Here is a 144,179-nt window from a genome sequence, read left to right as displayed (position 1 = left end):
TAAAATTTTTACAACAGTTCTGTCTGGTTCTCAAATCTGATAGCCGTGCGATGTTCTGCAATAAAAGCAATCGTATGACTCCAGCCACATAGAGTGACAGCCGATCAATAAACTCACTACAGATTGACAAATATTGCAGCTGTTGGACAACATAGTGTACTTTTGAGGCCTTTTTAGGTGGGAATGTAGTTGTTTAGATTGTAACTATGCAGTTTATTTATAAGGTTAGTGCATATTTTAAATATTTATAATTTATATCAAGATTCAGCTAGTTGGTGGCCATCAGCCTGTCGTATTGAGCAGAGCAAAGACGGTTGACGTTCCACCACAAGATGGCAACAGACATTAGTCCTTAAAGGAGAATTACTCGGGCATAAATTTCAAACTACAGCTGATCAAATCATTATAAAACAGGTAAGTTACATTTTAAGTCGATCTTTCTCTCTTTTGTATGTTTTATTGCGGTTTATACCATAGTAATCTGATATAGTTGCCTTTGGATTTTTCTGGGTTAATTATTGTTATATACAGATTGTAACAGAGAAATACTGGGAAACGTCTTTAGACGGATAGTATTTCATGCCGTTCAGCCTTAAAATCTTAAAGTGTGAGCAAAATCAGCTGTTTTATCATCAGTTTAGACATTACGCTAGAAAATCATTCAAATACTAGCTCTAAAGTGAAGTTTGTGAGTTAGCATTGTGAATGGTATCGTTGTGAATGGTATCTGCTGTTCTGACATCAGCTACAGATGGGAATGAGTGGCAGAAAAAGAAGTTCCTGATACAAATGTGTTTTTGAGACTCACATGTTTGATTTTCTTTTTTATACACATGATTATGTTGTCGAACTGTTGTATAAACGCAATATCACACTCGTAGCAGTGCAATATGGCTGTATATCGTCACTAAGGCTTGAGCCAATGCACCAGTGCCAATATACAGCCGTATCACACTGCTATTTGTGTGATATTGCTCATACAAAACATAGCCAGGGGTGCACATAATGTTTTGGTCAAGATCATCTTTTGTGCCAAAAATGGTTAAGGTCATGTTTCATGAAGATGTTTTATACATTTTCTACAGCAAATGCATAAAAAGTATTTTGATTATTTCATTTTAACTTCAAATATATTTTTTTAGGATCTAGATTTTCTTCTGATTTTTATTTCACCCTTTAGATTCCAGATTTTCAAATAACTATCTTGGCCAAATATAGCCCTACCCTTACAAAGTATACATAAGCTTATTTATTCAGCTTTCAGGCAATGGTTAAATCTCACTTTCAAAAAAAAAAATACTCTTATGAACAGGGCCAGACGGAATCTGCAGACATTTTTTGCTATTTCTGCGGAGAATTTGGCAAAAATCTGCGGATTTCTGTGGAATTGTTTTGGGAGTATCTAGCGGAGTATTTTAAGTAAAACCTTAATATATTAAATAAAAAGTAATAAATTACTGAATAAAAATTGAATTTTTTTATAAAAACTTATGACTGTTTTTGTGGTCCAGGTTAACACATTTTAAGTACCCTTGATGTTTTTGCGTATCACCATATCTCAGATTTCTTTATGCGGGACCGCAGATCAGCTGCTGCTTACACATTTAGGTTGAGTACCCGGCTTTAAGTTAAACTCAACCCTCACCCATCTCAAGTTAAAATTTTTGACCTGTAGTTTATTTTCAACACGCACAGCCATCTGTTTATCATGATTGTAATGTTCATTCTTTAATTTTCCTTCGGCTTAGTCCCTTTATTTATCAGGGTTCACCACAGTGGATTGACCAGCCAAATTTACCAGAATACCAGCATTATCAGCATATTTACACAGCGGAAGCCCTTACAGCTGTAACCCAGTACTGGGGAAATGATTGTAATGTAATAGTTCAAATAAACAAGGAGGGAGTCATTTTCTGCTAAAGATGTGTTAAAATATACGAACATTCTCTCTACTTGCAGCCCATCAGTTATGCAAGTTATGATCCACTGTTTGACCAACTCATTCATCCATTCATACATTTTCCTTTGGCTTAGTCTCTGTCTGCCACAGTGGAATGAACCACCAACTATTCCAGCATATATTTTATGCAGAGGATAAGCTGAAACCCAGTACTGGGAAACACCCATTCACAGTCACTCACACATACATGCTACGATAAATTTGTTCATTCATTCATTTTCTTTTGTGCTCATTCTTATTTCAATTTATCCAGCATATGTTTTACGCAGCGGATGCCCTTCCAGCTGCAACTCAGTACTGGAAAACATTCATACACACTCATAGACATACACTACGGACAACTTAGTTTATTCAATTCACCTATAGTGCATGTCTTTGGACTGTGGGGGAATCCAGAGCACCCGGAGAAAAAAAAAAAAAAAGAGCGAATCAATTTTAACTTATTTTTTTATATTATTACTCATAGGATGATTTAAAGTGGTTGAATAAAGTCAGAATTTAAGTTTATTATCTTTACTATGTTTACTTACAGCTGCCCACATTCTTCTGCCAAGTTTGTTTTTTTAACATAGTTAAAGTCAGAATTATTAGCCTTCCTGAACTATTAGTCCCCTGAACTATTAGCCCCCTTGTATATTGTTCACCCCAATTTCTGTTTAATGAAAAGATTTTTTTTAACACATTTCTAAACATAACAGTTTTAATGACTTATTTTTAATAACTAATTTCTTTGATCTTAGCCATTCTGATTTACTAGATTTTTACTAGACAATAGTATTCAGCGTAAAGTGCAATTTAAAGGCTAAACTAGGTTAATTAGGTTAATTAGGCAAGTTAGGGTAATTAGGCAAGTCATTGTGTTACAGTTGCTTGTTCTGTAGACAATAGAAAGAAAATTGACTTAAGGGGGCTAATAGCATTGACCTTAAAATGGTTCAAAAAAATAAAAACCTGCTTTTATTCTAGCCTAAATAAAACAAATAAGACTTATTCCAGAAGAAACAATATTATAGGAAATACTGTGAAAAATTCCTTGCTCTGTTAAACATCTTTTGGGAATTATTCATTCATTTATTTTCGGCTTAGTCCCTTTATTAATCTGGGGTCGCCACAGTGGAGTTCTTGCTTTGAGGCGAACGTGCTACCTACTGCGCCACCGTGGAGCCCATCTGGGATCTATCCCAAAAATAATTCACAGGACATCTTAATTTTGACTTCAACTGTATATCACAACTTTTGCATGGTGGTGTACGCACATTTCTGCCTGTTTTGTCTGTATGCTACGTTTATAAATCAGACTCCTGGTCCAAATTTTGTACTTTATTTAAATGTGCACCTGCCTAACAGTTATGTGTACTCCTGATTATACATATACTAAAGTGGTGTTTCTCAACCATGTTCCTGAAGGACCACCAGCTGTGCATATTTTCTATGTCTTCTTAACCAAACACACCAGATTCAGATCATCAGCTCATTAGCAGGGACTGAAAGACCTGTAATGGGTATGAGAGACAAAGGAGATATCGAGAACATGCAGTGTTGGTGGTCCCCCAGGAATGTTGTTGAGGTACACTGATATAAAGAAACCTTTTTTGATGATGTTTCCTAAAACACACACGCACACACACACACACACACACACACACACACACACACACACACACACACACACATATTTAACAATATTAAAGGGAATAGGATGTGTAAAACAACTCACCCCACAGACTGCGGCCTGCATGATGGCATCAAAGCCGCCCTCGGGAATGTCAATGTTCGCCGATATCTGCTGCTTGGAGATGATCTCATTAAACCTGTCAGTGCTGCTAGTTAACGACAGGAGGTGTCTGTATCCAAATGTGGGAAGACATTCTAAATCAAAACTCCTGTAAAAGAGAAGAGACATTCTATTGTCTGAAACAGCTCATCAATCACCTCTAAATGGAAGATGATGTCATGTGACGTAATGCACAGGTCATAAATACGATTGGTCGAAATTAAACCTAACACCGGCTGTCACGATTCATCTTACTTTCTGGGTTTACACTGGCAGACACTTTATATCTGGTATGCTTTCGGGAATCACCTGCAGGGATTGGCCAGCTCCTCGCGGGTTATCTTGATGAACGGCAGAACGGGTTTCTCCACAAATGAGCCAAATCCTAGTCTGAATTTACTGGTAAGATTAGCCATCTCTTTTGAGAGCGTCGAACCCAAGTCTTTGATCTTTTTTAGATCATCAAACATGGACGCCGACAAGTCCATCAGGTAATAAATGTCCACTGGATGGTCCTTCGGTTGCTGCACTTGAATCTGAAAAGTCAGCTGACTTCCTGTGGAAGAAAAATGACAGATGAAGCACAAAATGGCACATTGTAAGATTCCAGTGTGGTATAATGTTTTCCAGTTCAAAGTGTTTCTTTAAGCGCCCACTTTACGCTGTAGACTTGATGTAGTTTGTCTGTAGTTGTTGTTTTTTTTGTCCCTGAATGACTAAATCTTTTTAAAGTTTCTGTCAGGGGAGGCACCGCAGCTGCTGTGGGTTGACAGAGACATTTCTTTGATTTTCAAATCTGTGTCACCCAGTTTTACCTGGTCTAAGCTGGAGGCGCATCTTCTGCGGTGCGATGTATGACACATTGGTGTGGCCTGAGTTCTTTCCTAAACCTTGATCCTTCAGTACTTTGACGTTCGTGACGGGAAATTCCACAAATTCGCCAGAGCATCCCTTCTGGAGAAGAGCCTCCGGTGTGTCGCATCTCTCATCAACTGGGAAAAAATCTGTGAAGTTCTAAATAAATATTTTGAATATTGGTTAGTCTTTTGGATTAGTTATTACTTTGGATTAATTATTACTTTACAGTGTTCCACAGGGATATAATTAACTTAAACACAAACAGCACTAATAATTTAAGCTTTACAAAAATATATATATATATATATATATATGTATATATATATATATGTATATATATATATATGTATATATATATATATATATATATATATATATATATATATATATATATATATATATRTATATATATATATATATATATATATATATATATATATATATATATATATATATATATATATATATATATATATATATATATATATATGAGCAATATCACACGAGTAGCAGTGCGATATGGCTGTATATCAGCACTGGTGAAAGGCTTGTGTTGGCACGAGGCCGCAGGCCAATATCACTGCTACGAGTGTGATATTGCGTTTATACAACAGTTTGACGGCATAATTGTGTATATGAAACAAAATTAAACATGGAGAGTCTCAAAAACCCTTTCGTATGAGGAACTACTTTCTTCCGTGTTGGATTCAAATCATAAGCTGACAGTTAAACAGCTGAGCAAGCATCTTTTAAACTTTAGATCTGTAGTGTCTGCTTGTTGCTTGCTGTATGTAGGCGGAGTAATACACAAAGGGTAAAGAGGCTGTACGGTTGCTGATATAACTTAACTGTATCACAGCTATCAGCCAGTCAGATTCGAGAACTAGACAGAACTGTTGTATGTATATATATATATATATATATATATATATATATATATATATATATATATATATATATATATATATATATATATATATATATATATACACAAGTTTGTTTTGTTTTTTTCAGTGATGGGTTGCAGTTGGTAGGGCATTCACTGTGTGAAACATATACTGGATAAGTTAGCGGTTCGTTCCGCTGTGGCAACCCTAGTCGAAAAGAAAATGAATGAATTAATTTTTTAATTGTGTTATATGTAATATTTGTAGTGTGATTTATTCAAAATGTTGTATTATATTATATTATATTATATTATATTATATTATATTATATTATATTATATTATATTATATTATGTTATATTATATTATATTATATTATATGCAGTTTGACCCTTTAAAAGTGTTAAATATTGTAACCCTAGTGTTTCAGATTTTAAAGGTCTGTACAGTATGTGACTGTGTATGTGATTTATGTTTGCCTACACAAAATAAGCACATATATAATATTTTTCATCACATTATCAATTAGAAGTTTGTCTTTGGTCCCTTCACAGGTCACAAAACCGAAATACAGCTTATTCACTAAACATAAAAACATTAAATAAACAGAACAAAACAATAAAATTAACAGCTACTTAAACTGACAAAATGGGACAAACTATTTTCTAACTATTCAGTCCTCTTACCAGACAAGAAGGAGAATTTAAACAAAAATGTCTCCATTATATTACACCATGCAATTCTAATGTTAAATCATATCATGAAACAACTTTGAAAGCAAAAAGCGCTGAGGAGAAGCTGTTACCTGTAGTGTGCACCAAGCGCACTGTGGCCCGAGCTGCAGACAATCGTCACAAGAGAGAGCACTGATCTGAGAACACGTCCCTGCATACACACAACAGCGCAGCGTGGTTTGTGGATGTGGTTCACTCTTCTCAATGCAACTAATGTTTCTCACGCAACATCAAAACCATAAAAGTCAGCTGATATTTCTACTCTCTGCCAAAACATATTTTGCGCACAAAAAAAGCACTTATATAGTTTTTGCTTCTCTTGTAAGAACTGAAGTAATGCATCTTATTTAAAATGCATTTACACTTTTGTTTCATTATATATATAATAGATTTTTTCCCCCTTCACTTTTATCACTTAGAGAAGTTTTGTTCCTCGTCACTGGCACCACTGGCTTGCTTGGTTTGGGACTTGTGGAGCTGCGCATCGATGGATTTGCTCTTCAGTGTTTGTACTTCCAGCAGTGAAATTTAAACCACACTGAACTGAACTAAACTGAACTTAAACTCTGAAAACTGAATGTTTCAATTTACTTTAACTTCAATGCTAAGCTGCTTTGACACAATCTACATTGTAAAAGCGCTATAAAAATAAAGATAAATTGAATGTCAACCAGCAGACACACACCAGGTGAACTGGAGCGAGGCATTTTGAGTTTAAAATTGCTTACCCTTTTAAAAAAAAGAAAAAAAAAGTGGTTAGTGGCTTGATCCCAGCATGCAACGAGGCATGAATCTGTAAAGCATTTTTTTTCCACATACTTCTTAGTTCTTTTTTTTTTTTTGTATTTGTTGTCATATTCATTATCTTCTCTTGTCACAGAAGGATAATGGTATTAAAATAATAACAGTTTCATGATTGAAGAATACAAAGCAGCAACAATTAGATTTCAAGAAAATGAAAGTGTTATTATTAATGAATTATTAGCCCCCCTGAATTATTAGCCCCCCTGTTTATTTTTCCTCAATTTCTGTTTAACGGAGAGACGATTTTTTCAACACATTTTTAAACATAATAGTTTTAATACCTCATTTCTAATAACTGATTTATTTTTTCTTTGCCATGATGACAGTGAATAATATTTGACTAGATATTTTTCAAGACACTTCTATACAGCTTAAAGTGACATTTAAAGGCTTAACAAGGTTAATTAGGTTAACTAGGCAGGTTAGGGTAATTAGGCAAGTTATTGTATAACAATGGTTTGTTCTGTAGACTATTGAGAAAAAAATTAGCTTAAAGGGGCTGATAATTTTGTTCCTAAAATGGTGTTTAAAAAAATTAAAAGCTGTTTTTATTCTAGCTGAAATAAAAGAAATAAGACTTTCTCCAGAAGAAAAAAATATTATCAGGCATACTGTGAAAATTTCCTTGCTCTGTTAAATATAATTTGGAAAATATTTAAAAAAGAAGAAAAAATTGAAGGGGGCTAATATTTCTGACTTCAACTGTATGTATGTACATACATACTGTCATCTTCAATATCTAGTAAATATTTACATAATCAAATGACAGCATGTAGAACAAGAAATAAAGCTACAACTGTTATGTAAATACCTGAAATGAAGCACAATTCTACAAACATGAGACGATCCTATAATGGCTCAACAGGTGATGTTATACAGTTTTCAGATTATAAATAAATCTATATAATAATATTGATAAGTTTTTTTGCAAACTTCAGTTGTTCTAAGTGATCAATAATTTAACTCCGGAATTAAAGTTGAATGAGGAACGAAACTGCACGTATAGACAGTAGCCTATGTGTATGATTGACCAAATATATGAGTGAGTCTTACCTCCGACAGAGTCGAGCCAGAAGTAAAGGACAAGGCAGAGTGAAACAATCCCCATTAGTCCTCACGGTGTCTAATCACAGGAGAAAAACAACACAGTTCATATTCTCAGGCAAACAACCGCGGGATGCGATCATGTAGCGCGAGCTCACCTGGACGGACAGACTGAGAGTCAGCGCGTGCGCTTACCTGCCCAACCTTTATATGCACTTCCGTACAAGTGAGAACACAACAGGTAAGCCACTCTCACAGGGGCTAAAATCTCACATAGATATCTCACAGCCTCTCCAGTGTACTTCACTTGTCGTTTATGACAAGCACAGGTTGACATTAAAATATTTACACTAGGCTATAGTGCTCATTTAGTCATTTTGTTTAGCCTTAAAATGCTCACGTATTTCTATCTTGTTAAATTGTCGAGTACAGTGGCACTTTCTACGGTTATGTTTTCCACTCAGATGTCTTTCTCACTTCTGTTTAATGTGGTAAAAGCTGCGACATTGAGAATGAGATTTGCTACCCCACGTAAAAAATATATTGCATGTCAATAGTAGGCCATATTGTTTTGAACAAAATACAAAGTGTATTACACAAGGTGTAATATACTAGCTACACGTTAATGAATGCTACAGACGGTCGACTGTATAGTGAGCTGATAAGCGTAACGTTAGTATACTTTAAATTTTACTACAGTAAACGGTGGTGTATTGTAGCCTAGTATGAAATATCCTATAATTTAGTTGTAGAAAATAGTACAGTAGCCCACTGGGTATTTTATTACTATAGTAGTTGTATTACCACAGCAAAGTTAGAATGACCACTAGATGCATTCAAGGAGTTAATATAGTATAGTTCAAAACACTTTAGGACTTACTATACTATATTATTTCTCACACGGGTTACCTTGAAGACTGAAAAATGAGCAGAACATATCAGATTCTTTGTCTTTGAAGGAAGAAATGACAATTTCTAAAAAAAAAAAAATTAAACAGGATTTTATTATGGTAGAAGTGTAGTAGGCATGGGTTTCTGAGGTACTGATGATAAAGATTATAATCCATATAAATACACTTTTACTATAAATATTGTTTGAAAAACCATGGTTAATTTTAGTTTATTTTTGTTTAACTACAATAGGTTTTTGTTAATAATAATAATAATATAAATAATAATAATAATTATTATTATTCATTCATTTTCTTCTACACAGCGGTATGAACCGCCAACTTATCCAGCAAATTTTTTTTACGCAGCGGGTGCTCTTCCAGCCGCAACCCATCACTGGGAAACAATCACACACATACACAGACAATTTACCCAATTACCACATGTTTTTTGGATGTGTGGGGAAACCCAAGCCAACGGGAGGAGAACATGCAAACTCCACAAAGAAATGCCAACTGACCCAGCCGAGGCTCAAACCAGCAACCTTCTTACTGTGAGGCGATTGTGCTACCCACTGTGCCACTGCATGTGCTGATTATGATTATTACTTTTATCATTATATAGGGCTAAATATAGCACAAGCACAAAATCAGGAAGTTGTTTTTGGTTGTATATTACACAACTACATTCAACCAAAAAATTGTTTAAAAAAAAAAAAAAGCCTAATATGGTCACACAGACTAGTCAATGTAATGAACTTTAGCTTGGTAATTGGACTCTAGTGTGAACTTGAGGGGAACTGGCTTCCTATCACCATGGTACTGGTTAAACATTAAATGATAAAGGGGATAGTTTGAAGAAGTTGTAAGAAAGGATGCAGCCTGTTGGTGTATTTTACATTGAATTTAACCATTCGTTCATTTTCTTTTCGGCTAAGTCCCTTTATTAATCTGGGGTCGCCACAGCGGAAAAAAACGCCAACTTATCCAGCATTTGTTTTACGCAGCGGATGCCTTTCCAGCTGCAACCCATCACTGGGAAACATATACACACACATACAGTACATACACTATGGACAATTTAGCTTAATCAATTCACCTATACTGCATGTCTTTGGACTGTGGGGGAAACCGGAGCACCTTGAGGAAACCCACACAAATGCAGGGAGAACATGCAAACTCCACACAGAAATGCAAGCTGACCCAGCCAAGGCTCGAGCCTTTATCCAAGTATAATATCTAAACAAATGTAATTAATAGCCATTCATCTTCCACACTGCACATACTATATATATTAAACAAGTTATGTTCCATAGAGGTCTACTTACAACACATTTTCCCAGTGACCATATTTATAAATTGTCTGTTTACTCATTACTCATTTTTCACTATTTACTCATTTTTATGTTCTAGGTACATTTTCACTCGTTTGCACACTTATATTATAACACTTGAAATCAAATTGTTGCTGCTTTGTATTTTTAAGTTGAATCAAATTACCTTTGCAAGTCATTTCAGTTGACTTAAAAGTTCATTAAACTTGTGTAACTAAAACCTGGATTTTAACAAAAATAAACTTCGCATTTTTGACAGTGTATTTTCATTGTAAGTTCATTTTACCTTTTATTACATTAAACTTTGATTCCCAGTGCAATTGAAAAAGAATACTTTAGTTTACTAAAACTAAAGTTTTCCTAAAATAGTATTTTAATAAGTGCTTGATTTGTGTACTTTGTCTACCATTGTTGGTTAACTGAAATGTAACATTTGTAAATGTGTTGTAATGCTATTATGCCAACTGATGATCAGCAGTTAAAATGAAATGTTTTACCTCTTCCCAATAGGGAAAATCAGCAACAATCAAGAATGTATGATTATATGGTGCCAGGATTTGCAATCAAAAATATCATTATACTGGAAGTCAATGGGACAAAGACAGCCACGAACATAACAAAAAGGTAAGTAAATTTTCATCAGTGTATTGAGTGCGTTTGCGTGTATTGTTGAATTTTTAAAAACACTTTTAAAGCATTTTCCTAAAACATTAGTCAAAATAAGATGTCACCAAAAAGCATTCCCTTTACTCAAACACAGAAAACGTTGTGGTCAAATTAACCCTCAAAATCACCCCAGAGTGGACGAAAACATCCTGAACAGCACATAAGGGATAATAATTATATACAGTTGAATTCAGAATTATTAGCCCCCCTGAATTATTAGCGCCCCTGTTTATTTTTTTCCCCAATTTCTGTTTAATGGAGGGAAAATTGTTTCAGCACATTTTCTAAGCATAATAGTTTTAAAAACTCATTTCTAACAACTGATTTATTTGATCTTTGATATGATGACAGTAATTAATATTTGACTAGATATTTTTCAAGACACTTCTATACAGCTTAAAGTGACATTTAAAGGCTTAACCAGGTTAATAAGGTGAACTAGGTAGGTTAGGGCAATAAGGCAAGTAATTCTATAAAAATGGTTTGTTCTGTAGACTATAGGGGAAAAAATAGCTTAAAGGGGCTAATAAATTTGTCCCAAAAATGATGTTTAAAAAATTAAAAACTGCTTTTATTCTGGCCTAAATAAAACAAATAAGACTTTCTCCAGAAGAAAAAATATTATCAGACAAACTGTGAAAATTTCCTTGCTCTGTTAAAAATCATTTGGGAAATATTTAAAAAAGAGAAAAAAAGAACAAAAGGGTGCTAATAATTCTGACTTCAACTGTATGTACTTTATATAAATAATGAAAACATACTTAAAATACACTTAAACTGTACTACTGATTTACTTTAAGGGGGAAATCAGACTTGAGATTCCAGTTTGACTCTCCTGTCAGGAATCAGATCATGAGGGCTTTACTGTCTCCCTTTGGCAGTCGCCCATAATGTCACATTTGCACATAAAACATCACCTGTCACTCATGCTGGCAACACTAAATATGAATAACTGCTTGTCATGTTTAATAATGTTTTGTTTTTGCAAACTGCCATCAGTATGAACTCCACATAAATGTTTATCTTTCACTGTTTAGTTGATTGCTGCACCGTATTATTTATGTCCACACGCATTAGTTAAATGTAATTAGAACTGACAACAAGCCTCCAGCAAACATCGAGGTTAACCTCAGGCTATGACCCTGCCATGAATCATGCCTTATCAGCACTTTACTATAGATATCAAGCACCTGCTCGATCCCATCACAACACAGCTTATATAGGAAAAACACCTTTCAATAGGTTTTAAAACATATGGCTTCCACGATCCCATCTGTTGGGAATCAATTCAGTTCATTTTTGCAGCACACACCCATTGGGTGACCTTTTGACTTTTTGTATAGTATTGTCATATATATATATATCCATATGGGAACAGCCTGATTCTTTAGCAAAGCCTTTGGGAATCCCCATGGCCTTGAGTAATATTAATATTTGCTGAGTGTGGTTGCTTGTGACACATTCCTCTCTATATGGCTGAAAGCAGGTGTGTGTGCACGCATGCATGCGTGTGTGTGTGAGCCACGCCTGGCTGCAAAGAGCTGTGATTCAGCCTCTGTCTGAGACCACAGAAAACACAGACGTACATAGATAAAACAATGTCAATGTTTAACCGGTCAGGTCCTGTAAAATGAGCACAGGTCAGGTTTTCATATTTCAGAAGAACGACTGTATGTGATGATTAACTTACGATTGTTAGGATTGTCAATCGGTGTGACCTCAGGATACATTTTTTTATGATTACTGTTACAATAGATGGATTGTTTTCATTTTTTGCCCACACAATTCAAGGTCAGGGTGTGATTGCATGGATACATTGTAGCTCAGATACTGCACTACTTAAAAGTCTTGGTTATGTATCAAAGTATCAGCTTTGTGTTTAATTGTTTTTTTTTTTTTTAATAAAAATTCCTTGGCATCTTGGCAAATCTGAGCAAAGGGATATTGTTGAGATTTCCTCTGAAATTGTAAAGGAGATGAATATGTGTTTATTGAGGATTATTTCTTTGGAAAACACTTTAAACTTTATATTTAAAAGGATAATTTACGCAAAAGCAAATAATAATAATTGACATTTTAAAAAATGTTGGAAACTGATGCCATGGACATCCATAATAAAAAAAAAATACCATGAAAGCCACTGGCTAGAAGTTCAACCTTCTTCAAAATAACTTCTGTTATGTTCAACTGAAGAAAGAAACTCAAACAGGTTTGGAAGAAGGGAATAAGTGATGATCGAATTTTAATTTTAAGATGAACCCCCCCTTTTTTCAACAGGTTTCCGTTTACCTTTCATATAATCTATTGAACTATAAAAAACAAACTACACTGTTTTTTACACTACAAGACGGTATTTCATACATATTGCTTTAGCATTTTTTATTCCTAAAGAGTGTCTTGATGTTTTCGTTTTTGTTCAGATTTATCTTCAATAATGAGTGAGCACACCTTGAACCAATCTTCTTGTTTTAGCATATCCTGAATTACTTAGGCCTCATCGGATGATTGTTGCAATGTAGCCCAGTCTCTATGTGACTTTTCACATCCATTCATAGCCCTTAGTAAACGCACACCCTAATGATCTGATGTGGAAGAGTAGACAGAAATAGGCGAACAGAATGATTGTTCAGCTTTAAATGATTACAGTTAAACCACTGAAGACACATGGAGTATTTTGACAATATTTCTGGTTCCTTGACTGAACATCTCAGGACCATTGCTGGTATGGAGGACGAGGGAGCTTTCAGATTTCATCTAAAATATCCAAATTAGTGTTCCAAAGAAGAATATAGGTCTTAGACTTGAATTTTTGGGTGAATTAACACTTTAACTGTTAAAAAAAACTACATTGTGTACATTTAAAGGCTTCGTCTTTTAATATAAACTAGGAGAATGCATCAGATTACTTCCTTGAAATAACCATCCAAATTTACTTATTGCTAAAACAGACTTTTAAAAGGTCTCTTTAGGAAGGCACTACTTTGATCACTTGCATTTGTATTTGGAGATTTAATGTACATTTAAGAAAAGAGATGATGCCATGAAGGAGTCAGACTGATGTTAAGGCTTTGCATAATAGTATAGACCATGAACTATTTATTCAATTTAAACTGCTTTTGTTGTGTGCCGTCTTATCCCATCTTAACCTGTGCTATGCTGTTGTAGAACTCAAGTCCAGACAAGACAGGACCTCATGTCTGATTCCAAGATGATGGTTTATATGACTAAGTGATCAGCTAATTTGAGTTTATGTCCAGGCCAAGTCCAAATGCTTCTGAAAACACACTTGGAGATGTACTTAAGTTTATACTCAAGTACTTAAGGGCTATCCAATCCCATCCCATCCTATCCTATGCACCATTCTATCCAAAATTCCACTGCATTCTGTAATAAACTGAATCCTACTCATACTATATATTCTCTCCTATATTAAACTATTATACTATACAATTCGAACATATATTGTATCCCATCCTATATGATATTATATCACATACCCTACAGTTATCCTAATTTATCTTATTCTTTTATAATATAACAGTGTGTTATATCAGATATCCTATCCCACACTCACAAAATAAGGTACAAAAGTAGTCACTGGAGTAGTATTTTTTCAAAGGATATATTGTGTACCTAAAGGGTATTCTTCAACATTTATTTTCTTTTCGCCTTAGTCCCTTTATTAATCTGGGGTCGCCACAGCGGAATGAACCGCCAATTTATCCAGTGCGTTTTTACGCAGTGTATGCCCTTCCAGCCGCAACCCATCTCTGGGAAAACCTAAAGGGTATGTAATGGTAAAAACTTCAAGGTACATATTATTACATAAAAAAATACAGTTTTCAGGGTTTTTGCAGCTTTCACAAAGTCAACTTTATGGGCTCTATTTTAACAATCTAGGCGCAAAGTCTCAAGCGCAGTGCGCAAAAGCATTAAGGACATGTCTGAATCTACTTTTGCTATTTTAAGTATAGAAAAATATGCTCTTCAGTCTTCACCATGGCGCATGGTCTAACAGGATTGTGTTTCTTCTCTTAATAAGTTATAGATATGTTTTGAGAATAAACCAATCAGAGTCTCATTTCCCATTCCCTTTAAGAGTCAGTTGTGTTGCACTATGGTGCATTTGCTATTTACACTGCAGACTTTGTAAGTGAAAAAAACAAACGCTTCACTAGTGAGAAAACAGTTAAACAGACTATCTGCAGCGCAAGGATAAAGAATGAGCCTTCTCCAATCCACCTTTACTTTCCCTTTCTCTTTCTCTCTTTCGTGGATAAGGAAATGGTGCTGTATGCACAGACATCCATTACATAATTAATTTTGTTTGTTTAGCGCAAAGATTTGTTTCAAAACTATTTTTAAATTCAGTTATAATTTCCAGCAAATGAGTTAATGAACAATGAAGTTCATCAATGAGTAATGAAGTGTTAAAAAAACTGAGTTTTTATCAAAATTGACGTGGAAATACATGTCCCATATGGTCTAAAACTTGACAGATGGACAAATCTAAGCTTGTTTTTAATAAAACAAATATAAATATGCATATAATAATTAATAATTATAATAATAATAATAATAATAATAACATTATAAAAAAGCAAGTTTCTGTGAATAAACTGAAAAAAGCTTCCCGAGATGAAAAAGGCATGGAGACGGTGGTTTTTATATTTATGTATAAAGTATTAATTTCTGTAATAATTTGTTCCTTTAATTCTTTTTCCTTTGTAAAGATATGTCTGTATTGCTGTACATCCTGTGTGCTTTAAGCAATGTGTAAGCAGGGCACATAACTAACGCACTCTGCACTGGACTTTTGACCTGCTTTCAGCTGGTCTATTGTACAGTCTATTTTAGTTCTTTAAAATAGCAACGTGCCAACAATGCGCCCTAATACACCTCTTTTCAAGGCCGCAACACCCATGAGTCCACAAAGTGGCGCAAATGGATTTGCTTTTTTAAACAAGGTGGTGGAAAACAGGAAAATTAAGTTTGCGTTGGTCTGAAAATAGCAACACGTCAGGGCAAACATGTCTGTGTATGATAGGGCCTTAACACTTTTTAAGATCGTTATGAATGACATTTCAGATTTATACAGGGCTAAACACTGTAGATTTTTCTAATGGCCCGATTGGTCCTTTGGTGCAAGTTTACTTGCATCATCCAAAAAAAAAAAAACAAATTAGTTATTTCTTTGCCATTTATTTTAAATCATGTGTCAAAACAAGCAAATCCTAGTTGAGTACATGCACATTTTTAACATGAGTTTTGCTTAAAAAAAAAAAAAAAAAAAAGATTATTGGTAAAAAGAGTTTAGTTGAAAGTTTTTTGAGATGGATTAGTTTGTTCATGATCGGAGACAGGCACATATGAAAAGTAAGACTTGATTAAGACATACAAGACAAGAAGTGAATTGAAGACTTTTTAAGGCCTAAAATTTAGCCCTTGCGGAAACCATGAGTTGTGTACCTTGGCAACGTTTTTTATCTACAAAAATGCAGTGTTTGAAAGGAGTGTTGTCCTATCATAAATCACAGCTATCACATCATATGCAGTTCCATACTATAACCTATCACCTATCCTACACTAACCACTAATCTTAAATCTTGTTCCAGAAAAACTTTCATATAATATGTCCTTATTTATCCAAACTTAATTCTCACATTATTTCATGCTACCTTATTCTATGTTTCATTACACCCTATCCTGTCTGATCCGTAAGCACTGTTCAACCTGCTTCGGAGCCGCTAACCAAAATATTTAAACTATACAAACTTTAACCATTTCTTCAAATTACATCAAACCAACTTTGGACACTCTGGATATCTTGCTCAAAGCACTTGAGTTGAAGTTTGAGCAACTTTTGGCTGAATAAGAATGAATAACTCACCCCTGGAGGCCTCGGCTGCTAGCATGCTGTCCTCTCTCTCAATACCAAAACCACAGAGGCAAGTGGGATACGGCGATAACTGCAGTGTGTGAATATCTGTCCGACTGGAAGTGTGGGTCGGAAGCAATAGGACGCTCAAACTATACAGAGATTTTATGGAGCATGACGCCTGCGCTCCCTTCCTCAGCCCCTTTTTTCTCACATACACACACACTTTTGTGCATGAATGACGGCAGCAACTGTAGGGCTTCACACACAGCTTGAAGCTTCTTCATTAGCGAGCGAGAGTCTGACAGGCCAAATGGGCATGTGTGAGTGGATTTTGTTAAATGTGTGTGCGCACAGCATGTAGGTCAGTGGGGATTTTTTTTTGTAGTCTGCCAGACAATGAAACTGATTCTGTGGTAAGTCAAATCCGCCACCAGTGTCAGGTGCTTTTTTTAGTTTAGTAGCAGGTTTTAGCATGCCCAGTATGTGTGTGTGTCTGTGTGTGTCAGGTTCTGCCTACACTGGGAAATATTTCATGTTAAAAACATGCTGTATTCCGGAGAATTTTGTGGTATACTGTTGATTACCACCAAAAGTAATTCTGACCTTCAGGTATTTGGGAAACTTTAGTAAATATTGTATTTATAAAATAATAATAATAATGATAAAAACTATTTATTTTATTAATTGAAAAATGAATATTTTTATCCATTTCTCAATGAATATAGGCAATGTATTTTAGTGCATTTAAACAAAATAGATTTCCTAAACAGATATATTCATGGTAGTCACCAAACATATTTAGAAATTGAAAGATTATACAATTAAATTCAAGAAAAATATTGCAAAAAAATTACAACCTACAAAATTTTAACAATATTTTTCAATTTTTCTGCTTTTCTTAATTTTCCCTCTTTTTAAAATTTGTCTTTAATATTTTTCTGTAACATAAATTTAGGTATACTGGTTTTTGGATCATTATAATAAGTTATTTTGTTAGATAAGCTCCAGATTTGGCTTCAGTACTGACTAATCGAATGTTTATGCATCATCATCCTTTTCTATTGCTTACCCGGGACTGTGTCACGAGGGCAGCAGTCTTTGGAGAGAACCCTATACTTCCCTCTCCCCAGACACTACCTCCAGCTCCTCCGAGGGGATCCCAAGGCATTCCCAGGCCAGCCAATGCCTCCAGCCTGTCCTGCGTCTTTCCCAAGGTCTCCTCCTGGTGGGACATGCCTGGAACACCTCCGTAGGTAGGCGTCCAGGAGAAATCCGAAACAAGCCTGAGCCACTTAAGCAGACTTCTCTCAGTGTGGAGGAGCAGCGGCTCCTCCCGTATGACAGAGCTCCTTACCTTATCCATAAGGGTGCACCCTGCCACCCTGTGAAGGAAACTTATTTCAGCTGCTTGTATCCACGATCTTGTCATTTCGGTCATGACCATAGGTGAGAGTAGGAACATAGATTGACCGGTAAATCGAAAGCTTTGCCTTTCGGCTCAGCTCCTTCTTTAGCACAATGATCCAGTACATTAACCGCATTACTGCTGCTGCTGCACCAATCCACCTGTCAGTCTCTCGTTCCATCCTTCCGTCATTCGTGAACAAAACCCCAAGACACTTGAACTCCTTCACCTGGGGTAAGGACTTTCCTCCAACCTGGACATTGCAGACCACCTTTTTTCAGTGGAGCACCACTCGGACTTGGAGAGGCTGATTCTTTATCATGTTTGATGAAGCCAACAGAACAACATTGTCTGTGAATAACAGATGAAATTCTGTTGTCCCCGAACTGGACCCCCTCCAGCCCAAGTCCATAAAAATTATGAACAGAATTGGTGACAAGGGGCAGCCCAGCCAGAGTCCAACATGCACTGGTAACAAGTCTGACTTATTGCTGGCAATGCGAACCAAACTAGTACTCTGTTCATACAGGGACGGGACAGACCTTAACAGAGCGCCATTGACCCCATACTCCTGGTGCACCCTCAACAGAATGCCACGAGAGACACGGCAGAATGCCTTCTCCAAGTCCACAAAACGCATGTGGACTGGTTGGGCATACTCCCATGAACCCTCGAGCACCCTGGTGAGGGTATAGAGCTGGTCCAGTGTACCATGACCTGGACGAAAACTGCATTGTTCCTTCTGGATCCTAGGTTCAACCATCGGCCAGATCCTCATCTGCAGTGTGATATTGTAGAGACGTGTCAGCCAAGACAGCCCCACAACATCTAGAGACCTAAGATACACAGAGTGAATCTCATTGACTACGGAGCTTGCAAACTACCTCAGGGACCTCAGCTTGGGTGATGGGTGAGTCCACCCCTGCATCGCCATTCTCTGCTTCCTCAATTAAAGACATGTCGGTGGGGTTAAGGAGATCCTCAAAGTATTCTCTCCACCATCTGACCACATACCCAGTCGAGGTCAACAGCTCCCCACTTCCGTTGTAAACAGTGTCAATGTGGAGCTGCTTTCTCCTCCTAAGGTGCTGCGGAAGGATGGTCCCACGTCATTCCTTCGGGCTTAGCCTGGCTGGGTTCCGTGGGAAACAACCCAGCCACTAGGCACTTGCATACAAACCCCAACCCTGGCCCTGGCTCCAGGGTTAGGCCACGGCTGCACCATACCGGGCGACGTCAATGTTCTTGATGTTATTGTACTCATAAGGGGTTTTTGAACTGCACTTAGGAGACCTTATTGGCTGACGCCTGTTTGGCGCTTCAAAAGTGGGAATCTGTTCATTCATTCATACATTCATTCTTTCATTTTCCTTCAGCTTAGTCTCTTTATTCTTCAGGGGTTGCCACAGTGGAATGAACTGCCATCTTATCCAGCACATGTTTTCTACAGTGGATGAGCCACCTTAAATCTGTTCATTGTGGAATCTGTTCATTATGATAGTAATTACATAATAACTTTATGATTAAGATTTTATTTATTATGGCTGAGTGTGAAAGCACCCTTGTTTTCACAGATAATTTGTTTCTGATTAAAAATGCTGACTAAGCAATGTTACCTTATCTATGACTCTGCTTGCTGATGTCATTGTACAACTTGTTGATTTTGCCCCGCCCTCTTCTAATATGATTTATGATTGGACTAAAAAGTGAAATAATATTACTAACTCTTGGTAAGTTTGACAATTAAAATCAAATGGCTTACTTTATTCATTTTGCTTTAGCTTAGTCTTTATTTCAGAGTTCGCCACAGCGGAATGAACCACCAACTATTCCAGCAAATGTTTTACACAGCAGATGCCCTTCCAGCCACAACCCAATACTGGGAAACACCCATTTATTCACACTCATACACTACGGCCAATTTAGCTCATTTAATTCAAGGATAGCACATGGACTGTGGGGGAAATCGGAGCACCCGGAGGAATCCCACACGAACACGGGGAGAACATGCAAACTCCAAAAAAAAAAATGCCAATTGACCCAGTAGGGATTTGAACCAGCAATCTTCTTGCTGTGGGGCAACAGTGCTAATGTGCTAAGTGCTAAGTAAATAGTGTATAATGAATGAATGAATGTAAAAAAGCTTCATATTTCTGCATTAAACCTTCCCAAAATGGTCCTATTAACTTGCATCGTAGGTGCCCCATTTTATACTGGATTTCTGGATTTATTTAAAGTTCTATTTTCAAATTCTAGTTTTAAAATTTTGTATTTTATGTAGTTATTTATCTATTGAGCTATTAATATCTATTAACGTTCCTTTAATATCCCAACACGCACAAATCAACAACCCCGAGGGGTACAGCAAAGGGTTGCAATGATACCAAATTAGATCTTAATGAAAATCTAAAATTATCCGACAGCCTGTGTGTGTGTGTGAGTCAGAGATAGAAAACATCATTAGCCAAGTCAGGAGAAAGTCCCCATCGCGTACCGCATGTGTGGATGTGTTGGAGGGCTGCAGTCACACTCACCCGAAATGAATGGCTCAGATTCACTCCTCATTCTTCCTCGCTGAAGTATGAATGGAACGTGGTGAAACGGAGAGAAAGTAAAGAGAATGAGAGACACTGAGTGAAGCCTCTCTTTTATATGAAGTCAAAAGGAAAATTATGTGGGCAGCATGAGCTTTTTGGTTAACACACACACACAGGCACACACGCACATACACAAACACACACACACACACACACACACACACACAAATAGACCTTGGGCCCTACATCATTGCAGTGGCTTTATAGTTAGCTAAATTAACTCCATTAACTTCATCAAAACAAGATTTTTGGTCCAAAACCAAAAATAATCCATTTATCATTTGTAAATACATGTTAACTCCATTTGAAATGGAACTTCATGGTGTTTAGAAAAGTACGTTTTATATACACAGAAAAAAAAATTTAGTTAATTAACAGTTTCTGTGTTTTATGATTAAGAACTGTTTTTCGTTTATTTTCGGTTCTAAATTGCAATATAGGACCTTGACCTTGACCTGACCGCTCTGTCAAAATTTGTAGAAAATTCAACTCTACATATGTATAAGAAATAATATGTAGAGAAATAAGTCTGTAAAGTAGCAGAAAATGTACTGCCAGTTTATTACAAGGTTTTTGTAGCGTATATACAACACCAACCTTGACAATATATCACCTTAAACTATAAAAATGTTAATGAAAGTCTCCTTTTAGGACATTTCGAGGTTAAAAGCATGCATAAACAGGGAAAAATAAAAACATGAATTACAAAATACAGAAAACTGCTAATCTAAGGACACATTTTTATTTTTAATTTTGCTAATTTGTCACCTTGGAATTAAAAGGTTCTCTCTGCGTTCTGAATGATTTTGAGATACTGAGCTTCAAAGTTTTTGCATTACATATAGCAAACTGTATGTGTGTAACATTTGTTTTTTTTTTTTTATAAAAAGTCTTAAAATGTAAACAACTTATTAAAAAAAACATCCCATAATGTGTATATGTAAATGCCAATAACTCAACTTTGACAAAAAATGTCAGTTGAAACCTTACAACTCTAAGGTGACGAATTTTTTTCAATGTTTAAAACAATGTTTTAACAATCAGATTTACCACATTTATCATGTTGCCTTTATCGGGTGACCTACCTGCATCATTTATGTTGCTTGACTTTCAACCTAGGCTCATTTTGAAAACGTACCTATACATTTCTGGAGGCTGCAAAATATGTCCTAGGAGGTACTTAATTTTGCAGTTTTTGAGAGAGGCCGCTGTGTGCGCTTTTTCAGATCTCAAATTTCTCTCGCAAGTGCCATTCGCCCCTGCTGTTCTCTCATAAACTCACTAGAACCACTGTTGACTTAATGTTTGACTGACTGAATGACTGACTGACTGACCCACTCTCGTTCAATTTTATGGGTTGACGCGTCCACCCACTTCCTCACACCCAACCAACAATTTTCTAAAGCAATCCAGATGAAGAAAAGCCCTCAGCTGATTTTTACCACATTTTCAGATTTTACCACTTTCTCACCCTGTTATTTACTTGTTTATTTTATTTTTTGGATTCTGTGTTTGTCTTACTCGCTTTCTTGAACCATTCTTTACCAGACTCGAACCCTGTTGTCATGGTCAACTCCTCTCTGCATCTCTGCAAGTCCACTGACGTACATGACGAGCCAACGGGACAAGCTGGTTTTAGATCGAAAGCTTTCCACACGGAGGTAAGCGGTCAGCTGCTAAACGTTATAAGAAATGGTTTCATACCACCTGGAACGTCCGTTGAAAAAATGTAATTCAACAATACGTTTCTCTGGCTACATAATTCGTGGTCTCGAGAAATGTATGTAGGACTGTTTTCAGAATGAGCCTATGTGTCCACTTCCATTCATAAATTCTCTCCTGTGGACTCATGGGATTAACACTTTATAATCTCTGCTGGTACTTCTTGACTTCTTTACCGTATTTCAAATACTATGAATTTGGAAATAGCCTGCTACTCGGCTCACAAACTGCTTTTTTACCAAAGGAAGAATGCAGTTTTCAACCTTGAAAACATTATAAGGGTTAGTTCACCCGAAATAAAACCTCTGTTATTAATTACTCACCCTCGTGTTGTTCCTACCCCGCAAAGACTTTGTTTATCTTCAGAACACAAATTAAGATATTTTAGATGAAATCTAAAAGATGAAAGCTCTCTAATAATCCTCCATAGACGGCAATGGTCCAGAGACTTTCAAAGTCTAGAAAAAGAAGCAAAAACATTATCATGTGTCTTTTTTTGGTTCAACTATAATCATGCAAAGCTCCAAGAACACTTTTGTGCAGCAAAGAACTGTAAAGTTGACTTTGTTTGCAGATCATCGGGGTTTGCATTTACTACGGGAAGAAAACACCTATATACATTTCTGGAGATCACTAAGTACGTCCCAGGAGGTATGTGTTTGTGCTGTTTTTGTTTTCATAAAACTACCAGAGACTGCCATGTCGCTTTTTCAGATCTCAAATTTCTCTCGCTGATGCCATTTGCAACTGCTGTTCTCACGTAAATCCACCAGAGGCTACTGTCGACTAACTGACTTACTGATAAAAACCGATGATGCGTGCAAATGAGATCTTAGAATGGAGAAACAGCACGACTAACAAAAAAAAAATGGCATTCGCGCGTGCAGAAGAAAGCAGATGAATACCGAATGAGAGGATAATCAGTCGCGCTAACAGCTGATGTGATGCGTGCGACTGTTTTCTTCCTTGAAGCACGCGTGCCTGGAACGCAACTGTGATCAAATCTCTTTCAAATAGTCAGGCAAATAAATAATGCTAATGCCCACACAGCCTTGCTGCTTTCAAGAGCTCCAAATATGTATTTTGTAAGCAGCACCGGTTGCTTTCGCTTTGAGCAGATTATTAATTGGCCTTAACCATGTGATCATCCTTCCATTATCACAGTTTGTTTTTCACCTGCTTTCTTTTGCTTACGGTTATTTTTGTTTATATGGTTTAATTATCATTTTTTACAACATTGCTTTCATATGAGATGAACTCTCCATTTATGTGTAGTTAACTGGTGATCTGAGAGACCTTTAGCGAGGACAGATTACTGTGCATATTTTTGATACATGACAATAATTATTAATTAGGTCAATTGTTTTTCTTTGTTTTTTTAAAAGAAATGTTTTGTTAAATAAAAAGTATAGTATACAGCTATATTTAGCTTGTTTGACACATTTAAAATTTGTGGCTAAGAAATAAATATTGTTTGGTGTGGTCAGAGATAAATTAGGTAAATCCTTAATTTTGAGTTCTGAAAAGTCAAATTCAAAGTGGCTGGTGATCAAAAAAGTTAATGTAAAGCCCTGGTTATAATGTAAAACGCCCATAAGGGTGCTCTAAATGGGGTGGTAAAAACTTTTTTTAGAGAAGAACCCTTTAATTTTATTGTCCATATTATATCGTTTTACATGCACACGCATAAAAAATTTAAGTTTTGGTAAAAACATGCATTCGTTTTCCATATTAATTGAAATATATGTAAACAGCACATATAGAACTGATGTTTCCATTACAAATATTATTGAGAACATCGAACATTCTATTCTAAATTAACATAAACTCACTTAGAAAAGCTAACATATATTATATCATATATAAATCATATAAATAAATAAGAAATTAAATTTAATAATTGTAATTTATTTGGAAATGACAAAAATCATAATTTAATAATAATATTAAGGTTGATGGTGATTATTATTATTAAGTAGGATATTGTTTATTTATTTATTTATTAGTTTTTGAAAAGTCTGCTTTTATAATTTGACACATGCAAACCACTGCAGAAATGTGCTAACCAACAAGCCCATGTTATATACAGTACAGATACTTAATAAATAAGCTACTATAAATTAAAAGCATTAACATATGCTATTTTTTGTTTTCACAAGCTTTGGAGACGTAACATAAATTCCGCTTTTAAATAAAAGGTCACCTATAGCTTTCGACATGAGCCAAAACTGTGTTCCAAATGGCATCAATGATTTCTAAGTGCACTGCAAAGGGAGCGCAATTGTAAACACGAAGTTCGCTAAAACTTAACTGTAAAAATACTTTGAAAGCAAATTACACCTAGAGAGAGGACTTTAATGCTTTAAGAAATAGGGGGATAGGCATAGAGGAGATAACTGGGGGATAACTGGCAAAAGAACACAGTCAGGAACTAAGTTTGCGACGCAGTTTGCGACTGTTCGTTGGAACAATGGATTTGGGAAACACCAAATCAATAAACTATGTGTGTAATGACAACTTGCGACCTTGGTTGGCTAACGATGGCTTTCAGAAATGCGCCCCAGAAAAAGAAAAGCCCTCGCCTCTTTTTTACCAAGTTTTCACTGCTTTACTGCTTTCTGGAACCATTTTTCATGGTCAACTCTTCAGCATGCTTCAGCATTTAGGTACTCTTCAGCATGCTACTGTGCAGACTGGTAATTGGAAATGCCGTCTACACGGAGGTAAGCGTTCTGCTGGTAGTGTGAAAAGAAACAGAAGCCATCAGTGGCGTCAAAGCACCTGTGGCATTGTTTTAAAGATGAAATGCAGTCATATGTGGCTCTGGCTACATAATTCACGCTCTCCAGAAATGTATACAGGGGTATGTTTTCACAGTGAGCCTGTGTTGGATAAAAATTATATGGGTATTGCCATTAGAGTCAGTAATAGAACCCTAGCAAGGAAGAGAAGATGTTGCCAAACAAAGTTGTTTTTGCACACAAAAGTGTTCTTGGAGCTTTGCACAATTACAGTTGAACTACTGAAGTCAAATGTGAATGTTGTGACAATGTTTTTTTTTTTCCCTGTACTGTAACAATCAGGGGACCATTGTGGTCAATGGAGGATAAGGGAGCTCTCAAATGTAATTGTAATTTGCATTTTGAAGAAGAATTGGAATGGCACAGTTGTTTTTGCACACAAAAGTGTTCTTGGAGCTTTGCACGATTACAGTTACTACTCAAATGTGAATGTCAAATGTGAATGTTGTGACAATGTTTTTTTTTTTATTTGCATTTTGAAGAAGAATTGGAATAGCACAAGAATGAGTAATTAATAATATAATTGTCCTTTTGCGTGAACTAACTCTTACTGGCCACTGTCATGTCACCCTGCAGCCCAAGACTGGTTACTCACTGAAGCTAAGCAGGGCTGAGCTTGGTCAGTACCTGGATGGGAGACCACATACAGTAAAGTGAAGGGAACACTAAGTAAGTTCCATCTTTCAGATGAGACATTAAACCGAGGATGTTAAATCCCATGGCACTTCTCTAAAAAAGTGTGGGGGTGTGCCCTGGTGTTCTGGCCAATTCCCTCCATTGGCCCTTACTGATCATGGCTTCGCAATCATCCCCATCCACCGAATTGGCTCTATCACTGTCTATCACTCCACTCCACCAATAGCTGGTGTGTTATAAGTGCACTGGCGCCGTTGTCCTGTGGCTGCCATCACATCATTCAACTGGATGCTACACACTGGTGGGGGTGTGGAGAGACCACTCATGATTGTGAAGCGCTTTGAATTCAAGGCCATACACAATAAAAGCACAACATAAATACACATTACTATTGAATTCACAATACTTTTAATTTATACAATCATTTAATATTTAAAAACTGTCCGTGTTATGTATATGACCAGGGAAATGCAGATTACTCTTTTAGCTCAGTTGTATGAACGCCTCTGAAACAGTACCCCATATAATGAACTTTGGCATCTCAGTTGATTTATTAGCTGGAATTTATCAGCAAAATTGGTTATGCTCTTTTACTGTGACGGCCTGTTTCCATTGTGGGGTTTAGCATGTGGGTTTTGATTGACATGTTGCTGTGGTGGTGGTGATGGTGTAGATTGAAAAAGTTCTAGATGCATCTCCTGTCTACATACACGCACACACATACGTTCAAGCACAGACATGTAGATCCATACATACATGCACCTAACCTTCACACTCCCACCAGGAAACAGGGCGTGTGTGTCCTCTCAGCTGTTTAGGGAGAGGGAAAGAGACAGGTGTACATGCTATTAAATGTGAACTTAACATTAATATAGATAAAGAAGCCAACATCTGTCCAAAACAGTAAGAAATGTGAAAAAAGAGACAGCAAAACAATACAATCCAAAACACAAACACAATTAGATCTAGTAAATAAAGTTTGCTGAAAAATAAGCCATGGTTTACTATAAAAACAACTTGGCTCTTGGCTCACTATGGCTTTAACCATGGTATTTGTATTAACAAATCTGTAATTATGCATATATAAAGCAATGTGCCAACAAACATGGTGTCTAAACTTTTACTATAACAAAACCGTGAGGGGTAATTTCACAGCGAAACACAAACACAGACAGTGAGAGGGAGAGAGAGACACATGCAAGGTGCCTGTGAGTCTTAGCTGTAATCTCCTGGATTTATGATAAAACCCTGTGGGCTGATATTACAGAGGGCCCATCGACAGGGCCCCTCTCTCAGCTAAAGAGGTGCAAAGTGACCTTCCAAAGAGATGACAGTGAAACAGAGATTGACTTTCCCAGAATTCTCAGCATGACACTTGACTTCACTTGCATTACTTTAGTGTTGTGTGAAACCATGATGGATTTTAGTATGTGTGAATGACTCTGAGCACCTTCTATTCATTAGTATGCGTCTCTGCATGAGGAGAAGCTGTTTGTGATGAGCATTGGTTCATCAAATCTGCTCATCACCATCTGCTTTTGTGGTGTTTTTGCCTGTGAGACAAAATATACAATGTGTGTATGTTGGTACTTCAAAACATTGGTGCATGAACACTGTATAAATTACTAAAATGCAGTAGTTTATAGTAAATATACAATTTTATTTGGTTTCTAGAATATTTTAATGATCAAATGGCAACCACCGCTGCCTTTTTATAAAATGTAAATTATAAAATAAATTAAACTCATTATTTAAAAAAAATCATAATTTTTCATAATGACAACATGAAAGAAGTTTGTTTGAAATCTTTTCAAAAGTACTTTTTTTCACACAATATTCGCAATCTTTTCTATGACACCCCGATTAGAGCTCACTTGCTTTCTGTTTTCATTGATCATACTTCAGAAGTCTCTGCACTTTGATAAATTCAGTTGATTGGACATGATTCGTAATTACAAAATGCCTGTCTATATTAGATCGCACAGTTATATAGTGCATAACAAAGCACAAACCATGCCATGAAGTCAAAGGAATTGTCTGTAAACCTTAAAGACAGGATTTTAGAAAGGTAGCGATCTGGGGAAGGGTACAGAAGAATATCTGCAGCATCGAAGTTTCCAGTGAGCACATTGGCCTTCATTATCCTCAAATGGAAGTAGTTTTGTATCTACTAAGACTCATTGGTTGCTAAACCAGGTTGCAAACAGGAGTCAAGGAGAAATCCCTAGGTGAAGAACACGATTGTCAGTCTGAAAGAGATCCAGTGATTCTCTGTGGAAAGAGGAGAACCTTCCAGAATCAACCAGCTCTCCGCTAGTCAGGCCGGTATGATAGAGAAGTTCTTCCTCATTCAAAGGAACATGAAAGCCCACCTGGAGTTTGAATTTCAGTGCCAGGACTCAGTGAGACTAGTCAGGACTGAGGGAGAATAAATGCAATAAATGTAGAGACATTCTTGGATGAAAACCTGCTGCAGAGCTCTGGACCTTAGACTGGGTGGCGGTTCATCTTTTAACAGAACAAAGATCCTGAGATCACAGCCAAGATATTTAAGGAGTAGCCATGGGACAACTCTGTGAATCTCCTTGAGAGGCCCAGTCAGAGCCCAGACTTAAACCTGACTGACCCTTCTCTGGAGAGATCTGAAAATGGCTGTGTACCGATGTTCCATGCTGATGAGGGTTGAGAAGGTACTGCAAACTGCCTGAAAATATGTTATCCAATCATCCATCATAACCATCATAACCTAAATTAACTGAGGCTGTAGTAGTCTGGAGTAAAGGCTGTGAATACTTATGTACATGTGATTTTCTTTCTTTCTTTCTTTCTTTCTTTCTTTCTTTCTTTCTTTCTTTCACATTCTTATTGAAGGGATTTTTTGTGGAATTTTGAGGAAAGTAATTAATTGAATCCATTTTAGAATATTGTTAACATCAAGATGTGGAATGCTAAGCGATGGATACTCCTCAGATGTTGTGTACTGTATGTGTGTGGTATGCTGAGGTACTTTTTGACCTTAACTATACCCCCATCTGCTGGTCAAAGGCTATTAAAGCATTTTATGAAGAAAAAGATAAGTTATTTCAACTTTCGTCGATTGCTAAGGTGTTTTTAACGTTTATGTGATTGTTTACATGAATTCAAAAAACTCACCATAATAGATATTTAGGTTCCAGCTCATTCAGAGTATGCAATGCAATTGATTTTGTTGTTTATTTTCACCTTATGAATAATGTACAATCTCAGAAGCTGTCACTGGGGTTTACCTTTTCAAAAGGTACACATTTGTACTTGAAGGATTGGTACCTCAAAAGTATTAGTTGCTAAAAAGATTTAAGAGAAACGCTTTTGTACTTTTTAGGTACTAATATGTACCCTTAAGGTATTAATCTTGACCTTTTAGGTACAAATTTAAACCTTTCGAAAAGGTACCACTCCAGTGACAGATCACGTACCTTTATTTAAAAAAAAATAGTATTTAATATTATATTAAAAATAAATAAATAAATACAAAAAAAAGCCCGGGTCCTGACAATATTGGTGGTAGGGTGCTACATACGTGTGCGTAACAGCTTTCTGAAATATTTCATTACATTTTTTCACAGTCTCTTATGCTACAAAGGGTTCCTGAAATCTGGAAGAAATCTGTTATTGTTCCTGTAGCTAAAACCAAGTTTCCCCGGGAGTTAAATGATTTTAGACCTGTTGCTCTTACTTCATTAGTCATGAAGTGTTTTGAGAGATTTATTAAAGGTGAGATTTTATTGCAGTCAAAGGATAAATTTGATCCATTGCAGTTTGCTTTTAGACACAGCAGGGATGTTGAAGATGCCAATCTTACAATGTTAAATTACCTGGAAAAGCCTAAGACTCATGCCAGATTTTTGTTTATTGATTTCTCTTCTGCTTTTAATACTATGAAGCCACATTTGTTGGTGGAGAAATTAATTTCTCTTTTTTACTTGGATCTTAATATTTGTGGATGGATTCTTGATTTTTTTAGTTGGACGTCAGCAGTGTGTCAGAGTTAACGGTGCTCTTTCTGACTTCCAGTTTTGTTCCACTGGGTCCCCTCAAGGTTGCTGCCTCTCACCTCTTTTGTTCATCATGCATACTAATGATTGTCGTAGTATTCACGGGGATTGTCATATCATTAAATATGCAGATGATTCTGTGATTGTAAGTCTCCTCCACGATCAGGATTTGGGGCATGGTCCTGCTATACAGGAGTTTACTTCCTGGTGTGATAGATTTTCTCTCCAGCTGAACGCAAGTAAAACAAAAGATATGGTGATAGAATACAGGAAGGCTTCTCCAACCTCCAACAAAACTAATATTAAAGGCTTGGACATTGAAATTGTTGACACGCATAAATAAAGGGGTTGTTATTGATAATATGTTTACATTTCAACCTAACACCCAGGCTGTATATAAAAAAGTCCAACAAAGACTGTTTTTTCTGAGGAAACTTAGATCATTTCAGGTCTGTACCTCTATGATGACGCTGTTTTATGAACAATTTATCGAATCTGTTTTATCTTTTTGCATTGTAGCTTAGTACGGCAATCTGAGTGTGTCAAGCAAGAACAGGTTGAGCAGCCTGGTGAAGGTGGCAGGCAAGATCATTGGTTTTAATTAGACTGGTCTAATGGCAATCTCCCATAATTATGTTCTAAGGAGAGCTCAGGGTATCCTATGCTCCCCGGATCACCTACTGTACTCTGTATTTCAGCTGTTGCCATCAGGACGTCGTTTTAGGGTTCCTATTTGCAGGACAAATAGAACCAGAAATTCTTTTGTAATGGTGGCCATTACGTCATTACATGAGTCCAGGGGGGAGGGGGATGTTTCTATATACTGATGTATGGATGTTGTGTGGTAATATTTTTTATTTATTTTTTTTATGTGTACATGAAACTTCGCCTGTGTTATGGTACCTTGTTGCAATGTTAGTTTCCCTAACGGGATAATAAAGCTGAGTCTGAGTCTATTTCTAAGAGAGTTCTTAATTAACATAGTAAATATATCTGTCTGTCTGCCTGTCTGTCTGTCTAAGCAGAGATTGTTAAGATGCAGCAAAATTAGTTTTTTAATCTCACATTCATTCCCAGACATTTCATTGTCAACTAGTTTGTCTGTAGTCTCCTGATATTTATGAGAAGCCCTGATTAAGGTATTTGTTGATAATTAATGGAAACACCAACCGTTTAAAGTAACCCGAATTTAAGATGTCTGTGAGTCTAAGGCATAAGCTGTTGGCTTTATGGTTAAAACCTACTCTGATAGCTAGCTATACAAAGACCACATTAACCGGGCCTCTTTCAGCTTTATGTACAAGGATACACATGATCCCAAAACAAGGCTTCTGAAAAATGTTGCTTTTTGTGGCACATAGCACCATCTGCAGGTAAACACCAGTACTGTTAAGGTTTTGAAGTCGATTCCGTGTAAATAAAATGTTATAGCATACGCTTGCAAATTGAACGTATGCATTTACCGCAAAAATCCAAGTAGTGCTCGCTGCAGAGCCATTTGGCCAGAGTTGAGCTCCAGCGAGGGGGAGCTTGAGCTCTCATGCTCATGCTCCCCCTTTGCTGGAGCTCAGCTCTGCGCAAATGGCTCTGCAGCGAGCACCGTCTCCAAAAATCCGGCCCGGCAGCTTTAAAATAAATAGCTTAGCAAATTGTTTTATAAAGGTTTAAAATATAAATGCTGCTTTTGCACAATTGTGAAATGATTTAGGTTTTATTTAAAATACACATCTGTATCTTGCAAACGGATAAACTCGTTTTTGACTAGAATCTGATGATTACGAAGGCTGCCGTTTTCTTTGGCTAATCTCATTATTTTCCTTCTCTTTATTACCTCCCAATATATTTAGTTATCCCTTTACGATCTGCAATTGTATTACCTGTATTTAAAATTTTGCACTGCATTGAGTTTAAATGTAATAATGTCAAATAATAGTTTAAATGTAATAGTTTAAATGTAATATCATTGACAAAATTTTCCATTGTTTTCTTGTGTTGTTAAAGTTTTTTTGTGTAGTGTCAGAAGTAACCAGTTCCTGAAAACCATAGGATTACAAACCAAAACCAAAAATCACACATTTAAGCCTCTTTTAATTAAAAAAATCTTCTCTTTTCACAACAGAAAAAAAACTAAAAATCTGGACGTGCAAGTGGCAGGTGATCAATAAAACAGTTTTTAAAAATTCAGCATTTCAGCAACAGTCCTGTATTTATACACCATGTGGATGATTACCGTTCTGAAACATCTATTCTGACTGCTGAATTAAAGACAATGTATCTGTCCAACGAAACTACCATGTGCTGCTTTTTGACACACATTAGTCACCATATTATTATTTGACTTTGGTTCTTCAGACTAGGCCTCTAAACACAGAGAGGCTACAGCAAAAACTGGAGAAAAAAATCTGAGAAGGTAGTTCATGTGGATTTTCTTTAAAAACAAATGCAGGAAAAAATTACACAAGCCTCTCTTTTTTTAGGAAGAAAAAAAAAGAATTATCACAATGCAATGTAAAAAAAAAAGAAAAGAAAAACACCAACAGAAAGACATACAGATACAAAACATAGATGTTTCTTTAAAGAGGAGGACAAATAGACGCGTTAAAGATGAAGTTCTGCATGACACCAGCTCCCGAGCTGGTGCTTTTACATCTGATTGGACAGGATAGACCTGCAGCCTGACCAATCAGATAACACATACAACTCTGAGGTAGATCAAAGGTCAAGCTGACCTGGACATCTAAATACACAATCACACACAGACACACGGAAATCTGTTTAACTAACTATGACAGACAGATGAAAGGCTTGTTTACAACTGTGTTATGAACCGGTGATCAAGTCTTCCCTCTGCCCAACTGCTTAGAGATGTTTATGTTTCAAACTAGATTAAAGCTGCGAGTCAAGATTGATGAAAAGAGACACAAACTACCATTCCGTTTGACCAAAACCCAATGCAGTAGTCCGTACTATCGTGTTCGATAGTAGGCAGAAAAGGTCTTTGGTGGAAAGTGTCATAGTTGCTATGAAGTTGGATGTTTTTCAATCATTTATTCAATTTGAGTAGTGACTTTTAATTACAACTGTGCAATCATGTGTTTGTAAATTTATATGTTAGGCCACAAATTTAGGTTTCATTTGCATAATGATATTCAGAGTTCCAAGAAAGCTAAAATACTTAATTACTTTTAATCGACTATTTAACTATACTTCTCGCTTTCTACCTAAACAAAGATTGCACTTCTGCCTTTTTTCTGAGCATTAAAGAAATCCTGATGTGTTCCGTAAAAAAAAAACATGAAGGAAAGAAGATAAAAATAAATAAAAAATGGCACTGAAAATAAAATCGCAACCATCCTGTAAAAGGCAGGAAAAAATATCAGCTTTTCCCAAATCCACAATATCCCTTTATCATCCCCACCCACATACCTCAGCTAGCTTAACCCCACCCACTCATGCCCCGCCTACCAAGAAACCCCACCCACCCTTATCTCAACATCCACTTCTAAATCTACCGAAAGACTTTACACATGGATTCAATGGAAAGAAGACTCATTCACAACAAACACATGGTCTCCGAAGCAAAACGTGTTCGGTTCAGAGAGACATTAAAAAAAGGAAACAAGAAAGCCTTAGCTTTGAGAGACAGGAGCAAGGACCAATAGCCAGCAAGCATCGTATCAGTCGTTCTAAACCCCACCCACCTTATTTCAAAGGTAAATATTTGAACTACTAAAAAGGCAAAGAGTGGAAGACCAAAAAGCAAACAGAAAACTCTTCATTTCGACTGCAACCTGTTCAAAAAAGCATTTCTATCGTCTGTTTGAGAAACAGTCCGTAAAAACGTAATAAAAACCATACTTAAAAAAAATATCATGCATTGAAATCCCATCCTCATCATCACTCACTTTTACTCACAGACATGGTCTGTGTTAATAGTTCTTGGTAAAAAATAAGAATTTGTCATCTTCTCTGTTCTAGCAAAATAAAACTCTGCTCCCCTTCATTGTCCACTGTTGCTGTCATATTGCCTCGTCTTGATTTGTTGGAGAAAATGTTTGCACAAGAGTTCTCTGAGGTTTCTTGTTGATTTCTTTTAGAAGATGATTAAATCATGGACAAATTTTCTGGAACCCGTGCTTGAGCGTCACCTTCTCTCTGATGTCACTTCCTCTAAGAGAAAGCTACTGTAGTAACACTCAGCAGACTGTGTCTGGGGCAAACCTCAGATGGTTAACCTGTAACAAAAAACAAACAAACAAACACTATTTAAATACTGAACCATTCAAATCAAACCATAGGTAAAAGCTAAAATACAATCTTCTGTGGATCTGAAAACTGGTAGTTACTGGAACTATTAAAGTTTTGTATGGCATCCATTTGTCCACTCAGCATACAATTAGATCACTGTAGTTCCTAGTGTCCTCTAGTAGACCCTACATTAATTGAGCTAATTTAGTTCCCCCAAAAAGCCTTTCTATAACTAAAATCATTTCCAGTTCCTGTAATGCGAACATGACAAAAAATGTGTACTTCTTGCCAATAGTTCTAGGAACTACAAAAACCCTCCTTTTGTTCTAAAACCCTTAAAAATGATTTGTTTTCTAAAACGACAGATTAGCAACAAATAACACGCATTAAAGGGCACCTATTTTACCCCTTTAAAAGATGTAAAATAAGCCTTTTGTGTCTCCAGAATGTGTCTGTACAGTTTCAGCTCAAAACTGTATGAAAAAAAATGTATTTTATAATTAATTCCTACATAGTTATGCTAATTACATAGCAATTGTACTGTCTTTATTACAAACATGCTCTGTTTAAACATTTTTTTAAACTTATTAAAATCACACAGAGTTGTAACAAATATTTTAATCACAGTTTATTTGCAAAAAAATGTTCTGTGGACATGTGTTTAAATGTTATTATAGAAACATGGCACCTGTCTATTAATTTGGTGGGTGGGAAACCGCACTCCTACGTCACATTGTGGTGGGCCTATTTTAGCGTCAGAAAATTTTTAAAAAGAGACTTATTGGGCCCTATCATACAAACGGCGCAAGTCTAGTTTGAGCTTGGCGCAAGAACCGTTTTGACGTTTTGCACCAAGCTGTTAAAACAGCAAATGTATTTATGCTCATATGTGCGCCCAAAGGCGTTCTGGTCTAAAAAAGGAGGCGTGTTAAGGCGCATTGCTGGCACGTTGCTATTTTGAGGAACTATAATACGCAAATATCTTTACAAATGAAAAAGAATTAAAGGATTAAAATATTAGAATTTTTTTTTCTAGCCTACATATATATAAAAACCATACTTTCATGCCTTCTTCATCCTGGGGGCTTTTTCAGTTTATTCATGACAATTTGCTTTTGTATAATGTTATCATTATTAGCAGTATTATTTATTAAATGCATATTTATATTTGTTTTATTAAAAACAAGCTTAGATTTGTCCACCTGTCAGGTTTTAGACTATATGGGGCACAGCATGTGTATAAGGATATAACTATTTTTTGACCACACTTCGTTATTATTGTTCATTTGTTCGTTTTAATTAGAACTGAATTTAGAAATTGTTTTAAAATAAGTCTTTGTGTTTAACAAGCAAAATTAATTACATTAGGCTAATGGATATCTGTGCGTATAACACAATTCCTTATCCACGAGAGTGAAAGTGAAAGTAAAGAATGAGGAGGCTCATCTCTCATTCTCGCGCTGTAGATGCTCTGTTTAACTGTTTTCTTGCTAGTGAAGTGTTCAGTTTTTCCACTTACAAAGTCTGCCATGTAAATAGCAAATGCGCCATGGTGCGATGCAACTGACTCTTAAAGGGAATGGGAGATGAGATTCTGATTGGTTTATTCTCAAAACACACCTATAACTCATTAAGAGAATAAGCTCAACCCTGTTAGACTATGCGCCATGGCACAAAGTGTATTTTTCCATCCTTAAAATAGCAAAAGTGGATTCGGACATGCCCTAAATGCTATTGAGCCCTGCGCTTGAGACTTAGCAGAAAGATTGTTAAAATAAAGCCCATTGTCTTTTTATCACTCCAATCTGACAGTGGACACACTATACCTACACACAGTTCTTTCCAAACAGCTTAAAAAGATGATTTTCATCATAGGTGCCCTTTAAAAGATTTTAAATGCACACTGCAGACGAAGCACCTGACGCATGACACAAGCATATCTATTAGCCAGTGGTGGAAAGAGTTCTGAAAAAGCATACTTAAGTAAAAGTACCATTACTTGCCTAAAAATGTAGTGTAAGTAGAGTAAAAGTACCTGTTGTAAATATTACTCAAAGTATGAGTAAAAAGTAGCCCTTTTAAAAGTACTCATGAGTAGTGAGTAGTGAGTATTAGGCTGTAAAAAGTTGATGCATTTACATGTAATTTGTGGATGTGTGTAAACGTAACATTATGTAGTGCATTTAGTTATTGCCCAGCAGGCACACAATGTCATAAGACGTTAATATTAGGTTAGGTTTAGGGTGTGATGTCAGGTGACCAAAATTCAATGTCTAGTCAGCGTCTATAGACAACATTATTTTGATGTCCAATAATGAGATCAAATGACGTTTATATTTGGTTGATTTTAGGTTGTTGGCCTGGCAAGACCGGTCTCTGCGTTCTTGTAATTGAGCAACAGCCTGTGTTTGGGCATCCCTGATCTAAACAGTCTCTGGGTCAATGCGTGTAAAGATTTTGAACATCTTCTAGGACACTTCATGCTTCCAAACAGTTTGCTGCAATGTAAAGTGCACATGTCTTGAAGTAGTTCATTTTGATGCATTTTACCTTCTATGTGTGATTTGACTGGACAGGAATTACAGGACTGATTTTTCTAATTCTCATAGACAAGAAAAAATAAAGTAGTGACAGCAGGTTGAAGGAAAGTATTGAGAGTAAAAGTACAGATACTGCAGTAAACATGTACTCAATGAAAAGTAAAAGTACACATTTTTAAAACTACTTAGTAAATTACAATTTCAGAGAAAAACTACTCAATTAAAGTAACTTGAGTATTTTTAATTAGTTACTTTACACCAGTGCTAGTAGCTCATAGTAACATGTGTTAGCTGTCACTTTGAGCATATTTGTTTGTTGTAATTGGGTCCCTGGTGAAGCACATGTATGTGAGTGTGTGTGTTTGTGTTCTTGAGATTACATATGGAATGAAGAATCCGGCAAGTGTCACTGAGTTACTATGGTTACTGTTAATGTTTGGGAGAGAGTGCTTTTTTCGAACTGTGACTGACTGGGACTACCTGTGCATTAGTGATGGGTGATTCTTGAACAATTTGATCAAATCTTTTGTGTGATTTGAGAATGATAAGTCCACTCAGGCAGTGATTTGTTCACTCGGGCATGCGCACATTTGTGCAGATGAAGTAGAAGATTAGTTCATTTTTCAAATTTTTTATCAAGTTTGAGTCGTTCGTTCACCACATGAAAAGACAGAAGCCAATCATATGCAGTCAGAGCCGGAAAAAGATTTGATCCGTTCATCTCTCGAGTTCTCAGGTTTGAGTCATCCCTTTACATGCTGTCACGTGATGAACGAACGACTCAAAATTCCAAAGACTCGAAAGGTGCAGTGGTTAAGCTTATATGGGACTGTCTGTGTGACGTGATCGAACCACTCAAATTTGGTTCAGAGGTGAGCTGAGCCAATAATAGACAAAAGAGTGGGTAAACAATGAATGATTATTTTCTCTTTCTTATGGCATTGTAGTTAGCTCTTGTTTGTAGTGTGATCAATGTTTAGGCTATTTGTAGATGTGTTTGAAAGCAACTTGTAAAATTTAAATAATATTCTGGCAAATTGAAGGAAATGACTCGAAAAAAAAGATTCATTCATCTCACAGTAAAATGATTCAAACTTCCCATCACTACTGTGTGTTACGAGATCCAGCGATCGCTCTCCGGAGATCGCTGGTTTCCCCCATAACCATGAACTACACTTCCGCCTTTTCCTGGACTACATTTTCATACATGCACTTCGCCCAGACACCCATGCTCACCTATCTCGCTTGATTACGCTCACCACCTGAACCTTGTCACAGACTGATAGCATACCATACATAAGCCACTCATGAACCCATCCAGTTTGCCGAGTCTTGTTCGCCCATAGTGACATTACAACGCGTTTCCTCCTTGTCTTGTTTCTCCGTGTCTCGATCCTAGCCTTGTTTACCCTAGTTATCCTGTTTAGCCACCAGCCTTACGACCTATTGCCTGTACATTGATTACGATTCTGGACTGCCTTAATATACCCGCTTGCACCTGTATGAACACTGCTTGCCTGACGCTGAATAAACCTGCATATTGGATCTTACCTCAGTTGTATCTGTCACTCCCTCCCCGGTCGTTACACTGTGCATTAAATAATTTTATTGCACACCTTTAAGCCAATCAGAATCATGAATTTTAACAGACTACAGAATAAATGAGTATATAAAATCATAAAAGAGCGTCGTTCGATATTGATGAGACTATATTTACTGCTTTTTGTCACGTGTGGGACTCATAATCTTTCTATTTACTTTCTGAGTATGGGAAAGGGCACAACTTCTCCTTTTGTGTTCACAGAAGAAAGGAAGTCATGTGAGTTTGACTGAACAGCTCAGGGTCAATGAACGAGAATAAAAACACTATATCATCATAATAGAATGATATATCAAAATATATGATAGTAAAATACCGTTTTATTGCTTGTTGGGTTGGAAAGGGTACGATGACGGATCTGAAGAGGACACATCTTGTGGCTGCACACCACTTTCCTGCTGTAAATAACATTGGAGAGAAATGACAAATTAGAATTAAATTAATTGACCAAATACTCAAAAATGAATTGTTTTCAGTGGTGTTTGTACACATATAAGCATCGGACACTCCAAACATAAGAGATTATAGCTTCTTCTGACAAATCAACTTTCATATTAGTATTCATATTATTGTGCTTCCACAAATTTAGTTTGCATTGTGCGAATATTTATATACAGTCCTTTGGGATCTCCTTATGTTCTTGTTTGGTGTGGTAGGCAGACTTGTGCTTAATTAAGCCTATTTACTGTATGATTCAGTGGTTTTGGTCCACTTGGTTAGTGCATACTAATGTTCGGACGACAGTGTTTATAATTATTCCAATGAACTGCTCTACCAGAGGCTATTTTACTAGTTGTCAAAGTATATTTCTTAAATTTAAAGTATATCTCTTAACATTTCTTGTTTGAAAATATTATGTAATTTATGTAATACAAAAATGAAATTTCTGTTTAATGAGAATGCATTAAAAATGACAGTAAAACCTATTTAGAATAAATAAATGTATTAAACCAAATGTTATTCTTTTGAACATTCTATTCATCAAAGAATCCTGAAAATTAGCAATAAATGACATTTAAAATATATATTTTAAAGAATTCTTCTTAAAGTTAAAGCTCTTACTTTTATTCCTAACATGTCTTTTTTTCAATATAATATAATATAATATAATGGAAGTTTTATAATATAATGTACTATAATATATAAAGTATCATAATATAATATAATATATAATATAATATAATATAGTATAATATAATATAATATAATATAAAGTATTGTAGTATACTATAAAATAATATCATATAATAAAAGTTATATTTAGCCAGAATGCATTTAAAAAGTAAAAGTAAAAAAATATTTAAAATATATAAATTTATAAAATCAATGTTTTTCCTTTTAATGTTCTATTCATCAAAGAATTGTGAGGAAAATGGAACAAAATAACATTTTAAAACATATTTAAAAATCATACTTCTTAAATTAAAAGTTTATTTCTTCCCATAAATTTTCTCAAAAAATATAATACAATAAACTGTTATAATACAAAGTGTTATAATATAATATAAAGAATCATAATATAAAGTATTATAATGTAATATAAAGTATTATAATATATAAAATCAATGTTGTTCATTTGAACTTTCAATTCATCAAAAAAATCCTGAAAAACTAGGATAAATTACTTTTAAACATATATTTATTATATATTAATATATTTTTAAAAGAAAACCTCTTAAATTAAAAGTGTGTGTGTGTGTGTGTGTGTGTATATATATATATATATATATATATATATATATATATATATATATATATATATATATATATATATATATATATATGACATTTTATTCCAGTATAATATAATATAAAATAATATAATATTATATAATATTATACAATAAAACATACACTAAGCCAGAATGCAATTAAAAAGTAACAGTAAAAAATAATTTAGAATATTTTAACTTATTAAACTAAAGTTATTCTTTTGAACTTTCTATTTATTAAAGAATCCTGAAAAAACTAGGAATAAATTACATTTGAAAAATATTTTAAAAGTAAATTTCTTAATTTAAAAGTAGATTCCTAACATTTTTTTCAGTAAAATATAATAAAATTAAAATTTTAAATAATATAATATAATAAATTGTTTTAATATTAAGTTTCTATAATGCACTGTAAAAATAACAATAAAACATCTATTTAGCCAGGATGCATTTAAAAGTGACAGTAAAACATATTTAGATTATATAAATTTATTAAATCAATGTTACTGTTTTTTTTAAACTTTCTTTTTATCAAATAATCCTGGAACAATAGGAATAAAATTACAATTAACGTATATATTTAAAAAGAACACTTCTTAAATTAAAAGTAAATTTCAATATGATATACTGTAATATAATAAAGCGTTATAATATAACGTGATATATAGTATTATGACATATAGTAATAAAAAAAATTTAAAGTGACAGTAAAAAATATTTTGAATATATAAATGTATTAAATTAAGATATTCTTATGAACTTTCTATTCATCAAAGAGTCCTGGAAAAAATAGGAATAATTTAATTAACAATATGTATATTGAAAAAGTATACTTCCTAAATTAAAAGTATATTTCTTTTTTTTTTTTTCAATAAAACATAATAATTTATGAAATAATATATAAATATATAAAAATATTAAAATCAATGTTATACTTTTAAATAAAAAAATACTAAAAATATATTAAAACAGAAAACAGCTATTTTAAAGTATAATAATATTTCACAGCATTACTGTTATAAAAGTCCCTTATTTAATTATAATAAAATGCATATATATATATATATATATATATATATATATATATATATATATATATATATATATATATATATATGCTTATAAGTGTAATAATAGATTTATCTGGCTGGAAAAGCAGAATAGCTAGAACGACACATTTTGTCCATCTATCCAGCCAGTAAAGAAGCCTGAGCAGCCCGCGGTGTCTCTATCACTGACCTCAGGAGGGATGGCAGGGGGCTGAATGTGGGTGTAGTGAGGGATGTAAGCTCCTGGCATCGCCGTGTTGGCAGGAATAAACTGCAGGAGAGCAGAATTTTGTGGCGTTATTAAAAAACACAGGTGTTAATATTACTTATTAATTAGCATATACGCTTGTGCCATGTTAGCGCAATCTGTGAGAGAGGATCATACGGTTGCAGTGCCGCCCAGAGAGAGATGGCCCATCTGCTGGGTGAGAGGAGCCAACATAGCGGACGGCTGCAGTGACATGGGGTGCTCCATAGAGGGCGATAGAACGGCTCCCTAAAGGGCGAAAACAAAAATAATATTTGGCATGTTTAAATGAAAAATCCATCTATATACACACACATACAGTACATAAATGATTTATTTATTTAAGATTTAATGTTATGAATAGCTATATGCTTTGTTTTTAATAATAAGATTTTCAGCATATAAATTAGACATTAAAAAATTGATAAAAAAAAATTGTGCTGGTCAAAAATGTAATGCATGCAATATAAAAGTTTGTATTAACATAATTTAGGTGTGTGTACTGTAAATATTTACTATATATATATATATATATATATATATATATATATATATATATATATATATATATATATATATATATATATATATATATATATATATGTATGAATAGACTCATATGCATATATTTAATTTAATGTTTACTTATATTTAGATATAAAATATAAATGATACAAGTTACAAAGAAATGTAAATATCTATGTAACAAAACAGTTTGTATAGTTTTGTTTCTATGTTATAAATGTATATAATAAACATGCATATACAGTACATATATAAGTACACTCCTCACAAATCTCTCTTTTAAAAGGAAAATACTCATATTTTTTATAGGAAGCTAGACAATATTATATTTGTGCATATACGTTAAATTAGTCAGTACTGAAGCCAAATCTGGAGCTTATCGAACAAAATAACTTACAATAATGGTCCAAAAACTAGTACACCCAAATGTATATTATAGAAAAATATTTAGTTGCAATTTTTAGTTGGAATTTAGTTGCAATTTTGTAGGCTGAAATTTTTTTTTGCAATATTTTCCATGAATTTAATTGTAAAGTATTAAAAAAAAAGTATTTAAAGTATGTTTGGTGACTAAAATGTTATTTAATAACTATATCTGTTTAATAAATCTGTTTTGTTTAAATGCATCAGCATTCATTGCCTATATTCACTGAGCAATGGATAAAAATATTCATTTTCAAAATGGGGTGGACTCAATAATGCTGAGCATTGTATATATTTCAAAACAAAGATTATTTTGTATATGATTAATTACGATTCTTTGCCCAGCACTAATTAAAATTAAATAAAAAATAAAAGTAATTATTAATAATTAAGTAAAAAATTTTCGACTTCATCCGCACTAAATAACTTGATGATTTAACTACATGTCAGTAACAATATCTATGTTGATGGTAAATTGTTATTTCATCATGTAAACAAAATTATCGTGTAAACAAAATTATTTTAAAATGTTTACAATAATCTACCATTTTGCCTTAAAATCAGCATATAAATAAGAGACATATGTATAAAATTGAAATAAAACAAAAACAATAGTAATGATAACAATTCTATGAAATATTTCAACTACATCTGATTACTATCTCTAATTAATTAACTTCTTAATGCTTTAATGTCAGCAACAATTACAAGAAAAGTATTATAAAGAAGGAGGTTCATTCTGCTGTGGCGACCCTTGATGAATAAAGAGACTAAGCCGAAAGAAATTAAATAAAAATTATAAAGAAATAATTCAATAAAATATAAACCAACATTCAGCATTTTGACATCATATAAACTGCACACATAAACAAAAAAATAATAGAAAAATAAAAGAAAATGGCAAAAAATAAATGATATTTGAAAAAATCTGTCAACTTAATGTGTCATATAAATTCAATTTAAAAAAAAGTTATATTAATATATATATATATATATTTTCTGAACAGAAACGTGTCTGGCATCATTTCAAAATGGATAAAACCAATTATCTTTTGTATACCAAAGAGGTTCTTGCATAAATCACAATTTTTATTTTCTTCACTGCTCAATAAGTAAGAATGAGTGAGTATATTTACTCAATAATTTAACAGTTTCTGCACTGAATTAATATTGGATTCAGCTCATATAGAGTTCATGAACTCATTCATTTTATTTCATTCGCCATTTTTCGCCAACATCAATATACAGTTGAAGTCCCAATTTTAGCCCCCCTGAATTTTTAGCCCCCCCATTTATTGTTTTTCCCGTTTTCTATTTAACAGAGAGAAGATTTTCAACACATTTCTAAACATAATTGTTTTATTACTCATCTCTAATAACTGATTTATTTTTTCTTTGCCATGATGACAGTAAATAATATTTGACTAGATATTTTTGAAGACACTTCTATACAGCTTAAAGTGACATTTACAGGCTTAACTAGGTTAATTAGGTTAACTAGGCAGGTTAGGGTAATTTGGCAAGTTATTGTATAACAATGGTTTGTTCTGTAGATTATTGGGGGGAAAAAAAGAGCCTAAAGGGGCTAATAATTTTGTCCTTAAAAAGGTGTTTAAAAAATGTAAAACTGTTTTTATTCTAGTCGAAATAAACCAAATAAGACTTTTTCCAGAAGAAAAAATATTATCAGACATACTGTGAACATTTCCTTGCTCTGGTAAACATAATTTGGGAAATATTTAAAACAGAGAAAAAAATCTAAGAGGGGCTGATAATTCTGACTTCAACTGTTACAATATAACATGTCCAATCAAAGCGTTAATGAACTTTTGGTCCCACTTTATATTAAGTGGCCTTAACTAATATGTACTTACATAGGAATTAATAGTTTGTTACAATGTACTTATTGTGTAAATACATGTATTTACTGTGTACTTATGCTTGATTAAATACCTGTATGTAATTAAATCTGTAATTAACTTTTGTAATTACATTTGTAAATACACTGTTGAACATCCCTTACACCTTAACCTACCCTTAAACCTACCCATGCCACCAAACCTGTTCATAACCCAACCTCTATCCCAACTCAAAAGCACCACAATTGTTTTCAAATACATTATAAACACAGTAAGTACATTGTATTTATTTTTTTGATGTAAGTACATAGTAGTTAGGGACACTTAATATAAAGTGGGACCGAACTTTTTTTTTCACTATAAACAAAATATCTGTCTACTCTAAATAACAGAAATTCTGGTCACAATAGTGCAAAAATGAGGAAATACTGTTTGAACACACACATATACACATATTACTGTCTCGTGTGTATGCAGGATTGCTTGTTGTGAGTCATCTCCTGTTTGAAAGGAGAGGTCATTAAAAGAAGAAGAAAAAAGAAAAAAACAACAACTGTATTTTGGCCTTACTGGGTGTTGCATGATATAAGGCTGATGTGGCATCCATGAAGGATTCTGTACCTGGAGAAATACACAGAAAGCAGGTGCCAGTCAGAAACACTCACATCAACTCAGCATGAGCGTGAAAATGAAGCACATTAACATTTTTATGCATTTGATTTTTTATCTAAAGGGCCTCACACTCAAATGTAGGTACATATGTGGGCGACATCTACACTAATAAATTCTATCTGAAAACACCCCACATTATTGTTTTCACTTATGACTGAAAAAATAGTCAGTCACACTGAAATGACTGAAAATGCTTTTCGTTCATGCTTTCGTTCATGTACTTCACAGACATAAAATGCATTTATCTGCATCATATCCGCCTGCCCTTTATTTACTTTCCGTCTCTTTGAAATGTCATTGCAAAACGTCGCTGAACTTTAGCTCCCAGTAAACATTTATATGGAGCAATATGGAGCATGTGCAAACTAACAATAATCTTTAATAAAGCTGTAGGAATGGGCAGCATCCAAAATATCTGCTTTGCAATGTCGTCCACCATGTTAGCTAAATTGGTTACATGACTTAGGGTGCTTTTACACCTGTGTATCGATTTATTTGACCCGAAACAGGGGTTAAAATTGTTACAATGTTGCTCTTGTTCTTGGTGCGGTTCGCTTTCACACGGCAACATTTCTAAACGGACCAAAAGAGCTAAATAAAGTCACATGTGGCTAAACTCTCCTTACATTGTTCAGAGTTTCAGGGTTTATTTTGCAGAGTCCCACTCAGCTGTCATGTGTCCTTAATTTAATTTATGACGATGAGCAATAAAGACATCATAAGTGAAAAGCTGCGCTTTAATAATAAATGGTGATTTATAGCAGTTGGCTTATGCATTAAAGGCTTTTATAAAAATGCACATTTACCGGTTGAAATGGCCTCCCACCCTACTTATAACTCTCTTTTCATATAACCGTATATAAGTTTTCTTTTTCTTCACTCTCCTATTGGTGAAGTTTTTTTTCCTCTCCGCTGTCGCCAATGGCTTGCATGGTTCAGGATCTGAAAAGCTACTCATCGATGAATTTGCTCTTCAGTGTTTGGACTCTTAAATAATGACTTCAAACCACACTAAATTGAACTTAAACACTAAAAACTGAACTACCCTGATCCTGTTACTATGACCATTTATGTGAAGCTGCTTTGACACAATCTACATTGTAAAAGCGCTATACAAATAAAGCTGAATTGAATTGAATATGCCTATGACATATCCATGATACACTGTGATATAGTCGGGCTCGGATCGTATCGCTTTCTCACTACAATCGATCGGCGATCTCAGACCGATTGATCTGGCGTGGATCAGAGTGCAATTGCTGGATTCACATATGCCAAACGTACTGAGCTAACTGGGCAAACCAGACAGGTTCCGAAACAAAAGTCTAGGTGTGAAAGCCTCCCTTAAATGCGTCATCGTTTTTAAAAGCCTTTGTTTCCACAGTCTACAGTTCAACATAAAAATGACATTTTCAAATATATATACAGCGTTTTCAAAAAGATATATCTTTGTTTCCTGAACACAGCATCTTAGTCTGGACGGAAGGCTGAAACAGAGAGAAAAATATTCGATTTTAAACGAACACGTATTAGTGCGGACATGACCTTGATCAGCTGTTGCTTTCCCTAAGAATCGAACCCACGACCTTGGTGTAGCTGGCACCATGTTCTGCAATTTATGCTCCAAGTAAACACTCTGTGTGCTTTAAAGAGAGGCAATATAGAGCATGTACAAACTCATAAAAATCTTTAATAAAGCTGTCGAAATGTACAGCATCCAAAACAAATGCTTCTTTACAATGTTGTCCACCATGTGAGCTGTATTGTTCACATGACTAAAGTACGTCATCATTTTCGAAAGCCTCCGTTTCCACATTCCACACCGAGACACAAAAATGGCGTTTTCAAATGTATCAATTTTTACAGCATTTTTAAAATAATTCATTTTGTTTCCTAAAAACAGCACGGAAGGCTGAAACGGAGAGAAAAATGTACGTTTTTAAATTAAAACTTATTAGTGCGGACAAGGCTTTCATCAGTTCTTGCTTTCCATGAGAATCAAACCCACAACCTTGGTGTAGCTGGCACCATGTTCCGCTATTTATGCTAGAGTAACGCCCCATTCACACGGGGCATCAGCGTCAACGCTTCCCATTCACTTTGAATGGGTGACGTCATGCATTGCCGAACTGCATTGTGGATCCGTCGGCGCCGCTTCAGAGGCGTTGCTCGCGGCAGAAGTTGGGACTAGCTCAACTTTTCAAGCGCCGATGGAAGCGTCAGCCAATCAGATCGCTGAATGCAAATATGGCAGCTAGACAGGGGCCTATTGCTGACTGAATTTCATTGGCTGACGCTGCGATGACGATCACATTAGCCTCAACTTCAGGCACGCCTTCAGTCAAGCGTTGACGCTGAAGCCCCGTGTGAATAGGGCGTAAGGTTTAAGGTAGTTGACAAATACTTTGAAAAGTAAAACTTTATTTTTAATGTCATATTTATGTAGTGTGAAGTGTTGTTTGAAAAAATGTAAGAGGTGACTAACTCAATTCCTTAAACTGTTTTACAGTTTAAACTCTTTACTCTTTAACTGTTCTGTAAAAATGAAAATAAACATTCTTAAAAGTAGCCTCTTTAACACCTAGAACACTTTAGGCATTATTTACTACTTATGAAAAGACTTGATCTGTTATGCGTAATGAAAACAACATAGGCAATAATTTTTGTTCATAACAGCTGAGAAAATGCATCGTCACTTCATCAACCCTTTATTAGATGATGAAAAGCTGTACCGGGTATGTGGAGATGGGAGAGATGTAGGGAGACACTCCTGGCTGAGTCATTAACCGGTTCCCCATAGCATAAGGAGCAGCATAATACCTGGAATAAAAGACATTATTATCAAAATACTGTACACAGTTTGTGACGGTGTACAGTATACAGCATTTATATTTATACAACATCTGAATTATTTAATGGCAACTACTTATCATGTCAAAAATATCTGAACACTGTGGTTAAAGCAATCCTGCAAAGTACTGAGGCCAAGCTAGCTAACTGACTAAGCTAATTTCACTCAAAATGGTGGAGAAGAAATTTTTAAGTACATTTCAGTTTCATTAAGACACTGGAGAGAATGTTAAAGAGTTTTGTATTATTAAAATGTTCTCTTTGCCTGATAATTTTATATTTGTTATATATTTTAGATGATTAGCTTTGCAACATGCTATGGTCAAAGTAGAATCAGCTGTGCGTAAAACACATCAATTTCATTCAATGCTGACAAGAATTTATTCAAATGTTCTGTGTAACTAAATGAAGTACTTTATATTTTATAGTTCCATTAGCATAAAAGCATGCTAGCATGCTAATATCAAATTTGAAATCAGTAGTGTGCAAAACACTTTCATTCAGTACTAAAGTGAATATATATAAAAGTGTTTTGTATAGTTTAAAATAAACTACTTTGGCCAGTATTTGTGTATTTTGTTATTTATAGTTACTTTAGCTTAGCAACATGCTAACGTCAAATTGAAATCCATTGTTTTCAAGTTTTATTCAGATGATGGGTGAATAATACAGAGCTCCATAGGTCAAAAAACATCTACAAAGAAAGTTAGTGGCCTTGAATTAATTTTATATTGTTTTACTTTTTTATTTGTTGCTTTTTTGAAGTTAAATCATTACCATTGTGTACTATTTATAGTTTATAGTTTTAATACAGTTAAATACTTGGCAAGATTTAACATAAATGACGAAAAAAAATGTGTTTTGTCCGTGATTTAGCTAAAATGAGAATAAAATAGTGCAAAATTAAACATTAAAAATCACTGTAATGGTGGCACAAATTAATATGTGATAATAATGAATTGTTAGGGTACATCTATACGACACTGTATTTAAAACAGGGAAATCAACCTTATAGTTCATCATTCTGTAAACAAGCCCTTAAATAATTTACATAATATCTATTTTTCTTCTTAATGTAGGTCCAGGGCTCTGTATAGTCTATGGTTTATACCAATGGTCTCAAACTTAAGCTTAATAGGCTCTAGTAGACTTGAACACCGTGATTGGTTGCATCAACTGTGTTTGATTAAGGTTGGAGCAAATATGTGCAAAGCTGCAGAACTCCAGGAATCGAGTTTGAGACCTATGGTGTATATCTAATAAAATAAAGACACATTTAAAACACATTTAAGTTGTCCTTACCCATTCTGAAGGGCGGTATTGGGGTCATAGGTCAAAGTCATGCCGCTCTAAAGAGAGTAAAATAAGTTTTAATCCCTGGAGGTTTCACGTACATCACATGGGTGTTTCACTTTAAAACTGATGGTTAAAATATGTTAATAATTATACACATTACACAATTACAGTACAATGGCTGGAAACCAAACAAAGTATGACGTATGGTGCCATGTCTCAATGGCTCATTAAAGCTTAAAGACACAAACACACACCCACTCGGCTGACGTCAACGCTACGCACGCACGCGCACACACACACACACACACACACACACACACACACACACACACACACACACACAAAAATATATATATATATATATTTAAAATTGTAAACAGGACTTACTAGTCTCACCTCGGCGTCTCTTGTCCAGGTTCGTCCATTGGGGATGTATTTAGCCTGACTCTGTCTCTTCTTCTGCCCGCCGTCAGCAAACTTACACAACAATGGCTCTGATGCACCTGTAAACCATACAAAGACATGTTGTACTCATACAGATTGTATATGCATTATTAAAATAAGGTGAAAATATTTTGAGCCATTTTGATGTATAGTATAGCTCCTTTATTTTGATGTATAGGTCATTTAGCTTAGTCACATGCTAATGTCAAATTGGAATCAATTATAAGTCACTTAAATTAAATTCAGCACTGAAGAGAATGTATTAAAATTGTTCTTTACTATTAAAAGTGATCTATTTTACACAATATTTGTGTATTTTTGCATTTTAATGTATTTTAAAGTATAGTTCCATTAGCATAGCAACAAACGAACACCAAATGGGAATCAATTGTAAGTCACTTAAATTTGATACAGTATCAAAGACAATCTATTAAAAGGTTCTGTATAATTTAATATTAACGATTTAACCCAATATTTGTGAAATTTCAAAATGATTTCAAGTATAGTTTCTGTGAGGCACTGTCGCCTCACAGCAAGAACGTCATTGGTTTGAATCCCAGCTGGGTCAGTTGGCATTTCTGGGTGGAGTTTGCATGTTCTCACTGTGTTTGCGTGGGTTTCCTCCAGGTGCTCCAGTTTCCCCAAAGACATAAGCTATAGGTAAATTGGCCGTAGTGTATAAGTGTATACACTAGTATTAGTACACTAATATTTATCTTTTAAAAAATAGCTTAAATTAGCTAATAAAACACAAGGTGGGCCTACTGGACAAAAAGGGGATTCATTCATTCTCACTATACTTAAGGTCATGGTTACTTATTTATCCTTATAGCATCCATGTGGGATAAAAGAACACCATCTTTCGTGAAATGGAGTTGCCGTTTGATGTATAGTAATTTGGACTCATTCAAAGTAGCGTCGCTGTGCAAAAAAACATTTTAAATGCATGGTACACTCCCGACTGTACAGTGTGTTTTCTTTTTCTTATAATGCACAGAGTTTTGAGGTAAGAGACGTTTTCATTTGCCAATCACTGTCAGTCAGACAGGCTAATCCAGTTCATCAAACTCTTTTAAAATCGAAAGCGGAATAAACAATATCCTTATAAAACCAGCATATCAGTGCACTGCTACATTGGAAACGTATGATTCGATTCACACTTCTGATTGGTTCCCGGGATATAGCGGCCTTTTGCTGTCAAAGGCAAGTGGCGTTTAGTGGCTTTTGCCAACAAACTGTTATTTCTAAATGCGCTGATGCTGCGATTTTAGATAATTAGAAGCAAATCTATATGTTAATGGTGTAGTACGTGCCTAAAGCATTCACTCAAAAGGCTCTATTTTGACGATCCATGCGCAAAGTGCAGGGCGCAAACGCATTTAGGGTGTGTCAGAATCCACTTTTGCTAATATAAGGACAGAAAAATCCACTTTGTGCCATGGCGCATGCTCTAAAAGGGTTGAGCTTATTTTCTTAATGAGTTATAGGTGTGTTTTGAGAATAAACCAATCAGAGTCTCATGTCCCATTCCCTTTAAGAGCCAGTTGCGTCGCGCCATGGTGCATTTGCTATTTGCATGACGACTTTGTAAGTGAAAAAACTGAGCATTTCACTAGAAAGAAAACAGTTAAACAGAGCATCTGCAGCGCGAGAATGAGAGATAAGGCCTCTCATAATCTACTTTCACATTCGCTCTCGTGGATAGGGAAGCCTTGTACGCACAGACATCAATTAGCCTATAAATAATTAATTTATTTTGTTATGCACAAAGATTTGTTTCAAAACTATTTTTAAATTCAGTTCTAATTTCCAGACGAATAAATGAACAATAATAACGAAGTGTGCTCAAAAAACTGAGTTATATCCAAACACACATGGTGTGCCCCATATGGTCTAAAACCTGACAGGTGGACAAAACTAAGCTTGTTTTTAATAAAACAAATATAAATTTGGATATAATAAAAAAATACTGCTAATAATGATAACATTATACAAAAGCAAATTATTATGAATAAACTGTAAAAGCCTCCGGAGATGAAGAAGGCATGAAAGTATGGTTTTTAAATTTATGTAGGCTAGAAAATATTATGTTTTGTAATATTTTATTGCTTTATATTTATATCCTATATATATCCTTATTATATCCTATATATATATCCTTAATATTTATGTTCTTTTTCATATGTAAAGATATTTGCGTATTGCTCTACATCTTGAGTGTATTAAGCAGTGTGTAACCGAGGCGCACAACTAACGCGCTCTGCGCTGGACAATAGACCGGCTTTGTTCTGGTCTATTGAAAAATCTATTATAGTTTCTCAAAATAGCAACGTGCCAGCAATGCGCTTTAACACGCCTTCCTTTTTAGACCAGAACGCCTATGGGCGCACATACGAGCGCAAATGCATTTGCTATTTAAACAGCGTTTCGCAAAACGTCAAAACGACCCTTGGGCCAAGCTGAAACTAGCAAACAACAATTGCGTTGTGCCTTGCGCCACATTCTGCCGGGTGTATGATAAAGCCCAATGTCATTAGCTCATTTTGGCGGAAGTGGCGTTTAGCGGCTTTTGCATCTGAACTAAGTAAGTATAGTTTCATTAGCTTAGCAACATGCTAACATCAAATGGGAATCAATTGTAAGTTGATTTCAAAATCAAAGACGATCTAATAAAAAGGTTCTGTATAATTATATTTTTTTACTATTTTCCCCAGTATTTGAGTATACATTTTGTAAATGTATAAATACTGATACAAAGGCTTAATACAGTTAATACAGTTTATATATTTAGATATATAAATATATAAAGAAAGAAATAGAAAATATTTGTGATGAATACGCACCTAGCATCCCAGAAGAGGACTTAATGAATTTCCCGTTGAAGTGAGAGATCACGGCATCACACTTCTCTGTCGACTCCATCCTTAAAATAGAGTAAAATAAAGAGAGAAAGTTTTTTTTTTTTTTTACAAAACATCTACACACATGAGTATTGCACATCGGACTACATTCACACAGACAAAATCAGAACTGAATCTCACTGACCTGGCAAAGCCCACCCCCCGGCTCATTCCATTAGTGTCGCGCAGAATTCGGGTGGACACGACCTGTCCAAAGGGTTTGAGGAGGTTTTCAAGCTCCTGCTCATCCATGGACACGGGCAGGTTGGAGAGGTACAGGTTAGTCGGGTCCTGCTCCTGTTGCTATATTCAGAAAACATAAAACACATAGCAGAGAATTACACATTATTAAATGTCCTTCATTTGTTTATTCAGCTGATATATAAGCTCCTCTGAGTTTAAAGACCATCATAAATATACTTCATGTCAATGGTCGAGGATTAGTGTGATTAGGCTGATAGTTTAAAATACTGCTGCTTGTATATCATGAAAGCCTTTACTGGCATTACACATTTGCCATATTTTTCTGTTAAGAAATAAGCTTTTAAATGTGCATTTCTGTTTGATGTGTGACATAATTTATTTAATTGTAACATCAAGACAGGGTCGGGACATAGAGTAGCTCCTCCTCTTTAAAAAAGGCAGCCAATAGCGTTTAGTTTCAATCACACCTCTGCCAGCGAGAGTGGTTGAGCTCAAACTCATCAAATGAAAAACAAACAAGGCTGCATCCAAAATCGCCTACTACTCAGTAGCTACTGCATTTGATTTTAAATTAACCACTCGACCGTTAGAAAGGGAAGTTCTACAGTATGAATGTGATTAGTATTAATGGAACTTAGACGTACTACATCCGCCATTTTGTCATGATCACGTGACCTAATTTGGACATACTACTCGGCTCGCATACTGTTTTAGCATACTATAAATCAGGGGTGGCCAACCCTGTTCCTGGAGAGCCACCTTCCTGCTGATTTCAGTTGCAACCCATATCAAACACACCTGCCTGTAATTATCACGTGGTGTTCAAGTCCTAATTAATTGGTTCAGGTGTGTTTGATATGGGTAGCAACTGAAATCTGCAGGAAGGTGACTCTCCAGGAACAGGGTTGGCCACCCCTGCTATATACTGTAGTATGGAAGTGTAAGATTTCGGACTGAGGAGCATCTTGAAGGGGGCGGGACATGCCAGATACTAGAGAGCATTTGATTGTTTAGAAGATTTGATGAGAAACTGAAGTATGCTGAAAAAATTGTTGATCCATTTGATCAACAAACTGTAAGCTTTGAATGTTTATGACTTCTAATTGCGAATCATGAAAATTGCTAAATGTTGAAGCACACTAGATTATGGATAACTTTAAGGGCCCGATTCAGAAAAGAGGCTATGTAAAAAAATGTATTTAACCCTGAAATGAGAGAAACTCTGGGTTTTCCATTTCAAAATGGCAGGTTTGTTAAACTGGAGAAAGCAGGGTAAGTCAAGCCTGTTCCTGAAAGAGAGATAACTTTTACTGTGGTAACTTACTCTGTGAACCTAACCTGGTCAGGAGCAAGTTTTATTCTCTAAACCAGGCACGTGCACACATAGGGCTCAACCCCATGCTCGTTACATAAACGCACTAAATCGCACTTCAGTAGTTTTTGTTCGAGAGCGCACATGAAAATGCACTTGAGAGGCCTATCTCTCATTCTCGCGCTGCAGATGCTCTGTTTAACTGTTTTCTTGCTAGTGAAACGTTCAGTTTTTCCATTTACAAAGTCGTCATGTAAATAGCAAATGCGCTTATGGCGCGACGCAGCTGGTTCTTAAAGGTGATGGGAGATGAGACTCTGATTGGTTTATTCTCAAAACACACCTATAACTCATTAAGAAAATAAGCTCAACCTTTTTAGACCATACGCCACGGTGCAAAGCAGATTTTTTCATCCTTATATTAGCAAAAGTGGATTCTGACACACCCTAAATGCATTTACGCCCTGCGCTTTGCACTTTGTGTATGGATCGTCAAAATAGAGCCCAATGACTTTATTATGCTGGAGTTTATAGCCGTTTCACTTTACTTCAGGATGCATTAATGCAGCTCTGTAGGTCTTTTGGAGACATTCATAAATATTCCTAGCAAATATAATTAAATGTTGGAGACATGCTCATTATATAAACTTACTTAATCGCACTTCAGTAGTTTTTTTTTGGAGAGCACACAAGAAAATGCACTTGAGCAGTGTATATTTACAAAGAGATTCACATGCTCGTATTACATGAATGCGATCTCGACTTGTAATACTGCACTCACGACATTTGTCATTGAAATAACGCTATAGGTAGTTGGTAGATCTGTGTAAAAGGCCTGCCGCCACAGCTGGAAAAAAATCCTAGAGGAAACACTATATTATAGAAGTATCGGATTGGGTTTCCGTATCAGTAGATCCTCAAAATCAAATGACTCTGACTCGAGAGCAAAAAAACCTGATCGAGACCTCCCTAACAAATTTTTAATTTTTTTTTGCTTTTATTTACAATAAAATCATGATGAACTTCCGATAGAATATAGATGGTAAAAATAAAATTGTAAAATAAAACTTTCCAACTTATTTACTTGCTAGCATGAAAAAATGATTAGCCTGCAAGCTTAACAACCCCAACTAAAGGATGACCGATTTTGCAAAAGACTTAGGGCTGTGCAATTAATCGAAAATCCGATTTCGATTTTGGCTTTTAACGATTATGAAAAACCATTAATCGAGATAAACGATTATTTCATCTCGTATCGCCCCCTTTCCAGTTGTACACGTGTAAAAACGCTTTGCCTCTGCAAAGCTCAGTTCCATGTGAAAATGACTAAAAGCATGTGCTGTAATGTAACTTTTGCAGCACGGGATGTGCATCATTCATATTTTTAAAAGCGCAAAAGAGCACGTGCTGTTGTGTGTGTGCGCGCCGTGTCTGGCCTCGGACAGGTAGCGTGTGTGTGTGTTTGCGCGTGCGCCGCGCTTAGCCTCGGACAGCAGAGCACACACACATCTAACGCGATCTTAATGTGAGCCCTTTAATGGTCAAATACATGCACATTTGTGTCAGAGCGCGGTGTTTAGTGATTATTCATATTAACCCTCATTTGTGTAATAAACTAACAAGTTGAGAATCAAAGGAAACGAGAAAGAGAAACCATATCAGAGCCGCACTATTCTTAAAAAGACAACGTGCGATATTCCTGCTGCTGCTGACTGTTTTAATTATTAATCAATAATCAAATCAAAAATACAGTGTAGATGCTTAAAGCACAGTTTAAACAACAGATTTAATAACTCATTTCTAAAAACTGATTACTTTTATCTTTGCTATGATGACAGCACATTATAATTTACTATATTATTTATAGATATTCTTCAAGATACTAGTGTTCAGTGACATTCAAAGGCTTAATTTGGGTAAATAGATAACTCATAGTATAACAGTAGTTTCTTTTGCACACAATTAAACATATATATATTGCTTAAAGGGGCTAATAATATCGAGCTATTATAGGTTTCAAAATATTCAAACCTGCTTTTATTCTAGCTGAAATAAAACAAATATGCCTTTCTTCAGAAGAAGAAAAATGTATAGGAAATACTGTAAAAAAAAAAAAAAACAACCTCTTTTAAACATCATTTGGGAAATATTTATATATAAAAATAAATTCACAGGAGGATGAATAATTTTGACTTCAACTGATAATCGTTTTGAATAATCGTGATTACAATTACGACCAAAATAATCGTGATTATGATTTTTCCCATAATCGAGCAGCCCTAAAAAGACTATGCAAAGGATAATTATGATTACGCAAAGAGATACTGCGATAATCTATTCATCCTCATCACGTCCTACAGTGTAATTCATAAAGCAGCAGGTCACCCGATTAAGCTTAAGCTGTGAAACCAGCATTTATCACTACGCTTGAGCTTAAAAGACACATTAAGCAGACCACAATTTTCTTACTTAAATAAGCAGCACCATCCACTCATTCATTTATGTGAATCATGTGTCCAGCATCTCAAGGGTGAGACCTTCGGGCGGTTTATATTCAGAGTCTTAAGCTGCGATGTGGCGCATAAGTGCTTTGTGAGAGCACAATACAATTCTGATCTTGCCTCTCAGCTAACAAGGACACACGATACACTACGAGCTGCATTTCAATCTGACGTTTGATTGGCTGAAGGCAGAATCTCAGCTTGCAATTCTAGATGCCTCAGCAGAAACGAGGGCGGTCCAGGATAAGACGTCAACATTCCTCAACATGCATGCGTCAAACATGTTTACACAGTACACACACACACTCATGTACGCGTAACGGGGAAGTGGAAGAGTAATATGCTGACAGTGGGAAGGAAGAGAAAAAAAGAGGGCAGATTAAAAATTGAAGATGCAGGCAGAAATGCCCAGCAGAACCTGGGAGAAGGTCAATGCAGGATTGTCACACACACACACACACAAGCTTCTCCAAGGCACAAAGATACACAGGAAATGTATGTGTGTGTTGATGGAGAACAGGAAACGATGGAGAAATGGCACATGAAAAGGTTTAAATTTTAATGTTACAGATCAACGCTTCCTGAATGGCTCTTACAGACGGGTCATGAACTATTTACTTTGGAAAAGGAAGTGGTGTTATAAATGGATGACTCACCTTGGCCATCTGAGCCTGAACTCCGTTGGTCTTCAGTGCTGCGACGGCCTTTTGTGCGGACACGGGACTGTCGAAATCCACAAACCCATATCCTATGAAGAAAACAAAACACATTTCCAGGCGTTATCTATCTACATCAAAGCCCTAGACCAAACATTCATCTGTAAAAAATAACTTTGATTGTTGCAGATAGACGTCTGCAGACAGACATGTGAATTTTCCTGCTCCAGTAAATGCTGAATCATCCCTGCTGGTTTAGTTGTTTTTACGTCACTACATTCCTGATAGAGGTTATAATGATATTTACCAATCGATGAGTCATTGATTGTATTTAATGATGACCATATTCATATACTGTGGGATTTAGACTACTGTTTGTTTTTGAAAAATAATTGATTACTTTTTATTTAGCAATAATGCAGAACTTTAATCGAAAACTGACTTTTCTATTTAAATCATTTCTTTGTATGAATGTTTACTTTAATGCCTTCGTTTGAAAAACAAAACACATTTATAAGATGTGATAAAAAAAGATGAAACATTTTAAACACCTAATCAGATCACATTTGAATGATTTGTAAAGTGAGTATTTGCTGCTGAATATGTTTTTGAAGATGTATTTGATTCCAAAGAAAGCTGTTTTGTTGAAATAGAAATTCAGTTTTCGATTAAAGTTCTGCATTATTGCTAAATAAGTAATCAATTATTTTTCAGAAAGTATACACTAGTCTAAATACCATACTACAAGAATATATATATATATATATATATATATATATATATATATATATATATATATATATATATATATATATATATATATATATACATACACAGTTGCAGTCAGAATTATTAGCCCCTCTGTTTATCTGTTTAGGCTGAACTAGGTTATTTAGGTTAACTAGGCAGGTTTGAGTAATTAGGCAAGTCATTGTATAATAATAGTTTGATCTGTAGACTATCAAATAAAAAATATAGCTTAAAGGGGCTAATAATATTATCCTTAAATTTTTTTTTTTTTTTTTTTTATGTAAAACTGCTTTTATCTCCAGAAGAAAAAGTATTATCAGACATACTGTAAAAAATTTCCTTGCTCTGTTAAACATCATTTGGGAAATATTTACAAAAAGAAAAAAAATTCAAAATTTAGCGAAGCCCAGCTGCTGCTTCTTACTCAGGGCTGTCTATGTTAATGAAGTAGAAATAGGCGGGGCTTTCCCCCTCTGATGACATGTACAAAGGGAGAATGTCAATCAAGTGTTCCTGCAGATGGTTTTTATCAAGTGTGATTATAAAAATTTAAGTTAATTAATTTTTCCTATTAGAGGCTGGATATATTCATACACTTGCCACGTAACTTTGTTTAAATCCTTCATAAAAGTGTTTATTTTTTTTCATAATAGGTAGGGCTGCACAATATATCATTTCAGCATCGATATCGCAATGTGCGCACACACAATAGTCACATTGCAAAAATATGCAATGTCCAGTCTGAATTATAGTTGACCAGGAGCTGCAGAATTGTATTTAATCGCTGTATTTATATGGATTTTATATGATTTATGCAACAACAACAAAAAAATTTCTTACTTTAAATTTTTGTCTTGTTTCTCACCTAAATATTTACATTTCAAAGCGAAAAAAAGATTATTTTATTTACCTCACTGGCTCATTTCCTCATTTCCTTAAAACAAGCAAAAAACTCTTAATTTTCCTTTATTTCTTCTGAAGATGAAAACTAAACAATATTTTTACTTGCTCCAAGATTTTTTTTAGATATTTGGACTAGAAACAAGACAAAAAATAAGAAAACTATTTTTGCATTGTTTTGCATCGATTTCTTTACCCAAATACTGTTCAACTCCACAGAAATTCAAACCATCTAATGAAACTGTATTCATATTGCAACATTTATTGCAGAAAAATAAAATATCTCAATGTCAGATTTTTACAATATCGTGCAGCCCTAATAATAGGTCCTCTTTAATATATATTAATATACCCTCATTTCCCATTAATATGCAAATGAATCGAATCGATCCAGGAGGGATAGACTTTTTTTGTAAATTAAAATTCGCAAAAGCTCTAATTGTTTTTTTTAAACTGATGGATAATTTTCTGTGTATGCGTGTGCATATTCCAAGTCTTGTATTATTCCAATAAAGTTTATGGTTAATTATATTGTAGTTGTATGTTGTTTCAGACACCGACTGCACATTTAGATGTGACTAACCTTTGCATTTGTTTGTAGTCTTGTCAAGAATGGCTTTGGTGGACACGATCTTCCCATATCTGCTTACAGAGAGAGAAAGAAAGAGAGACATGATCAGCACATGAGTCAGTCACTTAGTCAAATGACACAACAGCACAGGAATTCATGACCTGCAAGACATGAAACACAAGATCTACCATAATCTATGAGCCGAGAAAATAAATAACACCATCCGAGAGAGCTGTTTGAAACGCACTTAATTCAGAAACAAAGAGTCAGTTTTGACAGAATCATCCACAGGCACTTGATGCCGACAGTCCGAGTGCTTTAAAGAGCCACTGTGACAGATGAGGACCGAACTGCATTAATGGAGTGACCATGAGAAACCTGTTATTACAGCACACAAATCACCATGGTTCAAAGGAAATGCTTGTCTCCCTCTGTGTGTGTGTGTGTTAGAGAAAGACTGAGAAAAGGAACACACCATTAATAGCGTGGGGAAGAACAGATAAACACTGGAGTGTGTGTACATCATACTACTGAACTGCTTTCTGCGTTGAACTAGTCTACGATAATTATGAACGGAATTAGTTTCACACGTTTTTCTAAACTATCATGTAGGACTATGAATTAGCAATGAATATTTTAAACAATACTGCTATTTTACCACATGACCTCGTTGCTTTGCATATGCTTTGCTAATTATTGTTGAATATAAGCAATTAGGTAAAGAAAGACACAAAAGAAAAGTACTATTTATTTATTTATTTAGTTAATTTATATTTTCCTTCACTTTCGTCAGTTTGTTCGTCAACTTTGTTCTTCGTCACTGTCGCCACTGGCTGCTTGGTTTGGGGCTTGTGGGCCTGTGCATTGATGGATTAGCGCTTCAATGTTTGGACTTGCAGCAGTGAAATTTAAACCACACTGAACTGAACTAAACTGAACTTCAACTCTGAAATCTGGACGGACAGTTTTAATCTACAGGAACTTTTAAGTTAAGCTGCTTTGACACAATCGACATTGTAAAAGCGTTAGAGGAATAAACATGAATTGAATTGAATTGAATTTGTCACCATGGAAATAAGTCATATTTTAGATCACAATTTTTGTTCAAATTCAGCAGGTCATATGGGCATACTGTGTAATATTAGCATTCGGCATACACTTCCTTGTGCACAAACAGTATGAGAACACAGGCGACGTGATTCTGCTACTTCTTAATTGCACACATTGTACAAAGAAAAGGTCACAAAACAGAGGGAACATGGGATTTTGTCAGAACATGGTAATCAAATGCAATTTTGTTCACACAAGCTGAAAGCACACCATAATGTAATGTCTGGAATGTTTAAAGTAGGCATGGGATGATAACCGTTTTCAAGGTGTACTGTGGTTTGGAAAAGCCAAGGTTTTAAAACGGCCAAAATTTTTTGTTATACTATTCCTACGTTATATGTAAGTTGTTTTAATGTTTTCTTTCAAGTTTTTCACTATCTCCAAAGATATCCAAAGATGCTGTTTTATATTGTAAAGAAATCCGTGCTTTTAAAACTAATGAAGACAGCAGAAGTCAATAATTAAAGGTGCAGTAGGTGATTGTCTTCAAAAGCATTTTTTTGTTGTGCTGGTTGAAAGTCTCTTCACATTCTAATAATAATGATTACAGTAAAAGATCTAAATGTGTTTATATGCATCTTTATATTCTGGATAAGGCATAAAACTGAAAAAAAAATTTGTTCTTTACTGGAGGAAGGACGTATTTCATTAAGTATTTCTGTTAGAAAGGTAATGTTTGTTTTAAAACTATTTTAGCTTCACGCAGAGCTGATGTAGTTTGAGTTGTTACAAATGGGTAATGCACAAACGTGCTGTTCAGCCACTGAAATTCGCGACATCAGGTGGCGTGGCTTTGAAACACAGTCCCTCCCCTGCTGTCCAAAGCTAATATGCTAACCGATTAGCATTTTGGCAGATCACCTACTCCACCTTTAATTTGAATTATTTAGCCTGATATTTTTACTGCTGCAAAATATTATAAATGTTTCTCAAAATAAACTATAATGCGTTCAAAGGGGAAACAAGTTTTAGTTTTTTTAATATTTTTGAGTAGTAATTACAATACCATGTAAAAAATCGTGAAACCGTGATGTTTTTCTCCAAGGTTACAGTCAGAATTTGCCCAATTTGAAGTCAATAAAATCTTTTAACGGTTTTATATTTTGATACATTTAAAGTGGAGGTGAAACTAAATTTTCGACAACCTTTTCTATGTCACATGATCCATCAGAAATAATTCTAACATGCAGATTTGGTGTTCAAGAAACATTTATTAAAGGGGTAGTTCACCCAAAAATGAAAATTCTTGTTCCAGCACTTGCTCCAAAGCTGATTGAGATAATCTGAAGAATGTTGGAATCCAGCAGCCAAATATATTATAACTACCTCAAGTCAATGGCAGCTGCTTTCCAACATTCTTCAATATATATTCTTTTGTGTTCGACAGAAACTCAAACCGGTCTTAAATAGCTGAAGGGGGAGTAAATGACATAATTTTAATATCTGGCTGAACAATCCTTTTAATATTATCAATGTTGTTGGGAAAATCTTGATTCCTTGATGAACAGCAAGGACAAAAAAAAAAAACAGTTTTTACTTGAAATAATTAGTCACATTATAAATCTACTACATGTAGTGAATTTTAATAATTTCTTACAACCCCCAGCTCGCATTTCAAATGTTTGCACACTGAAAATAAATGTATTCACATTTCTGCCGGCTTAGATTTATTGACGTCCCTCTCACGAAGGCTGCGCAGGAAAAAAGCGGTGACAGTAGTGCTGACTGGTAAAGGGCTGTTTTTCATTCAACCTTCGCCGAAGCTTGCTTTTCCAAAACTGAATTTTAAATACGCTCATATATTTATAAACCCTCTTCCTGTGCCATTAAAACTCAGGCTCGGATGAATAAATATTTACTCAGAGTGACGTTTACCAGAGCTGCGCGAGCAGAAAAAAAAAACACTAAACAACATTTTGGGGCGCGTCCTGGGCTGTGCCGCAAAAGAGGGGGAAAGCAGAACCAATCAGATTTCACACACAGATCACAAGACTCCACGTGCCAGAGGACCGCTCGACCTTGGCCTTGACCCGTTGGCTCCAACGGGGAGGCCCCATTTCCTGCCCCCGCCGGCCGAATTCCGTCAGCAGCTCCCAGAGCGACGCTGCTTTTCTGCCTGATGCGGATCAAGCAAATCAATCCGTGGCTCTGCCCCGAACGGTCACACTGTAAATGCGAATAGTATACCTTACTATCAAAATTCTAGTGTGTTTACTTAATTTTAAGCTAATTGTTGAGTTTACTAGAAATGCATTAGTGTTGCTGACATAGTAAGGTATAAAGTTCCCATAACTAATGTAATTTGAGTAAAATTGCTTATAAGGGCTAAGCCATGCTGTTACGCATGCGTACTGGGTGGTGATTTCCCATCCCCCATCCCGAGTCACAACCAACCGCCACCCAGCACCGCCATTGAAGGACAGGATTTCATATTGAGAAGATGTACTGCTGTAAAATCAAGGTAAACTTTTCGTTTTAATTACTACTTTGATTTTATTTGTATAGTATCAGTAATCTGTTTATTTCCTGCACTTTGTGAAATTGTTTGCTGTTTTGTGAACTAATTAATAGCCCATGATGTTGTGACTAAACGTTTTGACCACTGCACGTTATTTGCAATAACGTTACTGTCTACTTTACTAGATAAGCTATTTTTAGCTGCTTAGTCCTTTTTAATAACTATTAATAATTTGTAAAGTTAGTAGTAATTTGTAAAGTGGGCGTTATGCTCTAAAAGAGCGGGCCGCGCCATATTAAATGATGCACTGAGAGAGCAAGAGCGCGCGCAATGATCCGTTCAAATAGATGTAAAGTTAACACATACTGTAGCTGTAGGTCTACATTTTTAAAAAAAGAAAACGAAACCTATTTATCCGCATTACAAATACAGTAACGTTAGTTATCGCTGAACTTTAGTGGCGCTTGTTGTGACGAAAATATGCGTGTTTTTTTTTTAAGATTTACTTTTATGAGATCACCTGCAGGAAGCAGGTGAGGAGGTCAGCTGTGATTCGGTCCGGTGTAACACCGGCGTCAGCGAGCGGCTCATGATCAGACCAGTCGTTTTTTTCTCCATGATCGCCGGGGCAGCAGCAGTTTTAACCCGCCGAGGCTTTTAGAACATTATAAAGCAGTTTCAGTTCAAAATGGACCCGTGAGTGTCGTAGGTAATTTAGGATTTCGATGCGATTACGATTCGTGTCACTGTATGAGGCAGATACATATTTACACATGATGCTAAAGTGTGCTTATGCTAACAATCCTTATGAAACTTAAAGTTAAACTTATGAAAATGCGAGAGATATTTAATTAACTCATTTATTTGTTTTATATGCTATTTGTCTTTTCTTTATGCCGTTTTGAAGGTTTATTCCAGTGTTGCCGTTACATTATTGAGTGTTTTGTATTGCTGTAATGACAAATAAATCTGACCAGATGCGACTGAATATGTGTGATGGATAACGTTAATGATGAAGTGGTATAACTCGTACAACCAAGCACAGAAACATCCCTTTGTTTGCTCAATATCACACAAAGGCATCAACAAGCCTTTGTTATAAGCAAACTTTCTGTAAAGAAACAGGCTTTGCCAAACCTGTTAGTTTGCATTTTTAAAGAAGGTTTCACTAATTTTTAACAATTTAGGGCAAATAAATTTGAACAATTACAAGGTTGTTTAAAATGTAGCACACCATTAGAGTATTGTGAGTGGCATATTTGGTTTGTAATATCATTATACCCTTTATTTATTTTTTATTTCAGACTACCAGTTTGTGAGCTGATATGCAGTGGAAATGTAAGTTTTGCACTTAAGTTACACATCAAAGAAAACTTTTTGAACAATACCTCACAAGCCATAGAACATATTCATGAATTGTTCTATTAACGTTACCTTGTCTCCATACTGAGTGTCAGGGTAATTTTAAATCGTTTAATGCATTAAAAGTACATTTAACAAAATTCTCAGCAAAGAACTGCATGATCAAGAATAGTCAGAATATTTTGTTCATTTGAATAATCATCTGAGGACTAGTTAGAAATAGGGTTGTTGTGTTGTGATACCATTAATTTATGTTACACTACTATACCAGCTGAAGTATGGTGATACCAAGTAGTATTGCAATACTGTAATTCATAACTTAAATCCATGAAATAAAGAAAAATGTCAGAAATAATATATTGTATATGTTATTATAGGCCTACTTGAATTTAAATAATTCCCTTATTGTTGAAAAAAGTATTTGCACATCACCTAAAATGTATTCATTCCAGCAAAAAAAAATACATTAAAATAAAGATACATAAAGAAAAGAGCATTTTTCCAACAAACCTAGGCTATATGAAGTGGTCAAAAATTGTTTCCTGTTGCTATTTTGGGTTTTTCATCTATCATACTTTTTTCACAATTATTAACGGATAAGAATCCAAAGTAATTCAAAATTTCACTTTATGAGTCATTCTTTTTAATAGATTGTCACGGTTGTTGTAGCTATTATATCATATTGACAGGAACAGAAATAAACCAATTCCGATTTAAAATGAACCATCACAAAATATGCAATAGGCTACTATAAAAGGCGCAAATTCTACAGTTTTACAACCTTAGAAGGCTCCATAGACTATTAAAATACAATGATCTATTGTTGCTGAATCGTGTAAGTATTTTAGTGACTTTTTCACATGCAGCATTATGTATTGTAGGCAGACTGTTAATGACAATACTACCGTTTACAAACTACAGTGGCACCGCCAGTATCTTGGAGCCATAGTATCACGATACTACCATAGTACCGGTAAACCGTGCAACCCTAGTCAGAAAGTTCAGTGTCCTTTTAAAGACATCAATTGAGACAAATATTTATTCCACTTTTAATGCGCATAAAAGTAAGGCACACCAGCAACAATGCCATGATTATATTTAATCGGGGGTTGTGTTTATTACTGTTTGGTGACAAGTATAGCTCATGCTTTTGATGACAGGCGCCGGGAGTATTTGGCAGCTTTTATTATTCAAGAACATTTAACTATGTCATGTTAAAGTGTAACATCTGTTGCTCAATGGCATTGCATTGTATCATTGCATGTGTTTCTGATTTCTGTTTTTTGTTTTAGAATTTCGCTTAGCCATGTCAATAACACTTTACGTTTTTGTGCACAACAGTGACATCCAGAATGAAGTCATAGAGGAAACACCAGCTGATACAAGTGCTGCAGAAGGTTTGTTTTCTTTTCAAAACTTTGTGTGATTTTGTGAATTTGTGTTTTTGAATGTTATTAATGACTAATAATGTTTTGATTGGATCTTTGCAGAATTCAATCGAATATCAGGAAGAAATGTGAGATCCAAGTTCTACGCTGCATTGGACACACACTGCTCGTTTGATTGAAATAAAAAAAAAAAACAGGAGAAAATTGCAGAAGAAAACTAGAAGAAATTTTCAACATGTCAATTCAAAGGTATTTTTGTGACATCATCTTTGAATCATAATTTGCATTTGATTGCAATAAATTGCATTTGATGTTTTCATTGGGCTATAATGCATGTCTACCTGTCTTTACTTTTTCAAGGTCATCTGGCAGCAGTTCTCCGGGGTCTTTCAGTCCTTTAGAGGGATGAGTCTAAAGAAATTTTCAGGATGTGTTTTGTAAGTAGTATTATTGTTTCTGCTTTCTTAGACTGGAAATGAAGCAGTCATTCCAGTTTACTTCACTTATTAATAAAAATTTTCAATTTTATAAAAATAAAACAAATGCATTTAATGTAAGTATTTGAAAGTAAGAGGGATGTTATATTATGGCCTTTGGAGCAAGAGCATTGCTATGTTGCAAATACAGCAGCTTGTGCCATCACAGGGTCAGTTAGCTTCATAGGCCAGTGAAGTAATGAATGCATTTCTTTAATTTTTAAACACACTTGTTTTGAAAAGGAGGAAGATTAGCTTGAAAAAAAAATCTTAATAAGTGTAATACCTATGTAATATGTTGAGAGAAATATAATTTCAGTTGAAAGAACCTGCTGGATTAAGATGTAAAAAGATAGTGTTAAAAGCCACAAAGTCAAAGATGCTCCGTATTATAACCAACCCTGTGAAGTCACCTGCTGTGGGATTGTAGATGGCTGCACCCTTGTTCTAAAAGCCATACTAAAACATCAATTTTCTTATTAAAAAATAGTTATTAATACATTTTTAAAAAGTGTGCTAAATAATGCAAACTTGACTCACTGCTTTAATCTAGCAAAACCAAATGCATTCATGAATCGGTTCCCAATTTATTAAGATTTCCCTACAAAATATTTATATTGATTATGTAGCACCAATTGGTCTCTCACACATTTGCATTTAATTTCTTGAAAATGTTTTAAAAGTACTTTTACTGCAGTTTGTTTTAGTACATTACAGTGTTTCTTTAACTAAAAAAAATTATTGTTCCTTTACAATAGTATCATGTTCAAGATACTGGAATTTAGTACCAATCTCTGCTGCAATTTTAAGCAGCAAATTTCCTGCTAACATTTTAAGCACATTTTAGCACATTTTTAAACAGCACTGTTTTGCCATTCTGTTCACATGCTTAACAGAAATGACACTCAACAATGCTCAAATGTTAGCAGGAAATGGATGTTTTTAAAATTACTATATGGATTGGTAATAAATTCCACTATCATGACAAGCCTAGTAGAAGCAGTACAGGCAAATCCATCGTGTTGGTCTACATTGAAGAAGGAGCACCATAGCAAGGCCTTCTTATAAGAAGCATTTGAATGTAAAATGTACTATAAACACAAATAGTCATGCTAATAAGCAACTAGTTAATAGGGTAATTGGTTCCTACTAAAGTGTTACTAAATTAAGCACAAGGAATTGTATTTTTTTCACCTCTGCTTTTGGTCTCCTGGCCACTACAGGCTTTATTAGTGCCATTTAGAATATCAAACTTTACTTATTTTTCTTTCTCTATTCATAGGATGTAATTGTAGAGTCGGACTTCAGTGCAGAAGATGTTGGCCTGCTGACTGTCGTGTGTGAAGATGTCTAAAGAACCGCATTATGGATGCAATGTGGGCCTTTATACTGGAAGGAAAAGTGGTTATGGACTTTGCCACATGCAGTATGTCTCTTTTTTTGCTTTGATTTACACACTGAATTCGGACTACCCAAAGACTTTGAGCAATGCATTTGAATTTGTTCAACGTGTGTTGCTTTTGCTGGGAGGGAAGCTCAATGTGTTTTATTCGGCGAGTGCCTATATACTGCTGTGCTTTATGTTTAAAGGTTCAGGTATAATGGCATGTTTAATTACAAAGTGTTGCTTTTTAACATGTTGCTGTTTGCAGTGTTACATTTAGGACTGCAGCATTTTGGTGTTTAAAACACTTTTTTTTTTTTTACCAAAAAAGTGTATTGTGATTTATAGGGTTGTCAAAAGTATTGAGTTTGGTACCAATCGGTACTGAAATAAATAAAAAAAAAGTCCATCCATTTCCCACTAACATTGCAAGAACTGATTGGCCATTGTGTTCACATGCTCAGTAGATATGACTGATTGGCTTTGAAGGTCATTATTTTTACCACACTTCACCACTGTTCACCAGGTGCAAAGATACAAAGACACTGGATAACTTCAAAGCACTGTCGATCAGTCGATTCATCACCAGATAGCTTATATGTTAGCTTCTAAACAAATCAGCTATCGACATGGCTTTGAAACACTTCAGTGTCTGTGTAACTTTGTTTGGACTCAGTGAAAAATGGTAAACCTATGACAGTCACAGCCAATCACAGTCATTTCTGTTGAGCATGTGAACCCAGTGGCCAATCAATGGTGTTTAAGAACGAGCTCAGTAGCACTCAAATGCTGGTGGAAAATGGATATTTTTAATATTTCAGTATTGATTGATACCAAACTCAATACTTTTGACCACACTAATGTGATATTTTCTGTAGGAAAATCTAAACTACACAGTCTAACAAATTAGCTTTAAAGCTTAATATCTGTTCCTCTGTGAGTGTCTATATGCTGCCATGTTTAAGGTGCTGGTGCAATGGCATGTTTAATTACACTAATTCAAGTATCTTTTTTCCAAGTGTCAAGTATTTAAAGTTTTTTTGATAGATTTCCAAACCTTTTCGAAAACTTGTGTTTTAGGGTTGAACATGTTTATTATATTTTTTGTCTGTATTGCTGTTTACAGTATATTACAGCACTTTACAACAGGTTTTTACAAAACTGTATTGTGTACAAGTGTATTGTGATACTAAAATATCACAAGTGTATTGTGAAATTCTGCTAATTTTGTCAAATAAAATGTTTACATTTAAGACCTGTATAATGTCATTACTTGTAGGTTGAACTACATATTTTATGTTCAGTTTAATTGAAGAAAATGTGGAAACCGATTGCACGTAGTTTCTTTAGTTGACATTACTTAAAATGGTGGATTAAAACAATGTTGAGACTACTAGCATTCAAGATGTTAACTGAACATGGTAGAACAGTATTAGTTAAATAGAGTTATTAAAGTAATCTTACTATAAAACCTTAAGTAAGATTACTAAATAATGACAAGTATGTTAACTAGAATTTTCTATTAAACTTACTTAATTTTTAACAGTTAGTTTACTTTATAAGTTTTAGTTTTCTTACTTCAAGGCAATAATTAAACTTAACTTAAGATTTCCTTGTAAGTTTATATTGCAAAAATAAGGCAATCGGTTTCCAAACTTTTTTTAAGTAAACTGAACATGTTAGAATTTACAGTGCACTCTCTGTGATTAAAACAGCTTCAGAAAGTGAGGTTTCGATGTCGCCGCAATACCTCAAAGCTCAAACATTCCTCATGGTTTTAAATTAAATATACTGTTGTGATTGCGATTGAGTCTAGTTATAATGAACATTTGACCTCGGCTTCACTTTTAACCAGGACGGAAGCCAAGAGGATTACACCCCCGCCCCCCTCACACACACCCCACTCCCGAATCTGACTCTTTACAATCAATTTGAGGGATTACCATGGTGATGACTGGTTTCCTGAGGGCAGCAAGGGGTAAATTAAACCCTACTGGGAATGAATGAATGAATGGAATACACATGAGAGCAGGACGCCTGTGCACAAATAAGTACTCTTGCGTACTGTACATACAGTCAAACCAAACATTATTGGACACCTTCAGTACTTTCAGTTTTTCTATTGTTCAGAAAACGGGAATAAAACATGGGAAACACTATTGTTAAAACAAATTCATTCATAATGCCAGATTAAAACATTGATAGAACGGTATATAATATAATAAGCTTATGTGTTAATATGGAATACGCATATAATGGATTACAATCAACATATCATTTTTTTTTTTTTTAATGCCATGTCAGCAAGAAAGGCTATTTCATTTTTAATATTTATTAGTAGAGGATCATAATTTACTTTTGCTAATGATTAAATTTCTTTTGTTAAATGCATATCTAAAAAATTAAATGATTTCTGATCCCATTTCAGATTAAATGTGTCTTTAATAGTTAATGAGGGTGTATATTTAAAAGATATGGTCTGTGTTTTCTGTACATTTAATTTATAACCTGCATGTGAACCGAATTTCTTCATTAAATTCATTAGTTCGGGAAGGGAAGTTGTGGGTGTGCTTAAATAAATCAAAATATCATCTGCATGTAATGGCAGTTTGTAAATATCTCCATTTATGTTTATACCTTTATTATTTTTAGTTTGTCTTATCCTTTGTGCCGAAGGTTCTATATATAGAGCAAATAACAACGGGGAGATCTTTGTCTTGTCCCACGTTGTAATGTTATGGTGTCTGTGAGATGTCTGTTTATTTTTAACCGGGCTACTGCTTTGTTATAAATTGCAAATGCCTTTAATAAAGTTTTCGTGTATGAAAATTTTTCAAGAGCTTTATTTAAAAAGGACCAATTTACAAAATCAAAAGCCTTCTCCGCGTCAAGACTGATTAAAAGAGCTTCTATTTTGTTCTAATAATGTATTATATGTAAGGATCGTCTAATATTATCATGGGTTTGTCTTTGCAAGATAAAACCAGCCTGATCTTTATGTATAGAAGTGTGGAGGAATCTTTTACAATCTCGTGTATAATTTATAATCAACATTTAAGGTCGAGATTGGCTTTTTAATAACGAAGGCTATTTCATGGCAAAGTCATTTATATATAATAAATATAACATTACATTTAATGATAAATATACAATTCAACACAACAAACAGATAAATGCATAAATTAGATATGATTTGTAACGTTAGAATAAGATAAAAATTCTCATTTCTTTCCTTGTGACACTTTGCTGAATATCTCCAACAGTGAGTTCGGTTTGCAATCAACAAAAATAATTCAGTATTTTAATTTCTATCACTTCATAACTATCATTTCTGTGTAGTAGAGCTGCACAATTAATCGTTAAAAGATCGACCCCCTAGACGATCTTAATCCAGCATTTCTACGATTCTGCCAATCATATTTTCAAGTTCAGGAGAGAAGAAAAGGCGGCTGCACGAGTCTTGTCATTGTTTCACACACGTTTCTCAGTGACATTGACACTTTCAAATGATGTTGAATGAGTCGCATACTGTATTTATAAGGAACAATTCACCTAAAAAATTTAATTTTTGTCTTAATATAATGATGTTTTCGCTATCGGGAAATCACACGTCACGTGACGCGAGCTGCTGACCGAGCTGTAATCACAGAGAGGGCACGCGCGCTCTACTTAATGATAGACGCGCGCGCGTCTACTTTAGTTAACAGAACCTGCATATGTCGCGAGTAACAGGTAATACAGTTGTAAATAATGTTCTGTTTGTGGCACAGAGTGATCGTTTGGGAGCCGCGCGCGAAGTATGAACAAGCACTTAGCAGTCAGAACGAAACCTAAAGTGTGCACTTCATTCAAATGATCGTATAGCATTTTAGAGTTATGATTACGACAAGCATTTGATATGTTTTTTTATTTTCTTTTATAGCGAACCCACAGTTGTGCATGAAAATACATGTTTACAGTGTTAGTATAAGTACTCTAGTCTATATTGTTGAATATAATCTGATAATGGCAAATGTCTGATTTTATGAGTGAATAAATTTGTCTAATATGATAGATTGCAAACATATATCTCAAACATAATTCAACATAATTATTATAAGTAGCACAGAATTATTTATAGAAATCAGTAGACCTACACATGATATTATTATCGATGTTGTGCCATATGTTTGTTTTTACCATACCTTTATTTTACATCTACAGAATCGTGAGAAAATCGTGATCTTTATTTTAAGCAAAAAAAAATCGTGATTCTCATTTTAGCCAGAATCGTGCAGCTCTACTTTGTAGTATCATGCTGTCCGCCAGAAGAAACCTGCTTCTCAATATTTTCCCAGAATCACTGCAGCAGGTTTTTAGTCCATCGTATGAAGTATTTTTAGGTATAAATGTTTCACAGTTTACTTTATTTTTGCTGTCCTCACTTTTTGAAATAAGCTATAGTGTCCTGCACCCAGTAGTTAGAAAAAAAAAATCATGGTGTTCAAATTATTTTCGGTGTGACTGTATATTGGTTGAAAGGCGAAGTTATGGGGTCTGTAATAACATTAGCCAATATTCCATTGTGTTCGGCAGGATGAAATTAGTAACAGACTTCTCGCAATATTTTAGGGAACTAAGCAACGCTTGTATGTTTGGAAACTATCCCCTTGACAACGTCTGCAGATAGACATGTGAATTTTCCTGCTCCAGTAAATGCTGAATCATGGCTGCCGGTTTAATACTGCAGGCACAGCTGCGGTTATGAACACAGCCCTTGGTGTGTGCGTTTGTTTGTGTGTGTTTGTGTGTATGTGTGTTTGGTTTGAGCTTCAGAGGGTGACATGTGATGAACATGTCTTGAATAACCAAAGGAGAAAGCCCTAATATGAGTTTTCAGGCAGTAGACAAATAAGAATGTAATACAGCTTATTCTCTTCCCGATTCATTAGAAAGTGTCCCATTTTTTGTGGTAGAAAAATGATGACTATTATACATTTTTACCCTGATTTACAAAAAAAAAACCCACCAATATCAGGGCTCGAAATTGCAACCATTTTGGTCGCATATGCGCCCGAAATGTTATTTATGCAAACTTAAAATATATTTGGGAGCACTTGTGCGAGTGCTAAAAATTGTTGTGTGCGACCAGTTTTTACTGCAAAATGTTCACCACATGTGCGGATTCGGAATGGTTTAAAACAGTTGTTATGTCGACTTGCTGCAGTAAAAGCCAAATCCGTAATGCTTGCCCCGCCTTCGCGCTCTTCTTATTGGCCCACCACTGCTCTAGCACTGAACGCGAATGATTGGTTAATATCAGCTGTCAATCACTCAGTCAGTGCCTTCTTGCTTGGGATGACAGAGAGAGCTACTACCGCGAAAAACTGTAAAGCGCTGAAGATGAGAATGAAGATAACACTGACAGATTTTGTTTTAGAAACCACAGCATCTAAAGTTACAAATAATAACACATCTTACTAGTGATCGTGTGCTGAATGTTAATCCACCATCTACACTTTTTCAAGAGTGGATAAAAGACTTCCATTGGCTTCAAGTCCGCTATGAAAAGTCTGTGGGATGGAGTTTTCAGGTAACTGTTAGTCACATCTAGCACAAGAGCTTCTGTTTAATCCTTCATATAATCGCCAGATGCTGTCCGCCGTGCAAGGGGCAGCTTTATGTAAAATTGAACACCACATACACAATCGCAAATGGGCTTACGCTGAGTAAATTAATATCGCTACTCATAAAAAGACCGGTATGGCTATTAGCATGACGTATGTATATAATAAGCTAAAGTATATGTCAAAAGCATCAGTGCAATATCAGACAGCACTTGTGAGAACAGCACAGTTATACCCTTAACAGATTCAATCAAGCAGTGCGTGCAGCACCGGTGAGCGCTTTGTGTACCTTTTGGTTGCTCAGTTATATTATAAGAATCTATTTTCTTTGGATAACGGGATTTTGTTGACACATATTTTCCTCACGCTTGCATATATATATATATATATATATATATATATATATATATATATATATATATATATATATATATATATATATTAGGGATGTAACGGTATTGTAAATGCCGTCATACCGCAATATGAATTTTTTTCGATATTACCGTAGTCGCATGACTCCTTTGCGGTCTGTTGTCGCTACAGATCCAGTAATGCGGAAATGGAGTGTGCTGCTAGAAGCGGGGATGAAAAAGAGCTGGAAAACTCTAAAGCGGGTGTTGTCGCCGCGCGCGTACTGAATAGCGGTGTTGTCGCGCGAGTTCTTATAAGCTGTGTTGTCGCGCGCGTACTGAATAGCGGTGTTGTCGCGCGAGTTCTTATCAGCTGTGTTGTCGCGCGAGTTCTTATCAGCTGTGTTGTCGCGCGCGTACTGAATAGCGGTGTTGTCAGCACACTGTTCAGATTGATGCAGACATGAGACCTCTATCTCACTCATGGTTTGTCCTCTCAAGTGGGGGAAAGACAATGCACAACGTTACCCACTGCTGTCAACCTGGGCCAAGTCATATCTCTCTTGTCCCAGAAACCTCAGTCCCAAATGAGAGGGTTTTTTCTGTTGCAGGGGACATTGTAAATACCCAGAAATACCAGCTTTTACCAGATTATATTTATATGATAATTTTCCTTTAAACCCATCTCTATCTAAGTGAGTGAGTGATTAAATGTTGAATGTGAGTTTCCAACAATACTAAATTGAAACTTTATTTTTTTTACATGGTTTAATATTTTTTTGTTATTAAAATTGAAGTTCCTGTTTCAAAGCTTACAGATAGATGGCTAATTTGTATGTCATTGACACTTTTGGCACTTTTTTAGAGTATTTTCATAAGTTTTGTTTTTTCTTGTAAATGATTCAATAAATACCGTACCGTGACATTCATACCGAGGTATTACCGAACCGTGAAATTCTGATACCGTTACATCCCTAATATATATATATATATATATATATATATATATATATATATATATATATATATATATATATATATATATATATATTTATTTATTTATTTATTTATTTTTTTTTTTGCTTGTTAGTTTGATTACTGTTGATTTCAAATGCAATAAATATGGTTGTATAAAACTTGCTGTAACGGTGCTTATAATTGGTTGGGTGCGACTAAATTTTGGCTGATGCACCTAAATTTTTAAAGTTGGGAGCACCGGTGCTACCAAGCAAAAAGGTTAATTTCTAGTCTTGAATATATTATGAACATATTATATACCAGACAAAAAGTCTTGTTACCTATCCAAGTTTTGAGTAACAACAAATAATAGCTTGCCTTCTAGTTGATCATTTGATATCAGAATGATACTGAGAACTGAGCTAAACTGAACTGAAGTTAAACACTAAAAAACTGAACTCCAATTTACTATGACAATTTATGTGAAGCTGCTTTGACACAATCTACACTGTTAAAGAGCTATACAAATAAAGGTGAATTGAATTGAATGGTCTTATATAAAAGGCAAAAGCCTCTAGATCACGCTTATTTCACCAAAATAAAATATGATCATGCCTTGATTTTTAATTATTAAATTAAGATAGTACGGTTTGACTTTACATAGACAAAAGTCTTGTTACTTAACAGAAATAATTTACAGTATAGAATATAAAGTCATGGTGCAGTGGAAACATAATTAATACTGTGTATGACTCCCATGAGCTTGGCTAACTGCATCCATACATCTCTGCAATGACTCAAATAAATTAATTAAATCTTCAATGCCCCCTCCTTCATCTTACCCCAGACATGCACAATAATGTTCATGTCTGGTGACTGGGCTGGCCAATCCTGGAGCACCTTTACATTCTTTGCTTTCAGGAACTATGATGTGGAGGATGAAGTATGAGAAGATACCTCATGCTGTTAATGCTGCCATCCACTCCACACAGATCTCTCGCACACCCCCATACTGGATGTAACCCCAAACCATGGTTTTTACTTTACCAAACTTGACTGATTTCTGTGAGAATCTTGGTTCTATGTGGATTCCAAAAGATCTTGTGCAGTATTTGTGATGATTGGGATGCAGTTCAACGTGATTAATCAGAAAAATCTACCTTCTGCCACTTTTACAAATGATCAGCTAGAAATCAAGATATTATTTGCTATTGGATATTTTACCCATATTTAAAAATTGTATTTCTAAAAAAGTAAATTATATTATACTTTGTAGTTTGTACATTTTGTTTATTTATTTGAATTTGAATAAATATTTGTTGTGCAATGTTAAAAATATCCAATTACAGATGGTTAGTTGATTGAAAAAAATAATTTGCTGTCATTACTGTAATATTTACATTGCCATTCTTAGGAGTGATTTTACTAAAAGCTGAACTGAAACAACATTGTTTTGGGGGGCTGAAATATAAATGATTAAAAATGGATTTCAAATGACAAGTTTATTGTATTGTGTGTAATCTACAAAAGTGTTATTTGTTTAAAAAAAGGTGGCATATTGCATGTTCAGTCCACACTTTACACTGTAGAACTACAGAATATGTACAGAATCACAGGGTTTCTTTACAAAGTGATATTTGCATTTTCTGGTCTGCCGTGCATAAAATGTCAGTGTATTCTTTGATCATTGGGTTTTTATTTTAGAAATGGATATTGAAAAACAAAAATTAACCGTTTTTTTTTTTTTTTTATATATTCGTTTTAAAATTCAAAAACGAGTATTGAAATTCAAGGCGTTTTTCCTTTTCATGGTGAATAACGAAAAAGCTAAATTCTAAATTGATTTGATTTTCATCTTTTATTTTGAATAACAATAAATTAAAATCCCCAGAAAACAGAAACGAATAAAGACTTGTTTTTATATTCCGAAACCAGGCCGACTCATTCACGGTGCCGCAATGCTTTTTTTCCACTTAATAATGTTATAAAAAGGTTCAGTAAAGTAAAAACTGTTCAGCAAAGCAATGCAAATAATGCATATTGTCAAATACGCTGTTCATTTTAAAATGCTGCTATGTAAAAATTATAATAATAAAATAATAATACTAATATATATTATTATATAATTATATTAGAAGTATAAATATTTATATATTATTTATTATTATAATACAATAGTATATATATATATATATATATATATATATATATATATATTTATATATATATATATATATATTTATATATATATATATATATATATATATATATATATATATATATAAAACCGGCTTTAATGAGGTAAATTTGTCTCAACAAAATCCCGTTATCACATGAAAATACCTTTTATAACATTGTTAAGTGGGAAAATAGCCTACAGTAGACTAGCCTGGCAGCATTGAGTCGGCCTGGTTTCGAAAAATAAAAAACAAGTCTTTATTCGTTTTTGACAATTTTATTTTTTGTTATTCAAAATAATAGATGAAAATCTAATCATTTTTGAAATTTGCTTTTCCGTTTTTCATCATGAAAAAGAAAAACGCCTCGAATTTCAATATTTGTTTTTGAATTTTAAATCAAAAAATGACTTGTTTTTCAATTTCCGTTTCTAAAATGAAAATCCAATGACCAAAAGATGACCATAATACAGTATTTTTAGCTAATTTCGCAGATTCATTGTGTCTGGAGATTGTTTTGACAAAGCTTTCATATGTACACAAAACTAATAAAGTCACAAAGAAAACACATCTCAGGTTTTAGTATTGTAGTGGTATCAAATGTACTTTAATTGCCCCCTTCCCCAACAAAACTCATCATTCTAGCAACTTATAGTCTAGAATTAATGATCCAGTCCATTCCTGGCAAGTTAAAACAAGTCCCATAGTATGATTTATTTATTGCTGAACGCTGCAAAATGCAGCAGATTACTATTGTTGTAAATGTCATTTTGTGCTATAAATCGATTATATAAATTACTTTTCGCAAGTCTGTTTGCCATTACAACTAATGAAAGACATCTCAGTTAGATGTTTTGCAAAATTCCCAACATGCAAAATGAAATCAGGCGTTGCATTATGGGGTACCCAGTCCAGCTCAGTATAACTTGTAAAATCCAAATCAATTTAAGTTAGCTTGTAAACAATTATTTCTCCAAAGCAGCTTTACAAATGTTCTGTGCTATAAGATTATCCAACAAAAATTGGTTGTGGACACCATTTCATGGTGACTGCGACCTCAAAATGGGATCGTGCGACTGGCTATGATATCACTGACATGACTAGGATGGTTATAAAAGGTTATTAGTGGTATAGTATTGAAAAAGCTGATTGTGTCGGATGTTTGCAGGGTAAATAGGGGCTCACGAGGGGTTTATCCCATAACTTGACCTAATTCTGACACTCATCTCACACGTTCAAGCTGTTAACAGACACCAGCCCTGCTGTTCCGCTGAATCTCAAACCAAATGAAAAGCAGAACAGAAATGTATTCAGTTGGCTGAATGCATGTTGTTGCATTTTTACTGTCACACGTGAGAAAAATGAATATAATTAGTATTGGCATCATTTAAAACATGCAGTAAAAGATCAAAGCTGCACCATATATCGGAAAATAAACGTTATTGCAGTCATAGTATATGCAATATTTTACATATCCCTGACCTTTTTTTAAATTAAAGCCATGATTCATTAAAATAAATTTGCTTTATGCATTTGCTGTTTATTCCCTTTAGAGAGGAAAATGACAACAGCTGATCAGAGTCAAAATATCTGCAGAGGTTTTCACACATTTGTAGAGTTTTAAGGACTAAATGTTTGCACCTTGACACCGTTTTTTAGTCTGAATTTGGATTAATTAGATTTGAATAATATATTTTGATCAGTAAATAAATAAATGATTTAAAACAGAAAATAGAAATACCATTTTATTATATCTTGAGAAATATCATTATTGCAATACTTACCAACATGGCATGTTTTTCCAGCATTGTGCAGCCCTATAAATAATTCAACTTTTTTTTGTCTTCCATGGAACTCTTATTATAAAAAAAGTGCTGTGTTGTTAATTTTTTTTTACATTTCAAATGGTGTGACTGTCTCAATAAATTACAGCTCGTATAAAAGAAAATCAGAAAATCATTAATAAATACCTCAGGCTCAATTTGACATATTTTAGTAAAAATGGTAGTCATTTTCCATATACAGTATTTCTAAAAACATAGAAAGTTGATACATTTTATCAATGAACCCATGTCCTCTGGTTTGACACTGTATGCAGGGCTGGACTGGGACAAAAATAAAAACAATAATAATAATCGATCCTGGCATTTTGGGCCAGAGCAGCCCACTACATGCATTCAAAATTCTACCCATCTGTGTACGCCCTTGATTATGCTTACCAGCTCCTATTCTATAAAAGCACAAAAGCCATATCGAGGAAATAATGAGAGTAGACAAATTATGAACTTAAAAATATAGAATTTATAATTATAATAAAATTGTAATCCACACTGGAAGTTCATCTTGTGTGTTTTGAGGGAGCCTATATTTAATAATGAACATAACTAGGGTTTAACACTAAGATGTTTTTTTACTGGCCCGAATATTTTCATTGGCCCCACAAAAAAAAAGTTAATAGCTATTTCTTTTTTTTTTTCTTTTTTTTTTCCAATTCCTTTTTATTATATTTTAAGTTCTTTTTTTTCTTTTTTTTTCCAATTCCTTTTTATTATATTTTAAGTAACATGTACATACACATTTCCATGTGTCAATTCCAACACAAACCAACAAACAAACAAATGAACAAACAAACCAAAAACAAAACAAAAGGCTTCTCAGTATTTAACATCAAAATACAACATCACCTCTATTACTAATCTTCTAGTAAAACATTTCCAAATCCACCACCTTTTAAAAACAGCGTAAAAGGTCCCCAAACGCTATTAAAATCTTATATATCTATTTCTTATCATATAAGTTATTTTTTTCCATTTTCATGTTTGTCACCATCTCATTCAGCCAACAACCTATAGTTGGTGCACATATACTTTTCCAATTTAAAGAAATAAGCCGTTTCGCTTGTAGAATACATATATTCAAAAACATTTGCTCCATCTTTTTTAACTTGATCTCCTTGGGATATAAATGAAATAAAAAAAATTAAAGGAGACATTGGTATATTAACCTCAAGAATATTTTCTATAATTTCTTTCATACATTTCCAAAAGTTCTGTATTCCTTTACATTCCCATATACAGTGATACAACATTCCTTTTTGGTCCCTACATCTCAATAATAGCTATTTCTTAGCCACATATTTTATTAATGGGTCAAAAATAAAGTCTGTGAATCTAGAGTTTTAAAATGTTAATAAACGTATAATGAGCAAAATTCAAAGTGTTACGCAAACAAAAAGAGCAGTATAGAAAATGTGCAGGTATTTTAAATTATTGAACAAACTGATGGCAAACTGTGCAAAACATCACATAAGCTCTTGCTTCCAAGACATTAGAAAACAGACATTTTCTTTTAGCATCATAATTTGTTGTTGCCACCTCTTCGCTGTACTGGTTGTTACCGAGTTATGGAAAAAATAATGTGCTGACGAGTCACAACATAAGAGGAACCGATAAGCAATATGGTGTTTACCTTCACAGAGAAGGTAGCATTTAAAAGCTTAAAAGCACAAACTGTTTCTCGATTCTAAGACTGTATTTGCACACAATTGACAAATAGTAGCAGGCAAATTAAACTTTAGTGGCAAGGCAGCTAATGATCAGGCCAGTAATGATCCTGTCTACTGTCCCGGGCATCTCTCGCATTGTCACCGGGCCATCGGGCAGTCCTTGTTGTTGAGCCCTGTAACAAAACTGCCTGCTGACGCTCAAGGTTAATCTTATTTTGCAACATTTTGCAGTGTGTGTGTTTAAAAAGCCTGTCCCTTTTCTCTCCAAAATTTTTCTGCGCCTCCATTATGTTTTTTCTCCATCTCTCTGACTCTCGACTATTTTGATAAATACACACCAACGTTGGGCGCTCACACGACAGCGCCCAAAATGAGAGTTTGTGATTGAGTCAGCGCAATGTCAATTAAAAAAAGAACCAATGGGCTGCAAATTCTGTCAAGTGGGACAGTCTGTCTGAAAAAAACTCTTACTTTTAGAGAGTCACAGATCACAGTATAGTCAATTAATTAGGCTTAAAAAAAAAAAAAAAAAAAAACGATAGGCTGCTAGGCGTTTTATGGGCGATCAGATCATAAGAAGATGATCAGCCTGGCCCAAAAATGCATCGGCCCAGTGGGAAACTGCCCGGTCTGCCAGATGGCCAGTTCGCCCCTGACTGTATGCTAATTTCAATCAGGCAATTCCATAGAACAATTTAATTACTTAAAGAACTCCATTCAAGATAAAGTGACTGAGGCCCAAGATTTTGTCTCAAATATTTTTTACATAGTTTTAAGGAAACACTATTAAATTGTTACATTTTGTTGTTCTTTGGTGTGGCACCCCCATTTATAGAAAATGCCTAATAAGTCAGACAAGTCATTGAGAAAAAAAAAACATTATTCATAATTTCATATAAAACATTTAGCAGTATATGAGGATAAGTGTCCACCAATGAAGATAAATCGCTATCATCCCATTTGCAAATTATCAGGAGTTAATTTCGCTATGACACCATACACTTTTATGGAACAGTTCAGTAAAAATTAAAAAAAATAAAAACAATCAAGTTAGTGACCCCTTAAAATGTTCTCAAACACCAGACTTCATAAATAAAACTATTGTTTTCTTCAAAAATGGTGTTTTACAAAAAAAAAGTAGTCATTTACCCATATCCAGACATCACTGGTAGACTGTCATGACATAACTGCAAATACTCACGGCTGGCAGAGTTTGACCAGGTCGTGATCTGTGGTTCCCGGCGGTAACCCGCGGATGTAGAGGTTTGTTTTGCTGAGCTGCTCCCAGCCGGTCGTGCTGCTGCTGCTGCTGCTGTTGTTGGTGCTGCTATTGGTGCTCGGGCTGGGCGGGGCCATGGGGAGGGTGGGCGGAGCAACAGGAGGCTGTCATGGGAACAAAGATTTCATTGAGTTGGCAAATGGAAATGCACAGAAGATGACATCACATAATGGCAGCACTCAAACTTTTTTTTTTGGTAGAAACCAAAATAGCGACAGCTAAAACAAACCAAGCACAAACCTCTCTTTCTTACGAAGCATCAAAAAGAAAGTATCTACAATAATAACACGGAAAGAAAATACCCCCCCCACCTCAATCTCCCCTCAAACTCGCCGTGGCCGAGTGACTCCATTCGTCATGATGATATCTTTAACTCTATCTGTAGTGAACTGGTGTTATTATTACACTGTCAGCCATCGCCAGCGAGTCTGCCCACATCCACAGCTCCCTATAGTCTAATTCCCATTAAAGCGAAGCACAAACAGGCCTAGAGGCACAGCCGGCCCTTCAACTCTCATATCGGTCCAATCTACGCATTCTTCCGGAGCTGAATGTGTTGGGATTATTTCACTGGAAGAAAGCCCGTATAACTCTGGAGAAGTTCCTAATGCGGCATCAATTCCTTTCAACGCTTGCCACACGGCTGTGCGCGATGATTAAAGGGATAGTTCACCCAAAAAAGAAAATTCTGGCATCTTTACGCACCCTCATGTCATTTCAAACCCGTATGGCTTTCATTCTTGAGTGGAACACAAAAGCAGGTTTTTTGAAGAATGTGGTGGTGGCTTCTCTTTGCAATGAATGAGGCCAGAATCTTTCAAGCTACAAAAAAAGATGGGGAAAAAAATCTAAACAAGTTCTTAAGGTTTGTGCTCCAGGGCTTCAGAGATCATGCAATAGTTTGGAGCACAGTGAAATTTCAATTGTGGTATTTTGATGACTCTCCTTGAAACCAGTAGAGTGGAAATTCCAACCAACATTGGCCATGTCAATCCCAGTGTAATTTCCTCATAAAAATACCAACCTCTAATCCCTAAACCTCAGCCATAGGCCATGCAATGGTTTCTGGGGTTCCCCTCAGCAGAAATCTGCAGAGGTCTTGTAGAAATTCCATACTTGGGAGTTTTAGTGGCAGGTAGTTACAGAAACCCAGGCATAGGAATTAAAAAGGCTTAGTTCCCTAGTTCCTGGTGGCATTCTCACTGTCAGCATGAAGTGTGAAATGATGTAAACCATCAACTACTCTATTCAACTCAATCAACAGCTGGAGGATGGAGGACATCATGAACAAAGCTGTGTTTTTATAGTGTGTCATGCGTTTACTGATAAACATACGTAGACATACGTTATCAGTTATGCCACTGAAAGAGGAAAAAGGGTGACGAAATCTCCTTTACAACTTGTAGAGCTACATATCACCAAGGCTGAGAAACAAAAACACAATAGCACAGACAAAGGCACCAGTAAACCTAGTTCCAAACACACCGAAATGTAAGTACTTCCACCAATAGTTCTAGGTAGGCTTGTGTGATTCTGGGGAAATATTAAAAGGCGTGATAGGAAATCTTAAAAAGTGCTAAAGTTAGCCTGATAGCAATAAAAGGCCTACATCACAACCTTCCTGCATATTGCCATCCAAAGCCACACCTCCTGCACATTTAAATAAGCTCTAGACAACATCACGTAACATCCACCAGCGGTGTTGATGTTTGCCTGCTACTCTCTGTCTGAACCATGTCCATGACGTAATAGTTTCTGCACGAACAAGGTGCACAGATATATGCAATTACATATCTGACAGGCAGGTAGGACTGAATGTAATGTAATGTTCAGACTGAATGTTTTGATTGCATGAACCTTTCGTAGTCCTAGACTTTCCACAGAATAATAAAACACATTCAGATACTTTTGGACCGCTTAATTTAATGATTGCTCTCAGGATGTGAAAAGAATTTCAACCAGAATAACAAAAATTGTTTGATATTGCAGTTTTTGTTTAATTTGTGCATCAAGTTTCAGCTCTGAATAGTATTCAATAATATTCTGAACAGTGTGCACCATGGGGTTGGGCGATGTCAACCAATTTGGCATTGTATGATGTCTAATATGAAACATCGCGATGGACGATGGCATCGTCGTCTTAGTCAGTGAATTAATTATGAATAATTAATGAATTAATTAATTATTTTTAGCCTACCGTTTTATTTACCTGACCCGTATGATCTTTGTTTTACCCATAACCAAATCATAAATGAATAAAGATAAGTTACACACATAACTACCACCAGTCAATCACTTTTTCCGCGGGACTCGTGATCTGTGTCATTACATAGGTGTTAGCAAACTTGATTGGTAAAAAAGCTGCACAACCAACAGGAACCAGCCAACAGAATCTGAGGTTTTTATAAGCGTGAAAGTGAAAGATTTAACCAGTCTACTGACCCGCTGACTGCCTGGACCCACTGTCTCAAGCGCATGACAGTGTGTGTGTGTCTGTGCCTGTGCGTGTGGTCACGTGATGTGCGTTTTAAGCAGTAGTGTGGAAGGAGGGCTGCTCAAAAATGCTAGGTGAAACGCCAGAGTGGATGTGGATCGTTTTCATTCTAAAATGCCATTTAAAAAAAATAAGACCTATTAGTGTAAACAGAGCCTGAGTGTGTATTTTTCGTCAGCGAATTTGCAATGGGGGTAGGGCGGAGGATCGCGATGCCGGCTCAGCATCGTGGTGTCTGTCAGCCATCGGCGATGGACGATGGCATTGTCTATCGGCCCAACCCTAGTGCACCATACACTTGAAATGAAATGAATACAACATTCTATTACATATAACTACATATTAGACCAATAATGCTGGAGTGTTGTGGTTCAAGCTTTCCTATCACGTTATTTGTTTTTTTAAATTTCCTTAGTACAAGTGGAAGGTTTTGTAGAAATTTCAATAAACTGTGAATTATGGTGACAATTATTCACCGGCAGAGGTTAAAGGCTGATTTATACTTCTGCGTCAAACGCCGGCGTATGCTACGGCGCTGACGCATAGCCCTTCTCCGTGGCCGTCGGCGCCGCTGACGTGCACCTCTCAAAAAATGTAACTACACGCCGCAACGACACGTAGCGCAAGCTCTGTGATTGGTCGGCTTGGTAGCGCTGACGAGTCTGGGCGGGACAGAGAGCCGCATAAATGGCGCGACCCCTGAAGGAGCTCCGGATGGAAAGTTTTGTGTTTACCTCATAGTTAAAGTTGTTGCACGTCCGCCGGTTCCTGCCTCAAAATGATCGAGTTTGAGCCACTTGTACATCCTGGAAGTGTTCAGGAAAAGCAAAAAAAGCAGCGAAGAAACTCGACACAGAGGAACATTTACACCTCACTGCCAACTAGCGTTTCGGAAGTGTTAATGCAGACCAACAGAGACAGCGCGCAGAAGTATATATGCACAGCCATACGCGTTGCATGCGCCGTGGTTAACGCTGGTCACTTGACGAAGAAGTATAAATCAGGCTTAAGCAGGGCTGTACCCGGTCAATACCTGGATGAGAGACCACATGGAAAAGCTAGGTAGCTGCCGGAAGTGCTGTTAGTGAAGCCAGCAGGGTGTGCTCAATCTGTGGTCTGTGGGGGTCCTAATGCCCCCAGTATAGTGGCTCTATATTGCTCAGTCTTTTGTATAAGATGTTAAACCAATTTTGACTCTCTGTGGTCGTTAAAAATCCCAGAATGTCCCTGCATCTTGGCAAAATTTGGCCACTGGCCTCCATCCATCATGGCCTCCTAACCATTCCCATATGTAAATTGGCTTCATCACGGTCTCCCTCTCCACCAATCAGCTGGTGTGTGGTGTGCGGTCTGGCACAATATACCTGCCATTGCGTCATCTAGGTGGATGCTGCACACTGGTGGTGGATGAGAAGATTTCATGGTGTAAAAGCATAGGCTAAAAGATATGGGGGCGGGTACTTTCACTTTTCACTGCTACCTACAGCTGCTCACCTCTGCTTGTGTTCAAACCAAAATAAGATCAGTGCAATTCGATCTAGGATCGGTGCGGTTTTTCACATGGCAGGTTTTTTGTTCTTCATACATGTTGAGAGATTGAGTTTATCGATTTGATAAGGGAATATGTCTTGACAATCCACAAAGATGTGACTTAGTAAAGCGTGAAGTCATGTAGGATTTTACTTGTTGCATTACTCTAAATGTAAATCCCCTCGTCAGGCAGTGCTGGAGTAGGGTGAGAGAGTGGACCAAAGCGCGTTTGATGCAAAGGTATTAACAAAAGAAAAATACACAACTTAAGACACTTAAATGCTTGTATTTGTTGTATTTGCAGCAGCTCTGCGATGCATACCCACAACTTCATGCATTGGGTTAAATTAGGATGTCCAGTCTCTGTGTTCAGTCCGTCACTACCATGATTAATACCCAGATTGGCAGTCAAGCAGAGTAATACAGAGAGTGAACTAATGCGCATTAGTGCAATTATAATGTATGTAAAAAATTGCAATACCTCAATTTAATTTAAAATTAAATCGTCTTTAAACGTAAATTCGAATTAATCGTAAAAATCGAAATAATCGCCCAGCCCTAGTTGTAATACTTTAAGCCACTAAGCATTGTTCTTATGACATTTTTCTACAGGAGGAAAACGCAAATTATGTCCAAATATTTAATAGTCTAATAGACTAATAATAATAATAAATGATCTTAAATAAAACATATATATTTATAGATATGATATATATAATTTCACTGACCTGGGAAATGGAGGCCATGTGAATGGTTCGTGAGCACAATAAAGTGCACACAGCATGCCATGTCATCTGATAATTTTAAGAAATAATTCCAAATAGCAATTGGCTGTGTATAGTCACATTAAACGAAACAAAATATGATTTATATGCCAAGCTCAGTGGCTAATCAGCCGGAATCAGCTGAGGTGAAGTGACGGCGACCAGTGAGACCTAGCTGTCACTCAAGTGGCCACGCCCATAATTATGCAGGCTTAATATAACTTAAAATAAACGAAACGAACGAGTTCCAAAAAAAAAATTCAGCCCCTCACAGTTGTCATGAAGGGTAATAGCTATATGAATCAAAATCGTTCTTTGTATCAGGCTGTAAACACCTTTTTTTCTGCTGTAAACTTGGCTATTTTAATAGTGGGCTCAATAGAAACCTGCTTTATTATGGAGCCAGGACTAGCGGAATTTCGATGAACTGCAGTTTCAGTTACTTACATATTTGCTTCACGAGGGAGAGCGGAAGGTTGCCGCTTGTGTAAACCGCCTTGAGTGTCTAGAAAAGTGCCATATAAATGTAAGGAATTATTATTATTATTATTATTATGTTTGTGTCTGACACGGAACATAATTAAAATAAAAATATTGATCACAAAAAAAAACATACTTCAATTTTGATTAACTGTCTATATAAATATATGTGTATGCTTAACCAGTATTTATCAGTATCTAACAGTACCTACTAGGGAAAGTTAGTCAGGTATCTGAATATTAAATCACATTGAGTTTGTCTGAACTGATTAGCTTGGTTGGTAATGACATGAGAGCTAATACATGAGAGTTGGCCCTTCAAACGCTGCTATTCTCCCCGCTCAATTAATACAGAATAAACCGGCAACAAAGAATATGATTTACCATTAGCATATCAGTTCTCTATGTATATGAATCTCTCTCGCATTCTCGCGGCATTGTTAGCATGTCAGAAGAAAGACTGGGCTCTCAGACAATCAGTGGGGAATCAGTCACTTTTAACCCTAGTTTATACTCAAGGTGTCTTCATTCTCCTAATAAAGGTAAGTGAGGAATTTACTGAACGCCAGGTCCACTGCGCATGCACTGGTATAAAAATGAACAGTCGCTCACTCCGTTGTCAAGACATGAAGCAATCAAGTTATAATATGTGTGTTAAACTTGCTCATGAAGAGATGCACTCTCCTGTTTTAAATGGTGGGTCCTACACACACTTGGTTTGGACAATGCTGATTGAGGAGAATGAAGATGTTACTCAAATGACCCTTCGCAAACCCCACTCCACTTCTCTATGTACGACAAGCTTTCTGTCATTGGGCTCCCTTTTCAATTTGTGGGAAAAGAGTGAATGATTTCTGAAAAAGAATTGCATACTGATTTCAGAAAGCAGCAGACATAAAGGCCTGCAGTATGCATATGAGGGATATAAATAACCTAAAACAAGAAATGATAATAATAATGATTCCTTACAATTATAAAGCGCTTTTCTGGACACTAAAAAAGTGTTTTACACAATTTTTGGGGGAATCGCCTCATACACTACCAGTGTGCAGCATCCACCTGGATGACGCGACAGCAGTCATATTGCGCCATACCACACACCAGCTGATTGGTGGAGACAACCAATTAGGTATATGGGAATGATTAGGAGGCCATGAAGTGGGCAAATTTAACCCAAGTGGGTAGAGTTAAACCCCTACTATATACTTCAAAGTTGAAGTAACAATAGATTATAAAGTGACTCAAAGACTGAAGTTATAGCCTACAAGTATCGTGGTGAGACGTTGGGTTCATTTGAAAATAGATCAAATGTTACTGATTTCCTAACATACTTTTACAAACACACACAAACTGAGGCATCTCAAACTAAACAAAACTATAATGCGTCCATAAAATTATAAGAGACAGTAAAGATTATTTAATTGTTAATCTGGGTCACAGAAAAGAAGACAACATTGTTTATCGCCCACCCTTTCTGGGTACCCCCATTGCTAAAGCCATATTTATGTTAATTATAAATGTTACGCTCCCTTTCACAGGGGGCTTCAGCGTCAACGCTTGACTAAATGCGTGTCTGAAGTTGGGGCTGAAGCGATTGTCATAGCAGCGTCAGCCAATGAAATTCAGTCAGCAATAGTCCACTGTCTATCTGGTGTATTTGCATACAGCGATCTGATTGGCTGATGCTTCCGTCGGCGCTTGAAAAGTTGAGCTAGTCCCAACTTCTGCAGCAAGCAATGCCTCTGAAGCGGCGCCGACGGATCTACAATGCAGTTCGGCAACGCTTGACATCACCCATTCAAAGTGAATGGGAAGCGTTGACACTGACGCCCAGTGTGAATGGGGCGTTACTCTACTATGATGCCTGTCAGACTAAATGCAGTGACGGAAGCACAGAATATGATTGGCTGGACTGCCTTTCAATCAAACTGCCTAAAAAGTGTCAACTGACTAATAAGTCTGTTACACAAAGAGCACAGTCAGGCATTTGCTGTTGGATACATATTTGTTCATTCATTCATTTTCTTTTCGGCTTAGTCCCTTTATTAATCCAGGGTCGCCACTGCGGAATGAACCGCCACCTTATCCAGGATTAGTTTTACGCAGCGAATGCCCTTCCAGCTGCAACACCCATACAAACTCACTCCCACACATACACAACGGACAGTTTAGCTTACCCAATTTACCAATTCCAAATGTCTTTGGACTGTGGGTGAAACCAGAGCACCTGAAGAAACCCACGCAAACATGGGGAGAACATGCAAACTCCATACAATAATGTCAACTGACCCAGCCAGGGTCAGCAACCTTGTTGCTGTGAGGCGATCGTGCTACCCAGTGCGCCACCATGCAACCCATACATATTTGTGGTATACCTAAATATTGAAATCACATTCAAACCAAAGCCTTTTGTGATTCGCTAACTGCAATGCTTCATATTGCAATAGCGATTCAAGTGCAATGAATAGCTAAGCCACACTTCTACAAACTGTGAAGACGTTCCTCCAGTGCAAAAGTCGCTCTTGGGAGAAGGTTTTGAATGTCTTCATATAATGGGAATGCCCCCCTCAGTAGAAATTGCACTGGGCCCTTTTTCTGAACAAGGCCTTTGGAATCGCTGTAACCTTCCCCCCATTACAGCACCCCTGACCTTCACATATTAGACAATAAATCTGACATGTTCATGACAGCAAACGAAGAGATTTAGTTGATTTATGTAATCAACCAAGATTGCAAAACCTCTGGTTCTATACACACACCACTCCAATAGGGATCTGAACAGGCATCTCCAGCATTAAAGGGCTGGCATGGAAGCAGCTTCGCCTGTCAGTCCAGGACAGCAAGGTAACTACATGGCTTCTGCCATACTCAGTCTTCTAAAAGCCAGGGTACGCTTCTTTTTCTGTGTCGTCTGACAAGAATTCTTAGTGTGTTCAACCACAGATTTGCATGAGTTTGAACATTCTCACTGTGCGCTTCTGTTGTCGCATACAAATCATTTGAAAAGACAGAAACTGTGCACTGAAGACCGAGGACACTTCTGATAATGATGTGACAGAGTGCATGGATTGACCATGACTATCTGGGTCGCAGCACCAATGTAACCCCTCCTGTTCTACTCAAACTGCTCCGAGATGGTGCCGACCCGGTGACTCCGACATTGGAGCCTGGTAAGGTAATAGGGCTGCAGCTAAAGACCGCAGCCAGTTGCTAATGCACCTTTTGAGGCAAAGAGGGGTGAGGTTTAATTGCACAGTTCCTGCTAGCTGGCGTCCATTACATGAGGAGGGGGATGTGCTTAGCTGGTTAGGATTAATTGCGTTTTGTGCTCCAGACCAACCAATTTTTAAAAAACTGTTAGTACATCAAGTCCGAGTAAATTATAATGAAAACAGGTAAACTATTTTTGACTAAATATGACTAAATTGAAAAAAGAAAAAACTTTAGTAACGTTCAGAGAATTTGGTAAGACATGAACCTTTCACCTCTCAGTGCCTGTTGTGTATTTGGTTGGGGTTTGAGTTTGATTCAAGAGAGTCATTGCCAAACCCACAGCACCAAACTCACCAAAGAGGAATGTTCATTCATACGAGCTACTCCACATATCTTCTTCACCAAAGAGGAAGGAATCTTTTCCAGAGAACGATCACATGATGCAGGAGCGCTCTGGGATACAGGATGTGTGGGCCTCTCGCCCACCCCGAGCAGCGGCCACCACAGCCCACATCACTGACTCACTTCCTGTTTCTTAGTCATTCATTAAAACAGCTCCATTTCTCTCAGCCGTCACAAAATGGCTGCCTGTTTAACATCAGCGGGTGACTGTTCACAGAACCGAATCACCACAAAAGTGACGGCTAAACCTCAAAACAACAGATGCGGTTAGGTGAGGCAGTGACTCTTACAGCCTGCAAACTATTCGATGCATGTGTAAACTCATGTAAAAAGGGAAGGTGAAAATGTGTGTGCACACCTGACTGAAACTTTATTGGGTTAGTGGGAGTTCTCTGTTTTTTGACACACTGACCCATTTCCACATGAGCGACTCACACACTTGTGCGCTGAGGTGAAACTGGACGTGGCCCCATAAGCTTGTTAGCGCCTGTTAATTACTGAGGCAAGAGATCGAGCCACTTTTCCTTCCACTACGTCCCACGTTGAGACGGATGAATGATTTAGGCAATAACGAAGCTGAAAAGAACGTTCTGAAATGCTGAGGAACTCAAAGAAATCATCCTCAAAAATAAAACCAGAAAGCTGAACAGGTCAAACAGTTGGAAATCCTGTTTTATTTTTCTCATCAGTCTTGTCAGTTGATATTTTTTGTACACATTTTCTCCCATCTCTTCTCATTCATGATTCAAATCTATTGATTTCCAGTGCTGTATTAAAAAAGAAAGTACTCACAGACTGCCCTGGGATCATGTCCAGTTTTATCGTGAGGGAAAAATAACAAAGTCATGGGAAGGGTAACTAAGACATAGAAAAAGCAATGGGAGAGGGAGAGAAAGGGGGGTCACGTTCAATATCCAAGCCATCTCTCATACGTCGGCATGTCCCTTGGGTCCTGAGCTATGCGCTGTAGTCATCTTAGACCATATGGTTCCTATAAACTGTGAAATCCTGAAGCCCATTAACTTCTGCTGCCTCTATCGCAGCCATCACTCTGAGCTCCACCACATGAGCTCCTCCTATGCAAATGCATGTGTAAATGTGTGATTTCACACAGAGTGTTTATGTGTGTGTGCCTGCATATGTGTGACTTTCATCAATTCTGGTATTGACAGATTTGGAATGTATAGACAAGCAATCTTTAAACCTAATTCCCCAGTACACGCCCACTGCTGCCCCACCAATTGCTGGAAAACATTGTATTAACTCATGAATATTAATTAGGCAGATATTCTTCAGCACACACCCAAGATTCTCCTGACACAAGTTGCCATGGGAGACTTTCACCACAGGCTTCTCTCATCATCATCTCTCTTTCCCCAATTAACACCAACTCTGCTAATAATCCTCTTTTAAAAAGAAAAGACTGTAACATTAATGATTACACATAATCTTTAACAAATGTAAGACGACAAGAGGAGTTAAGCAAAGAGCATCTTCAGCTTGAATATGACAAATGAAGTGCTGGTAAAAAGAAATGACACTTTGGTGTATCATTTCTATTTCAAGGCTCACCGTGACATCCCAAAGCAGGAAAAGACGATTCTAGTTCCGTCAACAGAATTTATAAATATTTAATTATGCAATAGTACGTCAGCTGAAAAAAATGGATGCGATTAATTTCCTAAAAGGCCTAATCACAAAAGCACTCACACAAAACCGAAAACAGTTCTGGTTTAAGCATATAATGAGATGCATGCTAAGAAAACATAATAACTGCGTGCATCATTTTGTCTTTCATTATTCCATCCCAAGCCAGCAAAGCCCCAAACCGCCTCACGTACACTAAAACGATGTCTAGCTAGTCAGCTCGCTAGATATTGAGACACTGCCGCTGTGCGTGCGCGCGCGCAAGCCAGAGGAGTTAAATACATTCTGTCCCAGGTAAAGGATCTACTGACCCACTGCGAGTACATCCTGTAGTCTTTATCATCTGCAATGCCACACTTTACATACCTGCTTTCGATATGATGGCGTTCTCAGCGGATTAGCCGTATTTGCGAAGATCATCCTGTATTCCCCTGCGTTCTGTGACCCAATGATGAATTTAAAAAATCTACTCTCAAAATCAGTTGTTATTAGGTTACAGTAGAGAACTGTAAATTTTCCACATCGCACACTGTAATGTTGGCCTCGGAGTGATGTGATAATCCGTCCCTGAGCAGATATAAATTTCTGCTAAATGGAAAACCTCGCTCTTGATCGATGGTTTATTCCCACCTTGGCTCGTCCGACCAGTTTCGGTAAATCGCCTGGTTCATTGATCTCGGTTCTGTTGCCCGCAGCGAAGACCCACCTACTGAGGAACGATCCATTCTGCGCTCACAGGGTAGGGTGATGGCGTATCTAATTATTCATATGTGACGTGCGTTTTAGAAAATCGCTGCTAAAAATGCACAAAACATCTGATTTTATAGTTTAAAGTAAGCCTGTTTTAAAAACACTAAAAGAAAAACATCAACAAAGCGTGTCATTTTCATGTAAGCGTGAACCTTATCCCCCTACTAGCGGTTTGGTTCAACCCCGCACGCAGGCAACACATTCCACTACCTCGCCATCAGATCCCATCTACAATACACACAACAGACTGTCCCACTATGGCCCGGGTGGTGGTCCCTGCATACAGATACAAGCTAATTAACAATTTACTGTATATTTGTATGCTGTAAACGGATTTAAATCTGCATTGAGTGCTTATTATTACTTTTTTTGCTTTTTAAAAAAGTTTTACTCATGTAAAAATGATAAGCATGTTTTAAAATATAGTTTGATATACATATTTTATTCTGCTTGCTGGCTGAGAGCAGACTGACCCAACACTAACCCTGCCATTTTGATGTTGCTAAGTTTGGTTCAGTTAAAAGAAATACACCTAAATTTGAATACATGTGAATGCTTATATCTGGTGTGGATGATGGAGACCGACACCTTGTTTACACCTGGAATTGACAGGCATTTTGGTCAATTAAGTCTGACTAAAGGGAGAATCCAAACATTTTGTCTACTTTAAAACACTTTTGTGACGAGGCAGGCTCTGTGGGTTGATATATAGTTGAAGTCAGAATTATTAGCCCTCCCTGAATTATTAGCCCACCTGTTTTTTTCCCCCCAAATTCTGATTAACGGAGAGATTTTTTAAACACATTTCTAAACATAATAGTTTTAATAACTCATTTCTAATAACTGATTTATTTTATCTTTGCCATGTTGACAGTAAATAATATTTGACTACATATTTTTCAAGACACTTCTATACAGCCTAAAGTGACATTTAAAGGCTTAACTAGTTTAATTAGGTTAAATAAGCAGGTTAGGGTAATTAAGGAAGTTAATTTATAACGATGGTTTGCTCTGTAGACTATCAAAAAATATAAAGCTTAAAGGGGCTAATAATTTTGTCCTTATGGTGTTAAAAGAATTAATAACTGCTTTTACTGAAATAAAACTAATAAGACTTTCTCCAGAAGAAAAAAAATATTATCAGGCATACTGTGAAAATTTTCTTGCCCTTTTAAACATAATTTGGGAAATATTTAAAAAAAGAAAAAAAGGTTGGCTGATAAATCTGTCTTCAACTGTATGTACAGGCATTATTGATCTTTTTCAGGGGCACCCAAACTTTTTCTTATGAAAGGCAAAAAACCAAAGTCGATTAAGGCTAGTGAGCCAAAGGTGAATGTAGTTGCCATGGGTAAATTCCTAATTTTCTTAATAATATTTCAAAAAGACTAGAAAACATTGCTTTAAATTAACTAATACAGCATTTTATACATTTTATAATGAACTTATTACAGTAAAAACAAAACAATCCTATTTGTAACACAATTACACTAGTTTTTCCCTTGACTTGCTCGCCAATGTCTTCTGCATAGTCCTCTATCTATCGAGTGACAATATTTCTATTTTAAAAAATCAGATTCATTTACAGGATTTAATTATTTAATTTCAGTCGATTTTTTTGTAGCTTAGCAATAAAATTAACAAATCAAAGCTGCAAGCAGCGACGAAAGGGACCTCGTGCTAACAATACATATTATGTCAAATTAGATATTACGTTCTCTGTGTTAAAGGCATTCGCCCCAACCCTCTCCATCATTCTCACTATCCTTTACGCTGGGATGGTGGGCCAAATCAAAGGTTACAAAAGACCACCTTTGTCCCGCGGCCCTACTTTGGACATCTCTGATCTTTTTGTACAACAATACTAAAAAAGCTTCTGCAGTCACTGTACATTGAAAAAAATTCTATATGCTCTTTTTTTATAACATTTTTAGAATTAAAAATATTTAGGACAATGTTAAAATTCTGTCTTCTCTTTTCCTACCTTTCCGTGGCCTCGCAGTGTGACGTCACAGTTAATTAGTTAATTTATAGGTGGAGAATGTATATACTTGAATTTGTTGTGGAGAACGGCACTTCCTCTGGTGAACCGTTATTCCACAGAGAGGTTATTTTGTTCCAACTCTTTTGTGTTGCCGTCTTGTGTTTTGTTTTGTATTTTGTTGAGAGAATTTCAGCTGATTTCTTAGTTATTTCAAATCCCTATACAATGTGTTATACTTTGTTATTCCCTTTATTAAATTTTTATTTCATTATATACCTTTTTGTGTATTTGATCCTTTTTTATGGTACGGTCGGGAGCGAGCTGGCCGTAACAACACATAAAGTCGGTGAAACATATTAATTTATGAATATAATTAAGCTGTTATGTCTTATGAGTGCAGGAATATACAATTTTAGCATGCATATAGCCTAAGGTATTGTCAGTGTTTAAACGTTATTTTAGTTTTCCACAGATGCCACAAAGTTTAAATTATTTTTGCACTTTTTGTCCTTTAAACCAAATTTAGGATAATAGACATCAAAGTTGATCCCATCTGTGCATTTCACCAACACTGTTTAAAAATGACGCCAGTTGACAGAGAGAAACTGCTCCTTAATGGCTGTTTAAATATATTCTGCAACATGACCTTGATGTTAACAATACCATCTAATATTAGACCCTTTTTCAACCTCTATTCAGCTGGGTCCAGCTGTGATTGGGCTGACGATTCCTAATATCAGGTGTAAACACTGGGGGAAAGGTGAAAGGTTTCACACCTGAAAAAGTGAGTCTCATTTCGCTAACTCCTCCGCTGTTTTGGTTAATTTACAAATTTATAAGCTCTTTACGAGTTCTCCGCTAATTTAAATCAGTATGCTGGTGTATTTGCAAACAATTCACTTGCGATAACTCTGTGAAATTGTTCGAAAGTAAATGTTCTAGATTACATTTTTTTGAGACGTCCACAAATATCTCTTTAAATCTGATCCAATGCTGTAATAAAGAAAGAAAGCTGTTTGAAAGATAGTTTTTATTGTTAAGTTAATATTATTATGAATAATAATACATATTATTGTTAATTAATCGAATAAGAAAAAAGTAAAAAAAAGCTTGTATAACTTCAATAAAACAAAATTATACGTATATTACTGTCAAATATTATTAACCATTGACTTGTGTGTATATTAATGTCAGATGTATAAAATATTTAAAAATATTATAAAATACAAAAATATAAAATATTATAAAAATATATAAAATATTATAAAATAATAAAATAATTCTAACAGTTTATCATTATCTTTAATAAATTATCAATTTTAATGTGTGTAGATTTCATATATGAGAAATTATGATTGTTTTTTGTGTTTTTATTAATTTATCATAAAAATTACAAGAGCATCAATTTATTATTTAACAACAACAAAAAACAACAACAACAATAAAAATAATAATAATAATAATAGTCAGAGCAAATGAACCAAGAAAACTAAACTATATACATAAACACAATATAGTGTTTTACAGTAAGCTTCTAGTAGTTAATGTTAGTTAATATATTTAATAACATCAACTAAGTATGAACAATACTTGATCAGTATTCATTAATCATAGTCAAACATTTACTAATGCATTATAATTTAATGTTATTATTCCAGAATTAACAAGAACTAACAATCAACGAAGACTAATAAATACTATAACAAATGTATTGTTCATTATTTGTTTAATACATTAACTAACATTAAACCTGACTGTATGCAGATGTATTGACAAACAGTCCACTTGCGATGCTTTTTGGGAGGAAAGAACCCCATTTCTACATGCAAACTAAACTGCATCAACTAAATTTCCAACTCTGTGAAACTGATGGAAACAGACAAAAGTCGCGTGTGGTATTTGATAGCAGGGGTGTGTGAACTAGTTCCCTCTTGCAACAGTAATAACAAGGCTGAAATGAAATGACACCTCCTAGAGGGTTGCCCAGGGCACGTCTTATCTACTTTTTGTCATGGTAATGCCCCTCTGTAATCACATTTCACAGCTTATGTACTGATTCAAGGAACACCTAGTGTTATCCGGGCGACACTCTGCAATTTGGTGCAGGACAAATATTGATGCATTTGATATATATGAACTAGAATGCCACACAGGTGCCTGAAAGGAAATCTAAATGTGCTTGAATGCTCATTTGATGAGGCGTATTAGGGATGTTTTAAGGTGAGATGCTGCAGGTAAAAAGGTTTTACACCTGCCAATTTTGGGGGGCTGTTCATTTTAGTGTAATTTTAAAGTTTATTTTTTCTCAAACTGTATAATTTTTTCCCCTATAGAATTTAAATACACATTTTAAAAGGACATTTTTTTTCTCTTGCACTGAGCAGCAGACAATTAAAGGCAAAATTATAGAATTGAAGGCAAAATTAGTAGCCCTCTTGGGAAATTATTATTATTTACAAATATATATTTCCCAAGAGATTAGGGACATTTTCAAATCCTATTATATATATATATATATATATATATATATATATATATATATATATATATATATATATATATATATATATATATATATATATATTATATATATATATATATATATATATATATATATATATATATATATATATATATATATATATATATTATATATTATTATATATATGATATTAATATGTTATTATATATTAAATATTTTTTTAGATTATAATTTAAAAATTTAAAAAAAATTTTTAAAACATTACAAAGTTACTTTTTTCTTACTGCTTATTATGATTTTGCAGTATTCTACTGTAATCAAAGTAATCAAGTACTGCTACTGTAGTTGAAGACAAAAATGTGACAGTTATTGAAGAAATTGTCACTTGATTAGAATTTATTCAATTTAATAGTAAACTAAAATAAAGCTTTTGTACTGCATGTGTAAAATGTAAATGCATTACAGTAAAAGTACTGTAATAAATGTCATACTGTAAAATTAAAAAGGGCATTTTACCATAAAAAGAAGTTGTGGTAAGGCTATTTTACAGTAAAATGAAATTGCAGTAGGACCCTGCTGCTGTAAAACACATTTACAAGTAAGTTTCTGTCAAAACACACTGCAGCCAGTAAGTTACACAGTAAAAAATAAATCCGTAAAATTTACGGTAAAAAAACGGCAGCTGTGGTTGCCAGTACTTTACCGTTAAAAACACGGTACACACCGTGAAAGTATTTTTTTATTTTTACGGTAAATTACTGTATTTTATTAATTTATAGAGGTAATATGTCTGTATTTTGAACGATCAACATCTACACATCTTTTGTTTCACAGTTAGACACATTAGCACACCCACATGAAGGTGGTGATGAGGAAGTTACATAATGAGCCAATGATCATCACAATTAACTTTTCCCACAAGCAGAAAAGAGTATCAGCATATAGAAGGTGCTCAGTGTCATTCACACAGCTACTAAACACCAGTATCGTAACACGCATAAAATTTAAGTCATGAAATAAACATTGTTTATCAACATTAGATGTAACATAAATCTCTAATGTACATAACTGATGGGGAAACAACTAAAAAGATCCATATTAATGTCAAACAAATGCATAAAAAGTTATGTGCCATGCAGGGAATTCTGGGAAAGTCAATTTTTGGTTATTCGCCCTATATATTAAGGAAACATACCGTTAACCAGATTACGGATTTGTTCTGTAGCATTTTTACAGTTTTTTACCGTTGAAATCATGGCCATTTTTTACAGTGTACCGCAAGAATACAACAAAATGTCCAACGAGGGTCACGCACAGGATTCACTGCTTTTTAAAAAAAAAATGTAAAAATTAATTTATATTTTAGATGAAATAAAATAAGACTTTCTCTAGAAAAAAAGAATAGTATCAGACAGTTAAAGTTAAAATTATTGGCCCCCCTTTGAACTGTTTTTTTGTTTTTTAAATATTTCCCAAATTATGTTCAACAGAGCAAGGAAATTTTTCGCAGTATGTCTGATAATATATTTTTTTTTCTGGAGAAAGTCTTATTTGTTTTATTTTGACTATAATGAAAGCAGTTTTTTACTTTTTAAAAACAATTTTAAGGTAAAAAATTAGCCCCTTTAAGCTAAAATTCTTCCCGATAGTCTACACAGCAAACCATCGTTATACAATAACTTGCCTAATTACCCTCACCTGCCTAGTTAACCTGATTAACCTAGTTAAGCCTTTAAATGTCACTTTAAGCTGTTTAGAAGTGTCTAGAAAAATATCTAGTCAAATATTATTTACTGTCATCATGGCAAAGATAAAATAAATCAGTTATTAGAAATGAGTTATTAAAACTATTATGTTTAGAATTGTGCTAAAGAAATCTGCTCTCCACTAAACAGAAATTGGGGGAGAAAAAAATAAACAGGGGGTCTAATAATTCAGGGGGGAATAATAAATCTGACTTTAACTGTACTGTGAAAATTTCCTTGCCCTGTTAAACATAATTTGGGAAATATTTGAAGAGTTCAGATGCAAAAACCTCTAAATGTCGTCTGAAAACTTCTCCTAAAATGAACTTTTTTCTTAGCCCCCTATGCTTATGTTCAGTTATTTAAGTTTAAAGTTTGAAAAGAACTTATTTGTCCCTATGAAAGTAAAATTACCGAACTTACACACAGGAGTCGGAGAAAAAATGCTAATTTTAGAAGAAAATATCAAATGGCCTTTAGAGGTTGTTGTATCTACTCTTCATTTGAAAAAATTCACAAAGAACGAATAATTCTGATTTTAACTGTATATTATTTTACCCTTTATTCGTCAGGCAACACAGCTGAATATCTCTTCTATGCCTTTGTGTTTGAAGAGAGGAAAGATAAATAATGATGTTTTCTTTCCTGGGTGTGATGTAACAGTTTGCGCATGCTTACTGAAACCTAAGAGTCATGACATTGCTAATTGTTTGTGCTCACAGACACATGATTGCATCTGTTCACATGCCCTACGAGTGTGATTTGTAGCTTGACTGTGTGTGAGTTTAAAGAGATGGAGTGAATCAGGTCAAACGCAACACAATTCAGACAAGCAGAGAGTAGGAAAGTGTACGATGGAGTGAAGAACCGAAAGTGAAAGTTCCTAATGACATGCTGTGAGACATCCTCAAACATCATCCTCTTTAAATCTGATCTCATACTGCAATAAATAATGAGAGCTGTTTGAAATAAGGATGTTATTATCATTATTATTATTTATTTTTGTTTATTTATTTATTTATTTATTTATTTATTTATTTATTTATTTTTATTAATGCTATAATAAGCATTAGAATTAAATTACTTTATAATAAACACAATTTTATTGATATTACAGAAAAACATATGTTTATTTGACTTGTGTAAATAAATGTAGAATGTATAAAATATCCATTCTAATATTATAATCAGTTAAATTAATTATAATTATTTAATGTGTATTAATATATAACGAACATTTCATAGATCCTGAAAAATCATAATAGATTTCTAATAAAAAAGAGCATTACAAGTTTTTACAACAACAACATCAACAATAATAATAACGATAATTTTTTGAATAATGAAAATAAATTATATAATTTTCAATAGAATTTAATAACCTGTATTATTTCAATAAAATTAAATATGTATTTTACTGATACAAAATATTATTAACTATTGACTTATGTATATATTAATGTATAATGTATAAATTCTAAACTGTAATAATTTATATATAATATACTGTGCATTAATATTTAATAAAATATTGCATATATTTGAGAACAATATAATTTTTATTTTTTTATTTTTATTTTTTATTTTTTTTTATTCTATTATTGTTGTTATTACTACTATGTACTACAACTGCTATTATTATTATTATTATTATTATCATCTTCATCATCATCATAAACCTAGTTGTACTAATGTTTAATAATGTAATGCTAAGTAAATACTGAGATAAATGTGTCATTCTAACCTGCTGACCACAAAGACAACCAAAAACCAAGACCACACTAACCCATCACAGTCAGCCTGACAACCCACTGCAGTTACCATAGAAACAAACCACAACTGCCTTATGTTTCACTATTTGCCTTGCCTTAGTTGATGCCTTTAAATAACTTTCAAATGCATGGCACAAGTTACAGTTCAGTTCACCCTAAAATTGACCAGTTTATTCACCATCAAGTAGATCCAATCCTGTTTGAGTTTCTTTCTTCTGATGAACACAAAAGAAGATATTTTGAAAAACGTTGGAAACTGGAACCAATAATATACATTTTCTCCTTTCCTTCATCTCTATTTCAGAGGTCACCACAATGGAATGAACCGCCAAGCATATGTTTTACGCAGCGGATGCCCTTCCAGCTGTAACATAATACTGGGAAACACCCATACACACTCTCATTCACACTTCGTCATACACTTTGGCTAATTTAGTTCCTGCAATTCACCTATAGCGCGTGTGTTTGGACTGTGAGGGAAACTGGAGCACCCGGAGGAAGCACACACCAACACAGGTAGAACATGCAAACTCCACACAGAAAAGGCAAATGGCCCAGCCGTGACTCAAACCAGCAACCTTCTTGCTGTAAGCCGACAATGCTAACCTCTGAGTCACTGTGCCGCCATTAATAAACATAGTAGGAATTGGTGTTTTCAACTATCCATTTAATAACCAATAGCAAAACTACAATATTATTTGGACTGTCTATAAACTGACAATATATTATCCGGCCACTTTATTAGGTAAACATTATTATTATTACCTGCATCTCAGTATTTACTGTATTATAGTATATTATGATTATATAGGATGCTCCAGTTGCAAAAGGCTGTATTAAAACATGGTTTAAAATTGACTCTAGGACACTGAGCTGCACTGAATGCATTTCAATGAGCAAGTACACACACACACACACACACACACACATCCTCATCCTGCTGCGTATGAGCCACTTTAACCACAATCTGTTCTTGTATCACAAGACCAATATATCTGACCTTTCATAGCATTTTATCTGCTGCCTAAGCAAGAAACATGGCTTAATAATTCCCTCTGTGGATAGTGTCATCTGTCTAAATCATGCAATTAAAAGAGCTAAAAGATCAATAAATCATATACAATTTATTTAAAATGTAATTATTTTAAAAGTAAATATATATTTTTTAAATAAAAATGTCTAATGAAAAGTGATTTAATAAAATAACAATATACTTTATAATAAGATTAATCACATGTTTATTTTATTTATTTTTTGATTCATTTATTCATTAATTTACCTTCAGCTTAGTGCCTTATTTATCAGGGGTTGCCACAGCAGAATGAACCACCATGTATTTTTCTTTCAAAAATTATTATATAAAATTATTTAATGAAATAAATCTGTTTTAATCATTTTATTTTAATAATTTTAAATGTAATTGTTTATTTAAAAATATTTAATGAAAAGTTATGTAATAAAACAACAATATGCAATTATATTAAGATAAATATATTTTTTGTTAAATAAAAACAATTATTATTTTTTAAATAAAATAATTTGCATTTTAAAGGCGACAAAGTGGCGCAGTAGGTAATGCTGTCGCCTCATAGCAAGAAGGTCGCTGGTTCGAGTCTCGGCTGGGTCAGTTGCTGTTTCTGTGAGGAGTTTGCATGTTTTCCTGCATTTGCATGGGTTTCCTCTGGGTGCTCCGGTTTCCCCCACAGTCCAAAGACATGCAGTGCATGTAAATTGGGTAGGCTAAATTGTCTGTAGTGTATTAGTGAGAATGAGTGTGTATGGATATTTCCCAGAGATGGGTTGCAGCTGGAAGGGCATTCGCTGCGTAAAACATATGCTGAATAAGTTGCCGGTTTATTCCGCTGTGGCGACCCCAGATTAATAAAGGGACTAAGGCGAAAAGAAAAGGAATGAATTGAATATGCATTTTAAAAAGATAAATCAATTATTGTCATTTTATTTAATTAATTAGTTTAAATTAATAAAAATAAAATGTAAAAATGTTTAATAAAATGTTTCTTAATAAAATAGTAATATTCTGAATTTTAATAAGATAAATCAATTATATTTATATTAATTCATTTTTAATCAAATTTTTTTTTACATTTAAGTAAAAATTATATAATAAAACATTATTTAATAAAATAATAATTAGAAGAATTAATAGGATAAATCAATTATATGAATTTGGAATAAATAGAGTAACTTGTATTATTTTATAAGGTACAGTTTGATGTATGTTAATAAATAAGTTATATAAAATACAAAATTATTAAATGAAATAGTATTGATTGAAAATTGTTATTTAATAAAAACAATATTATATTTTTTTAATACCAAGATAAATAAACAACATGCACTGGGTGAACTGACCCTTTAACTTATTGGCATATTGGCTGGTATATATAGAAACTAGCAGTGTATTTACAATAGTACATCAAAATTCCATACATACTTTTATTGTTATTTTTACTCACACAAATTAAAATATTATTTATTAAATAATAATATATAATTCTATTAACTAAAATATTACACAACTTAACCAAAATATTAAATTAAATAAGTTTTTATTAAATAAAAAAAACTATTATGAATTTTAACAAGACTAATGAATTATATTCCACTGTGGCGATCCCAGATTAATAAATGGAATAAGCTGAAAAGAAAATGAATGAATGAATGAGTGAATAGTGAATTATATTGATTAAATAAATAGCTAAAATATTACTAAATAATCCTTAAACATATACAATTATTTTAATAGTAACCACAAAGAATTAACTACAAATTTAAACAAAACACCATTAATTGACTAGACTGTCAGGCCATATATTGTGAGCCAAAATCATGCAATGAGGCAGTTCTATTCACCGCGGTGTCAATTAGAGGACTTGATTCAGACGAGCTCTTTTAAAAGTGCCTGAAAAGCGAGCCGTGTTCTGTATTCTCTGCTGCGAGTGTCCGAGATCAGCTTTTGTTGGGTCTCCATTGGACGGATGAAGGGAAAAGCGGCCCAGCTCTTTGTATCTCTCCAGGGGTCGTCACTGAACACCAGAGGTCAAACTCAATGAGGGCCAGCAGTCCATGAAGCTGAAAACTCAATAGGTCAACAGAGATGGAGAGCAGAAAACTGAGAGCTGGAAAAGTCTGATTCAGCAGTGTGGAGGTCACTGAGGAGAAGCGCCTCTGAAAAGGCTATGTGTATCCTGTACTGTGATGGAAGCTGTTACGTGTTACGCTAACGTTCTACCATGATTGTTAAACTATTTATAGGTTTGTGGTTTTAAGATTTGGATTTTTATCTCATATGTAATAATAAGAATTTATACTTATGGCAACATGGTGGCTCAGTGGTTAGCACTGTTGCCTCACAGCAAGAAGGTCGCTGGTTCAAGTCCATCTGGGTCAGTTGGCATTTCGATGTGGAGTTTGCATGTATTCCCTGTGTTGGCGTTTGTTTCTTCCCGATGCTCCAGGTTCCCCTAGAGTTTAAAGACATTTGCTGTAGATGAATTAAACAAACTAAAATTTTTGTATGAGTGGGTGTATATGAGAGTATGTATGTGTTTCCCAGTACTGGGTTGCGGCTGGAAGGGCATCTGATATCTAAAACATATGATAGGTAAGTTGATGGGTTATTCTGCTTTGGTGACCCCTGATAAATAAAGGTACAAAGCCCAAGGAAAATGAAATTATTATATATAATTATATAATTTAATAATACACAGTTGACGTCAGAATTATTATCCCCCCTAAATTATTAGCCGCCCTTCTTATTTTTTTCCCCAATTTCTGTTTAACGGAGAGATTTTCTTCAACACATAGTAACACATAGTTATTAAAACATAGTTTTAATAACTCATCACTAATAACTGATTTATTTTATCTTTGCCATGATGACAGTACATAATATTTGACTAGATATTTTTCAAGACACTTCTATAGAGCTTAAAGTGACATTTAAAGGCTTAACTAGATTAATTAGGTTAACTAGGTAGGTTAGGGTAATTGGGTAAGTTATTGTTTAACGATGGTTTGTTCTGTAGACAATCGGAAAAAAAATATAGCTTAAATAGGCTAATAATTTTTACCTTAAAATGGTTTATAAAAAATTAAAAGCTGCTTTAATTGTAGCCGAAATAAATTAAATAAGATTCTCCGGAAGAAAAAAATATTATCAGACGTACTGTGAAAATTTCCCAGCTCTATTAAACATAATTTGGTAAATATTTAAAAAATTCAAAAATTCAAAAATTTTAAAATTTTAAACAATTCTGGATTCAACTGTATATATTAATACAAACATTTGCAGGAGTGCCAGAAAATGTCTTTTTAAAAATGAAAAACAACTGTCAGAACAGCAATAATGAAAATGTTATTAAATAAACTGCATAATAATAATAATAATAAAGTCATATTCCATAATTACAGGTTATTACTGTAATTATTCATGAATGTTTTAAGTATAAAATATTTGACTTTTAACAAATAACAGTCAATGTACAGTGATATACCTTTAAATAAAATAATATATATTTTAAAGAATTGTAAAAAAGCTTAAGAACAAACGATTATTGGTGTTGTTTTATACACAATTGTAAATATAAGTGTAGATAAACAATAATGTTGTCTATACATAAGTGCTAACTGCAAATGTCAAATATTTTTAAAATATGTACTGTATGTTAAACAGCAAAAAATGCACACACACACACACACACACACACACACACACACACACACACACACACATACACACACATAATACGCACAAAACTCATTAATTTCTTTATTAATTTTTGTATTTCTTATTTGCAAATAACCAATTTGGTCATCATTCAACAGAAACAACAAAACCTTTGGCTCAACAACATTGTTAGCCACTAATCAACAAATTAACAATAACCATTTATTAATTTATTAATTTTTTTTGGCTTAGTCTTTTTATTAATCAGGGGTTGCCACAACGGAATGAACCGCCAACTTATCCAGCATACAGATGAAGTCAGAATTATTAGCTCCTCTGAATTATTAGCCCCCCTAGTTATCTTTTCCCCCAATTTCTGTTTAACGCAGTGAAAATTTTTTCAACACATTTCTAAACATAATAGTTTTAATAACTCATTTCTAATAACTGATTTATTTTATCTCTGCCATGATAACAGTAAATAATATTTGACTACATATTTTTAGGACACTTCTATACAGCTTAAAGTGAAATTTAAAGGCTTAACTAGGTTAATTACGTTAACTAGGCAGGTTAGGGTAATTAGGCAAGTCATTGTGTAACGATGTTTGTGCTGTAGACTATCGAGAAAACAAATAGCTTAAGGGGGCTAATAATTTTACCTTAAAATGGTTTTTAAAAAATTAAAAACTGCTTTTATTCTAGTCGAAATAAAACAAATAAGACTTTCTCCAAAAGAAAAAATATTGTCAGGAATACTTTGAAAATTTCCTTGGTCTGTTAAACATCATTTGGGAAATATTTAAAAAAAGGGAGAAAAAAAATCGAAGGGGGGCTAATAATTCTGAATTCAATTGTATGTTTTTCCAGCTGCAGCCCACCACTGGGAAGCACCCATATGCTCTCATTCACACACAAACACTAAGGCCAATTCACCTTATTCAATTCACCTATAGCGCATGTCTTTGGACTGTAGGGGAAACCAGAGCACCCAGAGGAAACCCATGCAAACATGAGCAGAAAATGCAAACTCCACACAGAAGTGCCAACTCTGCTGACTGGCCCAGCAGGGGTTGAACGAGTGAACTTATTGCTGTGAGGCAATTATGCTACCCACTGCGCCACTGTGCCTTTTTGCAGTCATTTATCCACAATTATTAAAGTACCACAAATAAAGAAACCACAAATAAAAACATTGTTTACTCATCCTCCACTTGTTCCAAACCTGTTTGAGTTTCTTTTTCTCTGTTGAAAACAAAAGAAGATTTTTTGAAGAATGGAAACCAGTAGCCATTGACTTCTGTAGTATTTTGTCCTAGTATGGCTACTAGTTTCCTCCAAAATATCTACTTTTAAGATCAGATGAAACTCATGAACGTTTAGAGGCGCTTCATGAAAAGCAAATGGTTGAACTGATTCTTTACCTAAAACATATTTACATATTCATTGCTATAGTAATAACACAATATGAGCAATTAAATGCAAATGTCAAACTTTGCTTTGAAAGTTTTCAAAATATATTTAATTACAAGAGTCACTCAGAGTCATGCAAGTGCCAGTTTCACACCTGTCACATCCATAACAAAGCTTTTCCCTCAGAAATGCAAAATTGTAAAATAAAATAAAATTAAAAATCAAAAATTTTTGTCCGGAGCGAGTTTAGTATCTAAAGTATTTCACGCAAAAGACACAATATAAAATCCAAAAGTATTAATACTACATATTAATATACATATTCTACATATTACTAAAGCACAACAGCAACCTGTTTACGTTCATTAGATATAATGTAAGCTAAGTTTTTAGTCATTCATTTATTCATTAATTTTCTTGTCGGCTTAGTCCCTTTATTAATCCGCGGTCGCCACAGCGGAATGAACTGCCAACTTATCCAGCACATTTTGACGCAGCGGATGCCCTTCCAGCCCATCCCTTGGAATCACACACACATTCACACACATACTCATACACTACGGACAATTTAGCCTACCCAATTCACCTGTACCGCATGTCTTTTGACTGTGGGGGAAACCGGAGCACCCGGAGGAAACCCACGCGAACGCAGGGAGAACATGCAAACTCCACACAGAAAGTGAAAGTGAAATAGTTCTGCTTGAAGCCTGCGTATCTTTTTTTCCGTTCGCCATGCTGGAGAGATTCAGACTGCGCAAAAGGTGTGCAGAGTGGGTTACATCGAATACAGCTCTCATCTGATTGGCTGAAAGGTACGAGTTGCCTGCTTCTGCAAGGAAAGTCTAAAAAATACATACACACGTTTCCAGGGGGAGTCATACGTGAAAGATTTGCACATTCTCATTCAGGATGAACCTGCAAGTTTTAAACATTCAAAACTTTTTGTACACTCTTATACATTTGCAAATGGTGTTTTGCATTTGTGAAACATATTTTAAGAAAATGTATTTTTATTTCGCGCCCATGAATAGTTTTTGTTAATATGTATATTTTACGCACATGAATTTGGTTTCATGCATGTAAATTTGGCTACGCATGTGTACATTGTGTTTTTTGCATGAATTTCTCTTGAGTCTTTTCTGTCTCCATATATTTGTTTCATAGTGAGCCAACTCTTATCCTTTTGATTAGCATTGTTTCTTTTTAGTTGTGCAGCATTATTCACAGAATTTCTACAAAGTTTGTTGTATACTGTAAACTCGCAGACTTTTTTGGTCACATCCATAACGCATGTTTAATTTCTTCATTTAAAATCAAAGAAAGATTTACAGATTGTTATTTTTCTGATCCCTTTAACTCTGTGGCTAGTTCTTTGGGAAAATATAAACAGTTGCTTTAACATAATGTTAAAATGGTAAAAAATCTACTTTTCAAGCTGTTTGGACAGACATGTGTGTAGGTATAGTGTATAAACCGTCATATTGGGGTGATATAAACACACCCAGTCCTTTTTTTTTTTTCAATTTAACAACATAAAAACGGTGGACCAATTGGAACGTTTTTTAGAGCAACTGCAACTTGACATAGGAGTGTGGTCCGCCCAGCCCACCAATATTAATTGACAGGCGCGCATTACCATATCCTCAGTTTGTTGTTTTTATGTCCGCCATTTTTAGCAAGTGAGTCAAAGCGATGTCACCAAAGGAACACCCTTGCTCTATTTTTAGATGTAAGGCTCATTGAGCTCAACACACAATCAACATTCATCACGATCACTCTAATCACAGTTATTGTTTGTAACTTTAGGTGGGTTTGCAAACATGTGTAGTTTTCATTGCATCTACCTTAAATTTCAGCCGTTTGCATTTCTCGCAGTCACAGAAGCTCCCTGTGATCTTAACTAGGTGCAGCTGGAAAGTGCAAGCACGTTGCTCTCTATTGGAAATAAAATAACGAACTTGCCTGCAGGTCACACACCAGAAGCGCCACTCGGCGACACAAGCATTTTAGAATTCTAAACAGGTTTCTATCAGGGTACACACAACAGCGCTTCAAGTCGGCAGCTGTCCGCGACGCCCAGCCACCACTCAGGACACCTCATATTTCTGCAGTGCCACAGAGCGACATCTGAATAGTTTAATTTTAAATAATATGCAAATGTGCATGTCTGGTGTGCCGTGTTGCGACTCTGAGCGGCACCGGATGTCAAAGTTAATTCAGTGTGCGTGGTTATTAGTTTCGGTGTACAAGTTCGGCACTTTAACTAGCACACAGTTGGCTGTAAAACTATATAAAGACACAAATGATTTTGTACTCTCTGCTTGGTCTTGTCCGAGTTGTACATGTATGATTGAATGCTTTTCCTCTCACTCATGTTGCTTCTCTCTGTCTGCCTGTTTGTTGCCAAACACAAAGCGGGGGAGCTCTTGGCTTTGCCCCCTTGTTACGTTGGGTGGGAAGTCGAAACTAATTTTCATGTGAAGCAACACACTCCTAAAACAGCGAGCTGTGTACACGCCCCCAAAACAACACTTGAACACATTGGGCCCTATCATACACCCGGCGCAATGTGGCGCAAGGCGCATCGCAATTGTTATTTGCTACTTTCAGCTCGGCGCAAGGGTCATTTTGAGGTGTTGCGCCACACTGTTTAAATAGCAAATGCATTTGCGCTCATATGTGCCCTCATAGGCGTTCTGGTCTAAAAAAGCAGGTGTGTTTTGGCGCGTTGCTATTTTGAGAAACTGTAAATAGTCTGTTCTTTAGACCAGAACAAAGTCAGTCTATTGTCTGGCGCAAAGTGCGTCTGGCTTACACACTACACACAAGATGTAGAGCAATACGCAAATTTCTTTACATATGAAAAAGATATAATATATTAAGGATATATATATATATATATATATATATATATATATATATATATATATATATAATAAGGATATATACAGCATATAAATATAAAATATAAAATATTACTAAACATATTAATTTCTATCCTACATGAATTTAAAAACCACTGCCTTTACTTTCTTCATCTCAAGAGGCTTTTTCAGTTCATTCAGTTTGCTTTTGTATAATGTTATTATTATTAGCAGTATTATTTATTATATCCATATTTATATTTGTTTTATTAAAAACAAGATTAGATTTGCCCACCTGTCAGGTTTTAGACCATATGGGGCATAGCAGGTGTATTTGGAAATAACTCAGTATTTTGACCACACTTCGTTATTATTGTTCATTTATTCGTTTGCTGGAAATTAGAACTGAGTTTAGAAATAGTTTTGAAACAAATCTTTGCGCTTAACAAACGAAATTAATTATTTATAGGCTAATTGATGTCTGAGTGTAAAGGTTTCCCTATCCACGAGAGCAAAAGCGAAAGTGAACTTACTTTACGTCATGTAAATAGCAAATGCGATTATGGCGCGACGCAGCTGACTCTTAAAGGGAATGGGAGATGATACTCTGATTGGTTTATTCTCAAAACACACCTATAACTCATTAAGAAAATAAACTCAACCATTTTAGGCCATGCGCCACGGTGCAAACCGTATTTTCCCATCCTTATATTAGAAAATATGGATTATGACATGCCCTGAATGCGTTTGCGCCCTGTGCTTTCCGTTTTGCGCATGAACCGTCAAAATAGAGCCCATTATAATAAAAAAATCTGAATTGTGTTTTGAACAGAACCCTAACTGGCACACTCAGAAGAACCATAATATTAATATTAAATGTTAAAAAAAGGGGTAAAATAGGTGCCCTTTAACATGTACTTTCTCTGTGAATTTATGTTTCAAGTTTTACTGCTAATGTCACATCCATAACAATGGAATTGCTCATAGGATTACTTGCTAGTACATAAATAATTCCATACATTTTTAAGTGTTATTTTTAGTCAGTCAGATTCACTGAAACATTTTTTACTAGTACATAGTGAACCATTCAACACACACACACACACACACACACACACACACACACACACACACACACACATGCAATCATGTAGGTGGCTATTCAGTCACTTCCTGTCTAAAAGTCATGGGTTTTAACATGCATTCCTCTTCCATTACACACAAAGACACACACAGACACACGCACACACTTTTCCCCACAGTTGCAATGCAGCAAAACAAAGCAATAGTGGCCCGTAGTGACTGGGCTGCTTCCGTTGCTAAGCAACCGTCCAAACTGAGTCAGTAAACAGTGTGTTGAGTCTGCGTGCAGCTCAGGCCGCGTCTCGACTCCAGTGTTTGTGCAATCCCCTGTTGCGCTCACGTCCTTTTCCATAAATTTGCAGGGCTGCACAAACAACAAGCACGCCACGCTAACGAAGGTCACTCACAGGTAACCTCCCACACCAACATGCTCGCATACAGGCTCACATACATTGGGAGAGCCCTCACAATGGTGCGTTTGAAAGGGTTGGTGGCCCCTGACAAGGCCGCGGTGTGGAGAGTCAGAACGCTTGGCTTTATGCCCGGACACAAATAGAGCAGTTCAGCGAGCACGTGCTTCTTTCTCTTTCTACAACGCTCTAATCTCCCATGACACACTCATGAATGGCAGCAGGGGAAAGGTCAAGCCCACAGTACGGATACAGAACTTTACCTGACACATAAACCTAGATTTGGATTTTAATTCACTGCTCAATGTTTCCATTAAACGGCCAATGGGAAAATGTAAGTAAGCATGACCGCAAACGAATCATCTTTTCCACATGATTACGATCAGAAGAAAGCCAAACACATCCTTGAGAGGCTGATTTTCTTGATTAAATCAGGAAACCATCATGAGGTTATACTGCAAAATGGGGAAAATGCGGAGAAAATTGGTCTCACTTTTAAAAAAACCCTAGCTGTCACTGGCTTTTTTCCACATCTATTTAATGACAATTATTACATAAACATAGACTGCAAAAAATCAACTGGTTACTTTACTTAAAAAAAACTGAGAACCCTTAAAAAGTGAGTAACCTGTTGTAACTTGGAAGAGTTAGTTCACCCCAAAAAAATTGTATTATGTTATTTGCTCATCCTCATGTTATTCCAAACCTCTGAGGCCTTCTTTCACTTTCAAAACACAAATTAAGATATCAGATGAAATCTGAGAGCTAACTGATAAAATTGTTTTTATTTCGGGCTGCACGATTCTGGCAAAGATGTGAATCACGATTTTTTTTTTTTTTTTTGCTTAAAATCAAGATCACAATTTTTTTTTGCTTAAAATCAAGATAACGGTTTTCTCACGATTCTGTAGATGTAAAATAACGGTACGCTTGTGTGTGAGTGCAAAATGCGCCAAAGCCCGAAACTGAAAGCGAGACGTGACTTTTAAGGGGCTGTTTCATAGGGATTTATTAATCATTCTTACTGTTCAGTGAACGCAAACTGCCGTAGTTTATTAAAGACGCAAACCCCTCACTGCACGACAGCTGCGCGCCTTCAGCAGACCTCCTCATTCCTGCAGCACGAGAGCTTTATGATTGTTTATGAGCGCCAAAAGTGGCGGATCTGTTCGGCGAAATATCTGACTGCGTGTCACCGCATCCCCAATGACTGTTTGGCGAAACATTTGACTGCATGTCACTGCATATCAAACGACTGAAACGATATAACTAGAGAAATCTCCACTGTGCTGCTGAGTGAGTGAGAGCGCTTCTCACTGAACAGCACAGCAGCGATGGCGTAAGTGTGCCCAGGCCCGTTTGTGGTGTGAGCGCGGGCCGTCGGGGGAGACGGGAGGGGGGACAAGCGTGCTTTGGCCCAGTTCGAGGTAACTGTACCTAGTGTGAGTACGGCCTTAAAGTGCTAAATTTTTGTACAGTTATTATGGTGGACTTGAACAGACAAATGTTGTAACATCATGTTGTAACAGTAAAATGATGACATCAAAATATAACTATTCATAATTATGAATTTGATTTATTATGTTTCAGACATGTGCTTGTCATCAGTCATTGAAAGCATTATTAGACCATTTGTTTTCACTGGTAAAATAAGACATTTGTCTTCATCAAATTCCTTCTTGCATTTTATTTAACATTATATATAGGCTAGAGTTGTTACACTGCCACAGAGAACTTTAATTTTCATGCACAACACTTTGTGTTGGCTATGAAAGAATATAAAACATATCAAATGCTTGTCGTAATCATAACTCTTAATATCAAATGCTTGTCGTAATCATAACTCTAAAATGCGATATGATCATTGAAAAGACGTGCGCACAGGTTTCACTTTCACTGCTGAGTGCGGCTCATGGCTGCCATCACTGTGAGAAAAAAACACATACATGCAAATCAAACCTCCCACACGGCCCTCAAACGATCGCCCTGTGCAACAAACTGAATGTTATTTACAACTTCATTACCTGTTATTCACAGCATATGCAGGTTCTGTTCACTAAAGTAGGCATCATTGGCGTGCATGCGCGCATTCTTGGCAGTAAACAAACTCGCGGCCACGAATACACCACTACATGAAGACAGAAATGACATTTTTGGGTGAATTATAGGTTATAAATACAGCATGTGACACTTTTAACGCCATTTTAAGGTGCTCATATTCCTGTGAGGTGCGTCTTGTGCGTCTACCTTGCTTCTCTTCTGACTCTAAAAATATAATTGGCTGAATCGTATAAAAAGCAGAATTAAGATCATGTGTAGGGTCGAATCGAGATCGTAATCCTTTTTCGATTAATCGTGCAGCCGTAGTATTTTTTATGGATTTCAACTTTGGATTATTGGAAATGGACAAAAATAACAAAAATACTTATTTTATTTGGAAAGTATCACATCCACAAACAAAATGTATGCTGACTGTAACAAATCATAAACTATTCTTCATTGATAAATCTAATACATTTTTATGATTCCCTCAATTCCATACAGATTAATACCAAAGCTATTAAGACATCCCAACTGCTGGAAAAAAATACTTAATGTACATGATGATGTTTTGTCGTAAATTCCCTTGTATACTGTTTTATGTATAATTCTGTACTCCCCTGTTTAATCAATAAAAAAAGAAAAGAAACCAAAAAATCAAATAAAAATCCAAGAGCTCCCTTATCCTCCATTAACAGCAATGTTCCCAACTCCTTCGAAGCGAAGACTAGAATACACAAGACATGTCACTCATATAGTTTTGAGTGGGGAAAAGTGTAATGGTCCATTTGGTGAATGAAGCCCCGCCTACTGGTACAGGAGCCAATCATCGATTGCTAGACTGACGTTTCTACTTGGAAGAAGCTCAGACCAGATGTCTGCTTTTACAACAGTTGGTATTCTAATCATTTATTTAGCTAATTTGGTGACCAGCAAATGTCATCGGGAAAACAGTTTGAATTTCCGCTTAGTAAAAATCATTAGAGTTCAATTTGGGACGACACTATATACATATACTATGCTGTTGAGTGTGCAAGTGCGTAAGTACAATGGGCGTTGCTAGGCCTATTTTAGTAGGCTGTAGCCCCCCTATATTTCTACTCAGCCTCTTTAAATTTTTTGCGATTAGCTCATAAACTGTACACTAAATTATCGCCTTAGTCTCTTTTAAATTTGATAAGAAAACGGCTGCAGAATTCGGCTCCTCCCCGTCTTTTGTTTTTCATTAGAGCAACAAACCACAGCAGTGGACAACGAGAGAATGAGTTGTGTGTTTATCGATAAATTGTTATAATATCTGCTTATTTGCAGTTCTTTGATATAGATAATTTTGTATCACCTGTTTCCTAATGTCATGGATGAGCAGTCGGGTTTTCTCAGCATTCACCTCATCAGCACAGCTGTTTCCTCCAGCGAAAACTCTTAACAAACATTTTGCTATTTATATTTCAAAATGAACTACCAATATAAAACACTTTACCATTTGTGTGGCATTAACTATACCATACAGTCTTGTACAGAAAGGATTAAACACAGTGACAGAAGCACTTTGAGAATGTACTTGCTTGAACTGTCACTGACAGAGACAGAAACATCAAGTGTTGTCTAGTATTAAAATGATACTTCTTATTTATAATTATCATTCAGATCAGGAAATATGTTAATTAACTGGTAAGTTAAAAAAAATAAATAAAAAAATAAAATATATATATATATATATATATATATATATATATATATATATATATATATATATATATATATATATATATTTATATGTGTGTCATTTAATTCGAAAAGTGGCAGTTTATTTATTTAATACATGGAAACAACAACATTTAACAGGTGGGTTGAGCTTACTCACAACTCAAATGGCTGTGCGGGTGCCTGTCTATGTAATAAAGTGGAATACTAGTATACATCCCTACCATATTAAACAAACTTTTTTAAGTGTATAACTATTAAATTACTACTTCTAAATGTAATATTAGGCATTATATATATATATATATATATATATATATATATATATATATATATATATATATATATATATATATATATATATATATATATATATATATATATATATATACACACAGTTGAAGTCAGAATTATAAGCCCCCTTTTGATTTTTTTTTTTTATATTTATTTTTTAATTTAATTTATTTTATTTTTTACCTTATAAGGAGCTAAGCCCCCCTAAAATAAAAATCCTAAAATTGCTCTTGGTAAGTACATGTTGTGAGTAGTGTTGTAATAGTATGAACATTTTATACCAGAATTACAGAACTTGTGTGCACTTGTGGTGCAAAATACATTGATGTTTTCTTCATTTGTTAATGTTTTTCTATGTGCATGTTTTCTTAACTTGCAATGCATGTGAGCTCTCTCAGCAGCCATAAATATTAGAATAATTTCTCTCACTCCCAGAGCTTTGTGAGGTTTTCTTATCGCCTCATAACCTGTTTTGTTGCATAAGGTCAATGACAGGAGGTTCATTCTCATTCCTCTAATTACCACAATACCACAATGTAACTTCCAGGTTTACTAAGCACGTTTCATACAGTCTAGTTCATCAGTCATAAAACATAACCTGTCACAGTAAATTGAGAGCAGAAACAGCTTCCTGTCAAAATGCCAAAGTTACACACACTCACGGCTAATACATTCATCCACCATCATAGAAGTGAACATTTCCTACAATACACATGCACATCAGTTCAATCTACTGATATGTCTTGTTTTATATTTACATGGTATGTTCAGCGCATGAGAGATGCGTACGTAGACGCTCAGGAATGTTGATCTGCAGATTTAACCGATGGACTCGATGTACTGTCTATTTTGGAGACAGTGTTTGAATTTAGTTTGTTCTCAGATCATTGTTTTCATCTGGAGGTGCTTTATGTCTGAAGGGATTTGGCAGGCCAGTTTAACATTTAATCTATAACTGTCTAAGTATCTATTTTGAGATGTTGAAATGATTGTAAAAGGGACTTAATGATGACATTTGTATAGATTAAAGTGACATGCTGTCTGTATTATTGTAAATTAACTTACAAAAACATGTTATTATACAGTATATACAGTAGAAACCAGAAGTGAATATATACACTGTATAAAAAAGCACATAACCATTTTAAAAAAAGTCAGATGTGACTAAACTTTTTCTCTTTAGGTATTTAAACAAATTTGTTTCTGTTATTCTTAATAGCAGAATAATGAGAGATATTTTTTTCAGAAACTGTTAGAACTTTTCTTGAAAGTCAAGTTTACATACAATAAGATTAATATGCCTCTGAAAAGCTCGGATGATGGTGTCCAGGTTTTGAAAGTTTCTGATTGGCTAACTGACAACGTTTGAGTTAAAAAAAAACAGCCAGAATAGAATTTGCTAAATAACACTGGGAAAAAGAATCATTTTTGGAGACATGTCCTGTGGTCTGATGAAACTAAGATTGAACTGTTTGGCCATAATGACCAGTGTTACATTTGGAGGACAAAGGGGAAAGCTTACAAGCCTAGCAACACCATCCCAACTGTGAAGTATTGGGCGGCAGCATCATGTTGTGGGGCTGTTTCCTTCCAGGAAGGACTTGTCCACTTCACAGCATAGATGGCATCATGAAGAAAGAACATTGTGTTGAAATACTGAAGCAAAATCTCAAGACCAGGAAATTAAAACTTGACCACAAATGGGTCTTGTAAACTGACCATGACCTTAAGCATACTGCCAAATCAGATAAAATGTGCTTTATAGACAACAGAGTGAAGGTTTTGGAGTGGCCATCACAAAGCCCTGGTCTCAGTCCTATAGAAAATTTGTGGGCAGAGTCGAAAAAGCTTCTGCGAGCAAGACAGCCAACAAATCTGACTCTGTTACAACAATTCTGTCAGGAGGAATGGGCCAAAATTCCTTCAAACTATTGTGAGAAGCTTGTGGAAATGTACCCAAAACCTTTGACCAAAGTTATACACTTTAAAAGCAAAGCTAAAAAAATTCTAAGGAAATGTATGTAAACGTTTGACTGTGTAGAAATTAAGAAAAATTCTCAAAAAAAATAAATCTCTCATTATTCTGGCATTTAGCAAACGTAAATCTTTTAGCTAACCTTAATGGACTTAAAATGGTAAACGTTTAGTATGATCATCCATCAAATATAAAAAAAAATGGTTATGTTCCTTTTTTTAGAGTGAATGTAAACTTCTGGTTTTAACTGCATATTAGCCTGCATGCACATAGAATTTCACAGTAGCTCTTTGTATATACTACTGAAAAGATACACACTGAAAAAATAAAAAATGTAGCATTGTTATGTATAAATCTGATAAATAGCAATATCATATATGTAAATTGATTTTTGGATTTCACAGAAATAAAAGTATATGGCATATACATCCAAATCAGGAAAAGTTTTGACAGTATGGAAAACGCAAATAAAAAAAACAAAGTAGGGATTTCTAAATATACTTTGACTTGTATTTCATTGCAGACAATAAAACAAATAAAATATAATGTGTTTCTCATGATTTTCTTATTTATTTGTTTATTTATTTATTTTTTATTTTTTTTTCAAAACAAACATGTGATCCAATTTTGGTTCTTGCAACACATTAAAAAAGTTGAACAGTAAAGCATTTACCACTTTGTAATGTTGCCATTCTTTTTCACAACACACAGACGTTTAGGGACTGAAGACACCAAGTATTGAAGTCTTTCAGGTATAATTTTTTCCCATTTTTCCTGCAAACGAGTCTTAAAGTGGGCAACAGTACAGAGTCATCGACGTATCATGTTGAGCTTCAAAATCCACCACGCACTCTCTATTGGAAACAGGTTGGGACTGCAGGCAGCCCAATCAAGTACCTTTATCCTCTTTGCTATTGGGCATCCCTGGAAAAGAAGGCAGCATATTGTGCTTCAAAATATTTGCTATATGTACTTTTCAGAATTAATGGTGCCATCACAGAAATGCAAGTTACAGCTAAGACTGACACAAGCCCATACCGTGACAGACCCTGGCTTTTGCAATTGTTGCTAGTAACAGTCTAGATGATCCTTTTTCCTCTTTGGTTCAGAGCACACAGGACCCATTTCTCTAAAAATACCTGAAGTACTGATTCATCTGACCACAGGACACATTTCCACTGTGTGATAGTCTTTGAGCCCAGAGAAGTCAATGACGCTTCTGGACACTGTTAACATAGGGCTTCTTTGGGCACACTACAGTTCGGCATTTGTGAATGTAACCATGTAATGTGGTACTTGACAAAAGTAGTTCTGAGCCAATGTGATATCACTCATACAGTAGATCAGTTGTAATTTAGTCGTAGCTTAGCTTAGGCTTGTACCCCTGTCCTTTACGCACTGAAATTCCTCCAGGTTTATTGATTTTTTAAATTATGTTATGCACTGTCGAAGGTGAAATATCCAAATGTCTGCCTATCTTTCTTTGAACATTGTTTTTAAACATGTCAATACTTTTCTCATGGATTTGATGGCAAACTAGCGATCCCCGGCTCATCTTGGCTCCTAAAAGACTAGGGCTGCGTCCGAAACCGCATACTTCCATACTATATAGTACGTTAAAATCAGTATGCGAGCCGAGCAGTATGTCCGAATTCATAGAATTCGAAAATCAGTAGGCGAGAAGTACCCGGATGACTTACTACTTCTGACGAGATTCTGAAGAGCGCATCCCATGCACGCTGCGCTTTCCCATAATGCCCCATGAGAGAATTCATGAATGGAAGTGAGGCGACGCAATTGACGCAGGTACGTCACGTGACCATGACAAAATGGAGGATGTAGTATGCTCGAATTCCATTCATACTTTTCACATTCATACTGTATAGAATGTACTTTTCCAACGGCCGAGTAGTACGTTTAAATTCAAATGCAGTACCTACTGAGTAGTAGGCGGTTTCGGACGCAGCCTAGACCTTTCTTGGATGCTGCTTTTGAACCAAATCATAATTACAGTCACCTGTTGACATCACCTGTTTCAAATCACATCATTATTCAACCAATTTACCTGATTGCTAGCCCTAAACTGATCCAAAACCTTTTTTTGGGAATGTGTTGCAGGTCTAAATGACAGAATATTTACAAATGAAAAGAAATTAAATAGTTTGCATTCATATTGTGTGCAATGAAGTACAAGTCAAAATAAATCTGCAAATCAAAAATGTCTTTTTTATCTGCGTTTTTCATGCGTTCCCACCTTTTTCTGATATGGGGTGGTTTATGCAACATTTATTTCAACATTGCAAAAATGACTGCTTTCACACGCTGTTTACAACTGTTATGATTACAAAAATGAACTTATATCTTCAAATATGCTATACAGTTGAAGTCAGACTTATTAGCCCCCCCCGAATTATTAGCCCCCCTGTTTATTTTTTCCCCAATTTCTGTTTAATGGAGAGCAGATTTTTTTCAACATATTTCCAAACATAATAGTTTTAATAACTCATTTTTAATACCTGATTTATTTTATTTTTACCATGATGACAGTTAATAATATTTGAGTAGATGTTTTTCAAGACACTTCTATACAGCTTAAAGTGACATTTAAAGGATTAATAGGGTAATTAGGTTGACCAGGCAGGGGGTAATTTGGCAAGTTATTATATAACAATGGTTTGTTCTGTAGACTATCGGAAAAATAAAGCTTAAAGGGGCTAATAATATTGACCTTAAAATGTTTTTTAAAAAATTTAAAAACTGCTTTTATTCTAGCTGAAATAAAACTAATAAAACTTTCTCCAGAAGAAAAAATATTATCAGACATACTGTGAAAATTTCCTTGCTCTGTTAAACATAATTTGAGAAATATTTAAAAAAGAAAGAAATCCAAAGGGGGGCTAATTCAGACTTCAACTGTATGTATAGTTCTCTATGTATTAGCTGTATTTTAAATTTCTGTATAATTGCTTGTTGCTCTTATCTGATGATAAGGTCTTGTGAATGAATATAGTATGTATACAGCATCGTTTTAAAGAGGTAGTAGTAGCCAAAGTATACGTATAGTGGAATAGATAAGAGTATATGAAAAATAGGGACTAGTAAAATGAAAATATACTAGTATTTCTATGGATTAAATGTTAAAAGGGCTTGCCATATAAGGGCTGGATCATTTTTCATGAAGGGGGGTAAATAGCTCATATCTAACTGCGGGGATGTTCTTGCATTGCCTCTTTAATTATTCATTCTGAGAAAATGATCCATTTGGCCAGTTAAATCCTGATATGGGCAGCAATGTGACCACACGTTGTCCATTTATGGCACATCTCTGTTGACTCGTGTTCAGAGAGGCCCTTGCCTGGAAATGTTGGATCACTTCTCTCTTCTTTTGCTTCGAAACACTGCGGTTTAGAGTTTCTTCTGAAAGCGATTGATCTTCAGCTATTCTGCTGCATTAAACATGCATGAATTTTAATGACTGATCTGAGCCAGGCGAGCGTGTAACAGTAAAGCCTGTTTAGGCAATATTGAGCCAAGAGAACTGGATGCTTTTACAACCGAGCATGTTAAAATCCTTTCGGAGGAAACAGTTGAACTCAGCTGAAAGCAATTTAACATACATCATAGGCTTGACTCATTCGATTCTCATAAATGAGGAATGAACTTCAACTATGCCTTGAAAATAACAAGGTTTGATTTGTTAAGTGCACCAAATGTGACACAAATGTGTGTGCGTGTGTGTGTGTGTGTGTGTGGCAAGACACTACAGGCAAAACCATTTTAATAAACACCTGTCAGTTTTAAGATGATGAGATTTTTCAAAATCAAAAAGTTACAAATTTGAGATTGCATAAGATTATATAGACTTTTTTTTTTTTTTTTTTACATATTTTTTGTCCAAATTATTTTCCCCTCTGCACTGAGCCATACATAATCCTTTACATAAACTAAACTTCATAAAAAATGTGAATTTATAGTTTTTCTGGCTGTTTTATTTTTTGAATCAAGGCGTGATTAAAAATAAAAACAAACAAATAAAAACAATCATTGTTAAAAACCTTTGACTCCAAAATGTAAAAAATGAAATAAGATAAAATATCAAAAGAATGTATGCATATGAATCCATATTTTATTAACCATTGCCTCATTTGCATATTTAAAAACCAAACAAGCAAAGAAGACTTGGTAAAAAACCATTGACTCCAACATGTTAAAAATATTAATATGTCATGCCAGAAATGTATGCAAATTAGCTGATCATTCATTTTCTTGTCGACTTAGTCCGTTTATTAATCTAGGGTCACCACAGCTTAATGAACCGCCAACTTATCCAGCACGTTTTTTACGCAGCAGATGCCCTTCCAGCTGCAACCCATGTCTAGGAAACATCCACAAACACTCATTCACAAACACTCATACACTACGGACAATTTAGCGTACTCAAATCACCTGTACCGCATGTCTTTGGACTGTGGGGGAAACCAGAGCACCTGGAGGAAACCCACGCGAAGGCAGGGAGAACATGCAAACTCCACACAGAAACGCCAACTGAGCCGAGGATCGAATCAGCAACCCAGCAACCTTCTTTCTGTGAGGCGACAGCACTACCTACTGCGCCACTGATTCGCCCCCAAATTAGCTTATATTTAATTAAATATGTTATATATTTAAATAACCAATGCCTTATTGCATATTTAAATAAAATTTAAGTAAGCGTCTAACAAACAAACCAAAAAAATAAATAAAAAAATCAGTCAAATCAGTTTTTACAAATCATTGACTCCAATGTCAAAAATAAAATCATTCTGAACTGATTTTTTTTTTGTGCTAAAACTGTATGCAAAGTCGATGTTATTTAATTAACCAAATGCCTCATTTGTATATTTAAATAACAAACAAACAAATAATCCTTGGTAAAAAATAATAATAATAATTGACTCCAACATGTCAAAAATAAATTAACAATAAAAATAATCTAAACTTAATTTTTCTTTCTAGAAATATATGCAAATTAGTTAAACTACTATTTAATTAAATATGTTATTTATTTAGTATCCAATCTCTCATTTGCATATTTTAATAACACTTTAAAAAGCTTCTAATAAAAAAAAAACTAATAAAAAAGAAACCAACAAAAATCAGTCCTTGGTAGAAAAAAAAATTAGTTGATTCCAATGTCAAAAATAAAATAAAATAATTCTGAACTGATTGTGTGCTAGAACTTTATGCAAAGTAGCTATTTTTTAATTAACCAATGCCTCATTTGCATATTTAAATGACACACAAACAAATAAAAAACAATCCTTTATAAAAATCATTAACTCCTATATAAATTGTGAACTTAATTTTATCATACCAGAAATGTGTGCAAATTTGAATATTGTATATAATTAAATAACCAATCCCTCATTTGCATATTTAAATATCACTTTAGAAAGCTTCTAATTAAAAACAAACAAAGAAACCAACCAAAATCAGTCCTTGGTTAATAAAACAAAAACAATATATATATATATATATATATATATATATATATATATATATATATATATATATATATATATATATATATATATATATATATATATATATATATATATATATATATATATATATATATATATATCAAAAATAAATAAACAAATAAATAAATTCTGAACTCCATTCTGAGCTGATTTTTTTTGTGCTAGACCTGTATGAAAAGTAGCTCTATTTAATTAACCAATGCCATATTTGCATATTTAAATAACAAACAAATCAAATCTGAACAATCCCTGATAAAAAAAATCATTGGCTCCAATGTCAAAAATAAAATAAAATAAAATAAAATCATTCTGAATTGATCTGTTTTGTTAGAACTGTATGCAAAGTTGCTTTTATTTGTCTCATTTGCATATTTAAATAACTAAAAAGCAAAAAATAAATAAATAAATAAATAAATAGATAAACAATCCTTGATAAAGTCAATCCAACATGTCAAAAATAAACTGATGCTGAGCTGAATTTTTGTGCTAGAAATATAAACAGATTAGTCCATGTTTTATTAAACAATGCCTCATTTGCATATTTAAATAACAAAAAAAAAACTTTGACTCCAGTATGTAAAAAAATAAAATGAAAATAAAAAATCGGAGCTTAATTTTTCATGCCAGAAATGTTTGCAAATTGTCTCATATTAAATTAAATATGTTATGTGTTTAAATTACTAATCCCTCACTGCATATTTAAATATCATTTTAGAAAGCTTCTTATAAAAAATAAAACATTTCTAATTCCTAATGTTATCAATCAACAGAAGAAGTTGGGTTATAACCATTAGTCAACATTTTTTACCCTATTCCGCACTTTCTTAAACCCATTATTTTTTACAAGATATGAACTGTATTCCCTCATGAAATGTATATATTTTTATTTGTATTCAATTAGCCCTTTTTTTTAGATTCTAGCAGTCAGCAAAACCTGAACAGCTTCTATTTTAAGAGTAGAGGAGCGGGGTGTATTTCAGCGTACGCTCTGGGCTCGCGTCATCTCCAAGCCCATTGCTGAATAATAGATGGCATGTGCTGTTCTCTGTAGTCCCAGAGGAGCTTCCTCTTCCCTCAGGCCCACTGCCATCACCTACTGGGAGGCTCCTGAACACGGTTCACTTATTGGCCAAATGGAGCTCAGTCGCCGCTCATATCGCTCTCTGTTTTTTTTTATAGCCGCAAAGACCCGGTCAAACCACACTAAAATTTGCTGGGCTGGGTGGAAAACAGGAATCTGGGGTTGTTTGGGAAAGCTTGTGAAAGAGGATTATTAGTCGTAAAAAGAAAAAGGACACTCTGTTATTGGGTGTTTCTTCAACTAGGTGGACTTTTGAACTTGTGGACTTAAAACCAAAGTGAAGTGTATTTCTGTTTGGTCGAAACAAACAAAATGATTGTAATTGTGTATTTTAGAAAGATATTTCATTGTCGATGTAGTATTTTAACTATTGTTTGACCTATTGTTTATGTTTTAACCTAAATACAGACTTATTTCTTATTTTTCCCCATAATTATGGGCTATTATAGCTTGCTTGCAGCTTGATTGAAAATATTGCATAAACTTGTTTTGTTCACTAGTGATATACAGCTTCAGTTTTTTATTTATTTATTTATTTATTTGTAGTCATTTGCAATCAGAATTTTATTTGGTTGTGCTGAAAATTACACAACAAATGAACGTCTTAGAGAAGTATATTGACCAACCATAAATCCTTTACATGAAAAATAATAATTTTTTTGTATGAGATTGTGTTTTCAGGGATTTTAAAATGTAATAAGTATATTTACTGCAAGTTAGACAGGGATTAAATACTTAAATAATTTTTAAAAATAGCAGATTAAAGGCATATATGAAGTTAAAATATATGCTCCAAGACCATTTAAAATTTTATTTATTATTTATTTATTATGATTATAATTTCTGTAGTCATCAATTAATATATGATGTAGTGCTTTATTTGTTTTCCATGTTTGTATACATTTTTTATATTAATTAAATGCAGTGTTCTTGCTGATTTAACATTTCAATTACTTTGTAAATGTGTTCAGATTTTAATTTTTGAAGTTTAAGCATCCATTTATTCATTCATTCATTCATTCATTCATTCATTCATTCATTCATTCATTCATTCATTCATTCATTCATTTTCTTTCAGCTTAGTCTGTTTATTCATCAAATTGATTTGCTGTTGATTTGTTGGTTTTTATTCTTTAATTTCTCAAAACGAATGGTTTGACTGAAGTTGGAGTTACCAAAATATCTAAAATATAACCAAAACTTATTGTCAACATAGAAAAGATCTTCAGAAAGCAATAGTAATAATAATTGCTACAATAATAATAATAATAATGATAATAATAATAATAATGATAATAATAATAATAATAATAATAATAATAATAATAATAATAATAATAATAATAATATGAATAATAATAATATGAATAATAATAATGAATGAAACAAAAATAAATAAATAAATAAATAAATAAATAAATAAATAGATAGATAGATAGACAGACAGATAGATAGATAGATAGATAGATAGATAGATAGATAGATAGATAGATAGATAGATAGATAGATAGATAGATAGATAGATAGATAGATAGATAGATAGATAGATAGATAGATAGATAGATAGATAGATAGATAGATAGATAGATAGATAGATAGATCAATTAATAATAATAATTATTATTATTATTATTATTATTAATTGATCTATCTATCTATCTATCTATTTATCTATCTATTTATTTATTTATTTATTTATTTTTGTTTGTTTCATTCATTCATCTATTCATTTATTTTCCTTCATCTTAGTCTCTTTATTAATCAGGGGTCTCCACAGCAGAATGAACTTATCCAGCAAATGTTTTACATTGCGGATGGCCTTTTAGCTGCAACCCAGTATTGAGAAACATCCATACAATATACACTCATTTAAGCTCATATACTATGGCAAGGTAAGGCAAGGCAAGTTTATTTATGTAGCACATTTCATACACAGTGGCAATTCAAAGTCCTTTACACAAACAAGATTAAAAAAGTAAAGTATAAGAAAATAAAACAAATAATAAGAAATGATTAAAAACAGATCAAAACAAATGAAAATGTGTATAAAAACAGGTTATAAAAGAATGTAAAAGAAAAGAAAAACATAATAGTGTGATCTGCCAGATGCAGCACAGTGCTCATTCAGTAAACTGAAAATGTTTTCAGTCTTGATTTGAACGTGACAAATGTTGGAGCACATCTGATCATTTCTGGAAGCTGATTGCAGCAGTGAGGGGGGTAGTAGCTGAAAGCCGATTCTCCCTGCTTTGACAAAACTCTCTGAGTTTCTAGTTTATATGATCCTAATGATCTGTTAGGTTTATATTCAGTGAGCAAATTTGTAATGTATTGAGGTCCTAGGCCATTTAGTGATTTATAGTCAATATTAACTTTAGTAACTTTAAAATCTATTCTGAATGTAACTGGAAGCCAGTGTAAAGACCTGAGGACAGGTGTGATGTGCTCTGATTTACTGGTTCTGTTCAGAATCCTGGCTGCAGCGTTCTGGATAAGCTGCAACTGTCTGACTGTCTTTTTGGGCGATTTAGTTTATTCAATTCACCTGTACCACATGTCTTTAGACTGTGGGGGAAACCAGAGCACCCTGTGAACACCCACGCCAACGCAGGAAGAACATGCTAACTCCACACAGAAATACCAACTGGCCTAGCCGGGACCTTTTTGCTGTGGGGTGACAGTGTTAGCCACCATGCCGCCCACAGGGATTAAAGAATAAAACAATAAAATGTGCACATTAACAGCATTTGAAAAGTTAAATAAATAATATGGTTCATGTGGATTTAAAATTGCATTAATTAATGATTATAATTTCTATAAATATTCATCAATTATTATGTGACGTAGTACTTCATGTGTTTTAACCTGTTTGCATGTGTGTATAAATTTTTTCTATTATTGAACACAGTGCTTTAGTTAATCAAGCTTTTAGATTACTTTGTAATTGTGGTTAGATTTAATTTGACATTTCATTTTACAATTACATTATTAATCACAATTGCATTTGACAATTTTATATTTAAAACTGATATCAAAACAGACCAGGGGCCTCATATGTTAATGCTGCGGACGCACAAAAACTTTGCCTACGCTAGATTTCACGCTCACATTTGGATTTACTAACGATGAAATTAACGTGAGAATGTGCGTTGGTCCATTACCATATTTATTAGGGGGAGGAGGCAGGGAGGGGTTTTGCGCTCGTGCACTCAGTTTCACGTTAATTTAAATGTACAAAGAGAATATGCGTGGGATTCTGCATACGCAGTGTTTCATACATCTGAATTTTTTACTGCATACGCACATTTTCAGCTTTGTTCGTTATCAATGTTTTAGTATGAATTCAACGCAAGTCTTTGTACATGAGGTCCCTGATGTTTTTAATGAGGATTAAATGTTATTTTTTCCTTTAAACTGTTTTTTAAATGACTTCATATGTTAATGTTGAATGAGTTTAAATTTTAAGTCAGATATACAAACGATCAGTCACTTCAGCTTTTTGCAAGTCCAATGCTTCTTAAGATTAAAAAATTAAACATTTTACATGAATTGACGCAAAGAGTTCCATACAGTATGTTTTTAGACTGTGAACATTTAAAAAAAAACAGTCCCTGCAAAATTCTGGAGGGACTGAACAATTATAACAAATGCCATGTGTGCATTTGTGTATACATTTTTAATATTAATTAAATACAGTGCTATTGTTAAATACATTGTAATTACTTTGTTATTGTGGTCAGATTGAATTTTTTATTAGAATTTGACATTTCATTTTACAATTATAATATTAATCACAGTTACATTTGTGCTATTTTATATTTCAAAACTGATGTCTAAAAAGACCAGAATTATTTTGAATGAGGATTAAATTTTATTTTTTCCCTCTAAATTATTTGTTAAATAACTATATATGTTAATGTTAAATGGGTTTAAATTCAAAGTGTAAAAATGTACAATTTACAAATGATTAGTCCCACCAACATTTGGCAAGTCCAATGGTTATTGAGATTAATAAGAAACATTTTAGATGAATTAACGCAAATAATGTCATAAGTTTTAATAAAAGCTTTCACAAAATCAATGATTTTAGGTTGTGAACATTTACAAAACAGTCCCTGCAAAATTCTGGAGGGACTGAACACTTATAACAAATGCCATGTGTGCATTTGTGTATACATTTTTAATATTAATTAAATACAGTGTTATTGTTACATTGTAATTACTTTGTTATTGTGGTCAGATTTAATTGTTTATTAGAATTTTACATTTCATTTTACAATTATAATATTAATCACAGTTACATTTGTGCTATTTTATATTTCAAAGCTGATGTCTAAAAAGACCAGAATTATTTTTTAATGAGAATTAAATTTTAATTTTTTCCCTCTAAATTATTTGTTAAATAACTATATATGTTGATGTTAAATGGGTTTAAATTATAAGTGTAAAAATGTACAAATTACAAATGATTAGTCCCTCCAACATTTGGCAAGTCTAATGGTTCTTGAGATTAATAAGAAACATTTTAGATGAATTAACGCAAATAATGTCATAAGTTTTGATAAAAGCTTTCACAAAATCAATGATTTTAGGTTGTGAACATTTACAAAACAGTCCCTGCAAAATTCTGGAGGGACTGAACACTTAACAAATGCCATGTGTGCATTTGTGTATACATTTTTAATATTAATTAAATAAAGTGTTATTGTTAAATACATTGTAATTACTTTGTTAGTGTGGTCAGATTTAATTTCTTATTAGAATTTGACATTTCATTTTACAATTATAATATTAATCACAGTTACATTTGTGCTATTTTATATTTCAAAGCTGATGTCTAAAAAGATCAGAATTTTTTTTAATGAGGATTAAATGTTATTTTTTCCCTCTCAATTATTTGTTAAATAACTATATATGTTAATGTTAAATGGGTTTAAATTATAAGTGTAAAAATTTACAATCTACAAATGATTAGTCCCACCAACATTTGGCACGTCCAATGGTTCTTGAGATTAATAAGAAACATTTTAGATGAATTAACGCAAATAATGTCATAAGTTTTAATAAAAGCTTTCACAAAATCAATGATTTTAGGTTGTGAACATTTACAAAACAGTCCCTGCAAAATTCTGGAGGGACTGAACACTTAACAAATGCCATGTGTGCATTTGTGTATACATTTTTAATATTAATTAAATAAAGTGTTATTGTTAAATACATTGTAATTACTTTGTTAGTGTGGTCAGATTTAATTTCTTATTAGAATTTGACATTTCATTTTACAATTATAATATTAATCACAGTTACATTTGTGCTATTTTATAGTTCAAAGCTGATGTCTAAAAAGATCAGAATTATTTTGAATGAGGATTAAATTTTATTTTTTCCCTCTAAATTATTTGTTAAATAACTATATATGTTAATGTTAAATGGGTTTAAATTCAAAGTGTAAAAATGTACAATTTACAAATGATTAGTCCCACCAACATTTGGCAAGTCCAATGGTTATTGAGATTAATAAGAAACATTTTAGATGAATTAACGCAAATAATGTCATAAGTTTTAATAAAAGCTTTCACAAAATCAATGATTTTAGGTTGTGAACATTTACAAAACAGTCCCTGCAAAATTCTGGAGGGACTGAACACTTATAACAAATGCCATGTGTGCATTTGTGTATACATTTTTAATATTAATTAAATACAGTGTTATTGTTACATTGTAATTACTTTGTTATTGTGGTCAGATTTAATTGTTTATTAGAATTTTACATTTCATTTTACAATTATAATATTAATCACAGTTACATTTGTGCTATTTTATATTTCAAAGCTGATGTCTAAAAAGACCAGAATTATTTTTTAATGAGAATTAAATTTTAATTTTTTCCCTCTAAATTATTTGTTAAATAACTATATATGTTGATGTTAAATGGGTTTAAATTATAAGTGTAAAAATGTACAAATTACAAATGATTAGTCCCTCCAACATTTGGCAAGTCTAATGGTTCTTGAGATTAATAAGAAACATTTTAGATGAATTAACGCAAATAATGTCATAAGTTTTGATAAAAGCTTTCACAAAATCAATGATTTTAGGTTGTGAACATTTACAAAACAGTCCCTGCAAAATTCTGGAGGGACTGAACACTTAACAAATGCCATGTGTGCATTTGTGTATACATTTTTAATATTAATTAAATAAAGTGTTATTGTTAAATACATTGTAATTACTTTGTTAGTGTGGTCAGATTTAATTTCTTATTAGAATTTGACATTTCATTTTACAATTATAATATTAATCACAGTTACATTTGTGCTATTTTATATTTCAAAGCTGATGTCTAAAAAGATCAGAATTTTTTTTAATGAGGATTAAATGTTATTTTTTCCCTCTCAATTATTTGTTAAATAACTATATATGTTAATGTTAAATGGGTTTAAATTATAAGTGTAAAAATTTACAATCTACAAATGATTAGTCCCACCAACATTTGGCACGTCCAATGGTTCTTGAGATTAATAAGAAACATTTTAGATGAATTAACGCAAATAATGTCATAAGTTTTAATAAAAGCTTTCACAAAATCAATGATTTTAGGTTGTGAACATTTACAAAACAGTCCCTGCAAAATTCTGGAGGGACTGAACACTTAACAAATGCCATGTGTGCATTTGTGTATACATTTTTAATATTAATTAAATAAAGTGTTATTGTTAAATACATTGTAATTACTTTGTTAGTGTGGTCAGATTTAATTTCTTATTAGAATTTGACATTTCATTTTACAATTATAATATTAATCACAGTTACATTTGTGCTATTTTATAGTTCAAAGCTGATGTCTAAAAAGATCAGAATTTTTTTTAATGAGGATTAAATGTTTTTTTTTTTCCTCTAAATTATTTGTTAAATAACTATATATGTTGATGTTAAATGGGTTTAAATTATAAGTGTAAAAATTTACAATCTACAAATGATTAGTCCCACCAACATTTGGCAAGTCCAATGGTTCTTGAGATTAATAAGAAACATTTTAGATGAATTAAGGCAAATAATGTCATAAGTTTTGATAAAAGCTTTCACAAAATCAATGATTTTAGGTTGTGAACATTTACAAAACAGTCTGCAAAATTCTGGAGGGACTGAACAATTATGCCAAGTGCAAAAGATGTACTGCTTCATGTGTTTTTACATCTTTGCATTTGTTTAAATTAATTAAATACAGTGTTATTATTAAATAAATTTTAAATACTTAAAATGTTTTATTTTAAAAATTTAGTGGATGACCGTGGTAAACATAAAAATTGAAAAGAAAAGCAGAAAAGAAAAGCTGAACCTGCAGCTGAATTCAGAGCTCCACTATCTGAAAACCAGGAGGCAGTTTGATGCCTGTTTCCTCTCAATGTGTTTTTTTTTTCCTTCTCTCGTGTGGTTTCCTTCCTGTAATCTGATCTCTGAACTTTTACTCTCAGCATTCCAGGAATGACCAAACACCCCCCTTGCGTCCCCCTTCTACCACCAAAACACACACATCCTCCGCCACACGGCCGTGACGAAATTCTCCACATATTGACCGAATGACTCCCATTCTGATCACTTCCATGTTTGTGAACCACAATAATGATGCTCAGATCTATGAAGGAGTCGACATAATACGTTGTTTTCCATCCTACGTTTTCCTCCAATCCAGAGGCCCAATAGCAACATGATCCAGGCTTCAGTTTGAGGCAGTTTAGGGTTGATCTGGAGTCTTTAGTTGTATTTCTGAGTCTTATCTCCAGCTGGCCAGAGGGAAGAGCTGTAACGAGATCCTGTCCCGGGTTGGTGGGTGGTCGAAGAAGGCATTTATGGCTGAGGGGGCCGAGGGGTCTGGAGACTGAGATTCCTCCCAGTGAACCCCCTCGGTGGATTGGGGGGTCGCATTTGTGCTCAGGAGAAAGAGAGGGGAGTGTGTATTTGGGATGGGGGGGTTTGAGCGCATTACTGACATACCAGTGAAGAGGTCTGGTTTTCACAAGCATTCTCATCGTTGCTTGTTCACACACTCCAGATATGCTTGGTTCATTTTTTTTAATGATATTTAGTTACTTTTTTGGGGGATCAATTGTGAACCCGCAGCACAAAACCTTAGGTCTTTTGTTGCATGGGTAATACCCAAATATATGTTTGTATGGGCTAAAAATTATACATTTTTCTTTAATGCCAAAAATCATTAGAGTATTAAATAAAGATCATATTCCATGAGGACATTATCAAAAAAAATTTTATTATTTTTTTACATATAATGCATATGGATAAGCATCTATGGGCCATTATTCAACTACGGACACTTTTAGCCTTGTGAAGTTGAGTAAAAAACTTTATCAAAATTAACGTAACATAGCCTTATAAGTTTAAACAATTCGTCTAGTTTTAAGATCTGTAAGAGGACAAACTCAGATAAGAAAAGAAGCATTTTTTCCACCATGAACTGAACAAATGTCAATTCCATCGTATCTCAATATGCAGCTTATTTCAAAATGCAATAAATGATGGCAGTCAAACATTGTCTAAGGTCATTTTTGTATCCAATTTAACCAATCTTTCGACAATATATATAATAATCATAAAATTTGTCAGTGAAATAATATAGTTGTATGCTGAATTGTATCTGGCACACTTTAAAAATTAATATTCATTTGGTTAAGAGCTTATAAGAAAATAAATAAACTGAATTTTTAATGTATATTAAATAGAGCATGAGCTTATACATTGGGAATACACCTTTAATGTGTGATGAGAACTTTTAAAATATATATTTTTTTAAATGTGTGTGGTGATGGAATTGACAGCGGTGGAAATGACATTTTAACAGTTTATTGTAAAAAAAATTAAATTAAAAATAGCTTCAGCGATTAGCTTTGAACTGATAGCCTTTCATGTATACAAAACACTCTCATTTACCTTAATTTTGTTTGGTTTTTAAAAGCATCTTTGAAGGTACAACATGTTTGGAAATGACGAGGAATAAATGTATTTCCTTATCAAGCAATATTAACCTTGATTTTTCTTCAAATGACAGCTATATTTTGTATAAAAAACATCATTGAGAATAGTCTCACGTTAATAACTATAAAATGTTTAAATTATTTCTCTAGTGCTTCATTAAGATAGATTAATAGATATCAGATAAATAATATTTTAAAATGTTATTTTCAATGTTGAAGTTTAAAACTCTGGGTGTGTGACAAGGTGACAACAGTGATTTTGACACCTAAAAGGAGCTTGAATAATATTCATTCATTCATTCATTTTTTTTGTCGGCTTAAGCCTGATTTATACTTCTGCGTCAAGTGACCGGCGTAACCCAAAGCGCAGGCAATACGCATGGCTGTGCATTTATACTTCTGCGCGCTGTCTCTGTCGGTCTGCATTAACACTTCCGAAACGCTAGTTGGCAGTGAGGTGTAAATGTTCCTCTGTGTCGAGTTTCTTCTCTGCTTTTTTGCTTTTCCTGAACACTTCAGGGATGTACAAGTGGCTCAAACTCGCTCATTTTGAGGCAGGAACCGGCGGACGTGCAACAACTTTAACTATGAGGTAAACACAAAACAAAACTTTCCATCCGGAGCTCCTTCACGGTACTCCACACTTGTAAACAATCGCTCGCGCCATTCGCACGGCTCTCGGTCCCGCCCAGACTCGTCAGCCGACCAATCACAGAGCTTACGCTACGCGTCGTTGCGACGTGTAGCTAAATTTTTTGAGAGGTGCATGTCAGTGACGGTGATGGCCACGGCGAAGGGCTATGCGTCAGCGGCGTAGCATACACCGGCGTTTGACGCAGAAGTATAAATCAGCCTTTTGTCCCTTGATTAATCTGGGGTCGTCACAGCGGAATGAACCGCCAACTTATCCAGCAAGTTTTTACGCAGCGGATGCCCTTCCAGGCACAACCCATCTCTGGGAAACATCCACACACACATTCACACACACACACTCATACACTACGGACAATTTAGCCTACCCAATTCACTTGTACCGCATGTCTTTGGACTGTGGGGGAAACCAGAGCACCTGGAGGAAACCCACGCGAAGGCAGGGAGAACATGCAAACTCCACACAGAAACGCCAACTGAGCCGAGGTTCAACCCAGCGACCTTCTTGCTGTGAGGCGACAGCACTACCTACTACGCCACTGCCTCGCCGGTTGAATAATATGAAAAATATAATAGAAAGCTAATAATTTTTTTTAAAGTAGGTTTTATTGTTAGTTTGACAAAGAAAAAGGAATTTGAACAAAATTCTATATATATATTTGGATATATGATCAAAGGACGTAAAAGTCCCCGTAGTGGAAGAATTAGAGCTTTAAAAGGGATTTTCTCAATATTTAGATTTTAATTTTAACATCTCTGATAATAATTATCAATTATTATTATCAATAACGCCTGGCATTCACTCCAAAGAGTTCAATTTTAGTCTCATCAGACCAGAGAATTTTATATCTTATGGTCTGAAAGTCCTTCAGATGCCTTTTAGCAAATTCCAGGCTGGAATGGGTTCCGTCTGGCTGCTCTACTATACAGGCCTTATTGGTGGATTGCTGCACAGATGGTTGTTCTTCTTTAAGGTTCTCCTCTCTCCACAGAAGAACGCTGGAGGTCAGACAGAGTGACCATCAGGTTATTGATCACCTTCAAGAGTAGACATTAATAAAATAAAATTCAGAGGGTAATTTAATGAGTAATATGAACAATATTAGGTTTTTACATTACTGTGTTGGTTGGGGTAGGGGTAGACGTTAATAAAATACAATTGATGGGTAATTTAAGAAATAATATAAATAATTTTCATTAAATTCCATCCGTAGCTGTATCCCCTTTAGCAGCAAACATCAGAGATCTGAGATTTTTTTGTTTATTTTAATGTCCTGATCAAATGGTTTCTTGTTGTTCTTCTATATTTTTTGACCTAATTACATAATAACATCAAATAAGATGTTTTTAATGCCATGTTATACTGACAACTCTGCTCTGAACAGGATTCTAAACAGGAAGTAGTCGGTTTTTTGGGTACCCGACACATTTCTCTTGTGGTCTGCGCTCAGTGCCGTAAATGAAACTATGTAGATTGAAGGTGGAGCTCCTCACTACTACTACTACTACTACTACACACACACACACACACACACACATGCCTCATTCCACTTTTCCCCTGCTAACTGTTGTGATTTCTGCCACATTCACTCCCATCAGCAGGGGTTTATGATTGCTTTTAACACATTCCTTGCATGTGCTAATGGAAGATCAGTTTCACGTGCTTAAACTCATAATCTCCTCTAGTAACAGAGATGAACCAATCAGGCGACTGACTAGTGCTCATGATGGAGTCTGTGGTTATAAAAGTAATGTGTTTCTCACGGTTATCCGTATGGCTTGCTGTCGGACAGCCGTATCATACCGAGAAGCAGGAAGAGAGAAGATGGAAAGGGAAGTGCTGTTCTAGGTGAAGGGTTATCTGTAAAAATGGCTGTGATTTCAATGGTAAAAATACTGTAAAAATGCTACAGTAAATATCTGTATAATCAATGTTTCCTGTAAATTTTCTAAATATATACAGGGCATAATTGTAAATACACTTTACCAGAATTCCCTTCATGACACTTTTTAATGCTTTATTTTGACATTACTGTGCTAATTAGTCTTTTCTCATCAGTTATGTACTTTTGAGGTTTGTGTAACATAAATATGTGTCAAAACTGTCTTCAGTTAAACAAAGAGAAAACTGAAGTCATTGAATTTGGGAACAGAGATGAATTTCTCAAGGTGAATGCTTACCTAGGCTCTAAGGAATCAAACAACTAAAAATAAGGTCAAGAATCTTAGTGTAATTCTAGAGTCAGATCTGAATTTCAATAGTCATGACAAAGCAGTAAATAAAATAAGCATACTATCGATTCAAAAACATTGCAAGATTTAGATGCTTTTTTTCCAGGGAAGCCTTAGAGAAACTTATTCATGCTTTTATCAGCAGCAGGGTGGATTACTGTAACGGCCTCCTCACGGGCCTTCCTAAAAAGACAATCAGACAGATTGCATCAATCACCCTGAGCGCTCTTCCAGGATTCAGTCCAGAATTAGAAAATCTGAGCACATCACATCTGTCTTTACACTGGCTCTCAGTTACATTCAGAATAGATTTTAAAGTATTTTTAGTTGACTATAAATCACTAAATGGCATAGGACCTCAATACATTACAGATATGCTCACTGAATACAAACCTAACAGATCAAACAGATCTTTAGGATCATATAAATGAGAAACTCCAAGGGCCCTATCATACACCTGGCGCAATGCGGCGTGACGCAATTGTTGTTTGCTAGTTTCAGCTTGGCGCAAGAGTCGTTTTGACATCACGCTGTTTAAATAGCAAATGCATTTGCGCTCATATGTGCCCCCATAGGCGTTCTGGTCTAAAAAAGAAGGCGTGTACAGCAATACGCAAATATCTTAACAAATGAAAAAGAATTAAAATATTAAGGATATATATATAGGATATAATAAGGATATATATAGAGAATATAGATATAAAGAATTAAAATATTTTAAAAAATATTATTTTCTAGCATACATAAATATAAAAACCATACTTTCATGCCTTCTTCATCTCCGGGGGCTTTTTCAGTTTATTCATAATAATTTGCTTTTGTATAATGTTATTATTATTAGCAGTATTATTTATTATATGCATATTTATATTTGCTTATTAAAAAAAAACTTAGATTTGCCCACCTGTCAGGTTTTAGACCATATGGGGCACAGCATGTGTATTAGGATATAACTCAAGTTCTTGAACACACTTCGTTATTATTGTTCGTTTATTCATATGCTGGAAATTAGAACTGAATTTAGAAACAATTCTTTGTTTTGAAACAAATCTTTGCACTTTCGTACAACCTATTTTGACCTGAAATTGTAAGATTTTGTTCATTGTAGGGTAAAACAAGTACTTTCACATGCTTCGTAAAACTTGCTTTTAGAATATCATAAGACAAACCCTCTAATGCTCATTTGCTTCCTGACATAGTTAAGCAGGTATTGTTGTGTTCAGTTAAATGCTTATTTTTGTTAAAATTTTGTTCAAAAACATATTATGAATATTCAGTTTAATTCAATGCACCTTTATTTGTATAGGGCTTTTACTATGTAAATTGTGTAAAACCAGCTTCACATAAAAGATCATAGTAAATTGAAACAGTGTCAGTTCAGTATTCAGAGTTTAAGTTCAGTTCAGTTTAGCTCAGTTCAGTGTGGTTTAATAATCACTACTGAGAGTCCAAACACTAAAGAGCAAAATTGTTGATGCGCAGCTCTACAGATCCCAAACTATGCAAGCCAGTGGTGACAGCGGCAAGGAAAAAACTTCAAAAACTGGCAAAAGTGAAGAATTAAATAAACTCAAGAGAAATCAGGCTCAGTTGGGCACGACCATTTCTCATATGGCCAAAATGTCTTGTACAGAGCTGCAGCCGGAGGCTGGAAGCTGGACCTCAGCGAAGACTCGTCTGTCGCTGAAGGGTCGCAGGAATCAGTCTCATGCTCTCCACTCCTCCATGATCATCACAGCAGCTGCTCAGGATACGGCCTGGTCCAGGATGATGGAAACCTTGGGATCATCTCATCTCAGGTCTTAGATTAAATCAGTGGCGCTGCATAGTCTGAGGGTATCGGGATGAGTATCCCCAGGTTGAAAAAGAGAATAAAGGGAATAATTAGCGCAGCTGCTGTTCGTAGTTTACATAAACAAGATGCAGAAACCTGTGTGGGGCACATTCATGTATCATACCGATAAGTGATGCATTGAGTGTATGCTTTGCTAAAAAAATAGGTCTTTAATCTAGTTTTGAACTGTGAGAGTTTGTCTGAGCCTCGGACATTATCAAGAAGGCTATTGCAGAGTTTAGAAGCCATAAATAAAGAGGCTCGACCTCCTTTACTCAACTTTGCTATTCTAATACTACCAGAAGCCCTGAGTTTTGATATCTTAAAGAGCGATAATAAACAGGAGCTAGATTATTTAAAGCTTTAATATAAGACAGATGTTTAGAAAGCAATAATAATAGCAATAATAATAATAATTATTATTGTTGTTGTTGTTGAAGAATTAATATAATTAATCTAATAATAGAAATATATAATTTATTTACTATTTTGTGCCACTACTACTAATCAAGATTATGTACAGCAAATAAGTTCATCCCCTTTAAAAGGACACCTATTTGACCCCTTTTTCAAGATGTAAGATGAGTATATTGTGTGTCCAGAATGTGTCTGTGAATTTTCAGCTAAAAACACCCATCAGATTATTTATATCTTTCAGAATATTGGAATTTTCTGCTTTGTACCCATTGTAGTTGTTTTGTTGCCTGTGCCTTTAATGCTAGTTCTTCCCACCCACCGTTCCCACATGCCTGCCTGAGTGTGCCTCAATCTCACACTGTGTCAGATAAACAGCACAGTGACAGACATGAAGGAAGCAGATCTCACATTTGTGAGAGATAATACAGTAAGAACTTTCCCAATGATTATTTGATGTATTTGTTGTGGAGTTAATTCAAGCCTTTTGATGAGTCTCACACAATGTCATTAAAAATTTCACACACACACATGACAAATGTAACAGGATACATGGTAATACCCATGCTGTATGGATATCCATTATGTTGATGTACAAAATAAACCTGATTTAACTTACACAAATTGGGATTGAAGCGTCTTCTTTTATAACTGTTCTGACATGTGGCTGTGCTGATAAAGTAAAGATGGTAAAATTGCTGTAATTTATTACAAACATGCACTGTTTTAAAATCCTGTAAAACCAATTCTTAATCACATTTGATGATGATTGATGATCATAGAGAGCTTAACAGACCTTTTAGTTCCAGTTGTTTTTGCTCACGTCATATCTTGTCGATATGATTACACACATTACAGAGACATGTTAATTTGTGGCTGTCAATCAATCCGGTGGGTGGGGAAACCGCACTCCTACATCACGTTGTGGTCAGCCTCAAAATGGGAGGGATTTGGATATTATTTTGACATCAGGAAATTTAAGAAGAGACTTTTTGGGCTCTATTTTGACGGTCCATGTGCAAAAGCCCAGGGCGCAAACGCATTAAGAGTGTGTCAGAATCCATATGTGCTAATATGAGGACGGGAAAATCCGCTTTGCGCCATGGCGCATGGTCTAAAATGGTTGAGTTTATTTTCTTAATGAGTTATAGGTGTGTTTTGAGAATAAACCAATCAGTCTCATCTCCCATTCCCTTTAAGAGCCAGCTGCGTCGCGCCATAATCACATTTGCTATGTACATGACGTAAAGTAAGTTCACTTTCGCTTTTGCTCTCGTGGATAGGGAAACCTTTACACACAGACATCAATTAGCCTATAAATAATTAATTTCATTTGTTAAGCGCAAAGATTTGTTTGTAAACTATTTGCTAATTCAGTTCTAATTTCCAGCAAATGAATAAATGAACAATAATAACAAAGTGTGGTCAAAATACTAATACTAGTTATTTCCAAATACACCTGCTATGTATGTAATTTTATGTAGTTTAGAAAATAATATGTTTTGTAATATTTTAATTCTTTATATTTATATCCTATATATATATATATATATATCTTTTTTATATCATATATATATCTCCTTAATATTTAAATTCTTTTTCATATGTAAAGTTATTTGCGTATTGCTCTACATCTTGTGTGTATTAAGCAGTGTGTAAGCAAGGCGCACAACTAACGCGCTCTGCGCCGGACTGGGTTTGTTCTGGTCTAAAGAACAGACTATTAACAGTTTCTCAAAATAGCATCGCGCCAAAACACGCCTGCTGTTTTAGACCAGAACGCCTATGGGCACACATATTAGCGCAAATGCATTTGCTATTAAAAAAACGTGGCGCAACATCTCAAAATGACCCTTGCGCTGAGCTGAAAGTAGCAAATAACAATTGCGTCACGCCTTGCGCCACATTGCGCCCGGGTGTATGATAGGGCCGATTGTGTTTATATCACCCAAATATGACTGTGGACTACTACTATATGTACAATGTACTATATGTACACACAGTTCTGTCCAAACAGCTTACAAAAGATGGTTTCCATCATACGTGCTCTTTAATATTTAAATCAATTTCTCAGTGAATTTATGCAATGAATTTTGGTTTTATTAAATAGTTATATTCATCAAAATAAGAGTTCTCAATAAGATCAAACATTTGTTCATTCATTCATTCATTCATTCATTTTCTTTCCGCTTAGTCTCTTATTTATCAGGGGTCGCCACAACAGAATCAACCAACTATTCCAGCATATATTTTACTCAGCGGATGCTCTTCCAGCCACAACTCAGTACTGGGAGATCACCAAACATTATTCAATTCTATTTTTTTTTTTGTGTGTGTGTGTGTGTAGCAGTCATATTGCCATTATTTTAAACTAATGCATTTGCTACAGTATTGATTGATTTACCACAATGCCATCTCAATTATAAAATCTTCCACACAAAGCAAAACCATCGAAGAAGCACCGAGTTCTTTCCCTAATGACTGTTTTATGAAAGCATAAACAGGAAGAGAGTCTGTTCAGCTTTATTGACAGGTGGCTCTTCTACAGACCGAGCCTCAGCATATCTGATTCGATTAGCACAGGATCCATTTCCACAGGAAGTCATCCTACACCTCTCGCTGTAACACTTCCTGTCAGGGGCTGAAGCAGAGGAAGCAGCTCAGGTTGCACATCAGAAAGAGTTTCACACCAGAAACAGATATCAATCTAATCCGAGCAAGATTTAAATGCTACAGGGCCTTTAGGTTGTCACATATCTTGACTGACAGCAAGCAAAACTGTGAGCTTCATGGACCTTATGCAAAGACGATGTACGCTGGCTGTTTCCTAATTAGGACTATATGAAATCTGCACCCAAAGATTTACAGAGACTTTCTAGTCAAATATTTGTTCTATTTATTAACTTGTGTAAATAATAATTTCAGTATTATATTATAAATTCAGTATTAATGCCTCATTGAAGATATGTGCCCCATGCTACATGGGAAGCGTGAAATATGTGTCCTGTCATATGTCTGCCTGCATTTTGTGTGTAAAGCAAATGTTATGATGTAATATGACACTTTTTTGCACTACTTCTGACTGCTTATCTCCATATGGGCAGCTTTTTTCGAAGTGACCAGTTTGCTCAGTAGCTCACCTTGTATGAATATGTTAATTTATTTTCTTTTTGGATTAGTCCCTTTATTAATCAGCGGTCGCTACTGCGGATTGAACCGCCAACTTATCCTGTATATGTTTTACACAGTAGATGCCCTTCCAGCCGCAACCAAGCACTGGGAAACACCCATACACCCTTGCATTGACACCCATACATACACTACGGCCAATTTAGCTTACTTAATTCACCTGTACCACGTCTTTGGACTGTGGGGGAAACCAGAACACCCGGACTTAACTCACTCAAACACAAGGAGAACATGCAAAATCCACACAGAAATGCCAACTGACCCAGCTGGGGCTCGAACCAGCAACCTTCTTACTTTGAGGCAACAGCGCTACCCACTGCACCACCATGTTGCCTTAATGACACAAATTAGATTAGATTTTAGATTAGAATCAACTTTATTTTCATTACACTTTCAAGTACAAGGCAACGAAATGCAATTTAGGTCTAACCAGGAGTGCAGTAGCAGCAAGTTCAGTGACTTTTTGAATGGCACAGCCAGAGCCCTGACTTAAACCCAATTAAGCATCTCTGGAGAGGCCTAAAAATGGCTGTCCACCAACATTTACCATCCAACCTGACAGAACTGGAGAGGATCTACAAGGAGGAATGGTAGAGGATGGGCAAATCCAGGTGTGAAAAACCTGTTGCATCTTTGCCAAAAGACTCATGACTGTATTAGATCAAAGGGTGATTCTACTAAATACTGAGCAAAGGCTCTGAAAACATAAAGATGCAATATAACTGTCATTCCCAATGTAGGTATAAGTTTTAAGGGCAATTATATAAAAAAAAACTATGGGTAATATTTATAGATGGATGTACTATGAACATAATATACAAGTCATATTAACTAGAATCAGAAATTTACAAATAAATGAACACACTGTACAGACTCCTATTATGTATCAAGGATATGCAAATAGATATGAACATAATGTACAGTTTGTTATTTGCCATAAACAAGAATTACAAATGTAGGTATGTATATCATACATTTACAAATGCATAAGTGCAGTAGATATGTTGAAGTGCAGCTTGTAAATATGGTGGATTTACAAGAAAGATGTGGAAATGGCATGTATGAGAAAACGTGGCCTGTGGCTGGAAGGGCATCAGCCAAATAATACATATGCCAAAGCAACTGGTGGTTCATTGTGCTGTGGCAACTCCTGATAAATCAGGGACTAAGCCAAAGGAGAGTGAATGAGAAAACATGGCCCAGTTACATATTTGAGTTTGAAAAAACTGCACACAGATGTCGCCCCGGATCATTTCTCCCAAAAAATGTAGCCCTGGACATATATCTCAAATGAGACAGGTTTGCATTAATAATCTGCAAATGTTCATATGATTTATGTAGAATAGAGGTTGTAAAGTAATATTTTTTGTGTTTTCTAGTAGATATGAGATTACTTAAATAAAAGGTGTTATTTTTTGTATTTCTTGTGTTTTAGTTACTACTCCCAAAACCATAACACATAAATATGCAGAATTTATTTATTTATTTATTTATTTATTTATTTATTTGTTTGTTTGTTTGTTTGTTTGTTTGTTTGTTTGTTTGTTTGTTTGTTTGTTTGTTTGTTTGTTTTGTACAAAATTCTGAGCATATATAGCAAAAATGTTTGCAGATTCTGTCTGGCCATTATGATCCATGCTATTTATTATACAACCTATATAAACTGATCTAAACCAGTTGGCAGTTCTTTGGATTTGTCAACCCGAAATTTCCTTTGCAACCCAGTGTTTGTTTAACTTGTTTTGTACAACAGGCTTTAGGTTCTTCCAAGCTTGCAGCCAATTAGCATTTAGCATTGTCCATAAAACATCAACACAATCATCCAAATTAGTGAGCACACTGTTCAGTGCCAATGAGAAGGCATTGATGCAGACATGTGGATCAGTGTGTCGATTCATTATAGAGTTGAAGTCAGAATTATTAGCCCCCCTGAATTATTAGTCCCCCTTTTAATTTTTTTCCCCCCAATTTCTGTTTAACTGAAAGCAGATTTTTTGGTATAACACTTTATAGTAACTATACACTATGAACCATTTACTAAGCATTAGCAAATGTTGAATTCATTATCTGTTAAGCGTTAACTGTACATTAATAAACGGTAGTAAGCAGTTTATAACTGCAGCAACAAATACTCTATTCTTGACTTAACAAACACATTTATAACATGCTTAATAACTGTATTTTCATACTTTGCTAATGTTTGATTTTCCATTAATAAATTAAGTATTGCTTTATTTACAAACCAATTGTACTTAAGAGTAGATGTTTTTAAGATCATTCAGAATTAGTTAGTAAATGATCAATAAACTATTAAAATTAACATTTATACATCTTATTATTCAGGCATATATTAATAGTTAATTTGTATGTTAATACATGCTTTATTAACTCAACTTCATGCAGTTTTGTGAGCTAATCTAAAGTGAGGATTATTTATTACTCCCTTTATAAATCCCTGATAAATGACAATTAAAGGCTCAGTTATGTTCTAAACAGGAAAAAAGAACATAAACAACTAAAAAATAAAGCTTAAAGGGGCTAAAATATTGACCTTAAAATGGTGTTTAAATAAAACAAAACAAAAAAGAAAATAAAAAACTGCTTTTATTCTAGCTGAAATAAAACAAAAAACACTTTCCACAGAAGAAAAATATTATCAGAGATCCTGTGAAAATGTTTTTTCTCTGTTAAACAGTATTTGGGAAATATTTAAAAGAGAAAAATACATTCAAAGAGGAGCTAATAATTCTTCAACTGTATGTATACACACACACACACACACACATATATATATACTGTATATATGTGTGTGTGTATATATATATATATATATATATATATATATATATATATATATATATATATATATATATATATATATATATATATATATATATCACAAACTACAATTTTCTTATGTCTCTTGATTTTTCCTCTTTTTTTCAAATTGTATTTTATATTTCGCAATAGCATTAGCATTAGAGTGTACTATTCATTTCCGTGATCTTGAGTTATTTTGCTAAAACTTTGAAACCGATTAATCTCATGATTTATTTTTATCATTAATTCTAAAAACAAGTCAATATTTTTTTTGCTTTTTGATTTGAGGATGTTTCGATATTTTGACTAGAAACATGCAAACATTTCAGTAAAAAAAATGTTTTAATTCACATTGTAATATTTGAGGAACTT

General features: G+C 34.7%; 2 protein-coding genes and 4 long non-coding RNA genes across 18 annotated transcripts in view; 3 read left to right on the top strand and 3 right to left on the bottom strand.

The window, feature by feature from the left end:
* Positions 1-17,049, bottom strand: part of itgb6 (integrin, beta 6) — a 44,873-nt gene extending 27,824 nt beyond the window's left edge. For 4 of the 8 annotated variants that reach the window (XM_073916455.1, XM_073916452.1, XM_073916450.1 and 1 more), the window contains exons 1-6: positions 8,220-8,313; positions 8,071-8,140; positions 6,285-6,364; positions 4,550-4,748; positions 4,044-4,290; positions 3,678-3,843 (exon numbers count right to left, since the gene is read on the bottom strand). Coding sequence is in view for 5 of the 8 variants with exons in the window: in XM_073916450.1 (XP_073772551.1) it covers positions 3,678-3,843; positions 4,044-4,290; positions 4,550-4,748; positions 6,285-6,364; positions 8,071-8,125 (747 nt within the window). In the remaining 3 variants the exon portion in view is untranslated. Of the gene's footprint in view, positions 1-3,677; positions 3,844-4,043; positions 4,291-4,549; positions 4,749-6,284; positions 6,365-8,070; positions 8,314-16,841 lie in introns of those variants that run through there. The other 4 variants (XM_073916453.1, XM_073916451.1, XM_003199426.7 and 1 more) reach the window with 2 other exon arrangements.
* Positions 8,078-27,924, top strand: LOC141376542 (uncharacterized). The gene is made up of 4 exons (XR_012387035.1): positions 8,078-8,302; positions 10,796-10,909; positions 22,383-22,495; positions 25,934-27,924. It is a non-coding gene; the product is annotated as an uncharacterized lncRNA (long non-coding RNA).
* A 4,174-nt stretch (positions 27,925-32,098) lies between these two features.
* Positions 32,099-92,540, bottom strand: rbms1a (RNA binding motif, single stranded interacting protein 1a). Of its 4 annotated transcripts, none has more exons than XM_005155722.6 (14): positions 92,235-92,540; positions 81,261-81,442; positions 59,299-59,357; positions 57,066-57,157; positions 52,538-52,695; positions 52,336-52,415; positions 49,436-49,551; positions 49,055-49,101; positions 47,635-47,722; positions 44,801-44,851; positions 41,562-41,672; positions 41,367-41,447; positions 38,732-38,813; positions 32,099-34,262 (listed from the first exon to the last, which is right to left on the bottom strand). In XM_005155722.6, the coding sequence occupies exons 1-13, from the start codon at positions 92,286-92,288 to the stop codon at positions 38,736-38,738; spliced, it is 1,197 nt and encodes a 398-aa protein (XP_005155779.1). In that variant the 5' UTR covers positions 92,289-92,540; the 3' UTR covers positions 32,099-34,262; positions 38,732-38,735. The 4 variants fall into 4 exon arrangements, with proteins under 4 accessions (XP_005155779.1, XP_005155780.1, XP_693395.3 ...); XM_005155723.6 differs by having other exon boundaries at positions 38,732-38,810; XM_688303.11 differs by having other exon boundaries at positions 49,445-49,551.
* LOC137488242 (uncharacterized) lies at positions 62,808-68,718 on the top strand. 3 transcript variants are annotated; one of them, XR_012387032.1, is made up of 6 exons: positions 62,808-62,857; positions 64,159-64,192; positions 65,558-65,613; positions 65,707-65,853; positions 65,965-66,041; positions 67,363-68,718. It is a non-coding gene; the product is annotated as an uncharacterized lncRNA (long non-coding RNA). The 3 variants fall into 3 exon arrangements; XR_012387033.1 differs by lacking the exon at positions 62,808-62,857 and adding an exon at positions 63,455-63,550; XR_012387034.1 differs by lacking the exon at positions 62,808-62,857 and adding an exon at positions 63,455-63,563.
* Positions 81,534-90,759, bottom strand: LOC141376545 (uncharacterized). The gene is made up of 3 exons (XR_012387038.1): positions 89,007-90,759; positions 84,506-84,910; positions 81,534-84,367 (listed from the first exon to the last, which is right to left on the bottom strand). It is a non-coding gene; the product is annotated as an uncharacterized lncRNA (long non-coding RNA).
* On the top strand, positions 83,083-92,526 carry LOC141376546 (uncharacterized). The gene is made up of 2 exons (XR_012387039.1): positions 83,083-84,316; positions 89,247-92,526. It is a non-coding gene; the product is annotated as an uncharacterized lncRNA (long non-coding RNA).
* Positions 92,541-144,179: the final 51,639 nt, after the last annotated feature.

Source organism: Danio rerio, chromosome 11, assembly GCF_049306965.1.
Source record: "Danio rerio strain Tuebingen ecotype United States chromosome 11, GRCz12tu, whole genome shotgun sequence".
Classification (NCBI taxonomy): Eukaryota; Metazoa; Chordata; class Actinopteri; order Cypriniformes; family Danionidae; genus Danio; species Danio rerio.
This window is presented reverse-complemented; position numbering and strand designations above follow the sequence as displayed.

What these genes read in the sequence shown, in the direction of transcription:
- rbms1a (XM_005155722.6), bottom strand. Translation starts at nt 92,288, where the DNA reads ATGATCTTCGCAAATACGGCTAATCCGCTGAGAACGCCATCATATCGA. An exon ending in GACTACAAACAAATGCAAAG is followed by an intron (nt 57,158 to 59,298) that starts GTTAGTCACATC and finishes TTTTCTTCATAG; the next exon opens with GATATGGGTTTGTGGATTTC. An exon ending in CGGGGGGTGGGCTTTGCCAG is followed by an intron (nt 52,416 to 52,537) that starts GTCAGTGAGATT and finishes CTCTATTTTAAG; the next exon opens with GATGGAGTCGACAGAGAAGT.